Source organism: Copadichromis virginalis, linkage group LG19, assembly GCF_057382275.1.
Source record: "Copadichromis virginalis isolate Kocher_CV1m ecotype Utaka linkage group LG19, C_Virginalis_male_GT1.1, whole genome shotgun sequence".
In the NCBI taxonomy this organism is placed as follows: domain Eukaryota; kingdom Metazoa; phylum Chordata; class Actinopteri; order Cichliformes; family Cichlidae; genus Copadichromis; species Copadichromis virginalis.
In genome coordinates, this window is record NC_140636.1 from 10616502 (window position 1) to 10760680 (window position 144179).

At 39.8% G+C, this 144179-nt stretch overlaps 4 protein-coding genes across 6 annotated transcripts; all 4 read right to left on the reverse strand.

The window, feature by feature from the left end:
* Positions 1-6267: 6267 nt before the first annotated feature.
* exoc3l4 (exocyst complex component 3-like 4) lies at positions 6268-34831 on the reverse strand. Of its 2 annotated transcripts, XM_085440532.1 has the most exons (14): positions 34588-34831; positions 33501-33786; positions 30686-30796; positions 29747-29971; positions 26782-27394; positions 24459-24576; positions 22517-22642; positions 22183-22283; positions 21024-21116; positions 18628-18751; positions 15959-16081; positions 15140-15292; positions 14441-14562; positions 6268-9240 (listed from the first exon to the last, which is right to left on the reverse strand). In XM_085440532.1, the coding sequence occupies exons 2-14, from the start codon at positions 33763-33765 to the stop codon at positions 9021-9023; spliced, it is 2394 nt and encodes a 797-aa protein (XP_085296658.1). In that variant the 5' UTR covers positions 33766-33786; positions 34588-34831; the 3' UTR covers positions 6268-9020. The 2 variants fall into 2 exon arrangements, with proteins under 2 accessions (XP_085296658.1, XP_085296659.1); XM_085440533.1 differs by lacking the exons at positions 6268-9240; positions 14441-14562 and having other exon boundaries at positions 15161-15296.
* Positions 34832-37467: 2636 nt separating this feature from the next.
* LOC146685561 (tumor necrosis factor alpha-induced protein 2-like) lies at positions 37468-58303 on the reverse strand. Its single transcript, XM_085442420.1, has 14 exons — positions 58129-58303; positions 54960-55037; positions 47947-48054; positions 46757-46831; positions 45863-46499; positions 45498-45609; positions 45168-45290; positions 44156-44250; positions 43948-44040; positions 43722-43845; positions 43500-43619; positions 43229-43384; positions 42307-42428; positions 37468-40419 (listed from the first exon to the last, which is right to left on the reverse strand). Exons 1-14 carry the CDS (start codon positions 58301-58303, stop codon positions 40245-40247), a joined length of 2193 nt encoding a protein of 730 aa, XP_085298546.1. The 3' UTR covers positions 37468-40244.
* Positions 58304-60522: 2219 nt separating this feature from the next.
* LOC146685562 (uncharacterized) lies at positions 60523-94068 on the reverse strand. Its single transcript, XM_085440544.1, has 25 exons — positions 94008-94068; positions 93134-93414; positions 90098-90208; positions 88879-88992; positions 87217-87327; positions 85263-85367; positions 84558-84668; positions 82604-82708; positions 81890-82000; positions 80744-80857; positions 80024-80134; positions 77620-77733; positions 76900-77010; positions 75414-75527; positions 69640-69720; positions 68503-69133; positions 66455-66566; positions 66189-66311; positions 64871-64962; positions 64663-64755; positions 64437-64560; positions 64215-64334; positions 63944-64099; positions 63148-63269; positions 60523-62099 (listed from the first exon to the last, which is right to left on the reverse strand). The coding sequence occupies exons 2-25, from the start codon at positions 93399-93401 to the stop codon at positions 61943-61945; spliced, it is 3411 nt and encodes a 1136-aa protein (XP_085296670.1). The 5' UTR covers positions 93402-93414; positions 94008-94068; the 3' UTR covers positions 60523-61942.
* Positions 94069-95225: 1157 nt separating this feature from the next.
* Positions 95226-117787, reverse strand: LOC146685563 (tumor necrosis factor alpha-induced protein 2-like). Of its 2 annotated transcripts, XM_085440534.1 has the most exons (15): positions 117626-117787; positions 116649-116850; positions 114853-114963; positions 112614-112718; positions 112020-112094; positions 111123-111759; positions 110758-110869; positions 108456-108578; positions 101385-101479; positions 101177-101269; positions 100951-101074; positions 100730-100849; positions 100459-100614; positions 99729-99850; positions 95226-97504 (listed from the first exon to the last, which is right to left on the reverse strand). In XM_085440534.1, the coding sequence occupies exons 2-15, from the start codon at positions 116827-116829 to the stop codon at positions 97315-97317; spliced, it is 2244 nt and encodes a 747-aa protein (XP_085296660.1). In that variant the 5' UTR covers positions 116830-116850; positions 117626-117787; the 3' UTR covers positions 95226-97314. The 2 variants fall into 2 exon arrangements, with proteins under 2 accessions (XP_085296660.1, XP_085296663.1); XM_085440537.1 differs by lacking the exon at positions 112020-112094 and having other exon boundaries at positions 117626-117786.
* Between the last annotated feature and the right edge of the window lie 26392 nt (positions 117788-144179).

Below are 144179 nucleotides of genomic sequence, written 5' to 3' on the forward strand. Positions count from 1 at the left end.
AGGAGAACAACTGAGATAATCCATCCACAATACGAGGTTAGTCATTCATATACTGCTGCATGGGCTGGGCTGTAGTTACATCCTAAGGTTTTAAAAACTGAGCTTAAATAAATGATTAGCGGTAATAAAAGCCGAGGGAGGTCAACAGTGATCACTGACTTTTTTTAAGGAGCTTTTTGAGATTAAATAAAAGAAAATACAAAGCATTAAACATGTTAACAACACAAAAGCCATATAAAATGCACACTACTTTAGGCCCGGAAGTAGGATTCGTCACGTCATCACTTAATAATCGGATTGCGATAGGCCTCACCGCTCTTGTCCTCTTACAAAAAAAAGAAAAAGAAAAAAAAGAACAGCCAATCCAAATTAAGTAGCGCAGAGCCGAACCAATCACAGCCGCAGCGTCACGTCACGTGACTTGTTACGTACAGCACAAGTGCCAAGCCGCACATGTGTATTTGTTTGGGAAGCAGCCAGCCGCCGTGCCGCCCGGGTAATGGAGGAAATGAGTGTGCCGACTAGAGAAAAATCAACCGAGAGAGTGACCAAAGGTTACCGAAGAGAAAACAGATGATGGTTCCAATGCCGGAGAGATTGTTGAACAGAAGAGCCATAGAAGTTCTGTAGCGTGAAGGTATTTCGGCTATTTAAAGTCTAACAAAAAACAGAGTAGCGCGCACTGTAAATTGTGCCGAAAGCAAGTCTGGAAATACAATAAAGCGGTGCATACTCAGTCTCTGACTGGAAGCGCTAATTCGTCATTCGGCTTTTGTCAGACTAAAGTAACTGTTAAAACTGTTTGAAAAGCTAAGCTATACAACAAGGAGAGATAGAGAATTTCATTTTAGTTCTCACTTTATTTGATATTGACAAAAGTTAGTCAATTTTGTCTGTTCTTCTGTAAAACAATCTAAGATTTATTTTTAGAATTAATATTTTGTTTCTAAGTGGAATTGACAATTTAGTCTGTTTCGTTTGTTCTATTTTGAAACTTAAACGCTTTAGCGGCTACCTTTGTGTAGTTTGCAATATTTGCCTTATATTTTATTTTGCAATATTTGATTTATTATGGGAAATAAATATTTAAATCAAAACAAGCTGCTGATTATTTCACATTTTACTTGTGAGCAACAGCACATTTAAATCTTACAAATATAGTTATTTGGCTTATATCGTGATATAAATGAAAAAAACATATCGTGATATGAAAAAATCTTATATCGCCCAGCTCTAGTTCCGACCCAGTGCTTTGAGTTGAATATATTTTGATGGTTTAGGATTTATGTTTAAGTTCATTTAGCTGTCTTAAGCTCATTCTGTTTGGCATAGGTTGCCCTATAGTTCATTGTTTATAAGATTCCCCTTGTGTCTCCCTCACCCTTCATGTGTTCCAGTAATGTCTTTGTCTCCTGTCCTCTCCTCTTGTTTACATGTGACACATTCCTTCTGTCATGTGTGTTTCTCCCACCATCATGTTCTTTTAGTGCTTTGTTGTGTCCATGTCTCATGTCCGGTCCCCTTTTCCCCTCTGTATGTTTTTAAAGTGTACGTGTTCTTCGTCTGTCCGTCATTTCCAGTCCACGTCTATCTAGGTTTCCTGTTTTATTTTGACAGTCACGAGTTTTCCACGTTCAGTATGTTTAGCTTTGCTTTCCAGGTCTCTCTAATTATCCGGGTTTAGTTTTATTATGCTTAGTTTTCCCAGTTCAGGTGATCTTCTGTTTAGTTTATTATTTATGTTTCTCCTAGTTTGTTGTTTCTGCCTTAATAAATGGCGCCCTTTTAGTTACTTCCCGTTTTCATCTTCTGTGGTCTGCATTCGGGTCCTCACTTAAAAGAATCCAAACGATCTGTCTACGCATATCGTGAGAATGTCTGTGCATATACACACAGAGACGCAACAAAATCAAGTCAAGACCATGTATTTAGGGATCTTATCTTGCAGTCGTTGTCTTTCGATTCTCTCTGCGTTTGCTCCACAGCAGGAAGTTAGGAGGGAGGCTTTTGATCTTGTTACACTGATGATCAAACATTAAAGGATGTGAATAACATCCGGATGGCATCTGAAAACTCCCTGTGGATGTAATAAATGTTGTGATTTGTCTGATATCTGTCCATTATATCTTATTTATTATAGGTTACTTAAAAATGACTGCAAACATAGTAACTGAACCAAATGGCCTCCGTGATTAAACAACTTATCCACACAGATAAGTTCATCTCATTGGCAGCTGTCAGCTGATGGCTCAGTCAGTAGCTTTTTGCACATCCAGCTTTTAAATTTGGTTTAAACAACTTATTTAAGCTGCTGTAGTTTGGTTTAACATTTGGCGAATAATATACGTATTATAGGTTTGTTTTTTTCTTTGCATGTTTTTGTTTATTCCTGTAAGTCTTTGCAAAACTAGATAACTAAACTATTTTTTCCCCCTTTTCATGGTCACTGATTAGAACTTCCTGTGTTTTGTTGTTTAGTCTGTAGTTTATCATTTTCTTTGCTAGATCCTTTTACTAGATCCTACAAGCTCATTATATGAAAGTCTGGAGACTTGTAAATTCGCATATATTTATTCTCTGTCTCACTTTCAGTTTTTAAATGTGTCAAAGCAAAATAAACGAAGTCTTAAGACAAAGCAGAGACAGCAAAAGATTTACTTTAAAACCTTGCTTAGAGTTATTAACTCAATTTAACATGCCTCCACACGTGAAGTTTCACAATGTTTCTCTCTGCTACTCTACTTGATCCAACTATTGAAATTCATTCCTTCCCAGAAAATGATTTCACAATTCCCCCACGATGCTCGGAGCAAAAAAGCGTAATTCACTGCATATGCAGAACATTTAATAAGCTTAGTAAGAAAGCAGCCCGTGTATTAACTCCTGATTTGCCAGATTGTTAGAGGTTAAAACATTTTTCACTAAGTTTAATTTGGGTAATAGAAATCTGTGTTTGGATTAACGTCCTGAGATTTATCAGTCAGAGAGACTTTATTTATCCTCAAGGGGCAATTAAGATAGATGATACCTTGCCAACCGTACATACAATACACAAACATCACATTGGGGAGACAAGTCAGGCACCGGCCAGTCGATCGCACAAGCAACGACCCGAACCGAAACAATGGAAAATGCACAAAATGAGGAAAGACGAGGAGAAAAAAGAACTCCCCCCAGACTGAGCTCCAACAGGGAGATCAGTTTGAGAACATGAACATGAACCATCACATCTCACAACATAGAAGACTAAGCTTCGAAGGCGTTTGGGGGGGGGGGGGGGGGGGTGTAGGTCTGTGTCAGTGTACATGCGTATGTGTGTGTGTTCCATGTTCAGATGACAGAAAGTGTCCCTTCACTCGGTTAGGCAAAAGTCAACAATCTTCGGTTGACGTGGGTGGCCTTGAATGAGGGGGAAGACTCACAACAGTTTTGTTTTCTAAGGGAGAATTTTGTTATTCCCATCAGCTTTTGCCTTGAGCATCCAGCTGGCGCCAGGGGGGCCGCATGAGATGAAGATGGCAGTTGTTTTGGTTAGTGCGAACAAACTGCTTCCAGTTTTACAGTTGGTCTAATATTAATCACTGGTCACCAGGTCTCTTAATTCCTGTTGTTCTTCAAGATCTTATCCATATTGCGTTCAATAAACACAGTCTTGAGTACTCACAGCCCTCCCAATGTATATCATGTCGGCCAGCCTTGTGGGATTTTGAACAGCTGTAGCTGCTTCTTGTTCTTCGATAAGCCGGTTCCGAGCCAGCTCCAATCAGCCAGAACTCTGTTATCGTAGTTCCAAATCGGCAGATCTCGTTCAGTGTCCTCCATCGAGAGTGTCGCCAGACACACGACGCAACCGACCATCGAGTATCTGGCAGCCCACGTCTCTGCAGGACAAACGGGCTCTCCCAAGCCCAGGAGGGTGTCAGTTTCATCATGGGACCAGTTGATCAAATCCATAATTCTTCTTTAAGTCTGGGAGACTCTCTTAGGGTTAGAGAATAAGCGAGCCTATACAAAAGACATGAGAAGCCAAGCAGGAAAGATAAGGGAGAGGGAGAAAGTGCAATTGCCTCCGTCAAGAGCCAATGTTTTATCTTCTATCTCTTGAAATGGGCATCAGGTCTTGTTGATCACAGAATGATATGGTGGCTGTGAGATAGTTTACTTAGAGCTGTGGTAGTGGAACAAACGTTGATGTGGAGGAAGGCCAGACATTAGAGGAAGAAGGCGAAAGTTCATGGGGAGGACATACCAGCTTTTGAGGAACCTGTGCAAAGGCAAAATGACGCCATCCAAAGTCCATTATGGATACAAAGTATTGTGTAAGCTATAACTCTGAAGTTGTGGGATTTGGTTGCTGAACTGCCATTCAGGAAGTGAACCATCTTTCCATGGTGGCCTTGTTGCATTCTGTTTAAGAAAGTTGTCACTATTCGCTGTATCAGATCGTTTAGATCAATTTATACTTTGATGGACTGCCTAATTTTGAAGACTCTCCCTCAACTTACTGAACTAACTTTAACTAGGAACCAGTAAATTCAGATCTTCCTTTAAGATCCAGCATGTTTTCTGTTTGATGTATTCAGAGGACCAGAAATTTGGCAGTTGTGGTCAACGGTGCCCTGCTTTCATGTTTCATCCTAAAAAAAAATTCTGTATGGTTGAAATTGAATTGATAAAGACAAGAGACATAGAGTTTAGTGCACATTTAGCATATATGTTATTAATTACATAAACTGACAGGATAAAAGAAAAACAGTATAGAGAAATCAAACTCATAACTGGTGTCTGTTTGTGTTTGAAAGGTCTTGATGCATGCTCAATCATCCAGGTAAGAAAATCCCAAAAAGTTGTTTCTGTTCATCTGGACGTTGAGTTTTCAGTGGAAGAGATGTTTCGTCACTCATCCAAGTGACCTCTTTAATGTGGGCTGACTGCAGGTTTCCCCAACCTTATAAACAGTACATTTGCACAATGACTGAAACTATCACCACCGACGAACAATGGGCTGTGAGGTCAGTTCCTTGATCAAGAAACTCACCTCACAGCCCATTGTTCAAGTCATTGTGCAGGTTACAGCTAATAAGGTTGGGGAAACCTGCAGTCAGCCCACATTAAAGAAGGCCCTGTGATGAAACGTCTCTTCCACTGAAAACGCAACGTCCAGATGAACAGAATCAACTTTTTATGGCTTAATTTGAAAGGTTCGTTTTTACTGAAAAAATGAATTTGAGTTTAAGCAATAGAACCGCAATAGCAACAAAAAAGATATCACTTAACCTCCTTTGTAGCCTTAATAATATGGATGCTGCAATTTCCACCATTTTTAAAAAGAAAGAAAGTTCATGTGCTCTGTTAGCACATCCCCCACAAATGTGGCATCATTAGAAAGCCCATGATGCCTCCTTGATCGTGCAGCAGGATTCATATAGATAAATTAAGAAATGGCCCAGAGTCAAATCCCAGACAGAAAGCAAAAGATAATTTCTGGGTCTTAGGAGGTTAAGCCTTTTATTAAGGAGTGGGACAATAAATGACTCGTGACTTGACCCTGGTTTCACATTCCTAGCCATGTAACTGGGAAGGAAAAGAACTTGTCATTGGCATATTTGCATGATAGCTTAGTTTTAGCACCACTTAGAGAAGAAGAAAAAAAGCCTGCAAACGCAAACTACATTAGTCATTACATTTCTTTATTTCTCTGTGCACAGCATTCCTAAGGCCCCACTTGTGCATTTCTCTGAGTATGAGCTCTGGACTTTTCTGGGCCAGTGCGCTAACCTGATCATTTTCTTTTTCAGCACTTCTGTTGATTTGGATCATTGTCCTGCTGCATGACTTCATTTCAGCCAAGCTTTAGCTGTCAAACAGACAGCCCAAGTTCTCAGCCCACCCCCACTGTGCTTGACAATTTATATCTTTTCTTTTCTTCTTTTTCATGTGACTCATTATATTTATATTGGCTGCTAATCACATTTTGAATGAAAAAAGTGTTGATTTAAGTATTTTGAAGAAACATCCTGGGAACCCTCAGAGAAATTGTACAAACAGCTCCAATGTGATTACTTTTTTAAAAGTGAGAGGCAAAAATATGGAAGTACAAGGAAAAAATCTTTGCATTAAAGGACTCAGTCAAGTGAAAGTTTCTGTTCAAGGCGAGTGATTTTACATGTATGTACTCTGTAGCCTTTTGAGCAGTGTACATTGGGAAATGAGGGCATGATATTAATATTAACATCCTATTGCTTCCATAAATAAGCAATAATGAGACAGCATTGGATGATTTATTGTGCTTTGACAAAAAAAGACTGACCTGCCTGTAATAGAAGCAAATTGTCCATGAATGTATTTATAGGTTTGTTTGTTTTTTTGTTTACAGTACGATCATTAAGTGGTGGATGCTGGAAGTCATAGATTACAATAGTTGCCAAGTAGTGATCGGTGTGGGAGAGGGATAACATTGTACACTCCTCAATTCATTATGTTTTGCTAGCAAACAGGAAGAAGGTGAAGTGGTTTCCTGAAAGTACAAACATACATGGAAACTTTGTGCAATACTAACAAACTTGAAAGTCAATATTTGGTATGACCACCTTTATTCTTCAACACAGCCTGAACTCTCTTAGGCAGCTTGTTTGTCGTTTCTCTAAGCAATCTTCAGAAATAGTTGTCCAGGTTTCTTGAATGACATTCAAAGTTCTTCTTTGGATGTTGGCTCTCATGAAGCTTCAGCAAACAGTAGATGGATCAACTAAAGTGTCAGATTAATCGCTCAGGTCCTGTGTCAGGTCTTTGCTGGATTTTCTCTTATTTCTTAGGGACATGACTTTCAGATAACAATTATTTGTTGTAGATTGTTTTTTTTAAGCCTGTTTTGTCCTCCGCTTGCCCAGTTTCCTCAGTTTTTTTTAAGGACATGAGAAACCATTTTTGTTGGTGCAAAATGTGTAAACTTCTGCATTTTGTGTTCAGCTACACAAATTGGCACATATCATGTTTATATGACAGGCCGGTAGTAACAATGTTCCTAAATATACAATTAACACAGGTTCATCATGCTTGAATGATTCATAGGTCAGTATTAAAAACACATTCATCTGAAAATAGTCAGATACAATGACGGGACTGAAAATGAGTGAAAAAGCAGACAATATCCACAGAAAAACTTTTAAAGGCCCACAGAAGGGGGTAAAAGTGATGTGCAAGACCACTTTCAGAAATTAAAAGACTCGCTGGAAACAAAATATAAAGTAACAAGAAGCAATGCAGCTGGATTAGCAGGGGTGTGACTTGCGAGTACTTGGGAGACTCGGTCAGAAGCCTTGCAGCGGTGTTCTGTAAAACAAACAGGAGGACGAGGAGGCCTTGCATATACAAGTGAAGAAAGGATTACAATAGTCCAAACGAGATCAAACAAATGCATCTATGACAATTTCCAGTTCTAAGCGTGAGACACTGTGACTCAGCTTAGAAATGTTTCTCAAGTGATAAAAACAGGAGTTAAACAGAGATTCAACATGAGCATCCAAAGTCAGGGCTGAGTCAAAAGTTACGCCAAGATTCCTGACAGAAGGTTTGGCAAATGTAGCAAGAGGACTTAAATTTTCCATAACCCTAGATACAAATGTTTCAGGAGCACAGACAAGGACTTCAGTTTTCTCCTCATAGAGTTGAAGAAAGTTATCAGCCATCCAACCTCTAACGGAGTCTATGCATCTATGCAAAATCTGTAGCTTGCATAAGTTTCATGAAACTTTGAGGGAATAAGAATGCATTTTTTACATATTCATTTTGTTTTCTTTGAAAAAGATGCAGTGCGGTAAAAAACGTGCAGGATTTAGTTATTTGCTTTGTTAGAACCGATTTTATTATACTTCTTATATTTCTTCTTTAGTCACCCTTCTTGCTCACTATGTGTTAACAGACCTCTCTGCACTGAATCATACTTCTTCTTAATCTCTGGCTCTCTTCCACAGCATGTCTTTTGTCCTGTCCTCCTCCTGTCACCCCAACTGGTTGCGGCAGATGTCCGCCCCTCCCTGAGCCTGGCTCTGCTGGAGGTTTCTTCCTGTTAAAAGGGAGTTTTTCCTTTCCACTGTCAGCAAAGTGCTTGCTCATACGGGGTCATATGATTGTTGGGTTTTTTTCTGTATGTATTATTGAAGGGTCTACCTTACAATATAAAGCACCTTGAGGCGACTGTTGTGATTTGGCGCTGTATAAATAAAATTGAATTGAATGCTTGACATAATATTGAGTATTGATTGATTGGTAAGTTAATTTATTTCTTATGCACGTGTAGTGTTCATTTCATTTTTTTGTAAAATTTGTTGAAAACAAATTCAGGTTCTTTGGTGAACATTAAGCAAAAAAACTGCACGTGCCAGTTACTGGAAAACACAAATCTCACATGGCCAGCAAATATTTATCTTTAAGTCTTAAATACATATACTTTTTATATACTTATATACATTCGCACTGCGGCAAACACGTCTTTTGTTAGCTTCATATTATCCTGAAGAATGTTTTACACACATGCACATAAATTAAACACAATTTAGTTTCGATCTCCTAGTTTACACTGTCATTATATATAACACATCAAGTATGAACAGTATAAACACAGTACACTGCTCACATGACCAGCAAGAAGCAAAGTACTAACATAACACCTGTGAGCTTTAATTTAACCCTATCAGTAGAAATAGATTTTTAACTCAGTGAACAGTGAACTAACAAATATCTCTCAAATCATGTTTGCTTTACTGACGAGAAATTAGTTCAGTCTGAGTGATACATTCATTTTGGTCCGAGTTATTTGTATCTTATCACATAAATAAACAAGAAACAAACAAACAAGCACCCCCCCCCAAACAAAAACAAACAAACAAACAAACAAAAAAACATGTGACATAACAAATATCAGTAGTGCAAAGTATATAAGGCTTTGGACAGGTCACCAATACCAATCCACAGGTGACACACTTCATTACACTCTGTGGTGTTACACCTGCAGTGTTTTCCTAGTTGTCTGGCATCAGAAAGCTGAAGCAGGAGTAAGGGAAGTTGGACAGGCAGTTTGTGTTGACCGTAACCTGCATATTACTAAATAACACTTGGTTTCTGTCACTACTGGCAATGTTCCCTTCCCTCTTCAGTGCTGTGAGTCGCCGGAGGATCAGCTGGTGTTCGTGGCCCCTAATGAGCCCCCTGAAGTACAGAACAGCAACCAGGTGCTTCTTACTGCAAGTGGAGAACAACATCAAAATGCTTATTAATTCCATATTTATTAATACTATTTATATTTATTTTAATTCATTAGTTAACCAATTTATATTAATTCCATTGAAAGTCCAGTTTACCTGAACCCCCCCCCACCAAATACAAACACCAAGTATTTTTTGTAGGCTGTTGAGTAGTTGAGTGTATTAACTGTGACTTTCTGAGACACGGGGGTCATCTAAATACTTAAGTCCATGAGAAACAATGTAACTTTTTGACTCTGGAAAATATAACACATTTATTAAATTCTTTAGAATTTGAAGAATTCAAAGCTCCAACAGCGCTGGCTTTTGCTTTTTCTACATGCTTTAAAACTATCTGGCTAATACTGCAGTGAGAGTCTTAACTTCTTCCCCCATAAAGATGACATCAGACAACCTCCCTCATACTATTAACAACAAGTTCCGGTACATGGTATGAATCTTATATAGCGCTTTTCTACTCTCCCGGAGTACTCAAAGCGCTCTATACAACATCATTCACACCCACTCGTACAAGCACTTCTATACACAAGTGCAAACTAACCTGCATTCACACATGAACTCATCGGAGGTCAATTTGGGGTTAGTATCTTGCCCAAGGATACTTGACATGCAGACTGGGGAAGCCAAGGATCAAACCACCGACCTTCCGATCAGTAGCTGATCTGCTCTACCGCCTGAGCCACAGCCACCCCTAGTTCTGTTCTATATGTCACTAACAATGTGAGAATAGTTTCCAGGATTTTACGAAGATAGCTACTTGCTTAGCAAACCTCCCAAGGTCTAGTTTACTGTTGTGAAGTTCTGGGTAATGCAAAGTTTTTTACTGATTTTTAACTTTTGTTGTACCCTTGACCCAATTTTAACAAAAATTAAATCAGCTCGAGCTGCCATTGGTATCTATCATCACACAGAATTCACACAGAATTCACACATCACACAGATATCTTGAAAAATGTGGACCCTAGACTGCAAACCAACAGAGAGTCAAACTGTCCATAGCTACACACTCCCTCCCTTTTCGGGGTAGAAGTAAAGCCTTGCCAATCCACAGATGCCAACACCATATGATACATAAATCCATCAAAAAAATATTTAAACTTGGGAATAATCACTTCAACAGTGTTGTCCTTTCCAAACGGCAGATGTATGAGTTGTTTATAATTGTGCAATAGTTTGTTATTTTTATTGGATATTTTCAGGATCACATCACGTAGACCTTTGCGCTGTAACAGTGAGGTTCTGACAAAAAAGGGGCAAAAATAAAATAAAATCATACTGCATGTCATAGCAAAAAAGGCACTCCAATATGGATATTAATGGAAAAATAACCACGGTATCTTTACAACTAGATTTTTTGGTAGTACAGTTAAACCTGTTATAATGATCTCTTCACTCACGTACAGTTTTTGAACATACAGTTTAAATTCCTGTACTTACTCAAACCGTATCTGCTGTGGTCCTATGACTTACAAACTTCACAGCACAAACCAACATTCTAGTTTCAGGGATCATCTCTTTAAGTTTCGACCTTTTTTTGAAACTTCAGTTTTTTTCCCACACTTTACATCAGTTCAGTTTTAACTGGCAAGAGAAACATCTGCTTTTCTTGCTAAATGTATTTATTTTCTCATTTGGGAAATAAAAAAAGATGCACATGTTTTCATTTAGCAGAACCGAAAGAAAGAGAAAAAGGGGAAAGAATGTGGAAATGCCCCATGCACATATTGCATGAAGTCTAAAGTTAACCACAGCATTGCAGGATCATTTAAGGCCCTCCTCTCACATTTCTACTGCTGGGGGAAACTTTGTGAGATATTACGTAAATCCCAACTCAGCGTGCCTCAGCTATACAGGGTCAACAGGCTGCACTCTGTGCTTCCAGCTTGCTTTTTTGTTACAGAGGCTGCAATTAGCTCTCATTAACAAAAACATCCGTCTCCTGCGCACAAGTTTATGTGGTTTTCAGCTTTCTGTTATGTTGTGAGAGGAATACGCAATTTTCTTTTAGAAACTAAAACGGTTGCAGTTTGCAGCCTGTGTGAGAGGCAGACAGACAGATGTTGATCTATCTTGTTAGATAGTTCTTCTTGCCATGTTTTGTGAAGTTTTACCTAAGATAAGCTGTGTATTGCACAATAACAGGGCACAGGCATCAAATGATAGGAATGCGGGAACATCTGGATTTTGCCTGCAGTGAGCAGTTAAGAGGTTTATTTACAGCAGCAATCTGGTGGGAACTGAGGAAACAAAACTCTAAAATGCCTTTAAACAGAGAGTGAAGCAGACCTAAGAACCATCAGATCATTTACAGCAGAGCATTTTTAATCGTGAATGACCGTAACTCCTTGTGCATTCCAGAAGACTCAACTTCAGGGGTATTATCACCACAGGCATCCACAAATGGGTCACTCAGATTATGATTCCTGAACAGTTGACAGCTGGGCAGTAGAACAAAAAAACTCCACAGGCTCTTCTCATTAGTCACCAAACATTTTAAGCTTTCACTGTGAAGGATAAAACCATTTCCTAGAACCCTGAAAGGTAAAAGCTGAGTTTTGTGGCCATGGCCAAAATACACCAAAGTAAAACTTTCACAGCATCTCAAAATGTCCTTTTTAAAGTCCTCTCAGATCATGTTTTCTCACAGGTGGAGAAAATCTGAGATAATCTCCAAGAGCATATCTCTAGCTGAACAAGATCATAATTAATTTTGGACATTTATATAATGTACAACACTATTTAGCCACCCTTAATCTCTTTATATATCGCTTCAACAGAGCTAGACTTTCTTGTAACTTTTTAAAAGTGTCTTGAGCAAAAGTCCTCCAGGGTGTTTCTTTCTTTCTTCGGGTTTTTTTCCACTTGTTTTCAGTCAAGTTCATGACCATTTTCTGAAAAACCATTTTATTTGTTTTGCTGCTTTCACTGACCTATGCATCAGCTAACTATAGAAAATGCTCCTTACTCAAGGAATGGAGGTGCATTGTGTCTACACATAACACATAACTTCGCAAAGAACCTATTTTAAATATAATGTTCAGGCACTTTGTTACAACAAACCATGACCAGTCTGCCTGTTTTGCAACATCCAAAGAAGAGCTTTGAATGTCATTCAGGAACTGTTCACTGAAATGTCCACTGGACTTATCCCCCATCCACTGGACAGCAGTAAGATGAGCTAATCTGTTTTTCTGTCCCCAATGAGCTCCTGCTTTTGTTTTCACGTGTATAACACTGATTCAGGAACACACTTTCAGGCATCATTTCATCACTTGCTGATATCTGTCAAAAGACTGGAACAACTACTGTCTTTTCTACCGTTCATGTTTGCTGAGTGGAGTGTGTTGTCTCATCATAAAAAAGCTGTCAGATCTAAATTTAGTGCAAACAATATCCAAATTTCTGCAAAGAAAAAGAAACTGAGTAATCACCACGACTTGTGGATTTCATCTTTGTTACCAACATGTCCTTTTCTTTATTTTGATCACCTCACATGTCTGCAGTTTGTCCCACTCATGTTCATAACTCATAAAGTGAGAGCAAAGGTCATTATCATGTGATGGCTGTTAAAAATACCATTCACCGTTTTATCGGCTTCCTTTCAAGAAAATCACATCTCAGATGTCGTGCTTGGACGAGATATATCCCTGATGCTAAATGTCAGAGGGGTTTATATGAATCTCACAGACAGCTAATTAAACATTGCTCTTCTGCTTTGGGTCAGTCATTGAAATTCGCTTCACTTCCTCATTCTCCTGATGATAGTCAAAGTCCACTTAGGTTTACTTGACAGCTGATAATGGGGGATTCCTATTCAGCTACAATCTGCCCACTTCTGTTTTACACCAATATAAAATAAAGAATTCCTTTATGTGCTTCAACAACCACAAAGGGGAAGGTCTGACACTTTTGTTGTGTCTTCATTTTGGATTTTTTTTTTCTTTCTGCTTTTCTTCGCATGTCACAACCACAAATTTCTGACGCAGACATGCTGTTGTTTTATAGTTTACTCCATACATGTTTCACTTTTATAAAACAATTTCAATAGAAACCTGGTAGATGGGAAACCCCTAAAGCCTACATACTGCGTGATCTTAGCTTGTCCTGAACTACAGTGCAAAATTTTTATTATTTTTTTTACCAAAAATAAATAAATACATAAATAAATATGACATCCCAGAGTGGCTTACACTTTGTCCTGTGATGTGTTCATGGACAGATGTAAATAAAGTTGTAGTGCGGCTAACATCTAGCTAGCTCTAAGGAGTTTTATACAGTTTAGTGAAGGCTAAACAGGCTCTGTGGTGTTCATGGTCAATGTTAGGTTACATCCCAGGTGTCTTCGAGGGCCAGTGTCCTGAAACGTTTCTATGTGTCCCTGCTGAAACACATGTGAATGAAATTAGTAGGTCATTAGTAAGACTATAGAACTCGACTGCATGCTGAGGTGCTGACGTGCAGTTTATCCATTTGACTCATGCTACAGCAGCTCATGAATGAATGAACATGGTGCAACAAAAAGTACTTTTAGAAGTACATTTTTCCAAACACTTTACTTCACTTTTATTTACTTGAGTAGGATTGGGGGTTGCCACCACCATCAAAGAAGCAGCACAGGTCAGCTGATCACAGCCTGTACACAAAGAAAAATGTACCGGCACTCACAAAATAAGCTATTATGTAACTTATTACTGAGCAATTCTTTTGCCCTTGCAAAGCACTCAATTTTAGGATTTCCTCTTCCACCAAATCCTACTTTAACGCCTCTCTAACAGCTAAATATTAATCCAAGACAAACAGCGATGTCCTTTTGTTTCTGTTGATTTGTACAATATTAACAAAGCTCAGTAAAGGAAAATTTTAATAACGCTCAACTGCAACAAGCACTGGAGCCAAATTTTGGTAAATGTCAGAGCAGAAAACACTGCTCTCTATATTCAGATATAACCGTTGGCATAAAACAGGGTTATTTTGTAGAAACCTGGCCTAAATTGTACACACCAAATCTGTAAAAGGCTAGAAACCAGTCCAGCCTAAGCGTTCCTTATCTGTCACCTAGTGGATTATGGGAAAACCCTAATCTGCCTGCATCCTAAAGACTAAGAGAGGGTAGAACGGGATTTTTTCCTGGTTTATTTTTAGTGAATCGTCATGTTGCATTTGGCAGAAGTGCTTACCTGAAGTCTGGGTAATTCTCTATTACAGGCTGCAGATGGTTCTTGATGTCTGATGTGTTTTTCTGTCCAATGATGTTGCTCAAGTCGTCTCCTACATGGTAGAGCCACTCATTATTCGACTTCTGTAAAAGACAAAAAATACTGATGGAGTTGCTGCTGACCTTGAACATCCTTTGAATTTTGAATAAAACACATGACTACACAAATAAAGGGGCTGCACAGCAGAGGATTTCCTGTTATGCTGCTCATTGAGAGGAATGTGACCAGCCATCAAAGGCAAATACGCCACTTAAACATACACTTATACTGCTTTTAACATGAACGAAGGATCTGTGGACCAAAGATCAGGTCAGTATTTTGTATTTTGAAGCAAAAGAGGATGCATATTATGTGAAATGAAAATAAAGGACCATTTAGACATCATTCTTTGTTTTTACATTCATCAGGTCCCAAATAGCAAAGAGAAATTACAAATGCATGCCATGAAAGAGTTCAGGTCTTAGGAGGTTAAAAGTGTTTAGATTACTTGGCTAAAAATAATTAGAAACGTTCCACCTGTTCATTAAACCTGTTTAAAATTCAAAGTAGTTTGAAGGTTTACTGAATCATGACATGTACTTAAAAATACCTACAGCAATTAATTTGTATTTTACTTTTTATTTGCTTTTAGTGTTGATAGGGAAGTGATGACTTAATTACCATGTCCTCAAATAGATCACTGAGTTTATTCCACTGATGACGGATCTTGGTCGCGGCCTTCTCGTGTTTCCGATTTTTGCACGAGTAGTTACTCTTCATCAGCTGACCGATGTATTCTATCACCACATGGTAGTGCAGTTTGCTTGCAAACGCCTGTCTCCAGGGTAACAGAGTCACAAACACACATACACACACACAGAAAGAGGGAGTTAGGTGGCGGCATAACAGGATGGACGCAAAAAACGGGAAATGTTAGTTTGGAGGTGATAATGCATCGTGACCACCAGGGTTCAATTCATCTGAACTGACACCTTTTAATCTACCTATTCATTCTTTCCTGTTAGGACTCACACTCACAGTTTTTTTTTCTGCTCTTGCAGCATCCGGAGAAAAACAATGGGACAGCAAAATGTATTAACTGGAACTTCCGAGACAATCGATCTAAAATAAACAGGACTTCCCGATTTCATAGTAAGCATTAAAAAAACGTCTAAGTACAATAGATATTAGATGATATTCTGCATCTTTTGTTCCTATTTAAATCACTTAACACCCTACAAATAAAACCATAATTACCATAAAAACTTCTGTTGAAGGTAATTCCCTTCATGGTAACTGTCTAATCAGACTGGGACAAATGCCAGAAAATCCTTAGCCTTAGCAAGGGACTTGACTTTGGCAGGCAACCTGTCTTTATTCCAAGCGGCGGCCTTTCCTGTACTGTAAGTAAAAACATTTGGCTGTTAAGTTTTATAAAGTAGTTGGTCAACTCTGGACTGCCCCTGTTGACTTTTTTCCAGGCCATCTCCTCCTTCTCACCTTGGCTTGTGGTGGCATCATGAGACTGCAGTGCTGGGAAAGCAGCTTTGTCCGGCTGTAGAGTTGATCAAAGTCTTCATCGTTGGTGAGCCATTTCCTTGTCATCATTCTCCTTAAGTAAGACTGGAAAAACAACAAATAACACAGCCATTAATCACACAATGCCTTTGAGGGTTTACTCACGACAGATTATAAAAAGTCACATTTCAAGTTAACACCTGATTATTCTACTAAATAGGCTAAAAGTAAAAAAAACAAACAAACCTCAAACCTCATATTAAAAGGAATATATTGAATGAGAAGCAGTTAATGGAACTACCTCCTCTCAAAGCCTACTTATATGCATATTTATCTTCATCACAAAATCTAAAGTAATGTGCAATCTAAGGAGCTTGGAAAGAAAAGCGTCTGGACTTCTTTAAGTTGCTTGAAGACGTTTCACCTCTCATCCGAGAAGCTTCTTCTGTTCTAGGGTCAAATGGTGGAGAGTCCCAGATTTAAGCCCTGTGGGAGTGTCCCCCCAAGAGGATGATGGACCCCGTAATGATCCACTAACTAATAACACGAGCCAAGGTGTGGCTCATGTGTAGGTCACAATCAGCCAAGGTTTTGGGTGAGCTCATTGTGAAACCTAACCCCAGCATACCATGTGATTTTCTGAGGGCAGATGGAATCCTCAAAGGACAACGGCCACTCTTTCAAGGATGCCAATGCTCATATTTTGGAAAAAGAGGACAGATGGTTTGAAAGACGAGTAAAAGAGGCCATTTATGTCCACTGTGAGCGACCATCTGGGACTCTCCACCATTTGACCCTAGAACTGAAGAAGCTTCTCGGACGAGAGGTGAAACGTCTTCAAGCAACTTAAACGAGTCCAGATGCTTTTCTTTCCAAGCTCCTTAGACTACGATGACCTGGATGACTGAGAACCTTCACAGACAAAGTAATGTGCAAAAGTCCAAAATTTTGTTTTGAAGGAGCCAGACTAGTATTAAGTATTATTTCTCCACGCTTTCAGAAAGTCTTTTTCTTTGGCCATTATCTGTGTTTTCCCTCATTTTCAGTCCAGTCCTCGAGCCTCTTAACACTGACCTATGAATCATTCAAGCATAAAAAAGAAACCTAACTCAAGGAATGAACCATAGTTGTGGCTACACGTAACAAACAACTTAGAAATGAACACAAAAAGGCAACTGTCTGCACTTTAGTTTTAGTTAAAAAATACCAAAGATAAGTCAACATCTTAAAGAGCATTCACGTATTGTTCAAGAAGTCTGTAAAACTATTCCTGAAGACTTTTTAAAGGCTAACAGTGAGAGTGAGAGTTCAGGCTGTGTTGAAAATAACAGCAATCATACCAGATATTGACTTCCAAGCTGATTAGAATGGTACAACTGTAGAACTGAACAGCATGTAAGCCAAACATCTGGATTTAGCTTATATCATACTTCCTTGTATCTTTGAATGTTTCAAGAAAGTTACTTCTCACTTTAAAGACATAACATCTGGAGAAAGATTTTAGGAAAGTACTCTTACGCTTACTTAGGGGGTCATTCTGCATGAGTTTGTGTCTTTGAATATACTAAAACTTTCCACAATACCAAACGTTTTTGGTCTAAACACTCATAGCATCTAGTATAGTTGTGAATAATAAGTATGCAGTTGGTTAGATTTGGTAGGAGATGTTTGATTCATGCATGGTGTCAGCAAACGCAGCATGAACATTCACCCCTTTCTTAGGGGTTAGTCAGAGGCCGGTTATAAGAAGCAGCTGTGGCCTCCTCCTGGTCCCTGGCAATGTGCACTCATTCCTGTTATTCACAGGCTGTCTTTAAGTATTATAGATTGGATTCATTTCCCCTGGCAATTGTTTAAGCTGTGTGACTGTTAAAGGGTGGTTCTTTCTGTTGTTCCAGGACTACACACTGCTGCTGTCTTCCTTTAGCCTTGTTGTTGCTTTGTTGCTGTCGTGTTGGCTGGTATTGAACCTTGTTCTTTTAACTAATGTTTGTTAATAAAGTGTCTTAATTAATGGTTCGGTATTGCCAGCCCTGCTGCTTAAGTTGCTGTTTTCTTTTCTGCAGGTGTATATTTGTAGTTTTGTCTAAACTTTGTTCTATGAAATTGATTTGCCACGCCTCTGCTCGTTAGTAATGAGCCTGTGTGCCCACAACGTTTGCACTGGTTACTGTAATCTCTCCTGGGGTGTAACTCCCTCCCCAGGTGGTGCTGTCTGCACCATTTAGTTACCGGTTTTCCTCCTTCTTGCAGCCACAGATACACTTTGCTAAATAACTAGCATTTAGCAAAGTGTGAACTAGCTGATAAGTTACCATCTTCATCCTTTTGTCCAAATATTGGTGCAACTTGGCGTGTTGTCTGCTGCTCTGTTTGGCCCTTTTTTTTTTCTTCTTCTGTGAATTTTCCCTAAGTGCTCTTGGCTATTACTGCAAGAAAGGAGGAATCCCCTTTTTGTGAGCTATTCTACTAAGTCCTGATGTACTTAATAGAGGAGATTCTGGGCTTTTTGTTGATATCTCATGTGTTTGGGTGGCCTGTTTTACTGTAGCTCCAAAGAGGAAGGAAATAACAAAAAAAGTTAAATGGGAAGATTCCCTTTTCCTCAGTTTTATATCCTGTACAACATATGATTCACTAGATTGCCGTACCTTGACATCTTCTTTAAACTGATCCTCCAGGTCTCGCATAAGCTTGTCAATCAAACTATCTACCGCTTTTTGAAAGCCGTTCACCCCATCTTTACAGGTTTCTTTGTACTCCTCCATGTGTTTCCTGCAGGAGAAAACAACAACAAATAAAAAAACTTGATCATCATGAGGTTGCATGGTGATAATATTGCCACATTTTCAATCAGAACTGCACTGGTGAGTCTGGTGAAGCACATCTCATTTGCTTACATTAATTTTAAGTAATTACTTGAGTATGTTGCATGTTTATTTCTGTCTTATACTACCTACAAGTTACACGTGTTTTCAAAATTACAGTTTTTTAATCAATTTTTCCAGACTTTTTGTTTTTTAATGAAGCACTTTGGGGCAAACCGTGAGATATATTTCTCTTCACACTTCACATCTCAATTCATTTAAATAACTCGCATCTTTTTACAGGGTAGGGTTGGTGTATTTTTATTTATATTTTGTTTTTTATTTTTCCCATTCCCTGTTTAATACTCTGCAAGAGTTGGTGTGTCCTGAGAGGGTTATCTACAGAGTTGCTACCCCCTCAGCTTCCTAACAGATGTACCTGTAAGTGTGAACATCCCAGGTGACGTCATTCTTTGGATTTACAAGATTTCCAGAAAACTATGACCTCGATTTCGACCTCAGTGAGATTTAAACTCATCTGATGGATCTAAGGCATCAGCACGGTGACGACAATCATGGTTACAATGATGATAATAATGTGAAAGCCCAGGGAGCCATTGTGTGATCAGGCTTTGGTTCTACCATCTGTGTTATTTAGGGGTTTTTTTTTGCCATTCATCCTAACCACCTCTTTTTACAGACTCTATATATCACCAGGATCTGAATTCTCAGACTGAATTCTCTGCAGAATGAGGACACCTCTGCCAATATGACGTTTGCTTTTATTTCAGTAACATGTTGAATGTGGTCCTATCAGGTCTTTTTATCACTGCTATTCACTGTTGTTTTAGCCTGTTTAGGCATTTTGATTAAGCCATCTCCTAAACTTCCTGCAGAAAACTCAATACAGTGGAGCTGAATTATTATTTTTGTTTGTTTTTTTAATTAACTTTATCAAAGGCAGACACGGTGTGTCTTTTCCCTTAATGTGTCTCCAGTTCCCTGCATATTTCTAGACTTCCTTGTGTTTTCCCTGGCACTACAGGCAGGAAAAGTGTGTGTACTGAATCAAGCTTTCAAACAGGAATACTGAAGGGCTTTCCTAGTTTAAACATAACAAAAGGTCTGATGAGATTTCCCAGACAGACTTTAGCACTACATCTATTTCTCTTCCCAGTCCTTCCATGTACATATATGGAAAGAAACAGGCGGTGACAGGAGAAACATGAACACAGCAGGATCAGTAACAAAAGAGATAGCAGTAATTAAATCAAGCAAAGCCCAGCTAACCAAAATGATAGCAAAAACTTAAACTAAGCATGAAAATACTCCCTGAACAGATAGCCAATCTGTCCAGGGTATACCCCACATCGTGCCCTATGGAAGCTAGGATAGGCTCTAGGTTTAACCTGCAGCTACGCCTGCAGCTATAAATATAAAGTGTTAGAACCTTGATTAAATATCCCTGCAGAAACTGAGCTAACCAGCACAGCGAGTGACAGAAGCAGCTGGTGTGCCCGCAGTACTTTCTCTTTCTCCCGATTATACCACAGCAGCATTTCACATTCAGAGCCCTGCTTCTCTGAAATCACGTGGATCTCTTTTTGCTCTGGCCTCTGCTGTCCCATCCAAAGAACTCCCACACTTGTGAGACTCAGCAGTCGTGGCACACAACAGAATTACTGTCCCGGCAGATATATGTCAGAGCTGAATATCTGCGAGATGACTCATCCAAGCAAAAGACAACCATGAACTTCCGCTCAAGTCTGCACATTCGATTTTTTTGATTCATTTCAAAAAACTTGAATAAAGAGAATGACAGAATAGATTCTCTGTTATAAACATTAAACTGCTTTGTTACAATGAACAATACACATATTGTTTTCAGAGGATGGGTAATACATATTCAGAACCTACTGGCAGTCATGTTCGTCACACTTTTGGTTTTCTTGAGATAAATTGTAATGCTTTTTCTGACTTTAGGTAATATACCTTTCATTCTCTTTGATTTTGCATGCTTTTTTTTTAATCAAAAAATCGGGACTAAATAGCACCCTGGTGCATTTTTTTTTATTAAAATTGCTCATAAATCCATCCTGTCTCTAAATCCACACGAGATGAATGAGCTGACAGATTTATTGGGGGGAAAAATGTGGCGTGAACCCTCTAGATAACCGTGTCACGACATGCTAAATCTGGCAGGGCATTCGTGGATGTTTTCAGGAAGTCACGTGACTTACTTTAAAGAAGTAAAGCTGTTAATGTATGTAATGCGATACTCTGTCCACAAAGGCTGGTGAGAGGTGCAATGCTGGCTGAACGCTTTTTCAAACCTGCAGAGGAAAGAAGAAGCTTCAGTCAAAAGATGAGGCGGACAGAGTTAAACAAGCCAGATAAATAACAGGGGTTTAAAAATAATAACATTTTGTGACATTTTGTTGTAAAGCAAAGTTACAGACTTTATAGGAAACAGAAACCCTCCAAGGGGGATGGAAAGATAACAGGAAAAAGTGATGTTTAAAATAATGAATGCATAAGAAGTGTTGTTAAAATGTGCAAAAGTGCAAAGAAAGGTTATTTATTAATCATAAATACACTAGGGGGATTTGCAGAAAGGCTGAAAAGTCATAGCTGCACGATGCAGAAAGTTTTCCATCAGCTTCGCAGCTCCAAGTAAATAAAAGGTCTTTTCTGTTTCAGCATGACAGCGCTTGTGTTTTGTGTGGGAGTCTTGTTATTTCCTTTTCACTGATTAATTCTGGTGTATAATCCTTTATTTTGATTATGTTTTGTTTCTTTTCTGTTATATTTTGGGTAGAATGTCTGCAGGGGAAGATGGAGGAGGGAGATTGCTTATACACACTGTGTGGGATGGGGACAAACACATGATCCTCAGAGGATTGTCTGACCAATCGAGGGGAATATTCTTGTATTGCTTAACATAACATAACATAACATAACATAACATAACATAACATTACTGTCTGATCACTGCAAAAAGGTCAGCGTCCTGATTTTTCATTTGTTTGCTTTTTTAGGTGGATGCTTTCCTCTTCCTCATCTCAGTTCTTTATCACAAGTTATTTTAATCCAGTTGTTTTTGCTGTTCTCTTGTTGTGGCCATAATACCTTTGATCCCACCCTCGCCATGTGTACAGTGGGGGAAATAAATGGTTGATCCCTCGCTGAATTTGGAACTTTGTTCACTTCCAAAGAAAGGAAGAGTTTTGAATTTTCATGGTACTTTTCATTTTAATGAGAAGAGTCAGAAAAGCGACCAAAGTGATTGAAAATGCCACCACTGATCAAAGACATGGATTTAAACAACATCTGCACTACATGTCATGGTAATCAGACAGAAGATGGATAGATAGATGTGCTGTCTCTGTGTTGCCATACCCATTTGGGAACTGTTTCAACTCCTTGAGGCAGGAAGAAACCACTTTCTTTTCCAGCTGAGCATCAAGTTTGATGGAGTTTAAAACAAATGATTTCACGCTCTGTTGAGGAAAAAAACAGAGCTGGTACACAGTGTAAGGAAACAGAAGTTATGTGCTGCCACCCTATGGTGAAAACACTACATTGCAACTTGGAGGATTAAAAAAGAAGATCTGTTGGCAGAGAAATCTTCACTAATTTAAATAAATAAATGTGAGATTTTATCTGTATCTGATGGGTTTGATGTGTTTAGCATGTACCCATTATGTGCATTATGTGATATTTCAATAAGTACCGTTAGGATGTCAATGGGAAATGAAGAAATGGGGAAGTTGTCCTCCTTTTTAGGAGCTTTGCCATCCTTCCACACCTCTTCATTTTCAAGTTCAATGACTCTGCCCTGTATCATTCTCAGTTCCTCCTGCAGGAAGAGCCAAGCAGAGTGGAAGTCAGCATTAAAGTGCAAGCAAAACAGCTGTTTCAGCAACTCGTGGCAACATCTCTTCTGAGAACTATATCAGAAATGAAACCATTAGTCAAACATTTGCTGGGTGTAACCACTCAAAACTGATGCTTTGAGTATTTTCTTTTCTTCTATGCAAGTACAGTGAATATCTTTGTGTTTTTCACTAGTAAAAAACAACAACTGTTAAATACAATAAGCAAGGAATATGTTTTTTCAGTAACATAAAAATCAATCAAGAAAATAACAAGCACTGGTAAAAAACCGTACACTGATAATGTGCTCAGTTATCTGTGATCTTGTTTTATTACCATGTCAATGGGTTTGACGCACTTTGAGAAAATAAATCAAAGGCTTTCGTTGTACTATTTTGTATACTCATGTTTTGGTTATGTGACTAAGTTGTGATCGAGGCAACTTGGTTAATGATTTTAAACAATCTGTTGAAGAAACTGCCTGATTCCTACCAAGGTTTTATTGTTTTATGTGTCTTTAACTGGAAGTTTAACAGTACTGTGCATCAGACTGTGAACTGAAAACTTGCAACTACATCACAGATGATTGACATCTTCACTGTGTAGATGGGTTAATTATCAGAGGATATGCTTTCTCCAATACTCCTGAAACAGAGCTGCAGACTGAGGTCTTTATTCTCTGGGAGGTTGTTACCATGAGTGTTAGTGACCTCTGTCACATTAAAAAGTCACCTGACCTGATGTTATTCTGAAGGCAAGATTGTAGCTGGTTCAACATCAGTGTGCTCAAACTGTAAATGTGTTTTATGGCATGAATGTTAAAGCAATAAAACCAAACAAACCTCTGGCCTGTAGTGACTGACATCATGTAACCAAGTTAATCACTAAACTTCTAATCTGATTGAATGTTGGAGGTTTACTGCAACTTATCCCACCATTACTGAGAGGCTATCTGGCATGTAGACAGATTGATAGTACTCTGTTACATTTCTTCAAAACAATCTCTCTTTAAATATTTAGACTTTTAATGCATATTCCCCCAAATTATTCAATTTTAGAAGAAAACAACAGCAGAAAATACCTAGCGACAGACACCTTTTGTTCCTTCACATATGCAAGCCATTTAGCAAAAACTGCATTTCTATAAATAACCACTTGATGGCCACTTAGCTCCTGTGACATCACACACTGGTTTGTGAGTGTGATGGATTTTATGTGGGGTTTTTTTCAGTGTACTATCTTGCTGAATGTATATGCTAGCACTAATTAGGTATCTATATCTACATAATTGATAATTTGGTATCTGAGTCTGTGTGTACGGGCTCACTATGCTAACCCAGCTAGCTAGCATTTGTTTTCAGCCTAACCTCTCTTTCCATGGTTTCCATTCATCCACCAATCCATCCATCTATCCACACTTCCACCCTAACCCTTCAGAAGTTCTACCCAGGTCATAAAAGCCAAGACAGCTAAAGCAAACACAAATGGTAATCCACAAACCAATGAATCAATTATACATAATTGATTCATGTCAAGTCAGCTCAGTTTAGGTCATGAAAGTCACAAAACCAGTTAGCAGATCTTTTAACGTGACATTATTCTTAAAGTGAGGCATAATAAAGACATATAGTAATGAAGTGTGTGCTTCATAATATCTCAATGGTCTTTTAATTCAACTCATTCTCATAATTACACAAAGAATAACAATATGAAAGACTAAAATTTCATCTATGGATGAAATTCCAACAAGAAACACATTTAAAAGTCTGTGTGTTGTGAGTTCAGTGTGAGCGCCTCACCTGCATTCTCCTGCAGTACTTCTCTTTCACTTGTTTCAGGAAGTTCTCCTCAAGCTGCAGATCAGTGCTTTCATCTTGGATGTCTGGCTGCAGAGACAGACTTCCCATGATCCTCTCACTGTTGGAGTGAAACAAGATGCAGTTCACAACATTTTGTGGTACTAAGATCGGCCAAAATACATTTTCCTACCTGTGATGTTGAAAATAAAACGTTTAAAAAAATCTAACATAAAATCCAATTAAATACATTCAGTAGTCCTTTGCACACTGCAATGCAATATTGAATGAGTGTATTTGCTTTATGAAAACCATGTTACATTATGGTCTGTGTGCGATATGCTTTATGAAGAGGATCCTATTTTACATAATCTGTGAAAAATGTGGTCGTGACCTGATTTTATTTTTCCCATTTTGGCCTCGAGAGTGTTGTGCTTCTTTTTTTATCAGATCAGCTGTTTATTTTTGGTCTCCCAAATGTTGTTCTGAGCACAGGTTTATTTTATGTTTCCCATGCCCTGATTCAACAAATAATGTCAGCACTGCCTACCTCACTCACGCTCGCAGTCCTGCTTTTGTGTTGGGTATTATTAAAACGGCTGTCTGCACCATGTGTGAACACATTTTTATGTGGACAGTGAAGATGTGGTTTTAGGTGCCTTCCCCCTGTAAATCTGAGATGATAAAAAAGCTGCAGGAGGACATGCAGACATACTTTTCCCTTTTATAATGTTTGCATAACACATCACGCCTTCAAAGAATCCGACTGAGGAGTTTATTGCATATCATCTGTCTCTGTTTGCTGTATGCAATCATTACAAAGGCTATCTGAATTCAATTTAAATCACAAAATACATTTTCTGTATTCTATGTATATTCCAAAAAACACCTGAATTCACTTATTCTCTTCACCATACTAACGTAATGATGGGAGATTCATAAAAAACTATAAAGAATAGCCTAAATCACAGCAGCAGAGGCAGAGTTACTGAAGTATGGAGACTTGTAGAGCTGAGCTTTTCTGACCTTCACTGCCCAACAAACACCCACAGCTTTCAGATGCAACACCACAAGTTTTTCACAGTTTTCTAGGTTTCAAACCTGAGGAAACACAATGCTGGTGATTTTTTTTTTACTGGCTGCAATCATCAAATAAAAAAGCATTTTAATATGTAACATATTTTTAAAAAAAGCTCTTTTCATTTGTGGTAGGATGGGTTGTGCACTTACTGGATATGTCACGGTCCTGGGTCGATGCCCCAGTGTTTTGTGTATTTTGAATTGTCATGTCATGCCATGAACTCCCAGTTTAGGTCAGTCGTCCTAGTTTGAGTTTTAATTTTATTTGTAGTGCTCGTGTATTGTGTTTTTCAGTTTGTTTTGCAAATAAAAACTGCTGCCTTTAAGTTAAAAATACCACCTGAGAGTCCTGCGTTTGGGTCCAATCACTGCCTGCCACACAGAGAACCATGACAGGAAATGTGCCCATCATCTGACCACTTTTAATGCTTGTCCTTTTTCGACAACAGATCTAGAGCTTTATTGAAACAATGACTTTAAGGTTTTTTTTTAAATTTAATAATAAAAAGAAAACATAGTTTTAAATAAATCTATATAGCATTATTATCACTTTGGCCTATCAATTGGCCTTAAAGGAGAGGTCAGAGGTCAAATGTGACATGATATTTAAAATCTTTATACATTATTTTCAATATGTTGACAATACATATACATGTGAGATATACATGAGAAATTTTAAGGCTCTTTGTCAATTTTCCACCAATAAATCATTAACTTGACTTTGAAAGTGGATGTATGCCAAATTTTAATGGATCGCTAACATGATCACAGTAAGTAAGTAAGTACAGTAAGAATGACACACAAATGCTACCAAAATAAAATCTTCTTGGCAGAGTACGGTCTGTCAACAGTGCAATGTGTGACTGGCTAAAATGATGCATAACGATTGTTTATAGGGTACTCAATTTTGTAGCTGCTTTCAACAAACTATGTTTGCAAGGCTAATGACAAATGTCATGTTGGACAAAGACGACTGAACGCTTTTGAAGCTGTACAGCATCAGAGTTAGAAATTACATTACAAAACTACATTACAATAAGTAACTGCATGCCAGTTTTTGTGATCACACCACAATAAATAGAAAATACTGTTTAACATCATTCTAAAAAGTGAAATATAATGCACAAGAGTTCATTTCAATTTTGTCTCCATCTATTTATGTACTGTTTTGGCTGAATAGGAAATTCCTTTGAGAGGTGTCCTTGAGGAAAAACAACAGCCCTATTTGAACAATCTACCCACTCACCTCTTGTACTTGTTGATGATCCAGTCCAGCAGACCATAGAAATCCTTCAGCTCCGTCACCTGCTGCTCCAGCTTCTTCAGGTGCTGTGCAACGACTCTGTTATAACCTCTCACATAAGTGCTGAAGACTTTAAAACTGGGTGGGTAGGACCACCGCAGTTCCTGCTTCACATTCTCTAAGTCCTCCACAATGACTTTACCCAACAGACCCAAGTGAACAGCTAACCAGGCGGAGTTCTGCTCTACTCTGTCCAAGTGAACACTCTGCACCTTCACCTGCACACCCGCACTAACCGATTCCCTCCAAGCGTCCATCCAGCTGTCTTTCAGGCCTCCTGGTTCTCTTAATCTCTTCTCTTCCTCCTGGATGACGCGGGCCATTTGGAGCAGCAGCTTCTTGTTTTTGTCGGAGAGAGGGTCGCACACTATGTCGCTGACCTTTTTCCTCATTGTTCCATAGAGAAGGTTGAGGTCTTTTTCCCTTGTGGCCAGCTCCATAGCTGAGCCATCGGAGCACGACTCTGGCTGCTGGTGAAACTCCTGCCGCAGGGCGAGCAGGTTCAGGTGAGCCTCCTCCAGCTCCCCCGTCTCTATCAGTTTGTTGATCTCCATCACTGTGAGCAAGCAGAAGTAATCGTATCACCAAGGGCTTAACAGAGCTCCTGTAATCAGTTATGTCTCATTATGAAACCACAATGGTAGAAATCAGAGTGTAGTGCTGCTCCAGTCAACATAAACGCAGCAAAAAAAGCCAGACTTCAGTAGACTTATTGCAGCTCATTCAGAAACAGTAAATCCAGAACAATTCATCACATCAGGTGTCACATCGTTACACTGGCTTGATGCTGCTTGATGTCAAAGAATTTAATTTTAGATTTACGGTATAATCCTTGTAAAATAGGATTACTGCTCATTTTTACTGGATATCATAGTTAAACAGCAAAAGTTAATAAAGTAAAAGTTCAGAAACATCAAAGATCTTTAATTTTACCCTGTAATGAAACCTACCTGCAGCTTTTGTGGAGATGGTGAGTTGGAATTGGTCTCCTGCTATAGGCTAGCAAAGAAGGCTGTTGCAAATTGCAATTTCAGCTGCTGGTACAGTATCCTGGCACACTTGCATACCAATGAAATTAAATAATGTTGAAATATCTGAATTAATTTTAAATGTCTAAAGTCTTTTTTCTTAAAGTGGAGGCAATGTGTTTTAGAATAAGCAATCATTTTTATTTTAAATTTAGATAATTAATATAAGTGTTTTGTTTATATACTGAAGTAATTTTTAGGTAGTAGTCAGTTATGCTATCTGTAGTAAGCTATGTTTACTAACTAAATATGCCATTACCATAGCTATGCTGTGCTTTGGAGGTAATCCTTGATTCTACACGTTTGATGTGAAAAATTATGACTTTGAAGGTTCTTCGTGAGATTAATGGGTTTTAAGGTTACTGAGAAATTATAAAGAAATGTCTGTGAAGGTTCTCAGTCATCCAGGTCATTGTAGTCTAAGGAGCTTGGAAAGAAAAGCGTCGGGACTTTTTTAAGTTGCTTGAAGACGTTCCACCTCTCATCTGATAAGCTTCTTCAGTTTAAGGGTCAAATGGTGGAGAGTCCCAGATTTAAGCCCTATGGGAGTGTCCCCAAAGAGGGACATGGACCCCTATTGATCCTCTACTTTCACACCTTGGCTTGTGTGATTAAGTAGAGGATCAATAGGGGGTCCATGTCCCTTTCGCTTCATTTTGCCACTCTCTTTTATATTTCTCTTTTTTTCTTTGTCTCTTGTGCCCCTTGCTTCATTTTTCTCTCTTTCCGTTACTTCTTTTCTCTTTGTTTCTTTAAATTACGTCTCTATCTCTCTGTTACCCTATCACCTTGCCTTTTGTGGATGTGCTTAAGGCTCTTCGCCCTTATGTTGCTTTAATTTGTGTTATTTCGCTGCTCTGTTTTGATTTTTATATGACTCTGCTCTTGTTGTAGAAGCCTGATAGACTTTGTTTCAACACATTCTGCTTTCTCCAGACAATCTTTTGTGAGTGATTTTATTTTTTAATTGGATCTAAAAAGCTGAATCTTCAAGTGACACGCAGGACAAGGTTCATCATTTTGGTTTCTGGCAGCAGACACATCTCTGTATTTGTCCTGCTAGACCTCAGTGAAGGGTTCAATACTCTCGACCATAACATTTTACTACAGAATGCCATAGGTATTAAAGATACTGCACTGCAGTCGACTGAATCATGTCTAATAGACTCCAGTTTGTTTATGCAGTCTTCTTCACAAAGGCTAATTATGGAGTTCCACAGGGTTCTGTGCTGGGACTCAATCTGTTATACATCATTCCCAGGCAGTATTGTTATAATATCATTTTCACTCCTATGCAGATGATACCTAACTGTATCTATCCATGAAATCAGATAACACATACAAGATAGTTAAACTGCAGGAGGTTATTAAAGTCATAAAGGCAGGTAAAAGAGACCATCCTGGTTTTCAGGGAAGCAAGGAAGTTGATGTTGCTGGTGTTACAGCATTATAATAGTTAACGAGCTTGTCAATCATTTTCATAGAGTCCCTAAATAAGAAAGAGATTATAATTCTCTTAAATCCATCAACTTATTCTTAAGAGTAGAAGATGCCACCATCACTGTTTTTTAACAGCTAAACCAGTGTCCCATTTATGAGACTGGATTTGAAACTGTGTCTACAGATAAACTGACCCTCTGTTATTTACATGACAAAGGAAGCTCTTATCATTGGCTCTGTCTGTTGCGAAAACAAACAGTAAAGAGACAGATCCAGACTACAGCGTGGCATGTATACACAGAAAACATGTTAGGGGACATTCGAGACACGGTGCTATTCTGCCTTTTCACTTGTAGGTGGAAAAATTGTTACAGTCAAAAATGTGCAATATGAAGTCACAGTCAATTTAAACCAACGTGAACATGTAGTGGAGACTGTACCTGACAGTGGTGTGAGGGGGATACTTGGCAGTACGTAGCAATCTTCGATCTCTTCTCTAAGAACCTCCTCCTCCTCTTTCTCCTCCATGTCTTCCTCCACTGAGGCCTCAGAGATGGACTTAGTGGAGACTTTATCAGTATCCTTCTTAGTAACCATTTTCAGACTCCGACGAATGGATGCTCCTCTTTTCATAAAAGAATTACTGAATTTGGAAGTACCAGGATCTAAAAAAGAAAAGTTTGATGATTTCAGGGTGTTTTGTTATCCTCCCTTTTCTACAGGCATAGTTTTAAACTCAGCAGCAAAAAGCCGTAAGTTTATATGCTCCACTATAATGGCAATTTGTAAATGTGCAGATTTTAGGCACTTTGATTTGCTCTTTCACATAGACATATATTATTACCTTTGTACGGACTATAAGACTCATTTTTGGGAAACAGAGCAGTGTGTTTACACCTTACAGTAAAGACTCATATTTACATGTCTAAAGTATAAGGCGCTTACCAGTTCAACTTAGAAGGGTCTGGGTGAAAACCTAGGGGAACTTTGAGCAACAGATAAATTCTAAAGATAACTATTGCTTCACTCACCTCACATGACATCAAGTTGCTGTTTTCCATTGAGGAAAACTTGTATATCTGGTATTCTACTTGGCATAGCTGTCCTTCAATCAAGTATTCTTTGTTTGTACTTTTCTGTTTTATTCCTTGTTCTTTGTATTAGTATTTTTGCACCAACATATATGTTAATGTTACACTTGTAAAAAGAAATAGCAGCTTTACCTGAATACATTACTTCCAACTATAGAACGCTGATCTTTCTAGAGTAGATTATTAGTAGTAAATTTGTAAATACTAAAAAAATATAGGTAGAAGTTTAATATTTTAATATTGCCAGAATGTAGCAACATTGATCTAGTATTAAAGTTAACATTTTACCTGTCTTTGATGGTGTCAGTGGTTTGGATATGCGAAAAGAAGCATCTGCCTCATCATCTTCTTTTTTCTGGTTGTTCTTCAGAGGGGTGGCCGGAGAGCCGGCGCTCAGACCTGACAGAGAGGCAAGAAGAGCACATCAGTAGCAGCAGAAGTTTCTCATAAACTGACTCTGGAGTCCTTAGTTTAATAAAACAAAGAAATTTCTCTTTGTGGTGTCACAGGGATATAAACTAAAGGTTATATCCATTTATGTGGGTGTTTGTATGTGCATGGCTTTGGCAATGCTATTATGCAATCTGAAGAATGCAAAAAACTGTAAGCTGTGTTAGAAATAAAAGTTCAGAGTGCTAGTGCCTAAAAAGCTGCCTTCTAATGAGTTTCATCATTAGGAGACAGCCTGACCTGATTTCTGATGAGATAATGATTTACAAATAATCACATAACTTGTGCCAAATGTTTTGGGATGGTTGTTCTGTTGCATGACCCGACTTCAGCCAAGTTTTAACTGTCGGGCAGATGGGCTCAGATTACACAGAAGTTCAATGACTGCAAGGTGCCCGGATCATGTGGCTGCAAAACAAGCCCAAATCATAACCCCTCATTCACAAGTGAGAGTTGGTATGAGGTGATTGCACTGACTTGCTGTGTGTGGTTTTTTCCAAATGTGGTCTTGTGCATTGTGACAAAACATCTTTTTTGCAGTTTCTCTGAGAATTGCACGGTCAGACCTTGGGGTGAATTTGCACACACACCTGGACGCTCCAGGACTACACGCCCCCCTGCGAAAACTCTCTTATCTACACAAATAATCTCTTTGAATGTTTAATCAGTTAATTAATGTTAATTCTTCTCCTTCTAAAATGAAGCTTGGACAAACTGCACATCAGCAGCAGCTTTAAAACAAGCTTTTAGTTCACTTTAAAAATAGATGAAAAGGAGGCTTGATGCTCCTCTGAACTCCTGACCTTTGCTAACAGTGAAACATGACAACATGGATCTAAATGAGGCCCGATTCTGCCTCGTCAACAGAAAATTTCTAAGAGGGTGCCATGAAAAGAGAGGCAACTCCTTTCCTGTGAAGCAATGAATTGCTTTTGTCAAATTCCCCAAATTATCTACATTCAAACAGCTTTCCTACTAATTAGTTGATTTGATGGCCAGGACAGGACTTTATTTCTAAAGTCTCACATGTACAAACGGTCAGAAATCACCACAGTGAAGTAAAATTAGACGTTTATTCACAGGGAAAATCACAAGCAAATTCCACGTGTTGCAGGATGAAATTATTATTAAAATGTCAGACCTGAGGGGAAGGATAACTGTAACCATGGCTCAAATTGAGGTAACTTGGAGCTGTGGACAGACCTGTACAGACCTGTAGAGTGGTTTCTTCCACCCTCTTGCACAGACTGAAAAGTTCAGCAGTAACAAATGGAAGTGGGCAATAGCTAAATATGTTTTATCCACAAATCCAGAAAATAACTGAAAACGTGGGATTTTGCTCATTTTATTAAGAATTTATATTTGTATTATTATTATTGTCAGGAAAGGGAGCAGTGTGTTGACATCTTACAGCAAAGCCTCATGTTTCTAAAGTGTGACCTGTTTAAAGTGTCCTCAGGCTAAAGTCAGGAGAACTTTGAGCAAAGCATGAACTCCAAAGGTAATTATTGCCTCACTCACAACACATGACATCAGCATGCTGTTTTCCATTTCTGAAAGCTGGTGTTGTTTGTATTCTACTGAGCATAGCTGCGCTTTAATCAATTATTCTTTGATTGTACTCTTCTGGAGGTACACTATAGTGTAGTATATTCATCGTTGAATCATGATGTTTTTGGTTTATATGCTAAATGACATTTCATACACATCTAATCAGATAAAAGTAATTTATCTACCTGATACTGAGCCAGACTTTCTTAAAGTGCATCCAGGAAGTATTCACAGTGCTTCACTTGTTCCACATCTTGCCATGTTACAGCCTGATTACAATGGACTCATTCATTTTTCAACTCAAAATTCTACACACAATGCCGCCAATGCAGTAAATGAACATCTAGAAAGAAAACACTATCAGTCATGTACTATGTATGTTGACAAAGAACAGAAAAAAGGCCACCAACATCCAGAGAAGAGCTCTGAATATCAAGAAACCTGGAGAACTCTTCCTGAAGGCTACTTAAAGAAATTACAAAACAAACTTTGGCTAAGAGTTCAGGCCAAGCTGGAGAGTAAAAGGTGGCCATGCCATAACAAATACTGATTTTCATGCTCATTAGAATTGATATAAAATATAAATACAAATACTAGCCTCACATACCACATTTTCATATTTTTTGCACAAATTCCAATAAATCTCTGGAGCAATTTTCCACTTTCCTTGGAAAATATAGACTTTTGCACAGTAATGCATGGTCCTGCAGTCCTTCTTTGAGCAAGGAAACATTTTGTTTGACATTTGCTAAGATACTTTGATCAAACGGATATATTTGCGTTTTGGCCCTTTCTGCCCTTTTCCCAGACAACTGCTCCTTCCACCTTTGCATACTCTCTTTAAAATAGCACCCACATCTGAGGGGAATGACTTCACACGATCTTTCTCCTGGGCGCTCATGGGAAAAAATGTAAACAAGCATTAATTAATAAGAGCTAGGACACAACATTATTTATGTTTTGTGAGAGGACCTTTTTAAGAGAGATAGCGAGGTGTAAATTATCTGTAAGATCCTCTTGGCTCTTCTTTTGACCTTGAGATTCCACCTGTCTGCAAAACCTGCTTCACAGCAGATTTTATTACAGCCATGAGGGTACTCACTGGGTGACGGAGGTGGTGGTGAAGCCGCAGAATCTGACTCATTTGTAGGTGTATCTGATTTGGACGTGACCTTTGATCCCTTGACAGATGACAGAGGACTCTTCTGTGTTGCATGCTGGATGCTCTTTCTAAACGATCGCAGCCTGCCCAACTTTGTGCCGCCATCGGTCGACAACTTCTCATCGCTCTTGATGGACCCGTTGCTCTTGAAGGACGCTCTGTCCTCGCTGGGGTTCTCGGTAGACTTTTCCATCATTTGCGACATCTCATTTCATTTACTACCCAACTGCGAGTGAAAATGTAAAAGAAAAGTTGTAAGGACAAAATGTCTCTCTGTGCCGTGCCTTTGCTCTACAAGTGAGCATGTGTGTGAGTGTTTAATCATTGTGACTGCTGAGAAAATAAATGGGTGGAGGAATTTTGTTGACTAATAACACATGAGCCAGCAGTTTTCATAAGCACCCAAAAGACACTGCAGATTAAAATTAAAACTGCTGTATCTGCAGGTACAGGCTGAACTAAAGAAATTCCCCTGTCTCTCTCTGGCTGTTTTTAAAAAAACAACAACAACAACAAAAAACTAAAACCAAGGAGAGGAGTTCAATATTAAAGAAGTCAGTCAATGAACAAAAAATGGTCAGTGACTGTTTTGACAGATGCTACATGTTTGATGTAGCTCTGGACCAATGTACAAAAAATGACATCCAAAAATGTCATTTGGATATTTGCAGAGTCATGAGATAAAGAAAAAAAAACTAAAAACAATCACTTTTTATTCAAGACATTATAATAATAATAATTCTAACTATGTGTTACATGATCATGACTTGACATGTCTTCATAATTTACTAGAAATGACTGCAGCGACTAAAATTCTATAACTTCTGATGTGGATTAAGAAGCAGAGGTCAAACCTCCAACAACTCTTTTACTATATGTGCATATAGATGCCAAAAATATGCTACTTGCTGAATGCATTCACAGTATATATATATAGTGATTTTATTTTATTACATTATATTATTTTATATAATAAAGGTTTGCTACTAACAATGACCGAATGAGGGGGAAAGAAAAGTCAACTTACCTCTGGCCGATTCCTCGGTTAATAAAACTTCCGCTGTTTTTGTGCTTCACTCTTTATAGCTTATTCGGTGCTTTCGCTTTCTTAAATTTGCATTGCTGGCATGAAGGCAGACAGGAAATCTTTACCGTCAGCTGTGTCTCTGTAGGAGAAAGTTTTTTAAAAAGCCGGCGGTAAAAGCAGAAGGTGAAGCAGGCGAACTAGCTTCTCTGGGCACAAGGACAAGCCAGAGATCACCTTCCAGTGAGCAGGTTTACGGACTGAAAAAACACACACACAGAGACCTCTTGTTAATGATTAAACGGACATTTAGTCAGCGGGAGTGTCGGTCGCAGCACAAGCTGAAACCACTGACCGACATTTTTTTTTTTACTTTTCCCAACACCCTGATCAGTTTACAGGAAGATTTCCCCCGAACACACACAAAAATCCTACAGCCGCGTTGCCCCCATCAGCTCATGTTTCAAGGTTAAGAGTTTAAACCTTGCAGTGGTGCAACAAGCGCTCATTCTGTACGTAAGAGCGCAGCAACGAAAAAGACTCAGAATTTAAATTGTAGGGGATAGTTGTAACGTGGGTCAGTTGTAACACTTCCAATTTCTCCAATCAGGGCTAAGTTTCAAATGATGTGACTCATCCTGTGCATGCCCAACTCAGTTCTATCACATGTGAAAAATCAGCACATTTTGTCAAACACAGACAATTTAACACGAAAAAAAGTAATTTGTGTGCCAAAAAGTAAGTTTTTCTACTTTATTTCAATTTCTAATAGCATTATCTGCTTTGCAGTTAAACTCATCAAACTTAAATTATGTTATTTGTATGTCTATGGGGATATATTCTGTGTAGGTCTTTAGAGCTAGTGTTTTAGCCGTTGGCTGTAATGTTAGCTAGTTCATGGCTATAGGAGTCTGGGTCAGTTGTAACAATAATGCAGATGTTACAACTTACCACACTATTACTTTAACTTATATTAAACAAGTTGGGGCAACGACATCAGCAGAGAGAGGTTCACTGGTCGCTTTTGTATATGTGGTTAATGCCATTGGCAACACAATTACTTCACTGTTTGTGTTCCCACACATACATTATGCAGACCACTGTGTCAGAGATGGACCAGTAGGAAGTACTGGTAGTGGAAATAAATCAGGATGGGTGCAAGAAACAGATTTCCTCATCTTTCTGAAGCACTTTGCAAACCACACCAAGGTAAGCCATGATAAAAAGTAAAATGGAATTGCGATGCTGGTGAACAACTACATTTTTTCAGCTTCATTGTTATGTTTAACATTGGTGCAAGAGTTGTAGGTTATAATGCTCACTGAGCCAATGAGGCCAAACTCAAGGAAGACCAACCAAAATTAATGAAATATTCAGTTGCAGTAAATTCCATAATTTGTCTTTTTTGGGGGGTTGGAATATGTTCAAAACCTTGATTTTTGCATTCTGTCACACACACACACACAGCTACATAAATGGATGTAAGTGCATTCATGTGTTGAATAAAAAAGATTACATGTTAATGTTTTCTTAGTACCCTTATTTCATTGTGTTACATTTCACCCCAGGATATGTTACAACTAACTCAGACTATGGGGTTAATTGTAACATTTCACTCTTTGTGTTTGAGACCATACCATGCAATGGGTAATTGTGCTGCAGAGAAAATAGCTGCACTGTTTAATAGCCGACACATGTAAATACTTTGCATTACATTTTGAATCCACTACCTTAAACGAGCTCCAATTTACAGACAGAAATGTCAAAAATGTTACAACTATCCCCGGTCTCCCCTACTGGGACCACTTATCCACGGAGCTTTACTTACTCAGGACCCAAACTGACGCGTCATTAAATATTTCTCTTGCATAGCCTTTGGCTATGTTCAGGGGCGAATCTAGATACGAAGCTTTAGAGGGCCTCAGCCCCCAGCCACAATGCCAGGGTTAGTGCTCTAAAATTAATATTAATGGAATATATACTTCTTTCAAATGTAGTCAGCTCTTTCCACATTTGCAATTTCAGTAGAATGTCAACTTCAAAAACAGCTTAAATAGCTGATGACATATTGCAGTGTCTAAAAATAATTCATAATAAATAATCACAGATTTAAATATAATAAACAGCTTTAAGGTGGAAACTTTAGTCTCAATCATTTTGACCAGAGTTTTCCAAAGTAAAGAACAACTTGTGAGGAGAGCACAATCCTTTTAACTTACTGTCACCTGGAACTGGAGCTGTGCTGTTAATAAACACTGAAACCCAATTTAAACAGAATAGGAATAGAAATCTTTAACAAACTGAATCAATAAAGTAGCTCTTTTTCTGGCAACTGGCGATATGCCAGCCAACTATTACTATAGTTACTTTTAGGGGTGCTGTGATTAAATTTAAGGATGTTTTTTTTTAATGGGACCACTAAAAAGGGTCTGAGCTCACCTATGGCTGTGTTGCATTGGCTGCTTAAGAATGATATACAACAAGAGGTATCATAACAGATAGAAAAACTCCTGCAACAGATGAGTTGTACTTTTTCCCTCTGTATTACCTTCTTAAAGATGTAAAGAAGGAAAAGTGCCTGTACAATATTTAACATTAGGAGAAGTTAGAGAAAATATCTGACTCAGGCTGGTTACCACTTATATACTGGGGAGGCAGGTAAATGTAAACAAGTTGTAATAAAACCAAATCCGACATGATATCAGGACATTTATGTCCACTAGAGGGGGCTGTGTGCTGTATTTGTTTCAGCCCAAACTGCTGTTTTTATGCACATCATTACAGATATTCGCTTCAGGAAAAGAAGACATTTGAAATCAAAATAAGTGACTAAGTGTGAGTGGAGTAGGGTTGAAAAAACATTGAATCAATTGCTTAGTGGATATAGTGGCCTTTTATTGGTATTACCATATATGTATTTCAGTAAAGCAATGTTTAAATCTTCTTAGCTACAATCACAAAAACTGAAAAAAACAAAAAACAAAACAGCTTAAGCCACTTATACTAAATACAAAATAAATAAATAATAACAATAATACACATTAAAATATTTTTACCTGAGAAATTAATTGACTTTGACGGCTATATGTCTGGTTTCCTTGAGATTGACATGTCACTGAAATATGTGAAATATGTCATTTTTCTTTTTCTGATGTCAAACAATAGTGTGTAAAACATCACAGCACAAAGGAAATATTTTTAAACAGTGTGTTTTGTTACTTTACTGTCAACACAATATTACCATTTATCGTCTGGTACATATACAAGAATAAAGAATTATTCAGTACTAACTTGCACAAACCAAGAAACATAAGTTGCAGAAATTCTGACTTCTTTCAGTGGTTGTGTATTTATTATTTTTTTAAAAAAGCATTACCTTATGTTGTAGTATTTTATTCTATTCTATTCTGTTCTATTCTTACAAAACTACTGGATAATATCAAAATGAAAACTTCACTATTTACCCAAAGGTTACATGTGAAACAATGTTCCAGCGCTTCAGAGTATTATTTATCCATTTTGTTACAACACATGGTTTCTGTGATTTCAGCAGTATCTAACACAGTAATAGGAAAATAGGAAACACTGAGCTGGCCCTGCACTTCCAGTAGATTTATTATTATCCAGGGTCATAAATGTCGCTGTAAAGTACATGTGTCTGAGTCCACCATGGCATAAAAACAACAGTACTTGTTGTTGTATTATGATGAACGAATGTTTTAAATTTAAGCTAACTCAGTTTGTGTTTAGTCAATTAATTTGTATTTTTTATCCAAAGAAAGAACTTGCAAATATCGCTAAATGTTGCATAAGACTGTAAATGTCTTCTTTCATGCTTAAATGCAAATTAAAGTGTAACACCATGCTTATGCTCTGTTTGACTCTTTGTAAAATTACAAAATGATTTGATTGAAAATAAATTACATATGAAGATGGTTAAGTTCAATCAAATTTACACTGTTTGTTTAAATGCAGGCTACCTGTACTATACAGTTGATTATAAAGTATTTTCATGATTAGGTGAGGTCAGTTCCATGATTTTTCCATGACAGTTTAAGCAGACAAAAGATCTGGAGTTTATATTATTTCACTGGAATGTAGTCATGAGGTCTAAAGAGATGTTAATGCCAGTGAAAGAGGGTGTGATTAGACCCAAAAATCAAAATAAACCCATCTGAGACAGGAAAAACTTGACTAGAAACGGCCGAATCAACAATCTGATTTATTCATAAGAAGAATGAATGCTCCAACCAGCTCAGCAACACTGAAAGGTCCAAAAGACCAAAGAAGAACACTAAAGTGGATGATAACAGTAAATATACCCTGTAAATATACAGGGTTTAAAACAAGGTGCAAACATGAGGTTAAACTGAAGAACAAGAAGGTCAGATTAGATTTGCCAGAAAACATCTAAAAGACCTCGCACAGGTTTTGAAAAGCCATCTTTGAAAAGTTGAAACCAAGATTAACTTGTAACTTAAGAAACATGGGAAGAGAAAGTCAAGAGAAGAAGAGAAACAGCTTGTGATCCATTTCACTACCACATTATCTGTGAAACATGGTGGAGACAATGGGCCTCATGTACTAATACATAAACAAGTCCACACGAAAAATTACTGTTAGATTTGTGAAACGTTGCGTGCCAGACTATTCTGATGTCACCAATGTGCATATGCTAGTAAATCAAAAGCATTTGGAACCAACATGCACATTTCCTCACCCCCATTTCTCTATGTACAAAACTATGTTTACCTCCAAGTGAAGCAGAGCACATGGTGACGATGTTTTAAGAGAGAAGCCTGCAGCTCTAAGACAAGAATTTAGGAGAAAGTTTGACTGTAGAAAATGGAATAAGTGTCTGAGGTCCAAGGAGGAAGTGTTTCCACATAAGTGATGGTCATCCAAAAATGAAAAATGACTAAATGAAAAAAAAAAAACTTAGGCTGATACTTGCTGTGTCAAACACTAACAGACAACAAGAAAAATGACATGGAGAATTGTCCATGGCATTCACTTGAACATCTTTACAGACAGACTGAAAACACTAGAATTCACGCCATCTAATCTATCACACAATATAATTCAATTCAATTCAATTGTATTTATATAGCGCCAAATCACAACAAAAGTCGCCTCAAGGCGCTTCATAGATAATACACTCTGCTACCCAACTCTCAGTCAGTGATATTCTGAAAAGCAAATGAACAGCTCATCACTTCAACTTTGGAGAAAAACTAAATATTTTTACCCTGCGCAGAAATCAAATGCAAAATTACCGTCACATTTGTGAAACGTGCATGCCAGCCTTTTTTGTTGTCACCACGGTGCATATATTAGTCAATCAAAAGCATTCGGAACTAACATTCATATTTCCTCTGCCCCATTTATCTCTGTATGAAACTATGTTTACCTCCAAGTGAAGCAGACCACATGGTGACGATGTTTTAAGAGAGAGTCACAATACAACACAAAATGCAAAAATGCAGAGAGGAAAGACTGTCTTCTGCAATCTGGTCACATGAGGACACACACAGTGGGATGTTTGTTATTAGCATAGTACATGTAACATTACAATCAGGCTTGTCCATGACAGCCACTTTGTACATCTTTACAGACAGACTGAAAGCACTAGAATTCAACTCATCTTATCCACAGCATGATCAGATACATAAAGGATATGAACGGCTCATCACTTCAACTTTGGAGAAAAACGTCTGGGTTTCAGCATTAGTATGGCTTTCTTTCAGTATGTCCAGCACTGTGGTTTTGATAGTTTTCTTGTCGGCTTTGGAGAGGTTTGCTTTGAGTTTGAGCAGAGCCGAGACATGTTTTTCACTGTTGGGGACACAAAGAAGAAAGGGTTAAAAAAAGTGTATCATGTATTTCATGATTATGTTTATGATGCTTGCCTGGGGACTCTGTTGTCCTACTGGGAGACTTCAATGCTCATGTGGGCAATGAAAATGAGACCTGGAGGGGCGTGATTGGGAGGAATGGTGGTACCTTTGGATTGGCATACTGGGATGGTGGTTCCCATCTTTAAGAAAGGGGACCGGAGGGTGTGTTCCAACTACAGGGGGATCACACTCCTCAGCCTCCCTGGATGGTAGGGTGCTGGAAAGGAGAGTCCGTCCATTCGTCAAACATCAGATACAGGAGGAACAATGCGGTTTCCGTCCTGATCGTGGAATACAGGACCAGCTCTTTATCCTCTTAATGATACTTAAGGGTGAATGGGAGTTTGCACAACCAGTCTACATGTATTTTGTGGACTTGGAGAAAGCATTCGACCGTGTCCCTCAGAGTGTCCTGTGGGAGGTACTCCAGGAGTATAGGGTGTTTGGCCCATTGCTACGGGCCATTCGATCCTTATACAACCGTGGCAAGAGCTTGGTCCGCAATGCCGGCAATAAATCGGACTAGTTGTCGGTGGGTGATGGGCTCTGCCAGGGCTGCCCTTTGTCAATGATTCTGTTCATAATTTTTATGGACAGAATTTCTAAGCATAGCCAAGTGGCGGAAGGATTTCACCTGGGTTGTCTCAAAATCTCATCTCTGCTTTTCGCAGATGATGTGGTTCTGTTGGCTTTATCAGGTAATGCCCTCTCACTGGAACAGTTCGCAGCCGAGTGCAAAGCAGTGGGAATGAGAATCAGCACTTCCAAATCTGAGGTCAGCCGGAAAAGGGGGGAGTGTCCACTCCACGTCCGGTACAAGTTCCTGCCCCAAGTAGAAGAGTTTAAGTATCTCGAGGTCTTGAGATACTGGGAATGGAGAAGGGAGTGGGAGATCAACAGATGGATTAGTTCTGCGGCTGCATTGATGCAGACACTGCACTGGTCTGTCGCGGTGCAGAGAGCTGAGTGTAAAAGGGAAGCTCTCAATTTAACGGTTGATCTACAACCCCACCTTCACCTATGGTCCCGAGTTGTGGGTAGTGACTGAAAGAACGAGACCACGGATACAAGTGGAGGACATGAACTTCCTCCGAAGGGTGGCTGGCCTCTCCCTTACAGATAGGGTGAGAGGTTCGGCCGCTGCTCCTCCATATTGAAAGGAGCCAGTTGAGGCGGTTCTGGGCATCTCCTGGGTGAGGTGTTCCAAACACGTCTTTTTCTGTGTGTAACCAGTTTCCTGCCTCTGACACACATTCTTCCTAATAGCTGTCAGTAACACATCACCACACCTATTTAAACTTCTGAAAAAAGTGAAGGTGGAAAATGTGTCAGTTTCTGTTTTAAATACAACAGTAATTGGAACTCGTATTGGTGACACTGATATGTGCCTAGATGTACATGAATTCCAGGTTTCCACTAGTTTTATCAAATAACTCCCCATGAAATCATACACTTCTGTGGTGCTGATGCTTTCAGACACACAGACAGTCTATATGTGAGTGCTATCAACAGCAGTGTTTATGTCCCCTGATTCCCTTTTTCCTTTTCCTTTAAGGTTAGAAATAAGAGGTCTATACAGTTGGGTTTCCGGTGCCACATTTGGAAGAAAATCTTTCTTTTCACTCTAATTAACAGCATTGACTTCATCTGCACACAATGCTCTCTCACGCCAGCATATTTTAATTTCAATGAATGCTAAGAAGAAACATCTGAAACCAACTGAGATGTTTGGCTCAGTCTACTTGCTGTTCCTCCTCACCTATCGATAAAAAGTGCAGTTGTTTTTGTATAAAGTAAATAATGTCTGAGTCAATTCAAAAGTTACCTGAGGTCGGGATAAGCAGATCCCAGTGAAACGATTTGCATCTGTATGGCAGGAATATCTTGGAGTTTTAGCACTTCTGCAATCTTGGTCAGGATTTCCTTTAACCAGTCTTGTTTGGATCCCTGTGAAGACAAATCAGTGACGTCAGTTTAGTCTGCAAGTTTCCCCAAACTGTAATCAACATAACTGGAGTTATTACACTGGGGTTTCCCAAGATCGATGATGTATTTGATACGTTCTTTCAGTTTCATGAATAATGTCTTTATTTATGCACCATGTAGTCATCAACCAATGGTCAGATCTTTGAAACATTTGTAACTACAGTCCAGTTGTCCTTAAATGGTTTTTTTCCCTTCATTTCTACCATGTTTTAGTCCATGTAAAATGTTTGTATAAAATATTAATTTATTAGCTACAGATAAAAATCTGTAATTTAAAAATCTTTATGACAAGGGCACTCATCATCTAACTTATATATTGACTGTTGGTCCGTCATTTTCTATGAGTCAATACCTTTGTTCTTAACCCTCTCAGGCTCAAATTAAACTTTTTGTTGCTAATGCACAACCAAGTCCTGCAGTGGTACTTCTGAGTAAAAAAAACTCATAAAATATGTATGTGGGGTTAATCAGGTTGTTAGTTTTTAACTGTTGCAAATCAGCAACGCCTGCCTCGAGAGGGTTAAGGAATGAGTCAGGTTTTCCATTCCATTTCTTCTATATCCTTGGAGGCTGACATTTTAGCCAACTCCTCTGACTTCCTTTTTTAACTTTATAGAACTTTTAGTCAAAACTTCCAAACCAAATGAATGTGAAATGCAGCTGATTCTTATTCTTATGTTTTCCAGAGCTCAGCAGAAATCTGATCACTTTTGGGTTTTATTCATGTCTCAGCTAAAGTGTGCAGTGAAGGTGAGTCTCACCATTCTGGCAAACAGCTCGTGCAGTTTCTCTGCATTTTCTTGCACAGTCTCGTAAGCCTTCTGCTGCTGATTGCTGTCCTTCAGTTTGACCTCTCCTTTCAGGAGCCTCTGGACATATTCCACTGTCACTTCCTGGTGAAGCTGACCAATCAGCTCCTGAATTTAGCCCAAGTATATAAGTAGTCAGAGCACATCATAATCCTTTTACTTAAACATTAGCAATGAAGGCAATAATGGCCATTCAATCCAAAACAAAGTTTCCTCCTTTTACCTGGTAAGAGGACTGACTGGAACCCTGAAGTTCTTGAAGCTCGTCTTCAGTGCTGTTCAGCAGCTTCTCAAACGTGTTCTTCTTCAGCCAGTCACTGGTTCCCACCTTCTGGTAGTGTGGCTGTGTGAGGAACAAATAACACATTGTTTTAAAATCTTTGATTAAAACATGTTAGGATTTAATCCTGAGGATTATTGATATCTGCAGTTGTAAAGAACTTACTTTGAGGATCTTGCGCACAGGAGTTAATAAATAAGTGTGGGCAGACTGTTTCATCTCAGTCAGGACCTGCAAACAGTTTTCCCGCACATCCTCTGGGAACAGATCGTGCTTCTCAAAGAAGTCCCTTTAGACAGACCACACAGGACACATTAGCTCACAGTGAAGTATTCTCCTTTTATGATGAAGTTAAAATCTGAATTTCCATCTAACTGGATCAGAAACAAACCTGAACTGTTCGACACAGCTGAGGTTTGCCTTTATGAAAGCTTTGCTGTGCGGTTTGTTCTGCCTTATGATGTCTTCATGAAACTCTTTATACCTGCAGAAGATTAAGAACAGCTTTCACTTTTATTATCTTGTTATTACCAAACATTAAACTAAAATGTATTTTCAAATTACAATATTTAAAAGACAGCCTTGTGAAGCCTTGTTACCTCTGCATGAAGTCTGTCAGGTTGGATGTTATTTCCTGGGCCTTGTGTCGGTCTCTTACAGTTATATGTGCTGATGTCACGATGCCGTTGATCAACTGAAGACAAATGGATTGACAAATCAGTGGCAGTTTTAAGTTCTCAAAGCACTTTACACAGCAATGCACTTCCATCATTTTCAGATCCAGTTAAACACCAGGAACCAAACCCAGTGCTTTACAATGTTAGTGACAAACCCAAGTGATTAAACTACGGAACCATGGGAGGGTTTGAAACTGTGACTCTGATCCGACAGTAAATACGTTTCTATAAATGACCCAAACAAAAATAATTGTCTTCCTTGTTTGTAAATCTTTTTCTCAAAGTTTCTCAAAGTCTTTTTCAGTTTGGTTAATATGTGCAGCAGGCTGGAAAATATTTGTCTGCACTTCTTTGGAAAGTTCTAAAGTGGATAACAGAGTAAATGTCATTTTGCACATTTTGTTCTCCTATAATCAAAACAATGCTATGTCATTACTTCACCACAACAATTTTATTGCACAGTTCTGATATAGCAATGTATTCAAAGCCTCTCACAATGGTCAATGTGGCGGTGGTGAGGTCCCTGGCTCAACTGCAGGGGAGGAGTGGAGCAGTGAGCTCAAGGGTGATGGAGGGACCCCTCTTGAGGTGTCAGGGATTTAACTAATGAGGTTTCTCTCTTTGTAAATAATGAAGCCAGAGACCTAAGATGAGAAGTGTGTGAGCTGGAGACCAGCAGGAAAACAGGTGGAGTGGGTGCCGTACCTGTCAACAAGCAAATGATTTGCAATAAACACTCCTCAACATGATGCAGTGTGTCAGGTGAGTCACTACAGTCAACAATTACAAGTCAACAAACGCATGACTCACTATAAGAATCCTTGAAGTTGACCAACACAAGTGACGCCTTTCACTTTATATTAACACCTTTTTATAAAAGCATCAATTCAAGCCTCTTTTATATCAAGTTGTAGCAACTCTATGGCAACTGTACCTGGATGACATCATAGGCCACAGGACTGGCGTTGCAACCATCATCTCTTGTCGGCTCCTTTCCTTGATCCCACTCTTTCTTTGCTTCATCCAATACTCGGCCGATATAAATCATCAGGTCGCTCTAAACACACAACAACACACAGCTGCCAGTTTTAAACCGCTTTCATGTGTAAAGATTTAATTACTGACAGTAATAATTACATCTACAATATTATGTTCAAAAAAATTAAATCAACAACTCTTTGATGCTGCATTTACACATCTCACTTTAAGCCCTGCAATGACCATACTGATTAACTGGATACACGCCTCAGATACACTGTGTTACCTGTTGTTTGCTGAGGTACTGCTCCTCCAGAGCTTTCAGTAACTCGTCAGGAAGCAGGTTTCCCAGCGCTTCAGTATTGATATTACTGGCCAGCTCAGGTTTTTCAAGGATTCTGGTACACAGAGCAGATAACACATGAGTTTCTATAAACACCCCAAGTTGTGTTTAGTCTATAAAAATGGCATTTTATTTAGCACATTAAGAAAACAAGAAATTAGCCGTTACATTTGTATTATTATTCACTATCTGTAATTGCTCAGGTATTTATTCTTCTAAAAACAATGAAGGACCTCACACTGACAGACATCCTCATGTTTAGTCACAGAAAGATGCTGCTTCAAACAATAATTGAACTGGTGGCTTACTCTGTATAAAACTCCTTCACCCATCGCAGGAGGAAGCTGCAGTCCTTGTCATCCAGAACAAAGTCTGCAATCTTTTTGAGCCTTGCGCTGAAAGTTTGATGGTACTGTCTTGCATAAAAGTTACAGATGTCCATCTCTGGTGGGTAGCAGTTCTTCACAACCTCCACCACCCGCTGCAGGTCCTCCTTCAGCTGCCTGCCCATGGAGTGGATCTCTGCCTCTATAGATGACTGGTTCACGGGATCACCAATGGGGCTTGATGGATTATCCATACGCCCATTTACTAATTTTTGAAGCACTTCATCATGGTGTTTCTTCCACTTCTTGGGCCTCCAGGCTGGTGGAGTCTGGCATCTTTGTTTCCACAGCTGGTCCTGCTCTTCCTCAAGGTTGATGGCTTTCACCGCAGATGTCAAAGCAGACACCTCTTCCTCAGTGCTGAGAGAAAGACTCTTCTGCAGAATCTGCCATACATGCTCTTCAAGGGCTTTATGGTCTGCAGCAAGCTTTTCTACTGCTTCCTTGTTGGCCTCAGCCTCAGCTGTCTCCCAAAACAGATGTTTCTCCCTGTCTATCAGTTGCTGAGTGGCCTCACAAAAGGCTTGCATTTCAAGGTATTCCTCAAACGTAGGTTTCACTGGTGGACAATAACAAAGACAAATCTTTGAATTTCTTTTAGATTAGTACTATTTTATAGTTCAATCACCCAGGCTCTCTGGGGTTCTCTTGGTATTTAACACTAAACATCTAAACAAATCTTCCTAAACAGTGAAATGAATGCTGCACATGTACTATATACACATAATTAAATATCATGAAAATAATTGTAATTAAACTTATGCCATGGATATTAACATGGGATTCAACAAATAAAAAAATATTTGTACTTCCCACCTTCCATTGAGGAGCGCCTATCCTCGTGTCCTTTCCGTCTAAAAGAAAACTCTCTCTTAACAGTATTATTGGGATCTGAAAGAAAAAAGCACACAGTTTAATGAAGTTTGAATAACAGACTGCAGACATGAGTTCTGGTCTTTTGTTTTCTTCACTTTCCACAGACAAGCATCAGCAGTGCTTTTTGTTGTGAACTCAGTGTCAAAAAAAATGTTGTCTTTTTGCCCATTATTGTCATGTGTAGCTGTGGCAGGCATGAAGGAGGTGGACCCAAGTGCAGAACTCAAACATGAAGGATGAACTAAAGGTGGCAGTTTTATTGCTGGGGAAATTGTTAAAAGCGTAAACTCACAAGAAACACCAAAATTTAGAAAAATGGAAAATAGTAACAAAAACACTGGGAAAAGAAAACTTACACCAAGAAACTACAAATGAGGAGCTACACTGAAACTAGAAACACATGGAGATTTACACACATGAGGAGGTACGATGTGACAAAGGGCAAAGAAAAACACAGGGCTTAGATATTCAGAGGAGTAATAAGGGAAACAGGAGCGAGCTCTGCCGCAAGCTTTTCTACTGCTTCCTTGTTAGCCTCAGCTGTCTCCCAAAACAGATGCTTCTCCCTGTCTATCAGTTGCTGAGTGGCTTCACAAAAGGCTTGCATTTCAAGGTATTCCTAAAATGTAGGTTTCACTGGTGGACAAAAACAAAGAAAAATTGTTTTTAATTATCAGCACTATTTAATAGATGAATCGCCCAGGCTCTGTTAAACTGCTTTGATACTTTCTCAAGTTTTCACCCCTAAAGATGAAACAGGTCAGAAGAAGCGTTTATAGCCATTATTTTTTTGTTTTTGTTCCACAATTTTACTGTGGAAAACACTTTTAATTATAACATGTTTCCTACTGCAACTTTGGACCTCTGACCTTTATAACAATTTGAATACATGTCCAATGTTCCTGAATAAGTTTTGTTGGGAAACAAAATAAACAGATCAAAAAATGTTTGATATTTATTACTTAACATTTAAACAAATCTTACTAATGAGTGAAATGAATGCTGCACATGTACAATATGCACATAATAATTAATAATAAGAAAATAAGAAAAATAATTATAATGAAACTTTCAACTATATTAAAATGGAGTTCAACAAATAAAAAATAAAAAATATTTGTACTTCCCACCTTTTTCCTCCTTCGAGTCTTTAGAAGGGAGTGTATCCACTTCCCTTTTCCATCTCCATAGAAAAGATTCGCTCATTCTCTTTAATCTTTTATCAAACATACGGGGTTCTAAAAAAGAAAAGCAAACATTTTAATGTAGTTTGAATAACAGACTGCAGGTTTTCTCCCCTTTCCACAGACAAACATCAGCAGTGCTTTTTGTTATGAACTCAGTGCCCAAAAAATTATTGTTGTTTTTTTGTCCACTATAATGACCACCGCAGAGAACATTTTATTAAACATTTTACCGAGAAAAAATCCTGTGCAGATTTTAGCCACTTTGGTTTGTTCTTTCATGACTGCATGATTGTAAATATGAAATCTGATAAAAGGGCTTTTTAACAGTCATTTGGAGTTTTTATAGTAAGGTCAGGGGTAACAATCCATGCATTAATGAGGTACATTTAGTTGTTAATATACTGGTTGTCCAGCCATCAAAAAACTGTAAGTCCAAAGTGTCACATATAAATGAATATTGGCATTTACGTGGTTTCATTTTTACAGTGCATGGTTAAGTTAGCAATTACATCCTGGAAATATTCTAGATTTGCAAAAATGTACCACTTTACATACATTAAATATTTTTTTAACACATAGATTATTGACCAGGTTAAAAATATTATTTGAAGGCATCAAATCAGGATTCAGGAAACTGTGATGAATATAATCACTAATAAATGTTAATGTTACACTACTAAATACAAATAGCAGCTTTACTTAGTCTAAGGAGCTTGGAAAGACAAGCATCTGGACTTCTTTAAGTTGCTTGAAGACGTTTCACCTCTCATTGGCAGTGTTGGGTAAGTTACTTTAAAATAGTAACTTAGTTACATTACTAGTTACTTCTCTCAAAAGTAACTCAGTTACTTCAAGTTACTCGTTACTTTCAAAGTAACTAGTTACTAGGGAACGTAACTTTGGTTTTACTCAGAATTCTCTTGTTAATGTGTTGCTTCTATAACTTTGCCAGTCTTCTAGCTTGCTTACTTGCCACAAGTGCACTGTGCCACCTACCAAAGGAAAAAAATAACGTGCATATTTCCACGAGAGAAATCCCACGCCTGGACCGTCGTTGACCGTCGCCATGATTCTAGCCTACGTCACAGCGTCATGTGCGCTTTTTACATCCAACACAAAAACTGCAGTCGTGGTGCTTTGATTGTACTCAGAACTCAGACATTCTGCCTTCTGAATAGGAAGATGTAGGCAACACCAGACTGCAGATGAGCTGCACACAGAGCTGGACTGGGACAAAAAAAAAAATCAGCCCGGGCATTTTGACTAGAGACCAGCCCACCATTATAGGAAAAATCATAAAGCCTTTGAATGAAAACAAACACTGTTGTGACAGTGATGTACACTGTTCTGATGGTATATATGCATCAATCTATCAATCGTTTGTTGTAAGATTCAGATAATTATTTTTTAAAAGCGAGACATTTTAAATGAGAATAAGAAAGAAAAGTATTTCTTTGTGCCCCCCTCTCCCTGTTAATGTCCTACCTGCCCCCTGGCAACACTTTGCTAGACCCGCCCCTGCACAGTTACCAGCTGTCAGCTACATAAAAAAGGATCCTGGTGTTATTTGTCTCTCAGAAACAGTTCATAACTTCAACTCATTCATGTCACCTAAAAGGTAAACCTGTTTCTCCATCACAGCTCTGATGATCCAGTAAGGACATCTCCTGGTTTCATCTTCATGTTTCCCTCTCACCAGATAACCAAACTGACATCATGACCAGCAGCTTTTTTGCAGCTGTGGCTCCAGCAAACATCAGCTGATACTAGAAATTAATATTAAATAAATTCTAACAACAGCTGATCAAGCTTAAACGTGCTGCTGTTGTTTAGCGCGACATCCGCTGGTTTCCTCTTTCTGGCGCAAAGTGGACGATAAACAAACAAGAGAGCCGATCAGCTGATCATTGATCAGTTTCATGATTGAAGTAGAAACGGGAGAGGGAGGGGGGAGAATGAGAGGAGAAGAGGCAGCTGTGCAGCAAAGACACAGAATAACTCCAGCTTTGTGTCTTTTTCATTGTAGCTGAATTACGGGACAAACTGTTCCTTTTCACCTCAATAAGAAATGCGTAATATTTCCTCTGAATACCAGACAGGACGGTTGGCAACTCTAATAACTTATGAACAAAATAAAGTTCAACATCATTAACTTCATAGCACCACCCAGCTGTATAGAAACCCCGTCATGCTAGCTAGCACGCAGTACGAAAAAGTCAGAATAACGAAAATAAACTCCACCTAAACTCGGTTTATATCTGACCCAGAGAGACTGCAGGTCATAACTTCTTACCTGAAGTTCAGTTCACACTTGGACCGGCGGCCGCCTCGGGTCTCTTTTCCTTCTGCGTCCCTTTTCCTTCATCCACCTGCTGGCCTCCACCACTTGCTAATGTTACTGAATCTGTGGAAGCTCCGCGATAGCCACCACACGAAGTAACGAGTAACGACCCTATCTAAATCCCAGTAACGACTAACGCGTTCCTGATTTTGGCATAATAACTAGTTACCGTGCTCGTTACCACAATAATAACGTAGTTACTGTAACGCGTTACTTAATAACGCATTAGTCCCAACACTGCTCATTGGAGAAGCTTCTCCAGTTCTGGGGTCAAATGGTGAAGAGTCCCAGATTTAAGCCCTGTGGGAGTGTGGTGGTCCCCCCCGCCCCTCAATGAGCCTCTAACTAATCACATGAGCCAAGGTGTGAAGACGGGTGTGGGTCAGCCAAGGTTTCGGGTGAGCTCATTGTGAAACCTGGCCCCACCCTATCATGTGATTTCCCAACCCGTTCTCACTCCCAAAGCGTAACATTTTACGCTAGGTGACAAATCGTCACCATATTACGTTTTCGGCTACCCACCACGTTCCTAAATGACGACCTCGGAAAAAGAGGAAATATGAGAACCGTCTGGACTGAACCTACACATGTTCGCTCTTTTTCTTCAAATCGCTTAGAAACACACTATTTAACATCATTAAAGTCCTGGTTAAGGTCAGGAATAAGGTTATGGTCAGGGCTAGGGATAAGGTTAGGTTTAGGGCTGAAATACAGGGCTGGAACGTCTATTACCGCGGGAGCGTCATTGCACTGGATTCCAGCAATAACCCGCCGCGTACCATAAGAACGCCGAAGGTCTCCTTTCGCGTTCCTCAGGAACGCCGCAGGACGTGACAAAACGTCGACATGTTACGCCTCGGGAGTGAGAACGCTCTGGATTTCCTGAGGTCAGATGGCCCAGGATGTGAGTGGGCGTTAAGGCATCTGGGAAGGGATCTCAGAACTGGATTATAGATGGCAGACAGTTGGTGTCGTAAGCCATGAGGCAGTGTAGTTCACAGTCAGCCAAGGAAATCATGTCCAGAACAGAAGCCACAGTGAACATAGATGGCTTCTTTCACTCTTCTTTCAAACCATCAGTCTTCTCTGTTCAAAATGTGAACATTGGCATCCTCAAAAGAGTGACCTTTGTCCTTTAGATGCAGATGGACAGCCGAGTCTTGTCCCGTTGAGGTGGCTCTTCTATGTTGTGCCATGCGTTTATGAAGTGGCTGTTTGGTCTCTCCAGTGTAGCGGTCTGGGTATTCCTCGCTACACTCTACAGAATACACTACATTGTTAAGCTTGTGTTTAGGAGTTTTGTCTTTGGGATGAACCAGTTTTTGTCTGAGTGTGTTGCTGGGCCTGAAGTACACTGGGATGTCGTGCTTGGAGAAGACTCTCTGGAGTTCCGATACACCGGCTACAACAATGTTGTTTCGTTTGTCTTTCAGAGCCTCCCTAGTTGGTGTCTGATCTTCTTTTCTGTGCATCTTTGCTGACCTGTGAACCGCATGTTTTAAAAGCTTCCTTTACATGTACACTTTCCCCCTGAGATCCATTTCCAGACACCTTAACGCCCACTCACATCCTGTGTCATCTCTGTCATCGACCTCAGGAAATCACATGATAGAGTGATTTCCTTGGCTGACTTTGAACTACATCCGTTTTCACACCTTGGCTCGTGTGATTAGTTAGAGGATCATTAGGGGGTCCATTGTCCCTCTTGGGAGGACACTCCCACAGGGCTTAAATCTGGGACTCTCCACCATTTGACCCCAGAACTGAAGAAGCTTCTCGGATGAGAAGTGAAACGTCTTCAACTTAAAGAAGTCCAGACACTTTTCTTTCCAAGCTCCTTAGACTACAATGACCTGGATAACTGAGAACCTTCACAGACGGCAGCTTTACTTGCTCAACATTTGATTTTACTCCTGGTTGACTTATCTGCAGCCTTTAATAGTATTAATACTTCTCTTATTAACAGACTACACAACTGAGTTGGCATTACTGGTACTGCTCTCAAATGGTTTTCTTCATACTTGTCCAACAGATACTTCAGAATTTGTATGAATCAGCGTATGTCCTCATCTGCACCCCAAGTCTCAGTCCCTGCACCAGTTTCCTTTATTGTCATGGTCTCCGTGCCTGCCCGGTCGGCCCCACAAGGCTACAATTGCTGTTTCTGTTCTCTCCCTCTCTGCCTGGGCGGAGCTCACTGTGGGCTCCTGCCCTTGGCCCACACACACACCTGACAACACTCACCCATCATCACCGGGAGCACTATTTGAGGCTGGAACACAGATCCTCTCGTCGCTGGATGATTGTACCCCTAACGTTAGTGTTCTCACAGCTCTTGTGCTTCATATTCGTGATTTGTGATTAGTTGGTGACCTGCCTTCTCGTCTGCCTCAGATCTCCCCCCCCGGGACCTGCGACCTCCCTGCTGCGGGAACGTGTGTGAGTGTGAGCGAAGAAGACGTGGGCGAGTTACCCTGTGATTCCCCCGGAGTTTTGGATCCCTTCACTGTACATATATTGCACTGGCACTGTAAATAAACTACACCTTGGAGATACCTTACCGCTCTGCGTTTGAATCCCTGTACCAGATCGTGACAGTTATATATGTCACCCCTGAGCGATCGATGTAATCTTTTTAATAGATTTTCATACCATTGCTATGCAGATGACACAGTTTACTTTTATGTCAAGCCCAACAACCTTAACAGCCTTTCCTGCCGCAGTGACTGCTTCTCTGCCATTACTAATTGGATGTAGTCAAATTTACTTCATCGCAATTTCAGTAAACCTGAGGTTTTAGTACTTGGCCCAGGCAGTTTCTCTAAGGAGATAAGTCAGTACATCGGCCCCTTCACAAATGACTTCTAAAACTAAAAACCTTGGTATCATTTTTGACCAACACCTGAATTTTGAAACTCATATCTCAAAGCTCACCCAAACTTGTTTCCTTGACCTCAGGAATATTGCGAAATTCTGTTACTAGCATAATCCTCTGCATGGACAGGACACTGCTTATACAGCAGAGCTTCTGAAACCTGATCACTGCAGCCAACCTTTCCGATCCTCTAACCAGGATCTTCTAATTGTCCCTCACTTTAATTATTAAACCTCACTCAATCAGGTCTACTGACTCTGTTATTTGATTTAAAAGGTTTATTCCGGAGCCCGAAGCAGCTCTTGACAAAACAACCTGGCTAGCATGTACAGAGGCCTGACCACAACATTTTTGGAATGAGTAAAAGGAACTAGGTCTTGTCACTCAACATCACCTGTGGACCTGCATTTGTTGTACCTGGATGGCAACAAATGCCAACAAATGCAAGTCCAAAGTGTCACATATAAATTAATACAGGCATTTAATAACAAAGAGCTCATTCCTGAGCCTTGAGCAGCTCTTGAAGCAGGAGTGGTGACTTTTCCAGCAGCAGATTAGTGCCCATTGAGTGCCCCTACATCAATTGCTACTCTTGTGGAGGGGTTTGTGTGTTCCAGAGATCACAGGGGCTATAACGTTGGGGGGCTTTTGTTCCCTGGTAGAGTCTCATATGGCAAATTGGCCTTGGGTGAGGCACCAGACAAAGAGAAATTCAAAAACCCATATAAGAAGAAGATCCAGGGAATAGCATGGATTCCCAGCATAGGGTTACCGGGGCTCCGCTCTGGAGCCAGGGTGTTCCAAATGACAGTTAAAAGTACCAGGCCTTCCTGGAGTTCATGAATAGGGTGCATGAGGGTGCTCCAGCTGTGTTCTCTTACTGGGAGACTTCAACGCTCACGTGGGCAATGACAGTGACACCTGGAAAGGCGTGATTGGGAGGAACAGCCTGCCAGATCTGAACCAGAGCCGTGTTCTGTTACTGGACTTCTGTGCCAAACCACAAAACACAAACCACAACAAACACCATGTTTGAACATAAGGATGTCCATAAGTGCACGTGGCACCAGGACACCCAAGGCACAGGCTGATTTTGTAATTGTATCATTAGATCTGCAGCCATACGTTGTGGACACTCAGGTGAGTGTCCAGTTGAGCTGTCCACTGATACCATCCTGGCTGTGAGATGGATTAGGAGGCGGGCAAGGATAGTGAGGGAGAGCTGGGAATGCCTGGAAGAGGCCCCCATCTGCAAGATCTTCAACTCCCACCTCAGACAGAGCTTCGACAGCATTCCAAGGAGCCAGCAGGGGCTGGGTCCTGCAGGGTGTGCTCCAACTGTAGGGGGATCATACTCCTCAGCCTTCCTGGGAAAGTATATGCCAGGGTGCTGAGTGAGGGGAGTGGGAGATCGGCAGACGGATTGGTGCTGTGGCTGCAATGATGCAAATGCTGTACCAGTCCGTTTTGGTGAAGAGAAAACTGAGCGTAAAAAGCAAAGCTTTCAATTTATCTTCTGGACATGTCGGATTGGGAGGAGGCCCCTCTATCTCTCGGCTGGCCTGGGAACGCCTTGGTGTACCCCTGGACAAGCAAGAGGAGGTGGCTGGGGAGAGGGAGGTCTGGGCTTCTCTGCTAAGGCTGCTGCCCCCACAACCTGGCCCGAATAAGCAGGGGAAGATGGATGGATGGCTGTATGGATCTCTGCATATTTAGCTAGAAGTTAGTTAGAAGTTTCACCTGTGTTTGATCGTGTTAGTGGTCTGGATTTTTTCTGGTTGCTCTTCGGAGAGATGGATGCAGAACCAGCACTCAGACCTGACAGAGAGGGAAGAAGAGCACATTAGTAGAAGCTGGATTTTCTGTTAAACTGACTGTTTAGTCCCTACTTTCAAAAATATATTTGTCTTTGCCGTGTCACAGCGATACAAAACCAACTCTGAAGTTTATTTTCCTTTTTACACTGGCTGCCTGTCCGTCAGAGGATAGACTTTAAAGTTCTGATGCTGGTCTATAAAGCTCTGAATGGTTTAGGACCAAAATACATCAGTGACCTCCTGACCCAGTATGAACCTTCCAGATCCCTCAGGTCATCTGGATCCGGTCTTTTATCAGTTCCCAGAGTCAGAACCAGACACGGAGAAGCTGCATTCAGCTTTTATGCTCCATATATCTGGAACAAACTCCCAGAAAGCCTCAGATCAGCTGAAACACTCAGTTTATTTAAATCCAGGTTGAAGACTCACCTATTCTCAGCTGCATTTGAATAAAGCACCAGATCCACATTTTTAAGCTTAAATTTCAAAACTTACATTTAACTACTGATTTTATCTACTGTTCTGATTTTATCTATTGTTTTTTTTATTTATTTATTATTTTTAATAAATTTTAGATCATGCTTTTTATTTGTTTTTGTTTTTTAATGTCTCTGTAAAGCACCTTGAATCACCTTGTTGTTGAATTGTGCTATATAAATAAACTTGCCTTGCCTTATGTGGGTGTTTGTGTGTCCATGGCTTTGACATTGCTTTGTATTATACAAACTGAAGAATGCAAAGTTTAAGTCATGTTGGATACAGAACAGGCTGGTGCAGCACAGCGCCAGCACCTAAAAGTGAAACTGATCGGCAGAATCTTGAAAAACAGTCTGACCTCATTTCTGACCAGATGATGATTTAGAGTTAATGACTTGTGGTAAATTACCTTAATTACCTAATGTGTACACCTGAAATGTATAACCTTTGATAGAGGTTGAAAAGCTTAGCATTGGAAACATTAAACACTGGGTAAAATTTTGCTGTAGTGTGTTTACGTTCGACTATGATGTGTCTTAAATGGAGTTGTTTTGATTTGGTGCTTTTCCTGCGTGACATTATCAGTCCCCCATCACTGTGGAGGAATTTTGCCCCAGTCTTCTTTACAATGATGCTCTCTACAGGTCCTGCCACAGGATTCAAGCTCTGGACTTTTTCTGGGATGATTCAAGTCATTGATTGTCGCCTTTCTGTTGTGGATTTGCTGCAGTGCATGAGATCATTGTCCTATTGCATGACAAACTTTGGGCCAAAAGATGGTTTCACATTTGACTATAGAATAATTAATTTCTGGGATAAAGAGCAATGTGTTTACATCTTCCATTTTTTTGTATTTAAAGTCTGAGGTGAGTTTTTTTGTATGTTTACCAGCACCAGAGGAAAGCTTGTCTGCTTATGTATGACCCAGGCATTCCTTCATTTAGCAAACGGACATGTTCCAACAAGTTTATCAGTCTTTTTGTGTTTTGTTTGATTTTTCTACCTCGGCCAAGGAGATTATGTCTTTGATAGTGTTTGTGTGCATGTATGCATGTAATTCTGTCTGAAAACATAGTAGCTTCAAAAGTTTGGGATGAATTCTGAAACTGTAGAGCGAGGTCATGTTAACTATTCATTAAAATTTACCTTACATCCACTGAGATCTTCAATATTAACTTAATGTGTGTTTATTTGTCAGAAATTGACATAAAAGCTTAGAAACTATGATTTTTAGTCTTGTGTGCATTGTTTCTCACTGCCAGTGTTTGTACTGACAACACAAAGGTACATAGGCGATGATATATATTGGCAAGGTAAATATGACATCTCAGTTTGCATACAAATATCATGTTTTTCAAGTTAACCCTAAAATGCATTATATCTTTAAAGAAAGTTTCATCAATAGAAAGAGAATGAGCTGCTAGTTAATTAGAAATACGGGTTGGTTTAAAAAAAAAAAAATTTCCAAATTCAAATTGATTTTAATTTAAATAATCTGATATTAATACATTAAATCCTGGAACTGTTTTTTAAATATTGATTTCAACAACCACAAAACAGATAAAACTCCAAACAGTTAAAGAGCAGGTAAACAGATTCAGCAACGAGATGTAAAACAAAGAGTGGATCTTTCTCAGTGTACTTTGAGACCAATTTCCCACCAGAAATCTTTATTTTCTGCCTCATTGGCTTGCTTATTATGCACCGGTCTAAAGCGGTGTACAGTGTAGTCCAACGCTTTTCTTTTTTTCCCCACTGAATTTTTAATTGTAGAGAAAAAGTTAGTTCACTTTGTGTATGTCATGGCAACAGGATGAATACAAAGTAACTACTTTAGGATCTGTTCATAATTTGGAAAGGTTTTGACAGTACATAACCAAGACAAATGATCATAAACTTGCATTTGCAGAAATCACTGACAATACCCAGTCTTATTTAGAAATATACTATTATATAATTAGCTCACGTTAATCATGTCCAGTTATTACAGATAAATATTACCCATTACCTGCTCCTACATAATGTTTGTGTCAAAGTAAATCTGTCATTGCTATCTTCATCTGATTTTTACTGCACTACAAATTTCCTGTAGGACATTTAAAAAGAACAAAAGAAAACTAAATAAATATGTACAAATTACAACTGTTTACTTTTACTGTTCCCTTAAAAGTAAACAGAGTGAGCTGCCATGGTGGAGCTTTGTCAGTGCATGTCTCCTATAATCAAACATCACCGTTAATGTCTTGGACAGGGGGGACACATTTCTGCACCTACAGTTTCTAAATGTAATGGTGCCTGCCTTCAGTCAGCTTGATAGATTTCTTTTTTTTGCTCTTTCTGCACTTTTCCCACACAACTTCTCCTTCCACCTGCACATACTGTGTGTACAATAGCACCCACTTCTCAGAGGAATGACTTCACACAGGCTTTCATGCTGGTCCTCTAGGGAAATATATGCAACCCTCACTCTCAAAAGGCTGGGAAACACTCATAATGTCAATGAAGATTTTAGGCATTGAACATAGAAGACACATCAAATGTAAGCACTGATGGCTAGCTTGCCACCAGTGCTTACATTTGAAAGCAGATTTTATGAAGACCTCAACGGTACTCACTGGGTGACGGAGGTTGTGTTGGAAGCCGGAGGCTCCTTCTAAACTTCCCCATCATGCCCACATTTATGCCACCATCAGTCGACGTCTTCTCATCGCTCTTGATGGATTTGTTGCTCTTGGTGGACACCGTGTCATTGCTGGGGTTCTCAGTGGACTTGTCCATCATTTGTGACATGTTATTCCATTATCTACCCAAATGTGAGAACGAATACAAAAGAAATGTTTAAAGACAAAGTTTGTTAAATTTTAAGTAACACGTCTGTTTGGAAGAAGTAAAAAGTAATAAATACTCAAATAAAGTAATGAAGTATTTGTATTTTGTTACTTCCCATCTCTGGATTTAAATAATAATTAAGTGAATTAGATCCTACATAATAAAACCTGTATAAGTAATGTATAAAGAATCAATTCATTGTGGCTTTCACCAGGATCATCCTAAAGCTATATTACAGGTAACATTTTATATCGGATAGATTAGAAAAGATAGTGTAGAAAAACAGAGAACAACGTGTTTTTTTTAAATTGGGGAACATTTCCTCTCATCTCTCAGGTCCTGGACTTTAAATATACTGTTTATCTGCTGTTGATCGTTTTTAGGCCTCGCAAAACTTCAATTTGTCTGGTTTACTAAATATTTCAAGGACATGCTGCACACCGTGCTGAGATAAGAAATTAGATGTCGCTGATACACAAATGTGTGTGTGTGTTTGTGTGTGTGTGTGGAGAGAGAGACAGCAGAGTGATTTCTCTCGCAGTTTTATTTTCAAGATTGATATTCAGTCCGTGTATGCAAACCGTACCTAGTTACAGTAAAGAGAAAAGATGTACTCACCTCCGGTTTCGCACAGGTGATAGAACTTCCACAGTTTCTTCCCGCTTCACCTGCTTTCGGTTTAGTTGAGGGTTGGCAAGAGGGTGTGACCAGGGTGCGTGATGGGGGCGCATTTACAATGGGCAACGTTACTTTCTCTGAGAAAGCCATATAAGTGTCAGGGCTCTGTGTGCGGGCAGGCGGAGAGGAGGATCCAAATGCAGGACTCAGACACTAACTTGAAACTCAAAAACCTCAGCTTTATTGCTGGTACGAAAACAAAACATGAAGTGAACATGGAATATGGAGAACCGAAACACACAGGCATAATCTGATGGTACGACGCGACATGGTGAAAAGGAACGCGATTTGTCCCGTACTTCAGCTAGACGGTAAAAAAAAGAAAACATAGACACAAAGCTGGATTTATTCTGCGTCTTTACTCTGTCAGCTGTCTCTTCTTGTCCCATTCTCTCCGCCTCCCTCTCCTGTTGCTACTTCAATCATGAAACTGATCAATGATCAGCTGATCGGCTTTTTTTTCGCAAGTCCAGTCTATCGTTTGTTTATCGCCCACTTTGCGCCAGAAAGAGGAAACCATCGGATGTCGACGTTTAAGCTTGATCAGCTGTTGTTAGAATTTATTTAATATTAATTTCTAGTATCAGCTGATGTTTGCTGGAGCCACAGCTGTAAAAGCTGCTGGTCATGATGTCGGTTTGTATATCTGGTGAGAGGGAAACATGAAGATGAAACCAGGAGATGTCCTTACTGGATCATCAGAGCTGAACAGGTGATGGAGAAACAGGTTTACCTTTTAGGTGACGTGAATGAGTTGAAGGGAAGTTATGAACTGTTTCTGAGAGACAAATAACACCAGGAGCCTTTTCTATGTAGCTGACAGCTGGTAACTGTGCAGGGGCGGGTCTAGCAAAGTTCTGCCAAGGGGCCAGGTAGGGCATTAACAGGGAGAGGGGGGCAAAAAGAAATACTTTTCTTTCTTATTCTCATTTAAAATGTCTAGCTTTTAATAAATAATTATCTGAATCCTACAACCAAAATGTTTATCTGATGTAAAATGTATAGAAATCATACATATATAACAACAAGACTGTACATCACTGTCACAACAGCGTTCGTTTTCATTCAAAGACTTTATGGCTCTTCCTATGATACCTGGTGGGCCGGTCACTAGTCAAAATGCCCGGGCTGATTTTTCTTGTCCCAGTCCAGCCCTGGACAAATGTATACTTTAGAGGTGAAGAAGCAAGCTCTCATGTTGTTGTTTCGGTTTCTATGTTAGGTAAATAAACAAAAGTTGTAATAAAACCAAATCCGACGTGACATCAGGACATGTATGTCCACTAGAGGGGGTTGTGTGCTGTAGTTGTGTGTGCAGGGGTTTAGTCTTTGTCCATACCTTTTTGGGGGGGAAAAGTTGAATTGTCTTTTTTAAATAAGATGATAGAAATATTTGAGATTTGTTTCCAAGTGCTGTTTTATGCACATCGTTACAGATATTTGCTTCAATAAAAGAAAACATTTCCAGTCCAAATAAATGAACAAATGTGAGTGGGTTAGGCTGATAGTGCTTAGTGGATATAGTGGCTTTTTATTGGTATTATAAAATATGCATTTCAGTTACACAATGTTTACATTTTCTTAGCTACAATCACAAAAAGTGAAAAAAAAATCCAAACATTTGAATCAACTTATACAAAACACATAAAAATAAATTTACCTGAGAAATTAATTGACTTTCACAGTTATGTCTGTTTTCCTGTACAAAATGACAAACATGTAATGTTTGTTATTTTGATGTGAAATATGTCATTTTTCTTTGTCTGATGTCAAACGCAACAAACATGAGGACAAAGGTAATATTTTTAAACAGTGTGTTTTGCTACTTCACTGTAAACACAATATTGCCATTTATCTTCTGGTACATATGCAAGAATAAAGAATTATTCTATACTAACTTGCACAAACCAAGAAACAAACATGAATCACTGCAGAAATTCTGACTTCTTCCAGTGGATGTGTACATTTTTTAAAAGCAGTACCATAAAGTATTCTGTTTTATTCTTACAAAACTATTGGATAATATCAACATGAAAACCTCACTATTTACCTAAAGGTTACATGTGAAACAATATTCCAGCGCTTCCGAGTATTATTTATCCATGTTGTTACAAGACTTGGTTTCTATTCAGCAGTATACAACAAGGTTTACAACAAGGTGCAAACATGAGGTTACACTGAAGAACAAGAAGGTCAGATTAGATTTGCCAGAAAACATCTAAAAGACCTCGCACAGGTTTCGAAAAGCCATCTTTGAAAAGATGAAACCAAGATTAACTTGTATCAGAAACATGGGAAAGTCAGAAGAAGGAGAGAAAAAACTTTTCACTACTGCATCATCTGTGAAACATGGTGCAGACAATGAGCCTCATTTACATGGACTTATACACTAATACACAAGTAGTCCACACAGAAAAATTACTGTTAAATTTGCGAAACGTTGCGTGCCAGCCTATTTTGTTATCACCACAGTTCGTATGTTAGTAAATCAAAAGCATTCGGAACCAACATGCACATTTCCCCATTTCTCTGTGTACAAAACTATGTTTACCTCCAAGTGAAGCAGAGCACGTGGTGACGATGTTTTAAGAGAGAAGCCTGCAGCTCTAAGACAAGAATTTAGGAGAAAGTTTGACTGTAGAAAATGGAATAAGTGTCTGAGGTCCAAGGAGGAAGTGTTTCCACATAAGTGATGGTCATCCAAAAAGGAAAATGACTAAATGAAAAAAAAACAAACCCTGATACTCGCTGTGTCAAACACTAACAGACAACGAGACAGAAACATGGGAAATTACCCATAACATTCACTTTGAACATCTTTACAGACAGACTGAAAACACTTCAACTCATCTTATCTACCAAACAATATAAGACAGATGCTCTGCAACCCAACTCTCAGTCAGTGATATTCTGAAAAGCAAATCAACTGCCCGTCACTTCAACTTTGGAGAAAAACGCCCGGGTTTCAGCATTAGTATGGCTTTCTTTCAGTATGTCCAGCACTGTGGTTTTGATGGTTTTCTTGTCGACTTTGGAGAGGTTTGCTTTGAGTTTAAGCAGAGCTGAAAGATGTTTTTCACTGTTGGTGACAGAAAGAAGAAAATGTTCAAAAAAAAGATGTCATGCCAAGTATTTTATGATTATGTTTATATGCTGTTTGTCATTACAGAATGAGATACTGAGAAACAAAACTGTCAGGTGAAGAAAGTCATATATGACAGTAAGATGCAAACAAATGATGATGATGATGATGATGATGATGATGTTTCAGCCTACCTTAGATTACATGAATGTGCAAAATCACCCCATTAATGCCACATGATATTAACAATGTTAATAAGTAAAAAAAAAGATTCTGCAACATTTTTTTAACTTTCAACACAAGGCTTACAAGTTCAATCATTTCTTTAAACTTGTAGTCCAAGACTGCAGGTCTTAAATCAAACAGCTGATTTGCTGATCTGTATTATTGAACCTGTTATCTTTTTCTGTGTGTAACCGGTTTCCTGCCCCTGACACACATCCTTCCTGCAAACATTAACAGCTGTCACATCACCACACCAACTATTGGAAAATGTGTCAATTTCTGTGTTAAATGCAACAATAGATGGAACTCCTATTGGTGACACTGATATGTGCCTAAATTTACATTAATCTCCAAGTTTCCACTAGTTTTATCAAATAACTCCCCATGAAATCACACACTTCCGTGGTGCTGATGCTTTCAGACACACAGACAGTCTATATGTGAGTGCTATCAACAGCAGTGTTTATGTCCCCTGATTCTCTTTCTCCTTTTCCTTTAAGGTTAGAAATAAGACAAGAACGAGACAGTTTGTTTTCCAGTGCCACATTTGGAAGAAATCTCTCCTTTCACTCTAATTAACAGCATTATTGACTTCATCTACACACAGCTGCTGCTGCTTCTCTCAGGCCTGCATGTTTTATTTAGCTTTCAGTTTCTCATATTAGTTTCCATGAATGTAGCTCATCCTGCTGACAAGAAACATCTGAAACCAACTGAGATGTTTGGCTCAGTCTACTTGCTGTTCCTCCTCAGCTATCGCCAAAAAGTGCAGTTGTTTTTGTATTAAAGTAAATAATGTTTCAGTCAGTTCAAAAGTTACCTGAGGTCGGGATAAGCAGATCCCAGTGAAACGATTTGCATCTGTATGGCAGGAATATCTTGGAGTTTTAGCACTTCTGCAATCTTGGTCAGGATTTCCTTTAACCAGTCTTGTTTGGATCCCTGTGAAGACAAATCAGTGACGTCAGTTTAGTCTGCAAGTTTCCCCAAACTGTAATCAACAAAGCAATAATGATGTTTTTCATTCTGGAGCTACTGCACTGGAGTTTGACAAGATCAATGATGTATTTGATACGTTCTTTCAGTTTCGTGAATATTGTCTTTATTTATGCACCACATAGTCATCAACTAATGTTCAGATATTTGATACATTTGTAACTACAGTCCAGTTGTCCTTAAGTGGAGGGTTTTTCTTCATTTCCACCATGTTTTGCTCCATGTAAAATCTGTATAAAATATTAATTTATATGCTACAGATACAAATGTGTAATGTAAAAATCTTTTTTAACAATATACAGCAAGTGGGAAAAAAGTGGGGAAAAAAGTGGTCCATCATTTTCTATGGGTCACACTTTTGTTTTTCAGGAATGAGTCCATTGGTTTTCCATTGAGTGTATTTCATCTATATCCAGGCTTGGAGGATCAGATTTTAGTCAGCTGCTCTTTTTTTTTTTGTTTCAATTTTATAGAACTTTTAATCAAAACTTCCAAACCAAATAAATGTGAAATGCAGCTGATTCTTATTCTTATTTTTTTCCAACAGCTCAGCAGAAATCTGATCACTTTTGGGTTTTATTCATGTCTCAGCTAAAGTGTGCAGTGAAGGTGAGTCTCACCATTCTGGCAAACAGCTCGTGCAGTTTCTCTCCATTTTCTTGCACAGTCTCGTAAGCCTTCTGCTGCTGATTGCTGTCCTTCAGTTTGACCTCTCCTTTCAGGAGACTCTGGACATATTCTACTGTCACTTCCTGCTGAAGCCGACCAATCAGCTCCTGAATTTAGCCCAAGTATATAAGTAGTCAGAGCACATCATAATCCTTTTACTAAAAAGTTGACAATGAAGGCAATAATGGCCATTCAATCCAAAACAAAGTTTCCTCCTTTTACCTGGTAAGAGGACTGACTCGAACCCTGAAGTTCTTGAAGCTGGTCTTCAGTGCTGTTCAGCAGCTTCTCAAACGTGTTCTTCTTCAGCCAGTCACTGGTTCCCACCTTCTTGTAGTGTGGCTGTGTGAGGAACAAATAACACATTGTTTTAAAATCTTTGATTAAAACATGTTAGGATTTAATCCTGAGGATTATTGATATCTGCAGTTGTAAAGAACTTACTTTGAGGACCTTGCGCACAGAGGTTAATAAATAAGTGTGGGCAGACTGTTTCATCTCAGTCAGGACCGGCAAACATTTTTTCTGCACATTCTCTGGGAACAGATCGTGCTTCTCAAAGAAGTCCCTTTAGACAGACCACACAGGACACATTAGCTCACAGTGAAGTATTCTCCTTTTATGATGAAGTTAAAATCTGAATTTCCATCTAACTGGATCAGAAACATACCTGAACTGTTCGACACAGCTGAGGTTTGCCTTTATGAAAGCTTTGCTGTGCCGTTTGTTCTGCCTTATGATGTCTTCATGAAACTCTTTATACCTGCAGAAGATTAAAAACAGTTTTCACTTTTACTATCTTGTTATTACCAAACATTAAACTAAAATGTATTTTCAAATTTAAATATTTAAAAGACAGCCTTGTGAAGCCTTGTTACCTCTGCATGAAGTCTGTCAGGTTGGATGTTATTTTCTGGGCTTTGTGTCCGTCTACAATTTTGTGCGCTGATGTCACGATGCCGTAGATAAACTGAAGACAAATGTATTGACAAATCAGTGGCAGTTTTAAGTAAAGCACTTTACACAGCAATGCACTTCCATCATTTTCAGATCCAGTTAAACACCAGGAACCAAACCCAGTGCTTTACAATGTTAGTGACAAACCCAAGTGATTAAACTACAGAACCATGGGAGGGTTTGAAACTGTGACTCTGATCCGACAGTAAATGAGTTTCTACAAACGACCCAAACAATAATGACGGTCCTTTGTTTGTTTGTTAATCTTTTTATCAAAGTTTCTCAAAGTCTTTTTCAGTTTGGTTAATATGTGCAGCAGGCTGGAAAATATTTGTCGGCACTTCTTTGGAAAGTTTTAAAGTGAATAATAGAGTAAATGTCAGTCTGCACATTTTGTTCTCCTACGATCAAAACAATGTTCTGTCAATATTTCACCACAACAATTTTTTATTGCACAGTTCTGATATAGCAATGTTTTCAAAGCCTCTCATTATGGTCAACAATTAGAAATATCATGTTCCAGAGTCTGGTGACTCAGTGTTTATGTTTAGGGTTATGAATATGCTTTGTTTCTGTTAAGTTCTGGTTATATCTTTTGGAGTTTTCTAGTTCTTTGGTTTTGCCTCCATGTCTCCCATGTGTTACACGTCCCCTGTCAGCTGTGTCTTCTTGTCAAGTCCGTGTCTCTGTGTCTGTGTCCTGTTTCCTGTTTTACTTTGACAGTCTTGCTTCCTTTGTTAATGTTTTTAATTTTGCTTCCTGTCCATTTCGTTATGTCAGATTAGTCCCAGCTGTTGTCCTCCTGTTTCTCTTTCCCTCGTTTACTACCTGGTGTATTTAATCCCCGTGTTTTCCTCTGTCCGTAGTCGTGTCATTAACTACCCTCTCTGTGTTATCCTGTGTTCCTGATTAAATCTTAGTTCTCCATTTCTGGCATCGTTTCTAGTTTTTTTAGTTTTCCAGTCTGAGTTTCATGTGCTTAGTTTTTAACTGCACAATAAGCCGGCCTCCTTTAGTTAAATCTTTCGTTTCGTGAGTCTTGTATTTGGGACCTTCATCCTGCCTGCCACACAGCAAACCATCACAAGAAGTAAACAAAATGAAAAACTCACTATAAGGACCCTTAAAGTTAGCCAACACAAGTGATTCCTTTCATTTTGTGTTGATACATCTTTATTCAAGCTTTATAAAAGTATTGATTTCAGCCTCTTTTATATCAAGTTGTTGCAGCAACTCTACCTGGATGACATCATAGGCCACAGGACTGACGTAGCAACCATCATCTCTTGTGGGCTCCTTTCCTTGATCCCACTCTTTCTTTGCTTCATCCAATACTCGGTCAATAAAAATCATCAGGTCCCTCTAAACACACAACAACACACCGTTGTCACTATTATATCTACAATATTCTATGAGCTATAATAAAACAAACTATAACTTTTTTTGAACAGCATTCTAAAAACGTGCAAAGCAAATTAAACGTATGACAACAAATCCTTTGTTACCTGTTGTTTGCTGAGGTACTGCTCCTCCAGAGGTTTCAGTAACTCGTCAGGAAGCAGGTTTCCCAGCGCTTCAGTATTGATATTACTGGCCAGCTCAGGTTTTTCAAGGATTCTGTTACACAGAGCAGATACAGCCCAAGTTGTATTTAGTCTACACGTCATTTGTTATTTCAGTTTAATTCACTTTAGTTCTACTTATATAGCGCCAAATCACTACATCAGTTGCCTCAAAGCACTTTGTATTGTAAGATAAGACACTACAATAACACAGAGAAAACTGCAACAATGAAACGACCCTGTATGATTAAACAGTAGGAAGGAAAAACTCCCTATTTACAGGAAGACAAGGCTCTGGGAGGGGCGGCCATCTGCTATGACTACTTGAGGGTGCGGAGAGAAAGACAGGATCAGATGTTGTGGAAGAGAGGTGGAGATTAATAATAACTCATGATTAAATGCAGAGTGGTTTAAAAACACACAGAAAGTGAAAAGAGGTGAGTGCAAAAGAAACTCATGGGGAAGGCCCAGCAGCCTAGACCTACTGCAGCATAACTAAGGGATGATTCAAGGTCATCTGATCTAGCCGTTTATGCTTTGTCAAAAGTGAAAGATTTAAGCCTCATCTTAAAAGTAGGGTGGCTGTCTTCTGATTCCCAACTGGGAGCTGGTTCTTCCATAGAAGAAGAGCCTGAAAGCTGAAGGCTCTCCCTTCCATTCTACTAAGTGCTCTATTGCTGTGATATGGTACTAAGACGTCTTTAAGAGTAGATGAGATCTGATTATTGAAGACCTTTAATGTGAGAAGATTTTAAATTTGATTCTGGATTCAACAGTTAGCCGATGAAGAGAAGCCAGTATGGAAGAAATATGATCTCTCTTTCTAGTCCCTGTAGGTACTCCTCCGGAAGCTTTTTTGGATCAACTAGAAAGTTTTCGGGGAGTTTTTAGGACAACATGACCACAATGAATTGGAATAGTCCATACTAGAAGTAATAAATGCAGGAATTAGTTTTTCAGCATCAGTCCAAGACAGAATGTTTCTGATCTATGTGTATTAAAGGGCATATCTTGGTCAAAAATGACTCCTAGGTTCATCACAGTGTTACTGAAGGCCAATTGATCCAAAGTCAAAATCTGGTTAAATGCCATATTTCTAAGCTTTTCAGGGCCGGGTACAATAACCTCAGTTTTATCTCATTTTAGAAGCAGGAAATTAGAGGTCATCCATGTTTTTATGTCTTTAAGGCATTTCTCTTTAACTAATTGGTGTGTGTCTGTGTAGCAATGACAATGAAATTAGTCCCAGCTAAGAACCCTGTTGAACTCCATAATTAACCTTAATGTGTGAAGAAAACTCTACATTAACATGAACAAGTCTGTTAGATAAATATTATTTAAACCACTGCAGCATAGTATCTCTAATACAAACAGCATGCTCTAATTGCTGTGATTAAATATTATGGTCAATAGTATCAAAATTTAATACAGCGCATTAAGCCACCAGAAATGAATCAGAATCAGAATACTTAGGAAATTATGTAAAATGGTTGCTTAATGTACTGAAATCAGCATGGTGGCACAGTGATTAGCACTGCTGCCTCACAGCAAGAAGATCCTGAGTTCATTTCTACCTGGCCAGGGCCTTTCTGTGTGGAGTTTGCATGTTCTCCCCATGTTTACCTGGGTTCTCTCCGGATACTTCAGCTTCCTCCCGCAGTCCAAAGACATGCAGTTAGTGGGGTTAGATTAATTGGTGATTCAAAATTGCCCATAGGCGTAATTGTGAGTGCGAATGGTTGTCTGTCTCTATGTGTTAGCCCTGTGATAGACTGGCGACCTGTCCAGGATGTACCCTGCCTCCCTATGGTAGCTGGGATAGGCTCCACCCCCCACTCCCCGGCGATGCTGACAAAGATAAGTGGAAGAGAATGGAATGGATGGATGAAAGCCACCAAAAATTTGCAGCTAAAAGACAGGCGTATAAATAAATAAAAATAAATCCCAGCATAAAAATAATATGCTACTTCAAACAAAAACTAATTGCTTACTCTGGATAAGATTCCTTCACCCATTGCAGGAGGAAACTGCAGTCATCCACAGAACCCACAGAACCCACAATCTTTCTGAGCCTGGCCTTGACAGTTTGATGGTACTGTCTTGCATAAAAGTTACAGATGTCCATCTCTGGTGGGTAGCAGTTCTTCACAACCTCCACCACCTGCTGCAGGTCCTCCTTCAGCTGCCTGCCCATGGAGTGGATGTCTGCCTCTATAGATGACTGGTTCACCTGATCACCAATGGGGCTTGATGGATTATCCATACGCCCATTTACTAATTTTTGAAGCACTTCATCATGGTGTTTCTTCCACTCGCTGGGCCTCCAGGTTGGTGGAGTTTGAGAATTTTGTCTCCACAGCTGGTCCTGCTCTTCCTCAAGGTTGATGGCTTTCACCGCAGATGTCAAAGCAGACACCTCTTCCTCAGTGCTGAGAGAAAGACTCTTCTGCAGAATCTGCCATACATGCTCTTCAAGGGCTTTATGGTCTGCAGCAAGCTTTTCTACTGCTTCCTTGTTGGCCTCCGCTGTCTCCCAAAACAGATGTTTCTCCCTGTCTATCAGTTCCTGAGTGGCTTCACAAAAGGCTTGCCTTTCAAGGTATTCCTCAAAAGTAGGAGTCACTGGTGGACAATAACAAAGACAATTTTTTTTAAATTATCAGCACTATTTTATAGATGAATCATCCAGGCTCTGTTAAACTGCTTTGATACTTTCTCAAGTTTTCAGTCCTAAATATGAAACAGGTCAGAAGAAGAGTTTATAGCAATTATTATTTTATCGTTCCACAATTTTACTGTGGAAAACACTTTTATTTATAACATGTTTCTGACTGGATTTTTGGACCTCTGACCTTTATAACTATTTAAATAATATCCATTTTGATGTATGTCCAATGTTCCCAAATTAATTTTATTTTCACTTTTTTGGGAAAAAAAACTGATCAAAACAATTTTTCTCTTGATATCTATGATAGTAAACATTGAAACAAATCTTTCTAAACAGTGAAATGAATGGTGCACATGTACTATATACCCATAATTAAATATAATAAAAATAATTATAATTAAACTCATATCAAGTATATTTAAATGGGGTTGAACAAATAAAAAATATTTATACTTCCCACCTTTTTCATCCATCGAGGGGGGTTTATCCTCGTCCCTTTTCTGTTTAAAAGAAAACTTTCTCTTAGAAGTATTGTTGGGATCTGAAACAAAGTACACAGTTTAATGAAGTCTGATTAACAGACTGCAGAGATGATTTCAATCTTTTGTGATTTGTATGCAATAAAGATTGGCGATGGATACTCTAATAAGATTGTCTTTTATATGTTATTTTTCTGCCCAGTGAGGTTGAAATTTGGCTTCGGCTTGATGTTTAAAGGTGCACAGTAACAGGAAATAAAAACGCACATCAAATGCATTGCACCTAGCAAGTCTGTTTTGAAAATGTAAGGAGTAGAAAGGAGATATATTTACACTAAATGCATTAAAAAGTAAAAGCAAAAGTTAAAAGGAATACTTAAAGCACTGCAAATTAAAAATAAATACACTAAAAAGTATTTGTACTTCCCACCTTTTTCTTCCTTCAAGTCTTCAGAGGGGAGTGTATCCACTTCCTTTTTCCGTCTCCAACGAATGGATTCTCTCAGTCTATTAAATGTATTATCAAACCTCGGCATGCTGGGATCTAAAAAAGCAAAGCACACAGTTTAATGCAGTTTTAATGACAGACTGCAGACACGATTTCTGATCTTTTGTTTTCTCCACTTTGCACAGACAAGCATCAGCAGTGCTGTTTTCTTGTCCACTATAATGACCACTGCAGAGAACATTTTAGTTTGTTCTTTTATGACTGTATAATCTTAATGGGCCATCTACTTCATTGTTTTAATGGACTTCCCTACCACTGCTATGCTGATGACAAACAGTTTTACTTTTACATCAGACCCAACAACGTTAACAATCAATGATTCTCTGTCATTACTACTTGGATGTATTCAAATTTACTTGTGGCAGGGCGTGGTCTGTGGCGCCGCTGCAGGGAGGCTGACACGCTGGAGCTGCATCAGCAATTACGCCTCACCTGCTTAAGAGGGATGAACTCAGTCCTGATGTGGTGGTTGTTGGTGTGTGTGGCTGGCAGCTGAAAAGCTGCAGCCGTGTGTGAAGTTACAACAACCGTAATTAAGAAAAGGGTTAAAGGCGTGCAATATGTGGTCGGGTCTGCCATGCATCTGTTACATTACATCATCGCAATTTCAGTAAAGCTGAGGTTCTAGTACTTGGCCCAGCCAGTTTCTCTAAGGAGATAAGTCAGTACATCGGCCCCTTCTAAAACTAAAAACCTTGGTATAATTTTTGACCAACACCTGAATTTTGAAATTCACATCTCAAAGCTCACCCAAACTTGTTTCCTTGACCTCAGGAATATTGCAAAATTCCATTACTAACAGATAATCCTCTGCATGGACAGGCCACTGCTTATACAGCAGAGCTTCTGAAACCTGATCACTGCACGTGACCTTTCTGATCCCCTAACCAGGGCCTTCTTACTGTCCCTCGCTCGATTAAAAAACCAGAGGTGATTTTGAGATTGTTGCACCCAAACTGTGGAACAGCCTTCCTCCCTCAATCAGGTCTGCTAACTCTGTTATTTGATTTAAAAGGTTCATTCCTGAGCCTGGAGCAGCTCTTGACAAAACAACCTGGCTAGCATGTACAGAGACCTGACCACAACATCTTTGGAATGAATAAACACAATCAGGCCTTGTCACTCAAAATCAACTGTGGTCTTCAAAAATGCACTCGTACCTGCAGTTTGCACCCAGATGCAACAATCTGATGGAAAGCCTTGAACCAGAGGTGGAGGCTTTTCCAGCAGCAGATTAGTGCCCATGGTTTAGCATGAGAAACTTAATGTCCACATACTTTATTCATACATTTTCAAACTTTAGGCAACAAAGACTATGTTAAGGTAAATATTAAAAAATGTTAGTAGAAGTTTAATAATTAAATATTGCCAGTTTATAGGATCATTGATCTAGTATTAAAGTTAATACCTGTCTTTGATGGTGTCGCTGGTTTGGATTTGAGAGAAGAAACATCTGACTCTTCATCCTCTTTTTTCTCTTCATTCTCCAGACAGGTGGCTGAAGAGCCGTCGCCAAGACCTGACAGAGAGTAAAGCAGAGCACTGCTGGTAACAGCACAATTTTCTCATAACAGGTTGATTTGGCAAAGATTTGATGCCAGATGACCTTCCTGATGCAACTCTCTCCAGTTATCTAGGGCTGGGACCTGCAGTACACTGGCTTGTGTTCACACATTGTGTGATGAACTTCTCAGAAACTGTTTGCTTGATGCTCATTTGTGTCTGTAGCACTAACTAGATCCTGAAGTACCACAACTATTACTCATGAACATCTGCACCAAAAATGCTGTTTTGGATTGTTTGGGGTCACTTTACCCACTAAGTGTGATTTGTATGCAATAAAGATTGGCAATGGATACTCTAATAAGATTGTCTTTTATATGTTATTTTTCTGCCCAATGAGGTTGAAATTTGGCTTCGGCTTGATGTTTAAAGGTGCACAGTAACAGGAAATAAAAACGCACATCAAATGCATTGCACCTAGCAAGTCTGTTTTGAAAATGTAAGGAGTAGAAAGGAGATATATTTACACTAAATGCATTAAAAAGTAAAAACAAAAAGTTTAAGGGAATACTTAAAGCACTGCAAATTAAAAATAAATACACTAAAATGTATTTGTACTTCCCACCTTTTTCTTCCTTCAAGTCTTCAGAGGGGAGTGTATCCACTTCCTGTTTCCGTCTCCAACGAAAGGATTCTCTCAGTCTATTAAATGTATTATCAAACCTCGGCATGCTGGGATCTAAAAAAGCAAAGCACACAGTTTAATGTAGTTTTAATGACAGACTGCAGACACGATTTCTGATCTTTTGTTTTCTCCACTTTGCACAGACAAGCATCAGCAGTGCTGTTTTCTTGTCCACTATAATGACCACTGCAGAGAACATTTTAGTTTGTTCTTTTATGACTGTATAATCTTAATGGGCCATCTACTTCATTGTTTTAATGGACTTCCCTACCACTGCTATGCTGATGACAAACAGTTTTACTTTTACATCAGACCCAACAACGTTAACAATCAATGATTCTCTGTCATTACTACTTGGATGGATTCAAATTTACTTGTGGCAGGGCGTGGTCTGTGGCGCCGCTGCAGGGAGGCTGACACGCTGGAGCTGCATCAGCAATTACGCCTCACCTGCTTAAGAGGGATGAACTCAGTCCTGATGTGGTGGTTGTTGGTGTGTGTGGCTGGCAGCTGAAAAGCTGCAGCCGTGTGTGAAGTTACAACAACCGTAATTAAGAAAAAAGTGTTAAAGGCGTGCAATATGTGGTCGGGTCTGCCATGCATCTGTTACATTACTTCATCGCAATTTCAGTAAAGCTGAGGTTCTAGTACTTGGCCCAGGCAGTTTCTCTAAGGAGATAAGTCAGTACATCGGCCCCTTCTAAAACTAAAAACCTTGGTATAATTTTTGACCAACACCTGAATTTTGAAATTCACGTCTCAAAGCTCACCCAAACTTGTTTCCTTGACCTCAGAAATATTGCAAAATTCCATTACTAACAGATAATCCTCTGCATGGACAGGACACTGCTTATACAGAGCTTCTGAAACCTGATCACTGCAGCCGACCTTTCCGACCCCCTAACCAGGGCCTTCTTACTGTCCCTCGCTCGATTATAAAACCAGAGGTGATCGTGCTTTTGAGGTTGTTGCACCCAAACTGTGGAACAGCCTTCCTCCCTCAATCAGGTTATTTGATTTAAAAGGCTCATTTCTGAGCCTGGAGCAGCTCTTGACAAAACAACCTGGCTAGCATGTACAGAGGCCTGACCACAACATCTTTGGAATGAATAGAAGCAATCAGGCCTTGTCACTCAAAATCAACTGTGTGTCATGGTCCTGGGCCATGTTGGCCCAGTATTCTTAGTTTCTTGTATTTCTGTATTTCATTTCTTATTTAGGCCATGTTTCCTGAGTTGTCCTGTTATGTTGTTCCCTAAGTGTTTTCCCTTCGTGACTCTTACCCCCTGTGTGCCCCTCTGTGTATTTTTGAGCCCTCGTCTCTCTTTGTGTTTATTCCATGTTTCCCCTGACCCAGCGTTTCTAGTTCCTTGTGATGTTTGTAATATGGTACTTGTGTGATTTATTCTATGGCTTCTAGTTTTGTTCCCTTGCCCTTCATGTCTCTCTGTGTCCCCTCTGTTCTGTGTAATTGTGTGTCTTTGCATGTTTGAGTTTCTTGTTTTCTGTCCCTCTGCATTGTGCATTATGTTCTCATGGTTGGTCTTTTGTTACTCCCTCTAGTCTAGTTTCTTGTGTTCCAAGTTGAGTATTTCCCTCCGCGTATTTTGGTTCTTAGAGTCCTCTGCCTTATGGTTTATGTCTCTGTGTTCCTTAGTTGCTTTCTCCACTGTGTCAAGTTTGCGTCTCTGTATGATACTTCCTGTTTTACTTTGGTGGTCCATGTCTTATGTGAATGTGTCCTGCTCTGCTTGTCTCGTCCAGCCTGATTACTTCCAGCTGTGCTCTCCTTCTGTGTCTCATTCCCTCGTTATCCCTCTGTGTATTTAAGCCCTGTGTTTCTCTGAGTCGGTGTCGTGTCGTCCCTCATGCTGTGTGTGATTCTCCCCGTGTCTTCTGGTATGTGTTACAATTAGCTCTTCCCAGTTTAGTTTTACATTGCTTTGGTATCACTGTTATCGTTTGTCACCTGTCAGCAATAAAGCTGCATTTTGAGTTCAGTCCTGTTTTCCCGTGAGTTGGCGTTTGGGTCCTATTTTCCTGCCTGCCACACACCGTTACATGACACTGTGGTCTTCAAAAATGCACTCGTACCTGCAGTTTGCACACAGATGCAACAATCTGATGGAAAGCCTTGAACCAGAGGTGGAGGCTTTTCCAGCAGCAGATTAGTGCCCATGGTTTAGCATGAGAAACTTAATGTCCACATACTTTATTCATAAGTTTTCAAAATTTAGTCAATATCGACTATGTTAAGGTAAATATTAAAAAAATGTTAGAAGTTTAATAATTAAATATTGCCAGTTTATAGAATCATTGATCTAGTATTAAAGTTAATACCTGTCTTTGATGGTGTCGCTGGTTTGGATTTGAGAGAAGAAACATCTGACTCTTCTTCCTCCTTTTTCTCTTCATTCTCCAGACAGGTGGCTGAAGAGCCGTCGCCAAGACCTGACAGAGAGTAAAGCAGAGCACTGCTGGTAACAGCACAATTTTCTCATAACAGGTTGATTTGGCAAAGATTTGATGCCAGATGACCTTTCTGATGCAACTCTCTCCAGTTTTCTAGGGCTGGGACCTGCAGTACACTGGCTTGTGTACACACATTGTGTGATGAACTTCTCAGAAACTGTTTGCTTGATGCTCATTTGTGTCTGTAGCACTAACTAGATCCTGAAGTACCACAACTATTACTCATGAACATCTGCACCAAAAATGCTGTTTTGGATTGTTTGGGGTCACTTTACCCACTAAGTGTGATTTGTATGCAATAAAGATTGGCGATGGATACTCTAATAAGATTGTCTTTTATATGTTATTTTTCTGCCCAATGAGGTTGAAATTTGGCTTCGGCTTGATGTTTAAAGGTGCACAGTGACAGGAAATAAAAACGCACATCAAATGCATTGCACCTAGCAAGTCTGTTTTGAAAATGTAAGGAGTAGAAAGGAGATATATTTACACTAAATGCATTAAAAAGTAAAAGCAAAAGTTAAAAGGAATACTTAAAGCACTGCAAATTAAAAATAAATACACTAAAAAGTATTTGTACTTCCCACCTTTTTCTTCCTTCAAGTCTTCAGAGGGGAGTGTATCCACTTCCTTTTTCCGTCTCCAAGGAAAGGATTCTCTCAGTCTATTAAATGTATTATCAAACCTCGGCATGCTGGGATCTAAAAAAGCAAAGCACACAGTTTAATGCAGTTTTAATGACAGACTGCAGACACGATTTCTGATCTTTTGTTTTCTCCACTTTGCACAGACAAGCATCAGCAGTGCTGTTTTCTTGTCCACTATAATGACCACTGCAGAGAACATTTTAGTTTGTTCTTTTATGACTGTATAATCTTAATGGGCCATCTACTTCATTGTTTTAATGGACTTCCCTACCACTGCTATGCTGATGACAAACAGTTTTACTTTTACATCAGACCCAACAACGTTAACAATCAATGATTCTCTGTCATTACTACTTGGATGTATTCAAATTTACTTGTGGCAGGGCGTGGTCTGTGGCGCCGCTGCAGGGAGGCTGACACGCTGGAGCTGCATCAGCAATTACGCCTCACCTGCTTAAGAGGGATGAACTCAGTCCTGATGTGGTGGTTGTTGGTGTGTGTGGCTGGCAGCTGAAAAGCTGCAGCCGTGTGTGAAGTTACAACAACCGTAATTAAGAAAAGGGTTAAAGGCGTGCAATATGTGGTCGGGTCTGCCATGCATCTGTTACATTACATCATCGCAATTTCAGTAAAGCTGAGGTTCTAGTACTTGGCCCAGCCAGTTTCTCTAAGGAGATAAGTCAGTACATCGGCCCCTTCTAAAACTAAAAACCTTGGTATAATTTTTGACCAACACCTGAATTTTGAAATTCACATCTCAAAGCTCACCCAAACTTGTTTCCTTGACCTCAGGAATATTGCAAAATTCCATTACTAACAGATAATCCTCTGCATGGACAGGCCACTGCTTATACAGCAGAGCTTCTGAAACCTGATCACTGCACGTGACCTTTCTGATCCCCTAACCAGGGCCTTCTTACTGTCCCTCGCTCGATTAAAAAACCAGAGGTGATTTTGAGGTTGTTGCACCCAAACTGTGGAACAGCCTTCCTCCCTCAATCAGGTCTGCTAACTCTGTTATTTGATTTAAAAGGTTCATTCCTGAGCCTGGAGCAGCTCTTGACAAAACAACCTGGCTAGCATGTACAGAGACCTGACCACAACATCTTTGGAATGAATAAACACAATCAGGCCTTGTCACTCAAAATCAACTGTGGTCTTCAAAAATGCACTCGTACCTGCAGTTTGCACCCAGATGCAACAATCTGATGGAAAGCCTTGAACCAGAGGTGGAGGCTTTTCCAGCAGCAGATTAGTGCCCATGGTTTAGCATGAGAAACTTAATGTCCACATACTTTATTCATACATTTTCAAACTTTAGGCAACAAAGACTATGTTAAGGTAAATATTAAAAAATGTTAGTAGAAGTTTAATAATTAAATATTGCCAGTTTATAGGATCATTGATCTAGTATTAAAGTTAATACCTGTCTTTGATGGTGTCGCTGGTTTGGATTTGAGAGAAGAAACATCTGACTCTTCATCCTCTTTTTTCTCTTCATTCTCCAGACAGGTGGCTGAAGAGCCGTCGCCAAGACCTGACAGAGAGTAAAGCAGAGCACTGCTGGTAACAGCACAATTTTCTCATAACAGGTTGATTTGGCAAAGATTTGATGCCAGATGACCTTCCTGATGCAACTCTCTCCAGTTATCTAGGGCTGGGACCTGCAGTACACTGGCTTGTGTACACACATTGTGTGATGAACTTCTCAGAAACTGTTTGCTTGATGCTCATTTGTGTCTGTAGCACTAACTAGATCCTGAAGTACCACAACTATTACTCATGAACATCTGCACCAAAAATGCTGTTTTGGATTGTTTGGGGTCACTTTACCCACTAAGTGTGATTTGTATGTAATAAAGATTGGCGATGGATACTCTAATAAGATTGTCTTTTATATGTTATTGTTCTGCCCAATGAGGTTGAAATTTGGCTTCGGCTTGATGTTTAAAGGTGCACAGTAACAGGAAATAAAAACGCACATCAAATGCATTGCACCTAGCAAGTCTGTTTTGAAAATGTAAGGAGTAGAAAGGAGATATATTTACACTAAAAGCATTAAAAAGTAAAAACAAAAAGTTAAAAGGAATACTTAAAGCACTGCAAATTAAAAATAAATACACTAAAATGTATTTGTACTTCCCACCTTTTTCTTCCTTCAAGTCTTCAGAGGGGAGTGTATCCACTTCCTGTTTCCGTCTCCAACGAAAGGATTCTCTCAGTCTATTAAATGTATTATCAAACCTCGGCATGCTGGGATCTAAAAAAGCAAAGCACACAGTTTAATGTAGTTTTAATGACAGACTGCAGACACGATTTCTGATCTTTTGTTTTCTCCACTTTGCACAGACAAGCATCAGCAGTGCTGTTTTCTTGTCCACTATAATGACCACTGCAGAGAACATTTTAGTTTGTTCTTTTATGACTGTATAATCTTAATGGGCCATCTACTTCATTGTTTTAATGGACTTCCCTACCACTGCTATGCTGATGACAAACAGTTTTACTTTTACATCAGACCCAACAACGTTAACAATCAATGATTCTCTGTCATTACTACTTGGATGTATTCAAATTTACTTGTGGCAGGGCGTGGTCTGTGGCGCCGCTGCAGGGAGGCTGACACGCTGGAGCTGCATCAGCAATTACGCCTCACCTGCTTAAGAGGGATGAACTCAGTCCTGATGTGGTGGTTGTTGGTGTGTGTGGCCGGCAGCTGAAAAGCTGCAGCCGTGTGTGAAGTTACAACAACCGTAATTAAGAAAAAAGTGTTAAAGGTGTGCAATATGTGGTCGGGTCTGCCATGCATCTGTTACATTACTTCATCGCAATTTCAGTAAAGCTGAGGTTCTAGTACTTGGCCCAGCCAGTTTCTCTAAGGAGATAAGTCAGTACATCGGCCCCTTCTAAAACTAAAAACCTTGGTATAATTTTTGACCAACACCTGAATTTTGAAATTCACGTCTCAAAGCTCACCCAAACTTGTTTCCTTGACCTCAGAAATATTGCAAAATTCCATTACTAACAGATAATCCTCTGCATGGACAGGACACTGCTTATACAGAGCTTCTGAAACCTGATCACTGCAGCCGACCTTTCCGACCCCCTAACCAGGGCCTTCTTACTGTCCCTCGCTCGATTATAAAACCAGAGGTGATCGTGCTTTTGAGGTTGTTGCACCCAAACTGTGGAACAGCCTTCCTCCCTCAATCAGGTTATTTGATTTAAAAGGCTCATTTCTGAGCCTGGAGCAGCTCTTGACAAAACAACCTGGCTAGCATGTACAGAGGCCTGACCACAACATCTTTGGAATGAATAGAAGCAATCAGGCCTTGTCACTCAAAATCAACTGTGTGTCATGGTCCTGGGCCATGTTGGCCCAGTATTCTTAGTTTCTTGTATTTCTGTATTTCATTTCTTATTTAGGCCATGTTTCCTGAGTTGTCCTGTTATGTTGTTCCCTAAGTGTTTTCCCTTCGTGACTCTTACCCCCTGTGTGCCCCTCTGTGTATTTTTGAGCCCTCGTCTCTCTTTGTGTTTATTCCATGTTTCCCCTGACCCAGCGTTTCTAGTTCCTTGTGATGTTTGTAATATGGTACTTGTGTGATTTATTCTATGGCTTCTAGTTTTGTTCCCTTGCCCTTCATGTCTCTCTGTGTCCCCTCTGTTCTGTGTAATTGTGTGTCTTTGCATGTTTGAGTTTCTTGTTTTCTGTCCCTCTGCATTGTGCATTATGTTCTCATGGTTGGTCTTTTGTTACTCCCTCTAGTCTAGTTTCTTGTGTTCCAAGTTGAGTATTTCCCTCCGCGTATTTTGGTTCTTAGAGTCCTCTGCCTTATGGTTTATGTCTCTGTGTTCCTTAGTTGCTTTCTCCACTGTGTCAAGTTTGCGTCTCTGTATGATATTTCCTGTTTTACTTTGGTGGTCCATGTCTTATGTGAATGTGTCCTGCTCTGCTTGTCTCGTCCAGCCTGATTACTTCCAGCTGTGCTCTCCTTCTGTGTCTCATTCCCTCGTTATCCCTCTGTGTATTTAAGCCCTGTGTTTCTCTGAGTCGGTGTTGTGTCGTCCCTCATGCTGTGTGTGATTCTCCCCGTGTCTTCTGGTATGTGTTACAATTAGCTCTTCCCAGTTTAGTTTTACATTGCTTTGGTATCACTGTTATCGTTTGTCACCTGTCAGCAATAAAGCTGCATTTTGAGTTCAGTCCTGTTTTCCCGTGAGTTGGCGTTTGGGTCCTATTTTCCTGCCTGCCACACACCGTTACATGACACTGTGGTCTTCAAAAATGCACTCGTACCTGCAGTTTGCACACAGATGCAACAATCTGATGGAAAGCCTTGAACCAGAGGTGGAGGCTTTTCCAGCAGCAGATTAGTGCCCATGGTTTAGCATGAGAAACTTAATGTCCACATACTTTATTCATACATTTTCAAAATTTAGTCAATATCGACTATGTTAAGGTAAATATTAAAGAAAATGTTAGTAGAAGTTTAATAATTAAATATTGCCAGTTTATAGAATCATTGATCTAGTATTAAAGTTAATACCTGTCTTTGATGGTGTCGCTGGTTTGGATTTGAGAGAAGAAACATCTGACTCTTCTTCCTCCTTTTTCTCTTCATTCTCCAGACAGGTGGCTGAAGAGCCGTCGCCAAGACCTGACAGAGAGTAAAGCAGAGCACTGCTGGTAACAGCACAATTTTCTTATAACAGGTTGATTTGGCAAAGATTTGATGCCAGATGACCTTCCTGATGCAACTCTCTCCAGTTATCTAGGGCTGGGACCTGCAGTACACTGGCTTGTGTTCACACATTGTGTGATGAACTTCTCAGAAACTGTTTGCTTGATGCTCATTTGTGTCTGTAGCACTAACTAGATCCTGAAGTACCACAACTATTACTCATGAACATCTGCACCAAAAATGCTGTTTTGGATTGTTTGGGGTCACTTTACCCACTAAGTGTGATTTGTATGCAATAAAGATTGGCGATGGACACTCTAATAAGATTGTCTTTTATATGTTATTGTTCTGCCCAATGAGGTTGAAATTTGGCATCGGCTTGATGTTTAAAGGTGCACAGTAACAGGAAATAAAAACGCACATCAAATGCATTGCACCTAGCAAGTCTGTTTTGAAAATGTAAGGAGTAGAAAGGAGATATATTTACACTAAAAGCATTAAAAAGTAAAAACAAAAAGTTTAAGGGAATACTTAAAGCACTGCAAATTAAAAATAAATACACTAAAATGTATTTGTACTTCCCACCTTTTTCTTCCTTCAAGTCTTCAGAGGGGAGTGTATCCACTTCCTTTTTCCGTCTCCAACGAATGGATTCTCTCAGTCTATTAAATGTATTATCAAACCTCGGCATGCTGGGATCTAAAAAAGCAAAGCACACAGTTTAATGTAGTTTTAATGACAGACTGCAGACACGATTTCTGATCTTTTGTTTTCTCCACTTTGCACAGACAAGCATCAGCAGTGCTTTTTGTTTTGAACTCAGTTCCCAAAAAATTGTTGTTGTTTTCTTGTCCACTATAATGACCACTGCAGAGAACATTTTAATAAACATTTAACAAAAAATGTTTTGCAGATTTTAGCTATTTTGGTTTGTTCTTTTATGACTGTATAATCTTAATGGGCCATCTACTTCATTGTTTTAATAGACTTTCCTACCACTGCTATGCTGATGACAAACAGTTTTACTTTTATGTCAGACCAAACAACATTAACGATCAATGATTCTCTGTCATTACTACTTGGATGTATTCAAATTTACTTTATTGTAATTTCAGTAAAACTGAGGTTGTAGTATTTGGCCCAGGCAGTTTCTCTAAGGAGATAAGCCAGTACATTGGCCCCTTCACTAATAACTTCTAAAACTAAAATCTAATTTTAAAACCAGAGGTGATTGTGCTTTTGTCGTTGTTGGGCCCAAACTGTGGAACAGCCTTCCTCACTCAATCAGTTTGCTGGCTCTGTTATTTGATTTAAAAGGCTCATTTCTGAGCCTGGAGCAGCTCTTGACAAAACAACCTGGCTAGCATGTACAGAGACCTGACCACAACATCTTTGGAATGAATAGAAGCAATCAGGTCTTGTCACTCAACACCAGCTCCGGACCTCAATAATGAACTTGTACCTGGATGGCAACAAATGCAGTTTGTAGCCAGACGTAACAATCTGATGGAAAGCCTTGAACCAGAGGTGGAGGCTTTTCCAGCAGCAGGTTAGTGCCCATGGTTTGATTTGGCATTGCAATGTTAATTTTCACATAATTTGTTCATAAGTTTTCAAACTCTAGTCAACAAAGACTATGTTAAGGTAAATATTAAAGAAAATGTTAGTAGAAGTTTAATATTTAAATATTGCCAGTATATAGGATCATTGATCTAGTATTAAAGTTAATACCTGTCTTTGATGGTGTCGCTGGTTTGGATTTGAGAGAAGAAACATCTGACTCTTCTTCCTCTTTTTTCTCTTCATTCTCCAGACAGGTGGCTGAAGAGCCGTCGCCAAGACCTGACAGAGAGTAAAGCAGAGCACTGCTGGTAACAGCACAATTTTCTCATAACAGGTTGATTTGGCAAAGATTTGATGCCAGATGACCTTCCTGATGCAACTCTCTCCAGTTATCTAGGGCTGGGACCTGCAGTACACTGGCTTGTGTTCACACATTGTGTGATGAACTTCTCAGAAACTGTTTGCTTGATGCTCATTTGTGTCTGTAGCACTAACTAGATCCTGAAGTACCACAACTATTACTCATGAACATCTGCACCAAAAATGCTGTTTTGGATTGTTTGGGGTCACTTTACCCACTAAGTGTGATTTGTATGCAATAAAGATTGGCGATGGACACTCTAATAAGATTGTCTTTCATATGTTATTGTTCTGCCCAATGAGGTTGCATCAGTTTGATGTTTAAAGGTGCACAGTGACAGGAAATAAAAGAGACATACTAAAAAAAACCCTCAAATACATTACATCTAGCAAGTCTGATTTGAAAACATAAGGAGTAGAACGGAGATATATTTGCATTAAAAAGGAAAAGGAAAAAGGAATACTTAAATAAAGCACTGAAAATTAAAAACAGGTACAGTAAAAATTATTTGTACTTCCCACCTTTTTCTTCCTTCAAGTCTTCAGAAGGGACTTCCTTTTTCCGTCTCCAAGGAAAGGACTCTCTCAGTCTATATAATGCATTATCAAACCCCGGCACACTGGGATCTAAAAAAGAAAAGCACACAGTTTAATGTAGTTTGAATAACAGACTGCAGGCCTGATTTCTGGTCCTTTGTTTTCTCCTGCCAGTGTTTGTGTTTTTGGTTTAAGTTTCACTCTTTGAATTGTGGTTTTCTGTTGTATTATATTTACTGTTCCTGGTTTCTCTTCTGGTTCCGCGCCTCATCTTGCCTCGCCTCATGTTTCTATGTCTCATTGTCTTGTCTGTGTCATCATGAACGTCTCTTGCTTCCTGTTTTATTGTGATAGTCCCTTGTCATGTGTTCAGTGTATTGAGTTTTGTTTCCCTGTGTCTCGTTATGTCAGATTCGTCCCAGCTGTGTTCCCACCAGTTCCCCATCCTCTTGTTGTCCTACTTGTGTATTTAAGCCCTGCATCTTCCTTGTTCATTGCTGGTTTGGTTGTCAATCTTCCCCTGTGTGTCATCCTCCATGTTGCCTCTGCGTTTCTTCCTCGATGTTTCATATCTCAGGCTCCTAGTTCCCAGTTTCAGGTTTTTGTTACGTTTCTTTTGTTCCTCGTGTTCTTTTGTTAGTTTCTCCATGTTCAGGTTTTGTAAGTTTATTCCTGCCATACTCTGCTTTTGTTTGCATTGAGTCTCACTGTAAATAAAAAATCACACCCAACTACTCTGTCGTCTGCATCTGCACTCGGGTCCTTCTGTCGTCACTCCATACGTCTGCCTCTGTAGCTGTGACACTCCCTTTTCCACAGGCAAGCATCAGCAATGCTTTTTGTTGTGAAGTCAGTGCCCCCCCAAAAAATGTTGTTTTTGTTGTCCACTTTAATGACCAGGGCACTGCAGCAAACCTTTTAGGGAACATTTTATAGAGATAAAATCATTTGCAAGTGTGCAGATTTTAGCCACTTTGGTTTATTCTTTCATGACTGTATAATTTTTATTATGAAAGTTGATAATGGGGGTTTTTAACAGAAGACATTGAGAGTTTTATAGTAAGGACACGGGTAACAATCCGTGCATTAATGATGTACATTTAGTTGTTAATATATGCTGGTCAGCCAGCCATCAAAAAAGTGTAAGTTGAAAGTGTCCTATATAAACGAATGCAGGCATTTATTAATATAGCTAATTTCACATGTGCTTTTATTCTAAGGAAACCCATTTTTCCTTGGTACTATGCCTCGATATTTATATGTGGGTTTACTTTCTGCACTGCATGGTTAAGATAGCATTAAATCCTGGAAATATTCTACATGTGCAAAAAATTTGCCATTTTACTGAGGCAAAGTTATTCTGTTATCATACATTAAATATGCTTTTAACTTAACTGATTCTTGCCCAGGTTAAAAATGTTGTTTGAAGGCATCAGATCAGGATTCAGTTATGAACATTTTTCCTTATTTTATTTTTCAGCTTCCCAGGGAAAAGGAGGGGGCAAAACAATCACTCATAAATGTTAATGTTTCACTACTAAATACAAATAGCAGCTTTACTTGGTCAACATTCAATTTTACTTCTGGTTGAGTTTTCAGCAGCCGTTAATAGTATTAATGCTACAGACTAGACAGCTGAGTTGGCATTACTGGTACTGCTCTTAAATGGTTTTCTTCATACTTATCCAACAGATAATAGCCAGATGCAACAATCTGATGGAAAGCCTTGAACCAGAGGTGGAGGCTTTTCCAGCAGCAGATCAGTGCCCATGGTTTGATTTGGCATTGTAAAGTTAATGTTCACATACTTTTTTCACAAGTTTATAAACTTTAGTCAACACAGACTATGTTAAGGTAAATACTAAAAAATGTTAGTAGAAGTTTAATAATTAAATATTGCCAGTTTATAGGATCATTGATCTAGTATTAAAGTTAATACCTGTCTTTGATGGTGTCGCTGGTTTGGATTTGAGAGAAGAAACATCTGACTCTTCTTCCTCCTTTTTCTCTTCATTCTCCAGACAGGTGGCTGAAGAGCCGTCGCCAAGACCTGACAGAGAGTAAAGCAGAGCACTGCTGGTAACAGCACAATTTTCTCATAACAGGTTGATTTGGCAAAGATTTGATGCCAGATGACCTTCCTGATGCAACTCTCTCCAGTTATCTAGGGCTTGTGCACTGGCTTGTGTTCACACATTGTGCGATGAACTTCTCAGAAACTGTTTGCTTGATGCTCATTTGTGTCTGTAGCACTAACTAGATCCTGAAGTACCACAACTATTACTCATGAACATCTGCACCAAAAATGCTGTTTTGGATTGTTTGGGGTCACTTTACCCACTAAGTGTGATTTGTATGCAATAAAGATTGGCGATGGATACTCTAATAAGATTGTCTTTCATATGTTATTGTTCTGCCCAATGAGGTTGCATCAGTTTGATGTTTAAAGGTGCACAGTGACAGGAAATAAAAGAGACATACTAAAAAAAAACCTCAAATACATTACATCTAGCAAGTCTGATTTGAAAACATAAGGAGTAGAACGGAGATATATTTGCATTAAAAAGGAAAAGGAAAAAGGAATACTTAAATAAAGCACTGAAAATTAAAAACAGGTACAGTAAAAATTATTTGTACTTCCCACCTTTTTCTTCCTTCAAGTCTTCAGAAGGGACTTCCTTTTTCCGTCTCCAAGGAAAGGACTCTCTCAGTCTATATAATGCATTATCAAACCCCGGCACACTGGGATCTAAAAAAGAAAAGCACACAGTTTAATGTAGTTTGAATAACAGACTGCAGGCCTGATTTCTGGTCCTTTGTTTTCTCCTGCCAGTGTTTGTGTTTTTGGTTTAAGTTTCACTCTTTGAATTGTGGTTTTCTGTTGTATTATATTTACTGTTCCTGGTTTCTCTTCTGGTTCCGCGCCTCATCTTGCCTCGCCTCATGTTTCTATGTCTCATTGTCTTGTCTGTGTCATCATGAACGTCTCTTGCTTCCTGTTTTATTGTGATAGTCCCTTGTCATGTGTTCAGTGTATTGAGTTTTGTTTCCCTGTGTCTCGTTATGTCAGATTCGTCCCAGCTGTGTTCCCACCAGTTCCCCATCCTCTTGTTGTCCTACTTGTGTATTTAAGCCCTGCATCTTCCTTGTTCATTGCTGGTTTGGTTGTCAATCTTCCCCTGTGTGTCATCCTCCATGTTGCCTCTGCGTTTCTTCCTCGATGTTTCATATCTCAGGCTCCTAGTTCCCAGTTTCAGGTTTTTGTTACGTTTCTTTTGTTCCTCGTGTTCTTTTGTTAGTTTCTCCATGTTCAGGTTTTGTAAGTTTATTCCTGCCATACTCTGCTTTTGTTTGCATTGAGTCTCACTGTAAATAAAAAATCACACCCAACTACTCTGTCGTCTGCATCTGCACTCGGGTCCTTCTGTCGTCACTCCATACGTCTGCCTCTGTAGCTGTGACACTCCCTTTTCCACAGGCAAGCATCAGCAATGCTTTTTGTTGTGAAGTCAGTGCCCCCCCAAAAAATGTTGTTTTTGTTGTCCACTTTAATGACCAGGGCACTGCAGCAAACCTTTTAGGGAACATTTTATAGAGATAAAATCATTTGCAAGTGTGCAGATTTTAGCCACTTTGGTTTATTCTTTCATGACTGTATAATTTTTATTATGAAAGTTGATAATGGGGGTTTTTAACAGAAGACATTGAGAGTTTTATAGTAAGGACACGGGTAACAATCCGTGCATTAATGATGTACATTTAGTTGTTAATATATGCTGGTCAGCCAGCCATCAAAAAAGTGTAAGTTGAAAGTGTCCTATATAAACGAATGCAGGCATTTATTAATATAGCTAATTTCACATGTGCTTTTATTCTAAGGAAACCCATTTTTCCTTGGTACTATGCCTCGATATTTATATGTGGGTTTACTTTCTGCACTGCATGGTTAAGATAGCATTAAATCCTGGAAATATTCTACATGTGCAAAAAATTTGCCATTTTACTGAGGCAAAGTTATTCTGTTATCATACATTAAATATGCTTTTAACTTAACTGATTCTTGCCCAGGTTAAAAATGTTGTTTGAAGGCATCAGATCAGGATTCAGTTATGAACATTTTTCCTTATTTTATTTTTCAGCTTCCCAGGGAAAAGGAGGGGGCAAAACAATCACTCATAAATGTTAATGTTTCACTACTAAATACAAATAGCAGCTTTACTTGGTCAACATTCAATTTTACTTCTGGTTGAGTTTTCAGCAGCCGTTAATAGTATTAATGCTACAGACTAGACAGCTGAGTTGGCATTACTGGTACTGCTCTTAAATGGTTTTCTTCATACTTATCCAACAGATAATAGCCAGATGCAACAATCTGATGGAAAGCCTTGAACCAGAGGTGGAGGCTTTTCCAGCAGCAGATCAGTGCCCATGGTTTGATTTGGCATTGTAAAGTTAATGTTCACATACTTTTTTCACAAGTTTATAAACTTTAGTCAACACAGACTATGTTAAGGTAAATACTAAAAAATGTTAGTAGAAGTTTAATAATTAAATATTGCCAGTTTATAGGATCATTGATCTAGTATTAAAGTTAATACCTGTCTTTGATGGTGTCGCTGGTTTGGATTTGAGAGAAGAAACATCTGACTCTTCATCCTCTTTTTTCTCTTCATTCTCCAGACAGGTGGCTGAAGAGCCGTCGCCAAGACCTGACAGAGAGTAAAGCAGAGCACTGCTGGTAACAGCACAATTTTCTCATAACAGGTTGATTTGGCAAAGATTTGATGCCAGATGGCCTTCCTGATGCAACTCTCTCCAGTTATCTAGGGCTTGTGCACTGGCTTGTGTACACACATTGTGCGATGAACTTCTCAGAAACTGTTTGCTTGATGCTCATTTGTGTCTGTAGCACTAACTAGATCCTGAAGTACCACAACTATTACTCATGAACATCTGCACCAAAAATGCTGTTTTGCATTGTTTGGGGTCACTTTACCCACTAAGTGTGATTTGTATGCAATAAAGATTGGCGATGGACACTCTAATAAGATTGTCTTTTATGTGTTATTGTTCTGCCCAATCCCACATATCAAGTCTGGCCTGGATCTGGTATCAAACCGGCACTGCTGACTTCTGGCATGATAAGACATATGTCATCCAGATATGGGCCAGGCCTGGCATAGATGGCACTGTTTATGTGATGGAATGCCACATCTGGCTTGATTGTGGTTTGGTTTATGTGGCCCAGGCCCACAGAAAACAGATCTGGCCCGGATCTGGCATCAAGCTGGCACTTCTGACTGACTGGAGTCATGGCAGGGTGTATGTCAACCAGATGTGGGCAAGGTCTGGCAATGATGGTACTATTTATGTTCCTATTTTCCCATTTTAGTTAGAAGACCCAAATGCCATGTTGCAATACTATACTGCTATGGTAACCAACGTTTCAAATGCAGGTGTGACAGGTTTGTGAGGGTACACTTTATCCAAAACCTAGTGACGGTTTACACATCTTTGACAGTGGGTGGCTGTAGCTCAGGAGGTAGAGCAGGTCACCTACTGAACGCAAGCTTAGTGGTTCGATCCCTGGCTCCTCCAGCCTGCATGTCAAGAGTGTGAATGTGTATGAATGTAAATAGGAAGCACTCAGTTTAGAGGAAGTGTTTGATAAATGTGGCATGTTGTATAGAGCACTTTAAGTAATCTGGGAGACTAGAAAAGCGCTGTATAAGAGTCAGTCCATTCACTGTCTGAACAGAGTTTTGTCATGCTTCTTTTGCACTATTATGTTCTGGCACCTGTTGTTATTACATGGCTTGATTAAGGTACACATTAGGCTGACATCCAGGGCCAGAGCTGAAACTGTTCTGGGCCAGCAGTGTGTCTGCAACTGGCCTTGTGCTGACCCATGTGTGGGCCACATCTGGCAAACCAAATCTGGGCCACCAAAGGGTCGTCATTCTTTGCGGTATGTGAGCCACGTGTAAGCACATTCTGTGGGCCAGATCTAAGCCATACCAATTTTGCTATGTGGGATGAGGTTGCAATTTGGCATCAGCTTGATGTTTAAAGGTGCACAGTGACAGGAAATAAAAATAAAAATAAATAAATAAAAAGAAATTCAAATACAAGTCTGATTTGAAAACGTAAGGAGTAGAAAGGAGATATATTTGCATTAAAAAGTAAAAGTTAAAAGGAATACTTAAATAAAGCATTGAAAATTAAAAACAGGTACAGTAAAAAGTATTTGTACTTCCCACCTTTTTCTTCCTTCAAGTCTTCAGAGGGGAGTGTATCCACTTCCTTTTTTCGTCTCCAACGAAAAGATTCTCTCAGTCTGTTTAATGTATTTTCAAACTTCGGCATACTGGGATCTAAAAAAGAAAAGCAAAAAGTTTAATATAGTTTGAATAACCAACTACAGGCCTGATTTCTGGTCTTTTGTTTTCTCCACTTTCCACAGACAAGAGAACATTTTACAGAGAAAAAAAATCATTTGCAAGTGTGCAGATTTTAGCTACTTTGGTTTGTTCTTTCATGACTGCATGATCTTAAACATGAAAGCTGATAATAGCGATTTTTAAACAGATGACATTTGGAGTTTTTATAGTAAGGGTAACAATCCATGCATGAATGATCTATACCCTGGTGGAGGGGTTTGTGTATTCCAGAGATCCCAGGGGCTATGATGTTGGGGGGCTTTTGTCCCCTGGTAGGGGTGAGGCACCAGATAAAGAGCAATTCAAAAACCCATATGAGAAGACCCAGGGAACAGTTTACCCTTACCAGGATAGGTTTACCGGGGCTCCTCCCTGGAGCAAGGATGTTCCCTGTGCCTTCGGGTCAGGAAACATGTCCTGACTGTCGTCAGCCTCTATGTGCTGAATGACAGTTCAGAGTACCAGGCCTTCCTGGAGTTCATGAAGAGAAAACTGAGCGTAAAAGCGAAACTTTCGATTTACCAGTCGATCTTCGTTCCCACCCTCACTTATGGTCAATAGTCTTGGGTAGTCACCAAAAGAACAAGGTTGCAGATACAAATGAGCTCTCTCCAAAGGATGGCTGGCCTCTCCCTTAGATATAACGTAAGGCATTCAACCATCCAGGAGGCGCTTAGAGTAGAGCCACTGCTCCTCCACATCAAAAGAAGCCAGTTGATGTGGTTTGGGCATCTGACAAGGATGCCTCCTGGGCACCTCCTGGGTGAGGTGTTCCGGGCATGTCGGACCAGGAGGAGGCTCCTCCATCTCTTGGCTGGCCTGGGAACGCCTTGGTTTTCCCCCAGACAAGCAAGAGGAGGTGGCTTGAGAGAGGGAGGTCTGGGCTTCTCTGCTAAGGATGCTGCCCCCGCAACCTGGCCCCGAATAAGCAAAAAAGGATGGGTGCATGGATGGATGGATGGATTTGTATGTGAAAGTAAATCTCTACATATCCAGTATGCAGGATCATTGATCTAGTATTAAAATTAAGAAGTTTCACCTGTGTTTGATGGTGTTAGTGGTCTGGATTTGTGAGAAGAAACATCTGACTCATCATCCTCTTTTTCCTGGTTGCTCTTCGGAGAGGTGGATGCAGAGCCAGGACTCAGACCTGACAGAGAGGGGAGAAGAGGACATTTGTAAAAGCTGCTTTCTCTTTTAAACTGACTCTTTAGTCCCTAGTTTCAAAAACACATTCGTCTTTGTGGTGTCACAGCAATTAATGTCCTGCCACAGGATTCAATTCAGGTTGAGCTCTGAACTTTTTCTGGGACGAGCCAAAACATTGATTCTTTGCTTTTTTTTTCACCATTCTGTTGTAGATTTGCTGCGGTGCACGAGATCATTGTCCTGTTGCATGGCGTACTTTGGGCACATTTGACTGTAAAACAATTTGGTATACAAAGTAGTTCATGTATCCTGTAGCAGGCAAACCAAAGCCCTCGCCTCAAAGGATAACCTGAAGAAGAGGACAGACCAGTAAAGTGGCTTCTTCCACCCTCTTGCACAGGCTGAAAAAAGTCTAGTATTTTGCTGTTAATGTGGGGAAAAATAAATATTTCTTTATGAAATATAATAGACATTAAACTTCTGGGGAAAAGAGCAATATTTTTACATCTTCCATTTCTTTGTATTTAAAGTTTGAGGTGAGTTTTTACCAGCACTAGTTAATGTTAACTCAAGGAAAACCCAGAGGAAAATTTGTCTGCTTATGTATGACCCAGACGCTCCTTCATTTAGCAAACAGACATGTTCCAACAAGTTTAACGGTCTTCTTGTGTTTCGTTTTATTTTTCTAAGGAAATTATGTCTTTCATAGTGCATGTGTGCACATCATTCTGTCTGCAAACACAGTAGCTTGAAAAGTTTGGAATGAATTCTGAAACTGTAGACTGAGGTCATCTTAACTACTCATTAAAATTTGCTTTACATCCACTGAGATCTTTAATACCAACTTAAAATGTGTTTATTTGTCAGAAATTGACAAAAAGCTTAAAACTATGATTTTTAGTGTGTGCATTGTTTCTCACTGCCAGTGTTTGTACTGACAACGTAAAGGTACATAGGCGATGATATATATGGTCAAGTAAATATGACATTAGTTTGTATACAAATATCATGTTTTACAAGTTAACCCTAAAATGCATTATATCTTTAAAGAAAGTTAGTTAGAAATATGGGTGGGTAAAAAAAAGATATCCAAACTCAAAGCAATTTGAATTTAAATAATCCGATACTGATTGATTATTGAATCCTTAAATCAATTTTTAAATATAAATGTATTTTGCCACGTATGTCAGAGTCTCAACTAAAAGCTCTCAAAACCATTTCAACAACCACAAAACAGATAAAACTCCACAAAACAAATAAGATTCCACAAAACAGATAAGATTCCACAAAAGAGGGAACACAAAGCGTGGATCCTTCTCAGAGTACTTCAATACCAGTTTTCTGCCTTATTCGCTTTCTTATTATACACCAGTCTACAGCTGTGTACGGTGTATGGTGATGTCTGACGCTTTTTTCACCAAAAATGACCTCAACACTGGGCCCTCTGACCACCACCAGTAGGCAACGGGTGAAGTGTCTTGCCCAAGGACACAACGGCTGAGACTGTCGGAGCCGGGGCTCGAACCAGCAACCTTCCGATGCCAACTCTTGAGCCACGATCGCCCCTACAAGGTTTAGAGGGTTCTTTTGACAGTACATATCCAAGTCAGATGATCATATTTCTAATATTTCTGAATCAAATTGAATCAAACTTGAATCATTTGTAGAAATCAGTGACAATACAGAGTCTTATTTAGAAATATACTGTTGTATAATATTGTATAATTAGCTAAAGTTAATCATGTCCAGTTATTACAGATAAATATCTACACAGCAAAATCTCCTGTGTTAAATTAACACTGGAGAGTGTCTATATGGGCCCACACCTCTGAGTGTTAAATACAACACTGTTGAGTGTTAAATTAACACTTTTGATAGTGTTATATGTTTAAAAGTAACCTAGTCAGTTTTGAAGATTAACAAAGACTAACACTGAGCAGTGCTGATTTTCTAACACTGGAAAATAACTCAGAATGTTAGAAATATTCCAGTGTTAGAAAATCAGCACTGCTCAGTGTTAGTCTTTGTTAATCTTCAAAACTGACTAGGTTACTTTTAAACATATAACACTGTCAAAAGTGTTAATTTAACACTCAACAGTGTTATGTTTAACACTCAGAGGTGTGGACCCACATAGACACTCTCTAGTGTTAATTTAACACTGGAGATTTTGCTGTGTATTACCCATTACCTGCTCCTACATAATGTTTGTGTCAAAGTAAATCTGTCATCTTTATCTGATTTTTACTGCACTACAAATTTCCTGTAGGACATTTAAAAAGAACAAAAGAAAACTACATGAATATATACATTACAATTACAATACTGTAAAGTAAACAGAGTGAGCTGCCGTGGTGGAGCTTTGTGAATGCATGTCTCCTAAAATCAAACATCACCGTTAATGTCTTGGACAGGGGGACACATTTCTGCACCTACATTTTCTAAATGTAATGGTGCCTGCCTTCAGTCAGCTTGATAGATTTATTTATTTTGCTTTACTGCACATACTGTGTGTACAATAGCACCCACATCTCAGAGGAATGACTCACGTGGGTCCTCTAGGGAAATATGTGCAACCCGCACTGTCAGAAAGCTGGGAAACACTCATACTGTAAGTTAAGATTTTAGGCATAGAACATAGGAGACATATCAAATGTGAGCAACATGTCCTAAAGTTGGGAAAGGCAGCGAAGTAAGTGGTGCTAACAAGAAACAGCTGGAGGAAAATTTTGCAACTGGTTAGTTTAATGCCCACAGTTCAGTAACATGATTGAGTATGAAAAGAGCATCTTAGGGAGACGGAGGTGCACCAATCTGCAAAAAATGGACACTCAGTCCTCTGGCCTAAACAAGAGAGACACCATCTAGCTTGCCATCTGTGTTTACATTTGACAGGAGATTTTATGAAAACCCCAACGGTACTCACTGGGTGACGGAGGTTGTGGTGAAGCCGCAGAATCCAACTTCTTTGCAGGTTCATCTGATTCTGGTGATAACTTGGATTCCTTGTCACCAGGAGATGGAGGATTCTTCCGTGTTGGAAGCCGGAGGCTCCTTCTAAACTTCCCCATCATGCCCACATTTATGCCACCATCAGTCGACGTCTTCTCATCGCTCTTGATGGATCCGTTGCTCTTGGTGGACACCGTGTCATTGCTGGGGTTCTCAGTGGACTTGTCCATCATTTGTGACATGTTATTCCATTATCTACCCAAATGTGAAAATGTAATAAATATTCAAGTAAAGTAATGAAGCATTTCTATTTTGTTACTTCTTATCTGGATTTTAATGATAGTTATAGTAATTTGTGAGAAAGTGCCTCAATGAACAAAATCTTACATAATAAAACCTGTATAAGTGCTGTATAAAGAACCAGTTTATTGACTAAGCAATTCATTGTGGCTTTCACCAGGATCATCATAAAACTATATTAGAGATAACATTTTATATCAGATAGATTGAGGTAGAAAAACAGAGAGCAACACGTTGTTTGTAATTTGGGACCATTTAATCTCATCTCTCAGGTCCTGGACTTTCAAATACTTTTTATCTGCTGTTGATCGTTTTTAGCCTCGCAAAACTTCAATTTGTCCAGATTACTAAATATTTCAAGGACATGCTGCACACCGTGCTGAGATAAGAAATTAGATGTCGCTGAACACAAATGTGTGTGTGTCTGTGTGTGTGTGGAGAGAGAGACAGCAGAGTGATTTCTCTCGCAGTTTTATTTTCAAGATTGATATTCAGTCCGTGTATGCAAACCGTACCTAGTTACAGTAAAGAGAAAAAGATGTACTTACCTCCGGTTTCGCACAGGTGATAGAACTTCCACAGTTTCTTCCCGCTTCACCTGCTTTCGATTACTAGTTCAGGTTTGGCAAGGTCAGAGGGTGTGACAGAGCGCTCACGCGGGGCGGGGTAGGAGGGCATTTATAATGGGCAACGTCCCTTTTTTTATGAAAGCGATACGTCACTAACCGTTTAAAGAGCAGGCGCACAAACGAGGGGCAAAAGCAAGCGTGTCACGTTCACAGAAACGGGACATCCAGTCTGAGCTGTGAGTCAGAGCACCTTACAGGCGTGTTTTGGTCAAATGTATACTTTACAGGTGAGACAATGAAGTCGCAGCATTATGTCTGCTGCATAACCTTTGACAGTGTTGCAGCGGGTACTGAAGAAAGAAATACAACAAAAATGATAAAATCTCTCGAAACCAGTGTGTTGTACTTCTGAGACTTTTTTTTTCCTTCGCTGTTGTTTTTTAGAGGTCTAAAGAAGGGAAACTGTGCAATATATCACAAAAGGAGAAATTAGAGAAAATACCTGTAACCTCTCACGCTGATATAGATGCGGATAATTGTGCTCAAGTAATGAAATCAAATGCAACGTGATCACAGTCCACTAGAGGGCAATGTGGGTGCTATATTTGTTTCGGGGAAAAAACTGTTGATTGAGTCTTGTGTCTACATTTTTATGGTATATGAAAAATGGAGCAAAACTTAATTTTTAAGAAAGTGTTGTTTACAGAACTGAGAAAAATCTCATGAATATCTTTTTGAGTATTATTTACAACATGGTTTCTATGTTTGGCAGGTAAATGAACACAAGTTGCATTAAAACCAAATCCAACGTGACATTAGGACATTTATGTCCACTAGAGGGTGGTCCACTGGTGTGTGCTGTAGTTATGCGTGCAGGGGTTTAGTCTTTGTCCATACCTTTTTGAAAAAAAAGTAGAATTGGGTTTTTAAATAAGATGATAGAAATATGTGAGATTTGTTTCCAAGTGCTGTTTTTATGCGCATCATCATCATAATAATAATGATGATGATGATGATGATACTACACATAAGATTATACATTTATCTGAAAAATGAATTGACTTTGATGGTTATCTGTCTGGTTACCTTTACAAAATAACACACATGAGCAGATTAACATAATATATACGTTTGATGTGAAATATGTCACGTTTCTGTGTCTGATGTCAAACACAACAAATATGACAGGACAAAGGATAATATTTTAAAGAGTGTACTTTATTACTTCACTGTAAACACGATATTTCCATTTATTATTTATTCTTGTATAAATACAAAAATAAAGACTTATTCTATACTAACTTGCATAAACCAAGAAACAAACATAAATTATTGCAGAAATTCTGACTTTTTTCAGTGGTTGTGTACATTTTTTAAAAGCAGTACCTTATATTATAGTATAGTATTATTTACAACACTGAGAAAAACTAATAGATAATATCAAAATGAAAACTTCGCTATAAGGTTACATGTGAAACAATGTTCCAGTGCATCAGAGTATTATTTATCCATGTTGTTACAAGACGTCGGTTCTATTATTTCAGCAGTATCTAATACAGTAATAGAAGACTAGGAAACACTTCCAGCAGAGTTATTATTATCCAGGGTCATCAATGCTGTTTAGGTGTAAAGCCTGTGTGTCTGAGTCCACCATGACATAAAACTCTCATCTTGTGTCTTGTAAATACACAGAGTTTACAACAAGGTGCAAACATGAGGTTACACTGAAGAACAAGAAGGTCAGATTAGACTTTGCCAGAAAACATCTAACAGACGCACAGTTCTCGAAAAATTATATTTCAAAAGATGAAACCAAGATTAACTTGTATCAGAACCATGGGAAGAGAAAATCAGGAGGAGAGAGCATGTGACCGATTTCACGACCACATTATCTGTGAAACATGGGGAGACAATGAGCCTCATTTACTAATATTTGCCTGGAAATATTTTTACCCTGTGCAGAAATCAAACGCAAAATCCCATTTGTGAAACGTGCATGCCAGCCTATTTTATTGTCACCACGGTGCATATGTTAGTAAATCAGAAGCATCCGGAACAAACATGCACATTTCCTCGTCCCCATTTCTCTGTGTACAAAACTATGTTTACGTCCAAGTGAAGCAGAGCACGTGGTGACGATGTTTTAAGAGAGAAGTCTGCACCTCTAAGACAAGAAATAAGGAGAAAGTTTAACTGTACAAAATGGAATAACAAATAACACATAAGTGATGATCTTTCAAAAATGATAAATAAGTAAATAAAAAGCAACACTTAGGCTGATTATCATTTCCCCTGAGACACAACAAAAAGTCTGAAAACTGGCTGCCAGTGTAACCCGACCACTGGTGTTGATTTAGATGTGACTGCTGATAGTAGCAGCAGGGGGGATTCGGAGGTGTACATGGATACATATTCAGCCAAATGCTGCAAAACTGACAGACTTTTTGATGTGATGTGAATACATTTCTCAAGTGTGTTATCATGTTTCATTATCATCTGTCACTGTCCTGTCCTCTAGCTTTTGTTTCCTGTGACCCTCATGTTTAATATAGATTTAGTATAGGGTCTCTGCTTCTGTTTCCTCTGTTCCCAGGTCTGTCTCGTTTCCATGTCTTAGTGTGTAGTCTGGATCATTGTGAACTGTCTCATGTTTTCTGTTTTACTTTGGCGAGTCTTGTGTCCTGTTTTCAGTGTTTTGCTTTCACGTTCTGTGAATATTTAGTGTGTTAACCTCTTTTCCTCGTCTGCATATCATCCCCCTGTTCATCTTTTCCTGCATTCCTCTACCTGTGTTGCCAGTTTTCAGGTTTCCTCATTCTTTGTTTCAGGTTTCATGTTAGCTTCTCCCAGTGTAGGTTTTGTTAGTACCCCTCGCTAGTGACTGTTCCCCTCACTAGTTGCTTTTCAAGTGCTAATAAAGGCTCGTCTTCAATTTAAACATTCTCCTGCATCTATTTTGTCTGCGTTTGGGTCCACATCTCTTGTCTCCACACGGTTTGCCTCACAAATCGTGACATCGTCTGTTAGAGACAAATCTAACATATTAAAAGATACAGAGTCATTAAATTCTAAAGTACTGTAGCATCATGCAAAGGGCACATTTCACAATACAACACAAAATGCAAAAATGCAGAGAGGAAAGACTATCTCCTGCAATCTGGTCACATGTGGTCACACACAGTGTGATGTTTGTTATAGTACCTGTAACATTAGAATCAGGCTTGCCCATGGCAGCCACTTTGTACATCCTTACTGACAGACTGAAAGCACTGGAATTCAACTCATCTTATCCACTGCATGATGTAATACATGTTGGAAATGAAGGGCTCATCATTACAACATTGGAGAAAAACCTCCGGGTTTCACCACCAGTATAGCTTTCTTTTAGTGTGTCCAGCACAGTGGATGTGATGGTATTCATGTCGGCTTGGGAGAGGTTTGTTTTGAGTTTGAGCAGAGCCGAAACATGTTCTTCACTGTTGGTGACAGAAAGAAGAAAAGGTTATTAAAAAAAAGAAAAAAGATGTGACCTAATGATTATGTTTATATGCTGTTTATCATTACAAAACTAGAGACTCTGAAGTAAGACTATCAGTGGAAGTACATCAAATAATAAGTCTGAGCACTTTGTCAGTTCACTGGTGAGTTGACTTGCTTACTGTTTATGAAAATGTAAGAATTCCATGAGATGCAAGCAAATAACTGTTGTTTTCTGCCAAGCTTAGTTTATATGATTATATATGCACCATGAATGATATTAACAAGGATTGATGATTGATAAATGATATTAACAATGTGAATAAGAAAAATGTCAATACAAAGGTTACAAGTTTAATTCATTTCTTTAAACTTGTAGTCCAAGACTGCAGGTCTCAAATCAAACAGCTGATTTCCTGATCTGCATTATTGAACCTGTTATGTCTTTTTCAGTTTTCTGCCCCTGACACACATCCTTCCTGCAAACACTAACAGCTGTCAGTAACGCGTCACCACACCAATTTAAAGTACTGAAAAAGTGGAGGTGGAAAATGTGTCCATTTCCAATTCAGTTCAATTACATTTTATTTATACAGCACCAAATCACAACAACAAGGCTCTATGCTGTTGTAATTAAACATTTCTGTTTTAAATACATGGTAGGTGAAACTACTATTGGTGACACTGATATGTGCCTAAATTTACATGAATCTCCCAGTTTACACAATCACAGTCAGCTGATGCAGACACGCACAAACAAAACTTGATTCTAACAGAGAACATAGCGTTTATTATGGCTGAACGAGCAGTACAAAAATAAAAGTGTAAAAACTATTTGAAGCTAAACAAAAGCCTAAATTGGATAAAACTAGAAAGAAAACATAAAATATCCTAAACATGAAAAAAAAAACTTAAAATGTGACAACTTGGTACGAATACATGAAAACATGAAACCCTGGAAACCTGGCATGGCATGACATGGCCAGATCACAGACGATTGGATGAGGAATGAATGAAAACACACAGATTAATGCACACAGGAGGTGATCAGGGGAAGTGCAAACACTTGGGAAACAGCTGATTAGAATGAACATAATGACACCACAGGGGAAGTAAAACTAAACACAATGAACATGGCACACCAGACCTCTACAAAATAAAACAGGAAACATAACGCAGACGTGGCACACGCTTGACAACATGAAACACGCAGACATGAAAACACATGACAGACTAAGACACGCGGACTCAACGTGAAGAACTGATGAGGAACACTATAAATACACACATAGGAAAAAACTGGAGATGAGGCAGCCGTAACCAAGCACAGAACATGATGGCTGCAGAAAAACACATGACGGATGGAAAGGGTCATGAGGGAAAACATGTAAACAAGAGGAGAAGACGGGAGACAAAGACATTACTGAAACACATGAAGGGCACGGGAGACATAAACACAAGAAGCGAAGACACAAGGGGAATCTAACAGAAAATAAACTAGAACTGGGCAACCTAGGCAACCTAAAATAGATGAGCTAAAGATAACTACATGAACTTAAACATAAACCATAAACATCAAAATATATTAAAATTCAAAATGCTGGGCCAAATGACCCCAGATCGTGACATACACTAGTTTTACCAAATAACTCCCCATAAAATTACTCACTTCTGTGGTGCTGATACTTTCAGACACACAGTCAGTCTTTATATGAGTGCTATCAACAGCAGTGATTATGTCCCCTGATTCTCTTTCTCCTTTTCCTTTAAGGTTAGAAATAAGACAAGAACGAGACAGTTTGGTTTCCGGTGCCACATTTGGAAGAAATCTCTCCTTTCACTCTAATTAACAGCATTATTGACTTCATCTACACACAGCTGCTGCTGCTTCTCTCAGGCCTGCATGTTTTATTTAGCTTTCAGTTTCTCATATTAGTTTCCATGAATGTCGCTCATCCTGCTGACAAGAAACATCTGAAACCAATTAAGATGTTTGGCTCAGTCTGCTTCCTGTTTTCCCTCAGCTCTCTCTGAAAAGTACGATTGTTTATCCTGACCTAATGTCTCACAAACCTCTTATCATGATATAGTTCTGTCCTTATTGTTTATGTTACAGTTGATGCAACAGGCCCAAAAAAGGAGAGCACATTATGTTTTGCGTGAGTTATACTCTGTATGTTTCTGTATTAAAGTAAATAATGTCTGAGTCAATTCAAAAGTTACCTGAGGTCGGGATAAGCAGATCCCAGTGAAACGATTTGCATCTGTATGGCAGGAATACCTTGGAGTTTTAGCACTTCTGCGATGTTGGTCAGGATTTCCTTTAACCAGTCTTGTTCGGATCCCTGTGAAGACAAATCAGTGACGTCAGTTTAGTCTGCAAGTTTCCCAAAACTCTAATGTGTGTAAGATATTAATTTCTGAGTTACACATTTTTAAATTTATACATTTATCTTCCCAAGATTTATAAATGTATCTTTTTTTGACAGGGGTTTATATGCAGAAAGTGGAAAAAAGTGGGAGTGAGGGGAACAGAATAATAAATAAGGACAGCACATTGTTGAACATTGTTTCTGCAGTCTAAAGTGATTACCAGACTTCTATAGAAATCATGCCTTTGACTCATAATGTGACTTACATATAGACCATTTGGTCCATCACTTTCTATAGGTCACACTTTTGTTCCTAAGGAATGAGTCCATTGGTTTTCCATTGAGTGTATTATGTCCAGCCTTGGAGGGTCACATTTTAGCCAACTCCTCTGAACAGCCTTTTCAATTTTACAAATCTTTTTAATCAAATTATTTTTAATCAAAACTTCCAAACCAAATAAATGTGAAATGCAGCTGATTCTTATACTTATTCTTATTTTTTCCACAGCTTAGCAGAAATCTGATCACTTTTGGGTTTTATTCATGTCTCAGCTAAAGTGTGCAGTGAAGGTGAGTCTCACCATTCTGGCAAACAGCTCGTGCAGTCTCTCTGCATTTTCTTTCACAGTCTCGTAAGCCTTCTCCTGCTTTTTGGTGTTCTTTAATTTGACTTTTCCTTTCAGGAGCCTTCGGACATATTCCACTGTCACTTCCTGCTGAAGCTGACCAATCAGCTCCTGAATTTAGCCCAAGTATATAAGTAGTCAGAGCACATCATAATCCTTTTACTTAAACATTAGCAATGAAGGCAATAATGGCCATTCAATCCGAAACAAAGTTTCCTCCTTTTACCTGGTAAGAGGACTGACTGGAACCCTGAAGTTCTTGAAGCTCGTCTTCAGTGCTGTTCAGCAGCTTCTCAAACGTGTTCTTCTTCAGCCAGTCACTGGTTCCCAGTTTCTGGTAGTGTGGCTGTGTGAGGAACAAATAACCAAGTTTTTTAAACCTTTGATTAAGACATGTTAGGATTTAATTCTGAGGATTATTGATATCTGCAGTTGTAAAGAACTTACTTTGAGGATCTTGCGCACAGGAGTTAATAAATAAGTGTGGGCAGACTGTTTCATCTCAGTCAGGATCGGCAAACATTTTTTCTGCACATCCTCTGGGAACAGATCGTGCTTCTCAAAGAAGTCCCTTTAGACAGACCACACAGGACACATTAGCTCACAGTGAAGTATTCTCCTTTTATGATGAAGTTAAAATCTGAATTTCCATCTAACTGGATCAGAAACAAACCTGAACTGTTCGACACAGCTGAGGTTTGCCTTTATGAAAGCTTTGCTGTGCGGTTTGTTCTGCCTTATGATGTCTTCATGAAACTCTTTATACCTGCAGAAGATTAAGAACAGCTTTCACTTTTATTATCTTGTTATTACCAAACGTAAAACTAAAATGTATTTTCAAATTTAAATATTTAAAAGACAGCCTTGTGAAGCCTTGTTACCTCTGCATGAAGTCTGTCAGGTTGGATGTTATTTCCTGGGCCTTGTGTCGGTCTCTTACAGTTATATGTGCTGATGTCACGATGCCGTTGATAAACTGAAGACAAATGTATTGACAAATCAGTGTCAGTTTCAAGCTCCCACTGTCATGACCCTGTGCCTTCTCGGCTGACTCTGTATGGCTACAAGTGTTTTTGTTGTGCTGCATCTCTCTCTCTCCCCTGCACTGCGCTCTACCGGGGCGGAGTCATGACGGCTCCAGCCCCTGGCTCGGACACCTGCAAGCAATCATCACTCACTTCTTAAGGCGGCTGCTGAGAGTGCTTCCTCGCTGGATTATTGTGTAACACTCGTCAGTGTCATCACCTATCTGAGCCTTTTTCTGAGTTTCTGTCGTGCCACTACTTACCTGCCTTTCCTCTCTGTGCCAGGATTCTCGCCAGCCTGAGGACCGCCGTTGGTGAGCTAAAGCCGGAGTCCGAGCTACCTGAGCTTCAGTGGATTTTGTACATAGCCCTCTTCTTCCCGTGCCTGTGCTTCCCGGAGACCCTCTTCCTGTGCCCCCTCACCTGTATATATTCGCACCTGGTGTCTGTGTGTGTAAATAAAACGTGAACTTTAGTGACGGTCTGACTCCGAGTCCCTCCTGAGCCTGACAGAATAATCCAGCCATCGCTATGGACTCAGCAGACCCAGCCGCGGCAGCGACAGCCCCCATGTCTCTGGAGGAGCTTCTGCACCGACACGAACAAATGCTAGTACGGCTCAGCGGAGACGTGGCGTCTCTAACTCAGGCCTTCGCCCAACGGATTCCACTGGCCGACGATCAGCCTCCTGCGGCTCCTCCCCAGGTAACACACGCTCCTGCCGTCACTGCAGCAGCCACAGCTACTCAGGCGGCTAGCGCGGTGGCTTCAGTTGCCTCCGCGGTTTCACTGGATAAGCTTTTACCCTCACCTGAGGCTTTTTCTGGGGAGATGGGAAAATGTGCGGGATTTTTGTTGCAGTGTTCCATGCAGTTTCAATTACTGCCTCATGTTTTTGTTTCTGACGGGGTTAAGATCGCTTACGTCACCCAGCTCCTACGTGATCGAGCCCTGGCCTGGGCGCAGGCCCAGCTACAGGCTTGCCCCGGAATGTCTTATGATGACTTCCTGTCTCGCTTCAAGTCGGTGTTTGATAAAGGCTCTAGTACGGAGGCTGCTGGCTATCGTTTGATTAATCTGAAGCAAGGTAGGCGAAGCATGGCTGACTTTTCTGTTGATTTCTGGACTCTAGCTGCACAGACCAAATGGGGACCTGAGGCCCTGAAGACCACTCTGTTAAATAATATCCGCGAAGAGCTCAAGGATGAGATAATGATGCGGGAGCTTCCTGCTTCTCTAAATGCTTTGATGTCCCTGTGTATTCAGGTGGATGATCGCCTGCGGGCGCGCTCACGAAGAGCTCTGGCGCGAAGCCCCTGGCTTCTCGGGAGCCCCAACCCGACGCACGGGAGGCTAGAGCTTTTGGAACTGAGGAGGAGGTACCCATGCAGCTGGGACGTTCTCGACTCACCCCTGCGGAGCGACAACGCCGGTTTTCCGCGGGTGAGTGTTTGTATTGCGGCCGCAAGGGGCATTACATCTCTGCCTGCCCGGCGCTGGCAAAAGGAGGCGCCCGCCAGTAATTGAGAGGGTACTGGTGGGCGACCTGTCCAGCAACAAGCCTCTTCCCCGTCTCTTGCTGCCTGCAAAACTCACCCGTTGTCCCATTCCCTCTCTGTGTTAATTGACTCTGGTGCAGAACAGAATTTCATTGATGCGTCGCTAGTCTCCAAGCTCAACATTGGCACACAGCCACTGCCTCATCCTCTCCGCGTGTCCGCCCTGTCCGGTCACCGGTTGCCTGACATAACACACGTCACCCTACCCGTCACACTCACTCTCTCCGGTAACCACGTTGAGAACGTTTGTTTCTGTGTGTTTAAGGCTCCAGTAACCCCGCTTGTACTAGGTTATCCATGGCTTTCACAACACAACCCACACATCGACTGGAGGAAAGAGCAAGTTATGGGGTGGGGTGTGGGCTGCCACATGACCTGCCTTCGGGCCGCCACGCCATCTGCTCCCTCTTCCCCCCCCGGGAAGCCTTCAAAGTCACCGGAGCTGTCTTCGGTTCCCTCCGTCTATCATGACCTCGCAGCAGTTTTTAGTAAGGATGAGGCGGGCTCGCTTCCACCACACCGGCCCTATGACTGTGCCATTGATCTTCTCCCTGGGGCGCCTCTCCCCTCTGGCCGCCTCTACAGCCTCACACAGCCCGAAAGGGAAACCATGGAGAGATACGTCAACGACTCTCTGGCTGCTGGGTTAATTCGCCCGTCATCCTCCCCCGTGGGGGCAGGATTCTTCTTTGTTGCAAAAAAAGACAAGACGCTCCGGCCATGTATTGATTACCGCGGCCTCAACAAGATCACTGTAAAGAACAAGTACCCTCTTCCCCTCCTTAATTCTGCTTTCGAACTACTCCAGGGGGCCACGGTGTTCAGCAAACTAGACCTACGAAACGCTTACCACCTGGTGAGAATCCGGGAAGGAGATGAGTGGAAGACCGCTTTCAACACGCATATTGGACACTATGAGTATCTCGTCATGCCCTTTGGCTTAACCAATGCGCCCGCGGTCTTCCAGGCCCTTGTTAACGATGTTCTGAGGGATTTTATTAATCGATGTGCTTTTGTGTACCTTGATGATATTCTCATTTTCTCTAAGTCCCAGGCGGAGCACGAGAGTCACGTGAGGCAGGTCCTGCAGCGCCTCCTGGAGAACCGGTTGTTCGTGAAAGCGGAGAAATGTGAATTTCACGTTGACACGGTGGCCTTCCTTGGCTATATCATCTCTCAGGGGGATCTCAAACCGGACCCCGAGAAGGTCCGGGCCGTGGTGGACTGGCCTCAACCGCCGAACCGCCAGCAACTCCGACGGTTCCTAGGATTCGCCAACTTCCACCGACGCTTCATAAAGGACTACAGTAAGATCGCCTCACCTCTCACTGCGCTTACCTCTCCCAAAGTTCCTTTTCAGTGGGACCTCTCTGCTCAGGAGGCCTTTTCCCTACTAAAGGAGAAGTTCACTACCGCCCCCATCCTCCGTCAGCCCAACCTCAGGCAACCGTTCGTGGTGGAGGTGGATGCTTCGGACTCTGGAGTGGGAGCAGTTCTGTCTCAACGATTTGAAGGTACGCTCCATCCCTGTGCATTCTTTTCTCGTCGTCTCTCACCCGCAGAACAGAACTACGGCATCGGTGATCGGGAGCTGCTAGCGGTCAAACTGGCCCTGGAGGAGTGGAGGCACTGGCTTGAGGGCGCGGAACACCCGTTCATCGTGTGGACCGACCATAAGAACCTTGAGTACATCCGGTCCGCCAAACGCCTAAATTCACGACAAGCCAGGTGGGCCCTCTTCTTCACAAGATTCAATTTCACCATCACTTACAGACCAGGGTCGCGCAACGTGAAGCCCGATGCACTCTCCCGTCAGTTTTCCAGTAAGGAAGGAGACTCCGATCCAGAACCGATTCTTCCAGCTACCTGTGTTGTTGGAGCTGTCACATGGGAGATCGAAGCTCTCGTGCGCGAGGCCCAGGATACTGACCCCGACCCGGGGACGGGCCCCCCTGGTCGGTTGTTTGTCCCTGCTGCTGTCCGACCTCAGGTACTCCACTGGGGCCACACTGCCCGGTTCACCTGTCATCCAGGAGCCCGCCGCACCATCACCTTCCTCCAGCGGTTTTTCTGGTGGCCCACCTTGGACAAGGACGCCAGGGAGTACGTTATGGCGTGCGCCACGTGTGCCCGGAACAAACGTCCCAACCGACCACCCGCCGGGCTTCTTCAACCACTCCCCACGCCAGGACGGCCATGGTCTCACATAGCGCTGGACTTCGTTACGGGGCTCCCACCGTCATCCGATAACACCACCATCCTCACTATTGTTGACCGTTTTTCTAAGTCGGCTCATTTCATCGCCCTCCCCAAGCTCCCTACAGCCCTGGAGACCGCCCAGCTGCTCACCACCCACGTCTTCCGGCTTCATGGCATTCCGATGGACATCGTTTCTGACCGGGGACCCCAATTTACCTCTCGGGTTTGGAAGGAGTTCTGCATGCAGATCGGCGCCACGGTCAGTCTCTCTTCGGGCTTCCACCCTCAGAGCAATGGACAGGCCGAGCGTACCAACCAAGAGCTCGAAGCGGCACTCCGCTGTGTCGTCTCTCTCAACCAGGCCACTTGGAGCGAGCAGCTCCCCTGGATTGAGTACGCCCACAACTGCCTGACCTCTTCAGCCACTGGACTGTCGCCGTTCGAAGCCTCATTGGGCTACCAACCACCCCTGTTCCCGGCCGTGGAGGGTGAGCATGCCGTCCCATCAGTACAACATCATTTCCGCAGGTGCCGCCGGGCCTGGCGGTCCACCCGAGCCGCTCTGCTCGGGTGGACGGCGGAGCGCAATAAAGAGATCGCTGACCGCCACCGGATCCCTGCGCCTGCCTATACAGTTGGGCAACAGGTATGGCTCTCCTCACGCTTTGTTCCCCTTCGTGCAGAGTCGAAGAAACTTTCCCCGGCTTTCATCGGTCCGTTCGAGATTGAGGCCCTGGTCAATCCGGTATCCGTCCGTCTGAAGCTGCCTCGCAATATGCGTATCCATAATGTTTTCCATGTCTCCCAGGTCAAGCCCGTGCTCTCCAGCCCGTTGTGCCCTCCTTCCGGGCCCCCTCCGCCCGCCCGGCTCGTGGATGGGCAGGAAGTGTTTAACATCACCCGCATTATGGACTCTCGGCGGCGGGGGCGGGGCGTCCAGTACCTGGTGGACTGGGAGGGCTACGGGCCAGAGGAACGTTCCTGGGTGCCCCGGTCGGCGGTTCTGGCTCCTGGTCTGCTCCGCGAGTTTCACCGGCGGCATCCGGGTAAGCCGGGTGGGTCGCCGAGGGGCTCCCGTTGAGGGGGGGGTACTGTCATGACCCTGTGCCTTCTCGGCTGACTCTGTATGGCTACAAGTGTTTTTGTTGTGCTGCATCTCTCTCTCTCCCCTGCACTGCGCTCTACCGGGGCGGAGTCATGACGGCTCCAGCCCCTGGCTCGGACACCTGCAAGCAATCATCACTCACTTCTTAAGGCGGCTGCTGAGAGTGCTTCCTCGCTGGATTATTGTGTAACACTCGTCAGTGTCATCACCTATCTGAGCCTTTTTCTGAGTTTCTGTCGTGCCACTACTTACCTGCCTTTCCTCTCTGTGCCAGGATTCTCGCCAGCCTGAGGACCGCCGTTGGTGAGCTAAAGCCGGAGTCCGAGCTACCTGAGCTTCAGTGGATTTTGTACATAGCCCTCTTCTTCTCGTGCCTGTGCTTCCCGGAGACCCTCTTCCTGTGCCCCCTCACCTGTATATATTCGCACCTGGTGTCTGTGTGTGTAAATAAAACGTGAACTTTAGTGACGGTCTGACTCCGAGTCCCTCCTGAGCCTGACACCCAAAGCATAATTTTCAGATCCAGTTAAGCACCAGGAACCAAACCCAGTGCTTTACAATGTTAGTGACAAACCCAAGTGATTAAACTACAGAATCATGGGAGGGTTTGAAACTGTGACTCTGATCTGACAGTAAATGAGTTTCTATAAATGACTGTCTTTTCCTTGTTTGTTAGTCTTTTTCTCAAAGTTTCTCAAAGTCTTTTTCAGTTTGGTTAATATGTGCATCAGGCTGAAAATATTTGTCAGCACTATTTTGGAAAGTTCTAAAGTGGATAACAGAGTAAATGTCATTTTGCACATTTTGTTCTCCTATGATCAAAACAAGGTTCTGTCAATATTTCACCACAACATTTTTTTATTGCACAGTTCTGACATAGCAAAGTTTTCAAAGCTTCTCATCATGGTCAACAATTAGAAGTCAACCAATCCAAAACCAGAGATGGCTAGTAACGCGTTACAAGTAACGTGTTACTGTAATCCGATTACTTTTTTCAAGTAACAAGTAAAGTAAGGGTTTACTATTGCAAAAAAGGTAATTTGATTACTGTTACTTTCCCATAAGCACGCTGCGTTACTGCGTTACTTAAACCATGATTTTTTTGCGAGAGTGTCTCATGACAATGATGTAAGCGAGTGCGACGTTCGTGGCAACAGCTGCGTGCAGATCAACAATGGATAATATAAGGAGGGTGGGAGAGAGTATGAGCGTGCAGCGTTAAAAGCGTGGAAGTACTGACCTTACTTTGAGTTTGATTCCGTAAAAAGTGACAAAAACATTAGTGTCCACTGTTCACTGCGTGGGAAGAAAACTTCTTTTTACAGCGAAAAAAAACCCTAAACATACGAGCAAGCACCGACAGTACGCTGCCATGGGAATGTGGAACTCCCAAATCCTTCCACTGACCGCTACGACACACCTGCACCAGGGCAAACCTCCACCTGCCCCACTCCTGCTATACAGGTGAAAATAGAGCAACAGGACCGCTGAGTCTTTGATTATTTTTTTTTTTCTGCTGTGTTTTATGTGCATTTATTTGAAAGACTGAGTGTAAACACAAAAACCTATTTTATTTTATGTGCTGGAATGTGCAGAAAATAGGTTTAAATGTTAAACTAATTTCTTCCAGTCAGAGAATGTTGCATATAAATTAATTGTTTGCTTGATGCATAAAGTTAAAAGATTAATACTGATAAAACTAATTTCAAAAAGACACTTTTCCATTTGATTACATTTTGTACAGTATGCTGGATTATGCAGAAAAAATAGAATTGGGCTGAAAGATCTATCGCTTTATCACCTATTCAGGTTGTAAATCATTTTTTTAAAGTAACTAAGTAACTGATTACTTTTGAAAATAAGTAATCAGTAAAGTAATGGGATTACTTTTGGGGGGAAGTAATTACTAATTAGTTACTGATTACTTTTGTCAAGTAACTTGACCAACACTGTCCAAGACTCACTGTAAGGACCCTTAAAGCAGGCCAACACTTTATATTAATACATTTTTATAAAAGCATAAATTTCAGCCTCTTTTATATCAAGTTGTTGCAGCAAATCTACCTGGATGACATCATAGGCCACAGGACTGACGTAGCAACCATCATCTCTTGTCGGCTCCTTTCCTTGATCCCACTCTTTCTTTGCTTCATCCATCACTCGGTCAATATAAATCATCAGGTCGCTCTAAACACACAACAACACACAGCTGTCACTTTTAAACCGCTTTCATGTGTAAAGATTTAATTACTGACAGTAATAATTACATCTAGAGTTGGCACGATACCACTTTTTTATGTCCGATGTCATAAATTTGGATCTGATAAAGTGTATTTTATCATTGATAAAACTGTCTTTTTAATATCTTATACGTTCATACTCAAGTTTTACAAAACAAAACACTAAAGTTATTCTATCATACTTGTATGCAAAAAATACACTGCACCCAAAATATTTTGCAGTTCAGCAATACTAATCTTTTTATTTAAACTTTTAGCAGAACTTTAAATCTAAGTATTTAAATTAATATTCAAAAAGTAATTTAAAATGTAATTTTATGCACATTTCAAAAACTCTTTGGTTCTGAAATAAAAGTAGTGCAACATCAGCACAAAATAATGTTTATATTCAACAACAAAAAAAAACAGGTTGTATAATGGACCCTTTTATGCTTAAAGCTGAACATAAATAGACATCCAGAGTGGAAAGCAGTGCAAACAGATGCAAACACGGCTTCATCACACACATCTTTTATCAAGATGGATGTCAGTGTAAGCTGTTTGTGTCACATTTAACCTGAGACTGAATTTTGTGTAATTTCTATACAAAACTTAAAACACATATGAAAAAAAGTGTTTTCTTAATTTTTTTTTGAACCACGAAACTGTTTCGCTTGCAACACTGCTGTTTGATGAAATGCTGGTTTGGAAGCACATAGTGAGGCTCCCGATGCTCCAAATGTTTTCAGTGTGAAGTAACTCCAGACCACTGACAGGTCTCGCACATAACTTCCGTTCTAACCAGCAGAGATGGGCAGTAACGCGTTATTTGTAACGCGTTACTGTAATCCGATTACTTTTTTAAAGTAACGAGTAAAGTAAGGGATTACTATTGCAAAAACGGTAATTAGATTACCTTTACTTTTCCGTAGGAACGCTGCGTTACTGCGTTACTAAAACCGTGAATCTTTTGCGAGAATGTCTCACGACAGTGACGTAAGCCAGTGCTCCGTTAGTGACAACAGCTGTGTGCAGATCAACAGTGGATCACATATCGAGTGCAGAGAGAGTATGAGCGTGCAGCGTTTAAAGTGTGGAAGTACTGACCTTACTTTGAGTTTGATTCCATAAAAAGTGACAAAAACATTAGTGTCCGCTGTGCGTGGGAAGAAAACTTCTTTTTACAGCGAAAAAAACCCTAAACTTCCAAGCAAGCACCGAGTAGCTACGATGTAATGGGAAACTCACAGAACTGCCATATCCTTCCACTGACCGCAGCACACCTGCACCAGGGTAAACCTCCGCCTACCCAACTCCTGCTTTACAGGTGAAAATAGAGCAACAGGACCGCTGAGTCTTTGACTTTATTTATTTTCTGCTGTGTTTTACTTGCATCTATTTGAAAGACTGAGTGTAAACACACAAAATATTTTATTTTATGTGCTGGAATGTGCAGAAAATAGGTTTAAATGTTAAACTAATTTCTTCCAGTCAGAGAATGTTGCATATAATTAAATTTTTGCTTGATGCATAAAGTTAAAAGATTAAAACTAATAAAACAAGTTAAAAAGAGACTTTTCCATTTGATTACATTTTGTATGATGGATTATGTAGAAAAAGTAGAACTGGGCTGAAAGCTCTATCGCTTTATCACCTCTTCAGGTTGTAAATCGTGTTTTTAAAAAGTAACTAAGTAACTAAGTAATTAATTACTTTTGAAAATAAGTAATCAGTAAAGTAACGGGATTACTTTTTGGGGGAGGTAATCAGTAATTAGTTACTGATTACTTTTTTCAAGTAACTTGACCAACACTGCTAACCAGTGACGCATACTGCTCCAACGTGCTAAAGTACTAAGCTGGGTTACGCCATGTCCCAAGTTTTGTGAGGTGCTTTTGTGATAGTTAATAGATCGGATTACACTTTTTATTTCTCAATATCCGATCCAGTAATTTAGGTCAGGATCGGACCGATACTGATACTGTATATCAGATTGGTCCATCCCTAATTACATCTACAATATTATGTATAAGAAAAATATCCGTTAAAACCAGCAACTCTTTGATGCTGCATTTACACATCTCACTTTAAGCCCTGCAATGACCATACTGATTAACTGGATACACGCCTCAGATACACTGTGTTACCTGTTGTTTGCTGAGGTACTGCTCCTCCAGAGGTTTCAGTAACTCGTCAGGAAGCAGCTTTCCCAGCGCTTCAGTATTGATATTACTGGCCAGCTCAGGTTTTTCAAGGATTCTGGTACACAGAGCAGATAACACATGAGTTTCTATAAACAACCCAAGTTGTGTTTAGTCTACAAAAATGGCATTTTATTTAGCACATTAAGAAAACAAGAAATTAGCAGTCATATTTGTATTATTATTCACTATCTGTAATTGCTCAGGTATTTATTCTTCTAAAAACAATGAAGGACCTCACACTGACAGACATCCTCATGTTTAGTCACAGAAAGATGCTGCTTCAAACAATAATTGAACTGGTGGCTTACCCTGGATAAAACTCCTTCACCCATCGCAGGAGGAAGCTGCAGTCCTTGTCATCCAGAACAAAGTCTGCAATCTTTTTGAGTCTTGCGCTGAAATTTTGATGGTACTGTCTTGCATAAAAGTTACAGATGTCCATCTCTGGTGGGTAGCAGTTCTTCACAACCTCCACCACCCACTGCAGGTCCTCCTTCAGCTGCCTGCCCATGGAGTGGATGTCTGCCTCTATAGATGACTGGTTCACCTGATCACCGATGGGGCTTGATGGATTATCCATACGCCCATTTACTAATTTTTGAAGCACTTCATCATGGTGTTTCTTCCACTCGCTGGGCCTCCAGGCTGGTGGAGTTTGAGGATTTTGTCTCCACAGCTGGTCCTGCTCTTCCTCAAGGTTGATGGCTTTCACCGCAGATGTCAAAGCAGACACCTCTTCCTCAGTGCTGAGAGAAAGACTCTGCTGTAGAATCTGCCATACATGCTCTTCAAGGGCTTTATGGTCTGCAGCAAGCTTTTCTACCGCTTCCTTGTTAGCCTCAGCCTCAGCTGTCTCCCAAAACAGATGTTTCTCCCTGTCTATCAGTTGCTGAGTGGCCTCACAAAAGGCTTGCATTTCAAGGTATTCCTCAAACGTAGGTTTCACTGGTGGACAAAAAGAAAGACAAAGCTTTGAATTTCTTTTAGATTACCAGTACTATTTTATAAATGAATCACCCAGGCTCTCTGGGGTTCTCTTGGTATTTAACACTAAACATCTAAATAAATCTTCCTAAACAGTGAAATGAATGCTGCACATGTACTATATACACATAATTAAATATCATGAAAATAATTGTAATTAAACTTATGCAAAGGATAGTAACATGGGATTCAACAAATAAAAAAATATTTGTACTTCCCACCTTCCATTGAGGAGCGCCTATCCTCGTGTCCTTTCCGTCTAAAAGAAAACTCTCTCTTAACAGTATTATTGGGATCTGAAAGAAAAAAGCACACAGTTTAATGAAGTTTGAATAACAGACTGCAGACATGATTTCAATGTTTTGTTTTTTCCCACGTTCCACAGACAAGCATCAACAGTGCTTTCTGTTGTAAACTCAATGCAAAAAAATTGTTGTTATTTTTTTGCCCACTATTGTCATTGTAGCTGTGGCAGGCATGAAGGAGGTGGACCCAAGTGCAGAACTCAAACATGAAGGATGAACTAAAAGTTAATATTTTGTTGTTCCACAATTGTACTGTGGAAATTTGGACCTCTGACTTTTATAACTATTTGAATACATGTCCAATGTTCCCGAATACATTTCTTTTTTTTTTTTAGAAAAGTTTCTCTTGAAATTTATTGCTCAACATTTAAAATCTTGCTAAACAGTGAAATGAATGCTGCACATGTACTATATGCACATAATTAAAAATAATAAAAATAATTATAATGAAACTTTTGTCAAGTATATTAAAATGAGGTTCAGCAAATAAAAAATATTTGTACTTCCCACCTTTTTCCTCGATCGAGGGGGGTTTATCCTCGTCCTTTTTCCATCTAAAGTAAAAAGATTCTCTCACTCTCTTAACAGTATTATCAAAAGTGGACGTAGTGGGATCTGAAACAGAAAAGCACACAGTTTATTGTAGTTTCAATAACAGACTGCAGGCATCATTTCTGTTTTTGATGGTGTCCAAAGTGTCACACATAATTGAATACAAGCATTTAATAATATGGCCAATTTCACATGTGCTTTTATTGTAAAGAAACCATTTTTCCTGTGTCAGTGCTGTTACAGTCCCGGGTGTTACCCTGTGTTTTGTGTTTAATTTCTATTTCTTGATTATTGGTTATTCATGGTTTTGTTCTCTTGATGTTATTTGTTGTTCTGGCTTCTAGTTTAAGTCAGTGCCTGCCACACAGCACGTCATGACAACTGAATTGCTACTGTGACTGAATATTTATATTTATTTACTCTATAGAGGACATGGTTAAGATATCAATTACATCCTGGAAATATTCTATAACTGCAAAAATTTGCCATTTTGCATACTTTAAATATGCTCTTAACGCCTGGATTATTGCCCAGGTTAAAAAATGTTATTTGACGGCATCAGATCAGGATTCAGGAAACAGACACGAGCAGATACTTCAGAATTCATATGAATCAGCATATGTCCTCATCTGCACCTCTCATATGAGAAGACTCAAGCACCCAAGCCTCAGTCCTTGGACCAGTTTTCTTTAGGCCATCTAACTAATTGTTTTAATGGACTTTCTTACCACTGCTATGTAGATTACACAGTTTTACTTTTATGTCAAGCCCAACAACCTTAACAGCCTTTCCTGCCGCAGTGACAGCTTCTCTGCCATTACTAATTGGATGCAGTCAAATTTACTTCATCTCAATTGCAGTAAAACTGAGGTTCTAGTACTTGGCCCAGGCAGTTTCTGTAAGGAGATGAGTCAGTACCTCGGCCCCTTCACTAATGACTTCTAAAACTAAAAACCTTGCTATAATTTTTGACCAACACCTGAATTTTGAAACTCATATCTCAAAGTTCACCCAAACTTGGTTCCTTCACCTCAATATATTGCAAAATTCTGTTACTAACACAATGACAGGGCACTGCTTATACAGCAAAGCTTCTGAAACCTGATCTCTGCAGCCGACCTTTCCGCCCCGTTTAAGGGGATCTTGTAACTCTGACTTTAAAACCAAAGATAATTGTGCTTTTGAGGTTGTTGCGCCCAAACTGTAGAATAATCTTCTTCACTCAATCAGGTCTGCTGACTCTGTTTGTTTTTTTAATGACTCCTGAAAACTCAATTTTATAGATTAGGGTTACCTTAATCTTTTTCCTTTTAAATCCGGCCATAGTATATGGCCAAACATAATCAATGATCCTACAAACTGGCAATGTAGAGATTGCACTACATCTTCACTGTCCACTTGTCTAAGCAAGGGCTCCCTGGAGCATCTGCAGATTGTCCAAAATGCTGCATCAAGGCTTCTGACCAAAACATCTAAGTACTCTCATGTGACACCGTTGCTAATGCAGCTCAATTGGCTCTCTGTTGAATTCAGAGTCCATTTTAAATTTCTGGTTCTGCCCTTTAAAGTTCTTCATCGAAAAGCACCAGCCATCACTGAACTTTTACAGCCCTATGCCCTTAGGAGGTCCCTGAGATCATATGATCAGGGCCTACTTGTTATTCAGCATACAAGGCTGAAAACCAAGGGAGACAGAGTTTTTGCGACTGTGGAACTCTCTTCCTCGGAGTTTAAGATCTGTGGACTCAGTGGTCTCTTTTAAAAAACAACTAAAAACACATCTTTTTAGAACTGCATTTTGTTAACTTTTGTCTGTTTCTGTTTTATACTTTGTCATCTCTTTGTGAAGCACTTTGTGATCTTTTTATCTAGAAAGGTGCTATATAAATAAAAATGTATTTATTTATTATTAATAGTGCAGCACACAATGACAAAACGACCTGGCTAGCATGCATACAGTCCTAAACTCACCATCTCTGGAATAAATATAAGGAATCAGGCCTTGTCACTCAACATCAGATCTGGGCCTCGAAAATGCACTTGTTCAAATGCAACAAATGCAGTTTGGAGCCAGATGCAACAATCTGATGGAAACCCTACAACATGAGGTGGAGGCTTTTCCTTTTTTTGGCAAATTAGTGCCAATGGTTTCATTTGGCACGAGAAATGATCTAGTATTAAAGTTTAGAAGTTTCACCTGTGTTTGATCGTGTTAGAGGTCTGGATTTGTGAGGAGGAACATCTAACTCATCATCCTCTTTTTTCTGGTTGTTGTTCGGAGAGGTGGATGCAGAGCCAGCATTCAGACCTGACAGCGAGGGAAGAAGAGCACATTAGTAAAACAGCTAAACTGACTCTTTAGTTTCAAAAACACATTTGTCTTTGTGGTGTCACAGCGATTCAAAACCAACTATCTGAAGTTTATTTTCCTTTACGTGGGCGTTTGTGTGTCCATGGCTTTGACATTGCTTTGTATTATGCAAACTGAAGAATGCAAAGTTTAAGTCATGTTGGATACAGAACAGGCTGGTGCAGCACAACGCCAGCACCTAAAAGTGAAACTGATCGGCAGAATCTTGAAAAACAGGCTGACCTCATTTCTGATCAGATGATGCTTTAGAGTTAATCACATGACTTGTGGTAAATTACCTAATATGTACAACTGAAATGTATAACTGTATCTTTGATAGAGGCTGAAAAGCTTTGCATCGGAAATTAAACACTGGGTAAAATTCTGCTGTAGTGTGTTTATGTTCCAGTATGATTTATCTTAAATGGAGTTGTTTTGATTTGGTGCTTTTCCTGTATGACATTATCAGTCCCCCATCACTGTGGAGGAATTTTGCCCCAGTCTTCTTCACAATGATGCTCTCTACAGGTCCTGCCACAGGATTCAATTCAGATTGACTTTTTCTGGGACAATTCAAGTCATTGATTTTTGTTTTCTTTCACTATTCTGTTGTAGATTTGCTGCAGTGCATGAGTTCATTGTCCTGTTGCATAGCAGAGAGATCGTCTCACATACAGAGGAGTTCATGTGTCCTGTGGCTGGCAAACAAGCGCAAGCCCTCACCTCAAAGAACAGCAGAGGACAGACCATTAAAGTGGCTCCTTCCACCCTCTTGCACAGGCTGAAAAGTCTTATTGTAACACAAATTTTGATATGCTCTACTGCAAAAAGAATTGGACAATGTTTTATGGTTTATGCTGTGTTTTTATTCTACAGGCTACACAAAAATCAGGGAAAACCCAGAGGAAGCTTCTCTGCTTTCCTTCATTTAGCAAACAAACATAACAGACATATTCTGACAAGTTTTATAAGTCTTTTTGTGCTTTGTTTGATGTTTTTACCTCTGCTGAGGATATTATTAGGATTTTATGTGTGTCTGAAACTTTGTAGGTCTAGTGTGCATTTTTTTTCTTACTGCCAGTGTTTGTACTGACAATATAGAGTTATACAGGTATAAAGAGCATCTTAGGGAGACAGGGGTGCACAAATCTGCAAAAACATGGAACAATTTCACTACAATGTTCCTCAATGTGAAGTTGTAAAGACTTTGAATATCTCATCATCTACACTACATCATCAAAAGCTTTAAAGAATCTGGAAAAATCTTTTACCGTGAGGCACCAGGCCAAAACTAATAGATCCCTGTGATTATCGGGCCATTGGGGAGCACTGCATTATAAACAGGTGTGATTCTGTCACAGTCACACTGTACGACATCAGGAACACTTCCTGAAATCACTGTTTGTGAACACAGTTCACCGTGACGTCCTGAAATGCAAGTTAAAGCTCTGTGGCACAAAGAAGAAGCCAAATGTGAACATGATCGTCATTTAAAATAAACTGGGACACGATGTAAAACTGTTGGTTGGTCAGATGAAACATGGACGCTCAGACCTCTAGACTAAACAAGAGAAAGACCATCTAGCTTGCCATCAGTGCTTATATTTGACAGCAGATTTTATGAAGACCCCAACGGTACTCACTGGGTGACGGAGGTTGTGGTGAAGCCGCAGAGTCTGAGTTCTTTGCGGGTGCATGTAATTTGAATTTCTTGCCACCAAGTGACGTATTCTTCCATGTTGGACGCCGGAAGCTTGTAAGCTTCGCAATCATGCCGTTCTTCTTGCTGGGGTTCTCAGTGGACTTGTCCATCATGTGTGACATTTTATTTCATTATCTACCCAACTGTGAGAAAGAATACAAAATAAATGTTTAAAGACAAATTATGTTAAACTTAAAGTAACCAGTCTGTTTTGAAAATGTAAGGAGGAGAACAGGAGCACAAATGTTCATGTTAAAATGTAGGCACTAAAAGTAAAAAGTAATAAATACTCAAATAAAGTAATGAAGTATTTGTATTTCATTACCTCCTATCCCTCGATTTTAATAATAATTATAGTAATTTGTGAGAAAGTGTCTTGATGAATAAAATCCTGTACATTCACACCTACTTTATCCCCAACAGCACATTTATAGCACTTTATATAGAACAAGTTTATTCACAAACCAATTCACTGTGGCTTTCATCAGGATCATCATAAAACTATATTAGAGCTAACATTTTATATAGATAGATTACAGTAGAAAAACACAGAACAATCTGTTGTTTGTAATTTGGCAGCATTTTCTCTCATCTCTTCGGTCCTTGACTTTGAAATACTGATCGTTTTCAAGGTCTGGGAAAACTTCCATTTGTCCAGATTTCTAAATATTTCAAAGACATGCTGCAAACCATGATAAAAATATACCCTGTTTTCAGCTAATAGCTCTTTGGGAATTACCTTGTTGGTACAAAACTGCTAGTTTATCGGTCGTGTAGTAATACTAAATATATATATATATATATATATTTTTAAGTCTAAATCCGTGGAAACAAACTACAAAAATAATTTAATAGCTAAAGAGTTTAATCCGTGTATAGCTAGTTAAGAGAGTAAAGAGAAAAAAAAGGTGTGCTTACCTCCGGACACAGGTAATAGAAAATCCCGCAGTTTCTTCTCGCCTCACCTACTTTCGTTTTCTAATTCAGGTCTGGCCAGTGGGGGGAGGGAGCGAGGGATTAATGAGCAGGCGCAAAAGACAGCCTGTCACTTTCCCATAAACGGCACGACTTCCAGCCATCCTATCGAAACTGGTATGGGAATTCGGGCTCTTTTTGGAGAACCGGATCTTTTAGCTCGACTCACTAAAAAAGAGCCGGTTCTCCGACTCCCAACCGAATCTTCAGGTTGTTTTGCTGCTTTAATTAATTTATAATATTAACAACAATATAAAATTATGCACAAACAGAATTACTAATGTAAAAAAAAAACGTGGTTTTATTTATATATGCTTATATATACGTATTTAAGGGGGTCCCTAGAGACAAAACACATACAAACTCCAAAACACATTTCTAGCATTAACCCTTTAAGACCTACCATAGAACCAAGTCCGCCAGAGCTTATATTATATTTTTACATGCTGTGGAGCCATTTTTGGGAGCATTTCAAGTTGCTATACATCAATACAACCATTATAGCCCAGATTTTAATAATATGTATTCATTAAGTGCATAGTAATTACATAAATTGCAAAAAAGTGCAATAAACTACAAAAAAATTGAAAATCGTTTTTGATTTTTTAACATATATTTGTAGTTAGAGAAATTTAAGAGTCTTATCCCTCAAAACTGTAAATACAAAAAAGTTGCACAAAATAGTTTCCCACCACAGGAAATTTATTTTGAGTGTCTTCATAGTTTTATTTTTGAAATACACCAATTTTTATACACTGCAGGAAAAACGAAAATAAATATTATACTGCAAATTTGCAAAAAAGCAACATATGCATCAAAATAAACTATTTCCAGCAGTGCAATATGAGTCCTAAGCATCCCAGAAACGACACAGAAAGTCATAAAGTCAAAGATAACTTTTAAAAAGAGCAGTATAGGCCCTGAGGCCCTGATCGCAAAAAAGACTACATTTCCGCGAAAATGACGTCACTTCCGGTTTCGGGCAGGTAATGGCGGAAATCCAAAAGTTCGCGCTGACGTCTATTCCAACGTAGGAAGTGTTTTGAACAGCTGATCAGATCGGTAAAGCGTGTTTCTGGAATATTATGTTTTTGTTGCTGCAAGGGCTTTTTATGCAGTTTTTGCAAAGCTTTATGTGGAAGAAAACCGTGACCGAGGACAAGCTGATGGCATCAGATGTAAGTACAACTCCTCCGGTTTCATATGCAAAAAAAATTTTTGCGCTAGCTTACGTGGTTGCAGTCCTACTGGGATTTAAAAATAGTTACGCATAACAGAGCGTTCCCGCTCCGATCGGCTCTAAAGGGTTAACTGAACTTCCAAAACAGAGCTACCTTGATCACTTAAATTACACAATTGAAAGAAAGCATATATGTATATGTATATATATATATATATATATTTACAAGTAATTTTTTTTTTTTTTAAATCTTCATTTACCTGTTACTATCACACACCAAATCCGGTCATTGGTACTTCCTGTTTAGCCACTAGGTAACAAAAGCTAAAAAAAAAAAAAAACAAAAAAAAAAACCCAACTCATTACATTTCAACTCTTAACTATTTAAATTTTCAGCTTTTTCCTTTTAAACAAATTTAAAGTGAAACATCACAAAACACTGCAAACCAGAACACAATAAATTATAAATTAAAATATGCAAAAAAAAGAAAAAAAAAAGAAGAAGATGCACATTCTCTGTCATATAGGCCTGGGATGATTTTATGGGAGTGTTTTCCTGCTTTTTTTGAATTGCATACATAAAATTCCCTGCATGAATGAACTTTCTGAATCCTTTATCATCCGCAAATGAAAATAGTTGTGGGTGATTACTTTACGTTTCTAATGTGACGATGTTGTCTCTTGTTGTTGTCCCTGGCTCTCTTTCTGGCTTTTTCCCTCCAGCTCTGTTCCTGTACTACTGCCAGTGTAACTATCGCCCCTCCCCCCTCTGCTCAGTGCAAGCACAAGGCTCACGAGCGGAGTGAAGTGGAAAAAAGTGCGACAGAGAGGGTGAGAGAAAGAAAAAAACCTGCGACTCCCAACAAGGAATCGGATCGCGTCGTTCACTCCAAAGATCCGTTTCGGTAGCGACCTACACATTATTGCTGGGATCGGAACCAGAGCTCCCTGCAGGCTTGTTTCGTTTTCGCCGCATCGTTTCATGGTCAAATGTATACTTTACGGCTGATGAAGCAATCTCTCATATTGTACAGACAAGGACATCAATGAAGTAGAGCCTTACAGCATTCAGAACTCTTTACCATTTATCATCAAGCACGTAGGGAAATGCGTGCCGTGTGCTGCTACCACTTTGTATACTGAGCTTTATTTACTTAGAAGACTAACATGGCGCAGCATTATTTCTGCTGCGTAACCCTTGTCAGTGTTGCAGCGGGTGCTGAAGAATGAAATACAACAATAGGTTTCAAAAATAGTAGAATCTCTTGAAACCAGTGTGTGTATTTCTGAGACTTTTTCTTCTTTGCTGTTTTCTTACAGATGTAAAGAAGGGAAAATGTGCAATATATCACAACAGGTGAAAATAGAGTAAATACCTGGTCACCGCTGATATACATGCAGATAAATGTGCTCAAGTAATAATGAAATGAAATCCAGCGTGATCTCAGGCCACTAGAGGGCAATGCGTGCTATATTTGTTTCAGGCCAAAAACTATTCATTGAGTCTTCGTGCCTACATTTTTATGGTATATGAGAATGGAGCAAAAGTTCTGTGTTGTTTGCAAAACTGAGAAAAACTCATAAATATCTTCAAATGCAAAGCACCATTATCAGATGAAATGTCACTATTTAATCAAGGATTCCATGTGAAACAATATTCTAATATTTCAGTATTATTTAACACTTGGTTTCTATGTTATTTCAGCATTATACATACATACTAATACAGTGATATTATAATAGGAAAGGCTGAGGTAGACATGTAATTATCCAGGATCATTAATGCCCCTGTATATGTAATTATTTTCATAACACACTTTCAATCCTGTACTGGTAGTTTAAATGTTACCTTTCTCCATAGTGAGCATTACCAGTTACTTCCTTAATTTTGTTGATGGTGCTGCGCTGTTTGCAGATTTCCATGGACCTGCTTATCTCAGGAGCAGCTCTGAAACACAAAGGCTGCTATTGAGCACAGGCATCAGATTAGTGTTGCATAATAAACAGAAAGCTGTGGCGTGACGGATGTGTGTTTGCGAGTCCAGCTGTCCACGAGCGTTACAGGTTAAATTCTAATGAAGAGCTCTAAAAGTCTCATCTTACACTGAGGAAATCTGATAATTTGGTCGTATTTGTTGTATCGTGGCGAACAAATGTTAAAAATTCTCTACTTTGATTACTCTAGTATCATTTCATTTAAATGTAAGCCTGACCCAGTTTGTGTTTAGTCAATTAATTTGCATGTTGTTACCACAGAAACAACTTGCAAATGATAGGTAGATGTCTCTAAATGTGGCATAAGGCTCCAAAAGTCTCCTCTAGTGCCTAAATATAGATTATAAATGTGTTATGTGCTATTATATATAGACAATGCTTATTCTCTGTTTGACTCTGTGTGAACCTGCATTTTACAATGATTTAATGAAGTAAAATAAAATAAATTACGTGTCATTATGATGTATGACGATAGTTTTGTTCAATCCAATTCAAAAAGTTTTTTTCAGTTTAGAATAACTGCATTATTCAGTAGGTCCATAATTTATTCATTCTTATTTGTTCTTGTCATTTTGCTTCTGTATTCTGTATACCACCAGTGGATTTTAAATAAAACAATCAAGAAGCAAGGGGTTTTAGGAAAAGTATCGCATTGACTGTTAGGAATTACACCCATTTTTATACACAGTCCCCAATTTTCAGAGGCTTAAAAGTAATGGGATAGTTGCACTTCCACAGCAAGGTAAGGTCTGTTCCCAAAGTACTCCATGACAAATTAAGCAGATAAAACATTTGCTTAATTTATGAGAAACTAAACAGATTCTACTGCATGTTATGTGCATGTGGGAGCACAGATTGGGATGTTTGTTATTAGCCTAGTATTACCATTGAACATTTCGCACATATAAAAGAAAACAGGAACCCGTGTCGAATGACTTCACACTGATAATCAGGTTATCTGTCTCTGCCTAAGGTTAAGCCTGAAACTAAGAATTCATTTGCATCTGTGGACAGCAGCAAACTGCACAGTGTTTGTTTTTATTATGGAGTAAAACTGCAGGATACATGTTTAGTTGTAAATTTATTTCAGTGTCAAAAAAATAAAACAGAGGGAACAAACGCCTGAGACATTTAAGTCACTCAGAATCAAGCAGACCCTCGATTACTCATGGATGTGCAAACATTAACAGTGTCATAAATCATTCATCTCTCTGCTTTCACCAGCAGCAGTGTATGTGATGTCTGAGGTACAGAGACCTGCACCAATGCCTCGCAGCTGTTCCGACTTTAAGCACAGCAGTGCTGCTGCTGCTCAATTAGGAGCTATACATTATGTGCCGCTCAGGACACGACTACTGCAACGACTACTTTGTTGCATTAAATATTAACTCTCACAAATGTATGAATGTGGTTTTTTTTATTATTATTCTATTACAAATGAAATTGTAAATATTCAATCACAGCTTTAGTGTATTTTTTTAACAGATTCTAGGTTTGAGTAAATGATTTGTGCGAGCTGATAGCGTTTGTGTGATATTAGGTGTCTGAATGTCTATCATAGTTAAACCACATGACTCATATAACCTGTTAATGCAGTATTTCAGGATCTGAGTACTTCCTCCAAAACTGTGGCGCTAAAGAGATTATGGGAAAGCTGAGGGAGTGCTGTTACTGTGTCTTCTTTTCTGTTCTTTTCTCTTCTCCTTTGTTTTTACATTTTTAATGAGAAGAAAAGGATATTCTGCAGAATAAACAGCTGTCAAGCCTAACATCTGGTAAATTACACAATGGGTTACCCAAGATGCAGTTTAAGTGTAGACTCAGCTTTAATTCTGGGGTCAAGGAAAATAAATTGCATTGAAAAAACAAACAAAAGATCAGGTTTAATGGGCAACTCGACAAAATGCTTTTTCATTAACAGATTTGTGTGTTCTTTCATTATTCTTCCTAAATGACACAGATTAAAGGTTTGGAGTTGATTCCAAGTGTAGTATTTGCAGCTGGAAGCAGCTGAAATATACAGATTGTTATGGTGTTGTGCTCTTTTTGAGCTTCTTTGTGTTTCTTTGGACTAACCTTTTGCTTGCATCTCCTCACTGTCCTTGTCTTTTCCTACCTCTGGTTTCTCTTTGTGGTTTGTCAGTTCTAGTGACTTTCTTTTGATTGTAGTAACTGCATTTCCTTTTTCATGCTTTGCTGTTTTATTTCGTGTCATTGTCCTGCGGATTATTTCCACTTGAGTCTCATTTTATCATGGCTCAGTGATGTGATCAAAAAGTTAAAACAGGACTTGCAGAACTCTCATTAAGCAGCATTTTACTTTTGCATCTGCAGTTTGCTGGATCCCCCCCAGTGTGTCCAAACAGGGGTCCTTAAACTGGATGTGCACAGTGGCATTTTGGTGTGCACCATGAATGTTCTCCCTCAGTTGCTCCAGGAAACTACACTGGAAATATGTTGCAACACTCTGAGGGATGATCTCACTGTGCACAATGCTGTAAATATTGAAAAAAAAAATGATGAGCATGCTACTGAGCTCACTACAACCCTGGTGCACTTCCTTCAGGAATGAAAAGTACTAATGCTTAGATGTAAATCTGTTAAAAACTGTACAGGTGTAGCTGAAAAACCAGTTCTCATCACACAAAAGTCATTTCAAAGTTTCAAAATTAGTAAATATTTACTTACTGGGCATGTTTGGAGCTGTGGTGTAATTACAGTGGTGAGCAAGGACTTAAACAGCAGCCATACAGGAATGAACTTAGAAATGACTAAGAGGAAGGAGGTTCAGCTAAAATCAAGGGAAGGTCTTTCATAATAGACTTTTTGTCTTTGTCAGATCGCCTGTGTGCATTTTGCCCTCGATCCTAGTCTGCTTTTTGTATATTTATTTGTTCCTTCGTTGAATTTAGCTCATCAGTTTTGTGAACAGAGCTCCTCTTCTTGTTTCTGCGTTTGGGTCCTTTTGAGTCACACTTAACAAATGTTGACATTATTGCAAATAAAATCATATTTAATCATCATCAGCTGTCTGAATTTTGGAAGATTGTTTTATGATATTTTACTGCAGCTGTTTCAGTGCTTCACCGGTCTGACATCAGGTGACTGATTCAGACACCTTAAAGTCTCCCACTTATTTGCCTTTAAAGAAAAAAAAAACTCCTAGTTTGTGTTACAGTCCATCTGTAGCTAAGTCACTGTCACATCCATTTAACTGCTTTTGACTTACTCTGGCCAGAAATTAAAGCTCTTCTTTCACATCGACAGTAAACATAAGTGACCTAGCCATCAGAAATCATGCATCACCTGATCCAGTGTTTACAGAGGGAGTAGCATGTTTCAACAAAATCCTTCATGATCGTCATATCTGTTTGTCTTTCCCCATCATTCTGTTACAGGATGATTTAAGTTTCCTCAACATTTTCCTCTCTTAATACCCTGCAAATAATAACTTCAGGTCTTGATCTGGCAACAAAAGTTGTCGGTGAATTCCAGCAGATGCCTGTCACAACGGTTTTTCAACAATGCCCTGCAGACATTTTTACTTCCACTCCAGGCAGACGTCTTTAGAAGCACAGAAGCAGATTCCCGTCTATATTTTGTTGATCAGTCTTTTGGTGTGTGCTATCTACCCTTTTTTTTCTTTGCTGGTATGACACTTACCAACATTCTCCTTGTCAGTGGGGTGACAAACCCGATGTGGCCTTTGCTTTCTCCCTCAGGTTTACATTCACCAGCTGTAGTGGCCGATGGTCTGTTGTCACTTCTTTTTCTTGCTTCAGGATGTTGGTCTCAGGTGTTCAGGACTGTTTTTGGTGCATAATGACGGCCTGGTGTGAATCTGATGAAATAAAAACAGACACCATCACATGAATATCTAATTTACAGATTTGGTTGTCAGTTTATTAGGTTGTCACAAAGCCAGTGACAAAAAGTAGAGACAAGACAAATTAGTATACAAATGATCATTTTAATTACCATAATTTAGGTAATAAATAACAATGATAAACAAAAGGTGTGAGGACTAAAAGTAGAAGGGCCGTCAATGGTTGATGGATGAATGGGATGAGCAAATGCCCCGAAAAAAGCTAAAATCAGGAGGTGAGAAAGAGAGGGAGTGAGAGAATGTTAATAGCAGGCTTATTTAAGCTCTGTGTGGAGGCTCACGCAGGTGTGCCCAAAACAGCCTCTGCCTGCAAACTCTGCAAAACCTGCAGTGAGAGCAGAAACCTGAGGGGTCATAAAAACCCTCCCCTAGTTGATGGTGTATGAATATTATTTAGCTAAATGTTTCTGCTATTCTTTTTATTCAAAAAATGAGATCTAAACAACAGCCAGGTACCGTCCTGAGCATCCTACATTTTGATATTTCCTGCTCTTTTTTGTTACGTTTGAAAGTGAAAATCAAATGAACTCAGTTTAAATTCTAAATGCTAAATTTTGCAGCCCCCTGTCCTGGTCCAATTTAGGAAACACTGGGCTAAGTTCCAGTAAATAAGGCTAGGATTTGCTCTGCTGTGTGCTCCTTTACAGTTCGTTGGCTGTTGCAATCTCTGTGTTACAGCGCTAGTTTCACCGCTAGTTTCACACACCCACACACCCGCGCAGAAACATATACCACCCACATCACTGTGTGGTGTCACCTTGTACCCATGGGCAGCCCTGGAGTGAAGAGGAATCTTAATGCTGCTACCGCTCATTGAAATGCACCAACACTTATGGCTCGCACAGCCTGAACACTGCAAGTGCTGGAATACCACAGAGTCATGCTTTTTGAACAAAATATCACATTAGACTGAGAATCTGACTAATGGAAATCAGATACATTCATGCTGTTCAGTCAGACTTGCAGTTTATGGGTGACCCAGACAGCTTTGAGGTTTTCTTCCCATCAATCGCAGACAGAAAATCACCTGACAGAGCTGTACATCCATTACTGCTGAGTCCTCATCACTGCATGAACTCTGCTCTTTGGAGACAGCAGAAGCAGAATAATCAACCAAGCAAAGCTGCACTGTGTCGTTGATGTGTCCATTCTTTAAAACAATTGAGGATTGTCTTCTTACCAACATGCTTATAGTTTAATATAAAAAATTATTTTCTCTTTTCTACATTTGCATCCTTTTATTGCTCTCATCCTTTTACCGACTCCAGTTTCAGTAAAATACTCTCAGCACAGTTCAGCTGGATCAGCTAATTGAGAGCGAGCGAGCTGTCCTAGATTCTTTTTCATATTTAAATTCAGATGGCATATTCTTTGACACATTTTTAAGTAGTTTTATTGTTTTTCCCCAGGATGAGATGATGAAGAAAATGGCCCACAAGGCTTCTTGTGCAATTTACCCCGAGTGCATTTAAGTTCTCTTCGAGCTGTCAGTCTATCAGTGTTACTGCTGCAGAGCTGTTTCACTCTTTTATCAGTCACTGAGGCAGACTGGTTGTTATGCATCTCAGCCATGATCAGTCATAATGTCTTTTAAATTTTTCATTGTCTTTAAAGAATGATGGAGTTTTATTTTAACCACATTAATGCTCTCAGGGTTGAACCACGCATTGAAAAGTTGCTCAGCCTTGCTTCTGCGACTCCCTCCTCTCTGGCATTAATGAAAGGTCACTCTCGCCTCCACCTGGTTGAGACTCCAGCGGCTCAGCTTCATGCGGGGGAAACATGGTCCTGTGGTGGTCCTACGCACAGACTATGGAGAGCTTCTGCAGATTGTCTTTACATCTTGTAGCCATTTATTGTCACTAGGAGGAAACAAATTGGCTGTGGGCTCCTTTTGTTCATCTTGTTGATCCTTGACAGCAATGGACAAGAGCAAAGTTATAACATACAAAGGGCTGAAGTGAAGCAGAGTGATAAAAAAGCAAATTAAAGCATCCATTCCAACCACTGTCTGTGGATGCTGTATGTATCTCATGCTTTTTTATCATTGTGGTAAACTCAGCTGTTACTCCTGTTCCTGTTCTGGTTATTTTCAGCCAATCAGCGACCTACCACAGCAACATCCACATCACGCTTGGTGGTGTTAGATTTATGGAGGATCGCACATGTCTGCATAGGTTTAGAACCCCTCTCCGTAAACTCTGCGTCTGCAAATACCTACGCAGAGCCTAAAGACACAAATGCATCACCATAACTAATCATTACAGGTTCTGGGAGACAGCATCTCCCCACTTTACAATCAACTTTTAGATTTTACTCACCACTTTAAAAATTGTCGTGGTCTGGCACCAAGCTCAGGTGCCGCCCTCCTGGCTGTTCCCAAGTCAAGGATTAGATCTAAAGGAGGCCCTCACCTTTGGAAAAATCTACCTGAGGAGATCGAGCTTTCCACTTTTGCGATGGCACGTGAGTATTTTAGGTAGTTACTGATGTGTGTGTACTCTCTGGTTTTCATCTGTTACTTTGTTTATTTTATGTAATACCAAAAATGTAAAATATTTTTTAAGGGTGTTTCATTTTTAATTTTCATTGTGTGTCCATGTGTGTGTTTCTCATGTGACTCTTATGGCTCTTTGTTTACGCTTTTTCTATGAGTATTCCACTTTTGCCCATCTGTCAGTGCACTTTGTAAACCCTTTTTTTATTATTAGTATGATGATGATTCATGTTATTATCTAGATACAGTACCGTACCGCTGTAGTTGAACACATAGCTAGAACAACTTAATGAAGCTAGCTCTAGATAGCATTGCTCCAGTGCATTATTAGGCTAAAACTTGTTGCTGTCAAGGTCTGCAGGGAGACATGCTTGGTATAATTGTGAATACAGTCATGGCTATGCTTTAGCTGTAAACACTATATCTGAGGCATGGTTTATTATTAGCTTTTTGCAGGGGTTTGTGTGTGTGCAGTGACATGGTTGTGCTGGTTTTATTAATTCATGAATTACTGTGGTGTATTAGTAACAATCCTTTGTATTGTGACACAGTGGAAAATGCACAAACACATGCAATGCAGATATAACCACAGATGCAGCAATCATTTTATTATTAGATCTATCTACTTGCAGCTTCAACCAGCACAGACAAAGACAGCAGCTGGAGGAGCTGCAGCTGTGCATATGAAGAGTAGCTGTATGTTTACAGATACTGAAATAAGCAATAAATGTATCAAGTAATTTGTGTGAGATATCTGAACATAACCCAAAACCAATGCTGTATCATAACTGATAGCGACAATATTGGCAGTTCAGTTCATGGTAATGTGCTTTTCAGAGGGAAATTTAGAGTTTCCAATTAACCTATCCCCACTAACTGCATGTCTTTGGACTGTGGGAAGAAGCCGGAGCACCCGGAGAGAACCCACGCAAACACGGGGAGAACAGGCAAACTCCACACAGAAAGTTGCCGACATGATGGAGGAATTGAAATCAGGACCTTCTTGCTGTGAGGCAATAGTGTTAACCACCGTGATGCCCTTCCTTTTTTAACCTTCAAGTTTATTCCTTTTCTGTTTTGTATCCACATTCATTGAATTCTGCCAGAATTAACCTTTAACATATAAGTGTTTCCTGTGGTTGTAACATAACTACTAAAATCCTAAAAGTTGGTGTATTCGGTTGTCTTCAATGTTCAAAATGTGAGATGCTGTAGTGGGGATTCTACTTTTTTAAGACAAAAGCTAAGTTTTAAAAACAGCACTGGAGTTGGAATTTTGACATTGAAAGCATTTGGGAGCCACTATGTCAAACAGGAGAGAAAAAAAGTAAATTCAATAATGAAAGAAGTAAAAGGCGACAGGCAGATGGCAAAAGAGTGTCAGCTACACAAGGCAGTAAAAACAGTGATTTTTTTTTTGTCTTATTTTATCTTCGTGTTAGGATTTCTGCTCTGTGACTCATTCGGTGTTCAGTTCTCGCAGCACAGGGAAAAGCAGAGAAAAATGAGGGGGGGAAGCAGGTGAGGTAAGTTTTTTTATATTTGTGCTGTCAGAGATGGTTTTATGAAAGTAGGTTTGGGGGAAAATAAGAAAAGACGGAGACAAAAGATAAAGACAGATACACACAGAAGATGAGCTTCAGAGAAAGGGAAACTGACAGCGGGAAGAGGGCATGTGAGAGAAAAGTGAAGGCTTGAGATGAAGAGGGTAAGAGAGGAGAGTCGGGTAGAGAGGAAGGAAGAGAAAGTAGGAGATGGCTATGATGAACAGTACTGGATTAGCAGAAATGGGTTATAGAGAATGGGATAGTACAAATTTGTTTTTCACGTGTGTCCAGGTCCCTAAATATTTAATATGAACTAAAGTCAAACTAAACGGTGTCTGAAATTCTGCAGGTACTTTGTATATCATATCAGTGTAAAGCTATTCAAAGGATCACTGGAAAAGTACTGAAACAGATGAAATTAAATTCAAATTAAGTCAGAAACAAAAGGGCTTAGAAGTTGGTAATGCTGTGGTCCTTATTTGCTCCTATTGTGAATTTACTATGTAAACATTGCTCACACTACCTTCACAAATTGAGGATTAGCTGTGGTTTGAACCATACACTCATTAGCTAAAGACTTTTCAATCACAATCTGATCTTGAGAGTTCAAAATGAGACTGCAGAAACCTACAGGTGATGTCACTAGCTGCGTCCATCTTTTATGCTTCCTTCTCTCACCCCAACCAGTCACAGCAGATGGCCCCGCCCCTCCCTGAGTCTGGTTCTGCCGGAGCTTCCTTCCTTTTAAAGGGGAGTTTTTCCTTCCCACTGTCGCCAAAGTGTTTGCTCATAGGGGGTCATATGATTGTTGGGTTTTTTTTCTCTGTATGTATCATTGTAGGGTCTACCCTACATTATAAAGCACCTTGAGGCGACTGTTTTTTGTGATTTGGCGCTGTATAAATACAATTGAATTGAATTGAATTGAATTGAATTGAATATATGCTACAGGGTCATTAAACTAATTAAAGCCTATTTCAGATCTAAGTTTAAATGCAGCACCAATGAAAACCGTGGTTGGTTTACCACTGGGTTTGTTTGACAGTGCTGGAGATGAATTTGCATTCATTGCCATATTCTACATCTAGTTTGTTTACAACTGCTGGCAGAGTTGTTCGTTGTTAGTGCATCAAATTTAACATCTATCGTCAGCATTTTGGCTAAGCATAAACTACAGCTGTCAATGATGTGGAGAAAGCCAGCATTAGCTGTCAGAGTGGGTATCACAGGAAGACTATGAACGCTATGAATACAACTTCATACTGCTGATCAGGTTTGTTTCATCATAAATAAACAGAATGAAAAACATATTTTTTTAAATTACTGAATAGACATCTGATCTTCTTAATGGTAATCCAAGCTTTTATAATCCTTTCATGATGAGTTAACTCACCGGTGCACGTTGCTAATTGTTATTTGCAGCCTTCTCCAAGGTGTTGGCATTTTGCATTGCTCTCCTGAGAATGTCTCCAGAGTCCTAATCAGCATCCATAAAAAGTTTGATTCAATTAAGCATTATATCAGATGGAAAACGAATGTAACTCTCACAGAGGCTGATTATTGCTGGCAGCACACACATATTGAGAATTAATGGAAAAATACATAATGGATGATTATGACTGCCCAGTGAAGCCTGAAGGGAGAGAGGAAGAAAATGGGGGAAGCCTCGCACTTAGTTACTGTCTGTACAAAAATACAGCATGAAACCTGCTTTCCTGTTATACCACAATATTAAAGTGTGGCTGTAAACAAAGATTTTGACATTAAGGACAAGAACCCTGAAGACAAGAGGTTTAACCCTTAAAAGCAGACATTTATGACATTTATTGCTAGTAAATGTCATGAAAAACTGCCAGCTCATTTTAAGCTTCTCTCATCACTATCACTGTAAAATTTACAGTGATAGTGACACTAATGGAAAAGTGACATAGCTATTAAAATATTAAGTACATTTTATTGAAATATGTATATACCGCCAGTCAATGAGAAAACAATGTTTTCTTTACTCAGCCAACATCGTTTTAAAGCTCTTGTGTTCTCAATCATGTATGTGCCAGACAAATTTTCATGCATCCAGCTTGCATTTTGCAAAAAGTCAAAAATATCTTTTAAATCTCTTAAAACTTTGTTGAGTTTTAAGACCAAACTGACTAAAACATTTTTTAAAAATTCAATATCCAGGGACACACATTACACATAAATATTTGTGTTCTTTGTGGGTTTCTTATAACTGAGAAATTAATAATTATATATCTGCGCTGATCAACTAGCACCGGTGTTCACGGAGATCTTCAACCTCTCCCTGGCCCAAGCTGTGGTTCCCACGTGCTTCAAACAGTCCATTATTGTCCCTGTTCCAAAGAAACAACAGCCCGCTTGCCACAATGACTACCGTCCAGTAGCACTGACTTCAATTGTGATGAAGTGTTTTGAAAGACTGATGAGAGATCACATCACTTCTTCACTTCCTGCCACCATCGACTCACTTCAGTTTGCTTACCGGACTAATCGTTCCACAGACGATGCCATATCTCACCTGCTCCACACATCCCTGAGTCACCTGGACACTGGCAGAGGGAATTATGTTAGGATGCTGTTCGTGGACTACAGTTCAGCATTCAACACAATAATTCCCTCTAAGCTTTTCACCAAGTTGACGGATCTAGGACTCAGCTCATCACTGTGTCAGTGGATCCTCAACTTCCTCACAGACAGACCCCAATCAGTGAGGGTAGGAAAACAAGTCTCCCCCTCCATCTCACTCAGCACTGGAGTGCCTCAGGGCTGTGTTTTAAGCCCCCTGCTGTACTCACTGTACACTTATGACTGTGTTGCCACATCCGACACCACCTCCATTGTCAAGTTTGCTGAAGACACTGCTGTTGTGGGCCTGATCTCCGACAACATCGAGACGGCCTACCTGGAGGAGATTAGGAACCTGGAGACCTGGTGCCAGGAGAATAACCTCCTCCTAAACATCAGCAAGACTAAGGAGCTGATTGTGGACTTCACTACAAAGCAGGCGAGGAATTACAAACCCCTCATCATCAGTGGCACGCCAGTGGAGAGAGTGGACAGTTTCCGATACCTGGGTGTCCACATCACTCAGGATCTGTCATGGTCCTGCCACATCAACACCCTGGTTAAGAAAGCCCGTCAGCGTCTCTTCTTCCTCAGAAGACTTAGAGACTTCCTTCCATCTGCTACTGAAGGTGCTCAAGAACTTCTACTCCTGCACCATCGAGAGCGTCCTGACGGCAAACATCTGCACCTGGTTTGGGAACAGCACCAAGCAGGACAGACGAGATCTGCAAAGGGTGGTGCGCTCGGCAGAACGCATCATTCAATCAGAGCTCCCTGACCTGCTGTCCATCTACACCAAGCGGTGCAAGTCCAAAGCTAGGAAGATTATGATGGACCTCTCCCATCCCAACAATGGACTCTTCTCACTGTTGAGGTCTGGGAAGCGCTTCCGCTCCCTTAAGGCCAAAACAGAGAGAATGAGGAGGAGCTTCTTCCCCCAGGCTATTCGGGGCCTGAACCAGGTGTAGGACTGGACTCTCCCAAACACGTCACTATAAGACTGGACTCTCACACACGTCACCACACGCACCACCACACATTTCCTATAATCCTATAATTCCTATAATTTATAATCCTTATCTTTATAATCTCTTCTGCTATTTGCACATTCTTTACTGTAAATTCCTAAATTAATTTGTAAATTTTTGTAGTACACTGTAAATTGTAGATATCAAATATTGTAAAACTTTTCTTCTGTCATTTAATGGTCGGGCATTGTACAGCTACAAGCATTTCACCCCCCATGTCATACTGTGTATGGTTGTGTGTGTGTGACAAATAAAATTTGAATTTGAATTTGAATTTGATATCTATATCTATAGATATATATATATATCTATAGATATATAGATATATATATATTTATTTATTTTGATGTGCTGATTCACATCTGAAAGTACTGGAAATCACCAACACTGGCTGCAGCGACGTGACGTAAAAGACTAATATGTGGCTTTTCAAACAGCTTGGAAAAGATTGCACACTCGGCTGTTTAATTCTGTTCTTACATACATTTGCATTATTTTTTACTTCACCTGGCAGGATTTGCATTAAAAAATTGCGTAGCTCAAAGTCCAGGTCTTAACGGCTAGTTCGAGTGGGATTTGGGAGGTTTATAGCTCACAAACGAAAGAAAAAAGTAAAAAGAGTAGTTTGTGGTGATAAACAGTCCCTCTATTGTTCATTTGTCATCAAAAAAGCATTATGGCAAAACTGTTGTTGGCATGGTCATACCAAAAACATACAACAAAGAGCAACCTCAAAATAATCCACAGCTGTGGGCCTTTTTCACAAAGTAAGGTCACAGTTGGCTACTAATGCCCCAATCACAAAGCTATCAACCTCTATCTTCATCTCCACCACTGTGCACTCCCCAAACACACACTCCACAACAGTGTCTGTCTTTTCAAGGCACTAAATGAATGTGAACATGAGCTCCTGTCATGAGTTGCTCCATGTTGCAACATAAAGTCTTGTCAGTAAAAACAGATTTAGATGGAAGTGCAAAGCAAAGAACATGCATTATGTAACACATTAGCAAGTTGTCAGTCACACACACACGTGTGTGTGTGTGTGTGTGTGTGTGTGTGTGTGTGTGTGTGTGTGTGTGTGTGTGTGTGTGTGTGTGTGTGATTGTGCTTCACCTCAGGAAGGCAAAAAAAGACTTTAGAAGTTAAAAAGTGGAGATAAGCTGTTACCTGCAATGTCTTGCTATGAAGTGCATGGATGTAAGAAAGATGTACAGTATGTGGGTATCCACTGAGCACTTTATTAGGTACAGTAGTATTTGTAGTATTTGTGCAATTAAAGCCCATCATGAAGCACCAGTGCAAAGCAGAAACACCTGCAAAAGCTTCACTTAATGTTTACATCAAACATTAGAATGGTGAAAATGTGATCTCAACACCTTTGGCTCGGATTGTAGGACCTCCTGGGATTTTCATTACCAGAGCTCCAGAGCATGCGTGTGTGAATGAGAGAGGTCAAAGTAGAATGGTCAGAAAAGAGCTGACAGAAAAGCTCTTTTTTGTTTGTTTGTTTGTTTGTTTTGTTTTCTACCTGCACCGAACAGAATGCAGAGTTCAACCACTCTGAACTTTGCTCCTGTCTGATACTGCAGACGTTAGGTCACAGTCTGCTATCAGCAGAGTGAATCCACTGACCCAGCCTGTTTGTGTTTACCAGGCTGCTGCTGCCACTGCTGGTTAATGTTTTAGGGGACTGCAAAAATGATGTGATTTAATCATGAGAAGATTGTAGTATACATGTGTGGCGGGGCGTGGCCTGCGGTGCCGTGCAGGTGCGTCCGCCTCCTCTGCATGGCACCGCAGGCCACGCCCTGCCACAACATGGTATTAAGACACTAATTTGCTGTTCCTAATAAAGCGCTCTGTGACCATTAAAGGATATCAATTACTACTCATGAGTAAAGAAGGTCATGTACGTCCATAGTGAATGACCATTACTGAACCAAGGACACCAGCTGTCAGCTATCCATTGGGGTCTTAAGATCCCTTCCCATGTGATTCAGTTCCCACTAACACCTTGACCCATGTGACCTTCATATGGGTAGGACAGTGTTTCATAAAGGACTCACACCTTGGCCCCTGTGATGGTAATGAGCTACACATTGGCTCATGTGACCATTAATGACTCACATGATTAGCTCTCAGGACCACATCTCAGGGGACCACCCCATTAGGGTATAAATACCTGGGACTCTTGGTTAAGAGGTGAACCCCAAAAAAATCCATCTGCCTTCATTTCAAACACTGAAGACTAACATGATCTGGATGAGCAGCAGCTAAATGACTAAAATGAAAGTTTATTTGTGTTTAGGCACAACCCAATGTTTGACTGACTCAGGAAGACTGAAATTTGGCTGCTTTATGTACTAGATACTAGTTCTATCAATCAACTTGCATTTTACAGAAGGTAAGCCATAGTTACAATTATGATTGCTCACATTAATGGCAATTGTTTTGCATAAGAACAAATGTTTCAACAAATCGTATGAACCAGAACTGGCAGTGAGTTAAGTTCTTCCACATCCTTTCTTTAGTCCCAAACTGATTACTTTCCAAATATATAAAATTGTTTGTTTTTTTCTTTATTCAAAACTTCATGCAGATGAGACGGTGAGACTCACACCAATTTGCACAGTGTATACGTCTACAACTTTGATAATGAATATCCAACTTTGACCTTGCTTTCCTGCCCTCCCTAATAGGTGAAATCCTCAAGGGACCCTGGCTTGTAAACCTGAAGTCACCTAATGCTCATTCACCGAGTTATAATTTTTCTCTGTGAAGAATTAATACTTTCAGGTAGTGTGTATATAGTGTATATACATATATAATAGATAATAGATTTTTTCAATGATAGTGGCGTTTGACATCACAGGTCTCATTTCAAAGACCAGTTCCCCGTTTAGAGGTTGAACCGCCTCGCTGCTGCATGGTGCAAACATCAAACACACGTTCAGTCTCAGATGTATTTTTATCCCGTCCACACACCACCACCACCACCACCCTCCCACCCCACGCACTCTCCTTGTCTACAATGAATAGACCCTTTAAAGGGATTTTGTCTGACCACTTCCTTTATTCTCCCCGCTGAAGGCTAATTGAGGTTGTGCAAATTAACAAGGGGAGCTGTCAGACGGCGGGAGGCAGGGGAAAGGGTGAGGGGAAGGCGGGCTGTGATTGGTGGTGGGGGGCTTGGATGGCGGCAAAAATAAGCACTTCCTCCTCGGTGGTTCCCAAAATAACCAGCGCCCCCACGGCTTGAACGCCACACTCCTGAGGACTGGGTATCCCAGCTGTGAGATGGGCTGTCAGAGTCACACACGCACACATCGCCCTCCTTCTTTGTTGCATAGAGACAGCAGTATCAAAAATAAGCAGTATTACTTCATCGCAGCTCTTTCCAACACTGTTCTCTGTATTTATCAATGAAACATATCAATTTAAATCTAGTGTAGGCCTCTACAAGTGACATTTCAAGTGTGGCGATCCTTACGTTATGTCCCCAGCCTGATTGGGACCTAGATATGACAGACTTTGCGCCTCCCCATTATTCCCACATAAGAAAGGACAAGCAGCACACACCAATTCAAGAAATGGAACTGCTAACAAAAGCTTCTAATCATAGTTTCTCTAACAAAAAAAGAAAGGGACCAAATAATTCTCTACCCCTAACCAAGAAAACATGATGAATAGATGTTCAACCAAAATCGTCACGGTTTCTATGTCTTGAGTTTTGTGGGTTTTGTCAAGGCTTTGTGTTCTGGTTCTTTATTAGTGACGGGCTTCTGTTTGTTATGTTCTTCATGTATTTTTATGTGTTATTTGTGCCTGGAGTTCACATGTTAGAGTCTTTGTCTCAGTGCAAGCTATCTCCTCATTTATTTTCTGTGGCATTCCTTTTATTGAATTTAACTTCCTTTGTCTCATACCCCCTAATTTCTGCCCACCTGTTTTCTCCTAGCCTCATTACCTTGTGTATATACTGTCTGCATCTCCCCTTGCCCTTTGTCGTGTCCTCTCTTAAGTTTGTGTGTTTCCAGTTTGTTTACTCCTGCTCTACTCCGCGTATGATTTAGTTTGTTTCCTGTGAATTACTGGCAATAAAGCTGAGTTTTGAGTTTATTCCTTTTCTCCTGAGTCATGCATCTTGGTCCTAATTCTGCTAGCCACAAAGTTTAAGCTTCACAAAAAAGCTCTTCTCGCTCCGACTAATCTGCACTAAAGTGCTCAATATTTTCAGCATATTCTCACTCTGTGCAAAAAGACTATTAAAATGTAGCTCAGAGTTAACATTGAACTCACAGGTTCAAACTCTGGGTCTGAAATGCACTAATCAAACGAAACTCAAAATAGTAACTAAAATAACTGCTGGCTCTTTTCTGGGTGCTGACCATCCAAAGACCTCCGATAGAATACCAATCATAAATGTCTTTGTTTGCTTATTATGTATATTAACTTTTAATATGTTTTTCTATTGCAAGTTTGGTCTTTAAAGTCTTATTTTAATTTAGTAACAAATTGTACTTCACCTGAAGGCGCCCTTTATGAAGGACTTTTCAGAACTGGAATAAGTGGTTACTGATTACAGCATCTCATAATATTAGCAACAGTGAAAAGTGAAATTTAACAACTTTTTTAACAAAGTTTTAGTTAACTCAACACACATGCACTTCACCGAATTACATTCCTGACACAGTGTCCCTTCTGTATTATTTTGCTTAGATGAAAATGGCAACTCAATTGCAGATATCATGCAGAAGGTGCACCAGAAAATGAAGGTTTTAAATCACCCTAATTTCTATGTCTGCATAAGAGCGTATTTATCTTTGAGTTTGCAGCTATAAACGATTTTATTGTCAAATTCAGGTCAATCATACACCTTTTTTTTTACAGGATCTCAGGTAATCATCCCTTCTAGGATTTGTGCGCACAGATTTTCAAACCTGCCTTAGGTTGGTTGGTAGGTTGATGGGAAATGAGACACTGCTGTCAGATAGAGATCTGGATGAATTAGCTGAATAAGACCTGAAACATTCACTTGAATCAAAATGGAAATGAACATGAGTTCAAATGAGAAAAGATGACAGCCGAGCCTGCCGCGGGCTGAAAGGAACAAGAAACTGCAGTGGAGTCGTAGACTGGGGGTGAGGTGGAGGGGGGACAGAGGAAGATACATTTACTTCTTTCAGATGGGGTCAAGATGGCCTTGAGCAGAGTGCCCTGTCACAGTTTTTTTTATAAGTTTTTCTGCCATCAAATTCAAAAAGGTAATATTTTTCTTAAAACTGGTACATTTTAGGACATGAAGGTTTTTTTTTTAAGACTTTTTATTAAGAATTTCTTTGTTATTTAGAGGCAACTGCTCATAATGGTCAAAGAACTTCATCATGCAGTGAAGCCTGGTGTTAAACAGAATACAAACATTGTCTGCTGTATCTGTAATCTGTGCTTCTCTTTTTAGGTCCTTAAACTTTGTGCTTCTTCCTTTTTGTGATTAATTTTGGTTCCCTTTCCAGTACAGTCTAACTGTTCAACTGAACAGCATTCAACCTACGCTTTGCACCACTACCATCAGGTGACCTGCTGCTGGTTTTTTGGAAGGCTACACAAGTGTGTCTCTGCAGCCTCTGCGTTGGTTGAAGGCTACACAAATGCAAATTCTGTTGAACCTAACCCTAACCCTACTGAGTAGGATGCCACTGGTGAGAAAGCAGACAGGTAAGTAAGCAAAAAGTAAAGTAAATCACAAAAAAAGTAGAAAATTTGAGAAGCATGAACATTGTTGCCATTATAACTTATTTAACAAGTAGCAGGAAGTGGGTGGAAGAGTCTAGCTTTAAAAACTGCGGGTAGGTGATTAGATGAGGACAACCAAGTGTGCCAGACAGGAATCTGTAGGCGATAAGCCCCTCCTCACAAACACACTGAGAGAGAAAAGGTGGAAAGTGAGAAAGAGAGCAAGCACCAAGCCAGCAGTGGAGGAAAGTGTTGATGGAGAAGTTTAGAGAAAGTCATCACTCAGCAAATGATTGGATACCAAGAGAGGAACTGTGGTTTTGCATTAGGAAGTCAGGAGTGGCAGAGAAGTATGTGAGCGCGGTGCAGGACATGTATGTAGATAGAAAGATAGTAAGTGTGCATGAGAAGTGACAGACAGGTTTCACTACAGCTCTAAACCCCTTCTTGTTTGCAATTATAATGGACAGACAGGTGATGTTGGGCAGGAATTTCTATTTACTATTATGTTTGCAGACAGCATTGTGATCTGTAGTGAGAGTAGATAGAATAGAATAGAATAGAATAGAATAGAATAGCCCATTTTGTCATTGTACATGTACAATGAAATTGAGGGTGCTCCACGCCAACAGTGCAGTGCAAAATATATATAGTAAGACAGCAGGAATAAATAACAAACTGGGGAAATATACACAACAGGAGAAAGGCACACAATAGAAAAGACAGATATTGGACAGCAAAGCACCTGGAAGTAGTGCAAAAGACTTGGTCTGAGTATAGAGTCTGTGTGTGAGTGGCCTGAGTGATCAGGGCTACTTAGACCATGGCTCAGATTGGTAAGGTGATTGGACATGGGTGGGGTATGGGGGTTCCAAATGGCCTGGGGGAAGAGGCTGTTTGTGAGTCTGGGGGTGTGGGACCTTAGTGATCTGTGGTGGGGGGTCGGACCGATTGGTTAGGAAGTCATTGATCCAAGAACAGGTGGCACGGGAGGATCTGAAAGGGTTCTAGGTTGGTGGAGCAGGCGAAATTAGAGATGTAGAGGTGTGCACTGGAGAGAAGATGAATGACAGTCACTAGAAGGAAGACAGAATGCAAATGTGTGAATGACGGGGAGACAGGTGTAGCAGTGAAGCTGCATGGAGCAGAGATAATGAAGATAGATTAGTTTAGACATCTGGGATCAACCATCCAAATCCTGGGTGGAGCTGACGTGATGGTGGGTACATCCATGTGATCTTATGATTATAAAATTATAAGACTAAACTGGTGACACTAAACCAACACAGCACATGTCCAGAAAACAACAAAACTTTATTTGTTAAAAAATTTCAACTGCTATACATTCCAGTACTGAGAGAGAGAGAGAGAGAGAGAGAAATTTGGCTCTTAAATCCACAGTGAGGTTTTACAATTGTTAAAATATAAGCATACAAATATCAATAGCACTGAGGCACAGTACACAAAAATCAGTAACAAATCACACCATTACCCTCTTACAATATTTACAATAATTAAAAACTTTTTAAATAGGCTTTTAAATGTTTTTTTTAAATTAGGAATAGTTAGTTCTCTAATTGCATGAGGCAATTTATTCCACTTACAAGATGCTCTTAGTATAACAGTTTTTCTAAAAGTTGTTTTTAACCTGAGGAGTTACAGATTTTTCGATTTGTTGTCACGGACCCGGTTCCGGGGACTCGGGGTTCGTGAACAGTGTGGACCTTTATTGTTATTAGTGTATTGGATGTATGTTTGCTGCACTGTGTTCTTGTGTTCAATGCTGGTGTGTGTATGTGTGTGAGGCTGGAGGATGAAGGACAGCCACCTGCAGGCCTGATGGGTGTGGCCCTGCCAGCTGCTGGTCACGCCTAGCTTACCACACACCTGCTTCTGATCAGGATCGTCGGGGGAGCTACTTAACAGAGCGATGGAGCTTCCTCCGGCGCAGGATCGTTGAGTTAGACTCCATGTCAGTGTTTCTAGTGTTGTTAAAGTGTATGCCTGCCGGAGTTGGTGCCATAACGGCTGTGTCTGTGTTTTTCCCCAGGAGGACAGTGGAACACAGGACTGCAAGACACACGGGGTGTGTGAAGGCACAGGGGCAGAGAGCACGGGATACCAGCACTTGGGAGAAGACACGTCACGGGAGTCGAGGGAGCACTTTTGGAGATTTAATGTGTGGTGTACATTTACCTCACTGTAAATAAACCCACTGTTCATTCCATCAAGTCTGCGTTTTGGGTCCTTTCTCCTACATCCCCCACGGTCTGCCCTCCAGACCGTGACATTTGTTGCAAATCATGTAGCATGATTATGTATTTCATCTGAGCAGAGAACAAATATGGGGTGTTTAACAGTATTGCTTTCTTTATAAATAAAACTAAGCCGTAGTGTAATTTAGCCAATTGTACAGGAAGCCAAAAAAAGTTTATTATGCATTTAATCGATACTGGTATAGTATGATCATCTTAACACTAATCTGGCCGCCTTATTTGGTCTGTTAAGGTCTGTCTTATTAACTGCTGACCAAATGATTGAATGATACGCCAAATGAGTTAATAATAATAATAATAATAATAATAGTGCATTAATGACATCCTTCATGATTAAAGAAGTGATATAGAAAGAGCATTTCCTAGCCATAGCTATTCCCTGTCCCATTTTCTTAATAAATGAGTCAGTGTGCTGAGACCATGAAAAGTGGTGATTTATGGTAACACTGAGTAGTTTAATCTGGGTGACCTGTTCTAATACTGATCTGGCTACAGAAAGATTCAGTTGTGGACTGTTGACTAAACGTAGTCTACTTCCAGTTAACATAGATTCAATTTAGATACATTTTTGTTATTTTTACTTATCCAGTCAAAAACGTTCAGCAAATCTTGTTGTTATACGCTGGTCAATTCGGAGTTGGACCCCTTAGAACAGGGAGTAGACTAATGGGTCTGCAATTGACACTATTAAAAACATCTTAGTTTTTGGAATAGGAATTATTTTCAATTCTTTTCTCTGCAATGGAAATAAGCTGCATGCCAAACATCTATTAAATACGTAGCATATCGGAAGGGACACAAACTTGGCTCCAAGCAGTTTGAGCAGTTTACCTTCTGTATTATCAGAACCTGAGGGTGTATCATCAGGAAGTGACATCAATAAACGCTCCACTGTCTCAACCTTCACTGCCTCAAACTTAAATTGGCATTGCTTATTATTCATGATAGCATCCTGTATGAGTGTGATAGGGTGGGATCTCTTCTGCTCATATTAGATTTTAAATAATTGGCTATATCTTTAGCTTTACTTATAAATATTCCATCTGTGTTGATGTGTGACACCAGCAGAGCGAGATCTCATCCCATCATATCATTTATGATTTTCCACAGCTTCTTGCTGTCCTTATTGGCTTCCTTGAGTTTCAAAGAAATATGGAATATAATCCTGATTTTAGTATGGTAATGTGCACACAATGATTGCTAATAGGTGGAAGTTTAAATTGTTTATCATCTCAGATTAGTGCATTAGCATGCTAAATTACACCAATACAAAGTACAGCCGGGACTGATGGAAATGTCATTAGTTTAGCCTGTTGTTAAAAAATGCTAATTTAAATTTGTGACCTGATTATTTAACTAGGTGAAGCAGCAGAGAATCATCAATGTTATAACAGGCCTTCTCTCTCTTATCCTCTGTTCAGCTCTGCCAGTCGGTATCAACAGGGGAACGTAATATAAGCCCAGCAGAGAGGGTTATGAAAGGTTGCAGATTAAAATGCTATGACACTGGGAGTTGGATAGACTTTAAATAATGCATGCAGTGTCATCAGCACTGTCTCATGTGGATGGGCCAAAAATGCAGAGACTGTTGAGGATCAGAGGCCCCGAGGCTCTGTGTGACCTGCTGGATCTCCAGGGCTTCAAATGGGTCAACGAGCAAAATGAGGAACAGCCCGACTTCAATAAGGTGGTATTTACTTTTCAGCAAAAAATGACACGTAGCATCAGGGGGGTGGCTTTGTAAATGTCTGTTTCTCACTGCATGCTTCCACTTTGTAGGAATGTTGACTTTACAGGTAATATTAAAAAGAGATGGGATGTAACAGCATTTTAATTTTGAATGAAACTTGGCAAGAATACAGAACTTTCAGAATTTACAGAAAACATGAGACAAGTACCAATAAGGGTTTATGCTGTCATGTCTTTTTTTAAATGAAATTAACATGAAACATCTTTCCTCGTATGTCACTGGAGTTGATGAAAGCACCTAACTCTGTATGAAAAAAATGTTTTCACCTTGTACATTTTTTCACAGCTCAGCATAGAAGGCCAGAGAGCCACTGGAATATGTTTCATGTAGGGGGTGGTGTAGGGGTTTGGAGTTGCACTTTGACTATCCACATGAAAATAGATCTTTATAAACAATATATGCTGAAACACATTGTGTATTAGCATTTAGCTTGTTTTCTCATATACCCTTAAAATTAGGTGAAATATTTTATTGAAAATATATTTTTTATCATTCACAACTGTAGATGCATCTGCCACTTGCTGATTCTAATTAGGGATGGGTATTGTTTAGGTTTTATCTGATACCGGTGCCAAACCGGTACTTCTGAAATCACTCTTGGCTGGAAGCAGTGCTTAAACAACGGAAAAAACACAAACTTTGTCCAAAAACCTCTCATGTTTAGTTGTTTTCCACTTTTTCTTTGGTCATTTTAGCCTTTTTGGCCAGGGTGAAGGGAGTATCTGCCATCAAACAAGAAGACAGCTGCATGTAACTACGACGGTGTTTGCTAGTTCACCTTACATGCATTAATTTACTAACGTGGTTAGCCTACTCAACGTAAATTAGACACGAACAGCTACTCACACAGAGAAGAACAGCTGCTGGTGCCATCATCATCCGTCATCATTTCTGCTACACTGGCAGGGCTAGGGGCCAGGACTCTCCTCTTCGGGTTCCTGGGGGATGTTGCTAACTCCGGGTCCGATAACAGGCACCACACCCGCAGTAGATGCGCTCGGTGTGAGGTCTCGCAGCAAGCTATCAAATACGGCGCATTTCTTGGCTTTTAAAAAAAACGCTATGCGTCGCCAGGTGTTTCATCAGATTCGAGGGGTTACCTCCTTTGCACAGTATCACCTTAAAGCACTTGTTGCAGGCTGCTGAGTTTGCATCTTTTGCTATAGCTCCGCTCTAAAAGAATGTACGTACCCGGGGCCGCCTACTATCCTTGGAAAGGTAAAATGATTGGCTAGAATCCAAAGTGTATGACATCTCAGGGGGGAAAAAGCACCGAAATAAAGCACCGAAATGTGCGCTGCTTTTCGGTCTGGTTACTACCGTTTACTGTATGTCAGAACCGATATCGGTACCCATCCCTAATTCTAATTGGCCACTTTTATCCGCTAGTTTTGTTGAATTCATGAAGAAATGCAACATTTGGACATAAAAAGTGATGTGGTGGTGGTTAGCACTGTCACCTCAAGACCTGGAGTTATCTCTTTACTTTTTACGTGGTTTTGTGTTTAAGGATACACTTTAATGAAGCTGTTAGTTGAGAACCTCTGAGGTGTTTTCAGGCATAAAAGCCAAACAAAGCCCTCCAAGACATCTACAGGAAGCGGTGCCTGAGGAAAGCGGGGAGGATCATCAAGGACTCCAGTCACCCCAGCCATAAACTGTTCAGACTACTTCCATCAGGAAGGAGGTTCTGCAGCATCCCGTACCAGCAGACTGAGAGACAGCTTCTTCCATCAGGCCATCAGACTGCTGAACACGTCATAGACACCTCAGCTTCACTACTGGAACTTTAACATTATGCACTCCATACTGTATATAAATGCCACTGTTTTGCACATATTCAACTCTGTATATTTTATATATTTTATTTATTGTTTACTCTATTTAATTTGTAAAATATGTGTACACACACACACACACACACACGTAGAAAAATATTTAGTATACACATCCAGAAATGCATATACTATTATATATTGTACATATATTTATTAGTTTCAGATGTAGCCATTCTTGTAT

Bases quoted from the DNA above. Each gene is read 5' to 3' on its own strand.
- exoc3l4 (XM_085440532.1), bottom strand. From the start codon at position 33,765: ATGTCGCAAATGATGGAAAAGTCTACCGAGAACCCCAGCGAGGACAGA. The intron at 21,117-22,182 runs GTATGGCAACAC...TTTCCTCTGCAG, and splicing joins TTGAAACAGTTCCCAAATGG to GTTTGAAAAAGCGTTCAGCC. The intron at 9,241-14,440 runs GTAAGCACTTCT...CTCCACTTGCAG, and splicing joins GAGAATTACCCAGACTTCAG to TAAGAAGCACCTGGTTGCTG.
- LOC146685561 (XM_085442420.1), bottom strand. From the start codon at position 58,303: ATGTCACAAATGATGGACAAGTCCACTGAGAACCCCAGCAATGACACG. The intron at 44,251-45,167 runs GTACAGTTGCCA...ATTTGTCTTCAG, and splicing joins TGGCCTATGATGTCATCCAG to TTGATCAACGGCATCGTGAC. The intron at 43,846-43,947 runs GTTTGTTTCTGA...GTCTGTCTAAAG, and splicing joins AGCTGTGTCGAACAGTTCAG to GGACTTCTTTGAGAAGCACG.
- LOC146685562 (XM_085440544.1), bottom strand. From the start codon at position 93,401: ATGTCACAAATGATGGACAAGTCCACTGAGAACCCCAGCAATGACACG. The intron at 84,669-85,262 runs GTGGGAAGTACA...ACTCTCTGTCAG, and splicing joins AGACTTGAAGGAAGAAAAAG to GTCTTGGCGACGGCTCTTCA. The intron at 66,312-66,454 runs GTAACAAAGGAT...TTGTGTGTTTAG, and splicing joins AGTACCTCAGCAAACAACAG to AGGGACCTGATGATTTTTAT.
- LOC146685563 (XM_085440534.1), bottom strand. From the start codon at position 116,829: ATGTCACACATGATGGACAAGTCCACTGAGAACCCCAGCAAGAAGAAC. The intron at 112,095-112,613 runs GTGGGAAGTACA...TTTTTCTTTCAG, and splicing joins CCCCTCGATCGAGGAAAAAG to ATCCCAATAATACTGTTAAG. The intron at 101,075-101,176 runs GTTTGTTTCTGA...GTCTGTCTAAAG, and splicing joins AGCTGTGTCGAACAGTTCAG to GGACTTCTTTGAGAAGCACG.